The 144,179-nt window shown below is 38.3% G+C and overlaps 1 pseudogene; it reads right to left on the bottom strand.

Moving 5' to 3' along the window:
• Positions 1–45,442: 45,442 nt before the first annotated feature.
• On the bottom strand, positions 45,443–132,702 carry LOC111526817 (annotated as a pseudogene).
• Positions 132,703–144,179: the final 11,477 nt, after the last annotated feature.

Here is a 144,179-nt window from a genome sequence, read left to right as displayed (position 1 = left end):
TCCCCAGCTATGTGGAACTGCAAGTCAATTAGTCCTCTTTTCTTTATAAATTACAGTCTCAGGTATTTATTCATAGCAGTGTAATAACGGACTAATACAATTTTCATGAGAACATTGTTGAAACAAGTAATGTAAGAGCATTAAAACAGACATTCTCAAATGTAGCTATGAATACACTTACTGGTTTTCCATTTCTGTGTCTATATATTTATATTTATTCATACCTATATCTCTATTTCTTAATATAGTGGAAGTTAAAGGACAGCAATAACTAGTACCTACTGGCACATTTTACAGATTTTCTCATTTAATTGTCATGAAACAAACCAATAAGGATTGGGTTGTTGAAATAAAAATAAATAAGCATAACTAGGTAACAGTGTAATCATCATAATGGATTTGGGTACCATACTAAGGAGCTTAGATTTTGAAGGAAAAAAATAATAAATCAAATTATTTTGGTGTGCCTGGGACATGACTTTGACCTCCTTAGAAAGGTAGTATTTAATTTTAGAAAAATTATGCAGTTTTGTGTTATATTGATCCTTTGCTATTAGTAAGTATATGTGTGAATTTGACTAATTTATTTAACCCATCATTCCTTAGTTTTTTGTTGTTGTTTGTTTGTTTTTGAGGTGGAGTTTTGCTCTTGTTGCTCAGGCTGGAGTATAATGGTGTGATCTCGGCTCATGGCAACCTCCACCTCCCAGGTTCAAGGGATTCTTCTGCCTCAGCCTCCCGAGTAGCTGGGATTATAGGCATGTGCCACCACACCCAGCCAGCTAATTTTGTATTTTTAGTAGAGATGGGATTTCTCCATGTTGGTCAGGCTGGTCTTGAACTCCCGACCTCAGGTGACATGCCCACCTTGGCCTCACAAAGTGCTGGGATTATAGGTGTGAGCCACCATGCCCAGCTGTTCCTTAGTTTTTGTCTCTGTAAGTTAAAATTGAAAATGACTATCTCTCTGATATGTGGGTTTTAAAAATGATTTATAACATAACATATATAAGTTTTAGAACATACGGCTTCTTTATTAATTTTGATTAATGCAATACTCTACCCCGCTGTGATGATTAATTTTATATGTCAACTTGACTGGGCTATGTGATACCAGACATTTGGCAAACACTATTTCGGGTGTGTCTGTGAGAGTGTTTTTGAATTAGATTCACTGAATAAGTAGTCTGAGAAAAGCAGACCGCTTTCCCCAATGTAGGGTGGTCTCATCCCCTTAGTTAAAAACCTAACTTGAACAGAAAGGCTACACAAGAGGGAATTCTGCCTGTTTTTGAGCTAGGACATTGCTTATCTCCTTCCTTTGAACTCAGACTTGGGCTGTAATTTGCACAATCAGCTCTCCTGTTTCTCATGACTTCGGACATGGACTGGAACATCAGCTAGTCTGAGTCTCCCGCTTGCCAGCTGCAGATCTTAAGACTTTTTAGTCTCCATAATTCCATGAGTTAATTCTTTATAATAAATCAATTGACAGGTGGATTCTATTGATTCCGTTTCTTTGGAGAAGTATGGATAATACATCTACCAAGCACACAAGAAACAGTCCTGTGCAGCTTGGGTTCTCCCTGAACAGACCATAAGCAGCCTATGTACGCAGACAATTTATTTTAGAATGTAACCCTGTGGGAAAAAAGTGGGTGGCCTGCGAAACACTGAAGGTTTCAGGAAAATAAATAGCAAGGGAGTATAACTGAGCTGCTTGCTGCACAGGGCAGTGAGTGCTAACTTTCACTAGCACCCTGTGAGAAACCCCAGAAAGTGTTCTTCAGTGTAATCTACCTGAGGCCCTGGGAAGGGGGCACTTGTCCACTGAAGCCCATGCCCTGTTTGCTAATGTCACTCCTGTGGTATTAATCCCCTCATTTCTTCTGATGTTGCATGCTGTTGCCACAAAGAGAACAAAGAGACCACGTATTGGAGCAAGTTAGGCATGGTGTAGCTGACACCGAGAGCCATGAGACTATACTTACATACAGGTGGTTGATACCACAATGACTAGATCAAAAAGGGAGGACCATGACACTGTGAGACAGAATAGCAAATATTTCCACCACACCCCTTTAGGGCCATTGAAGTTTGTCCCAAAGCAGTGTGATTTAATGGAAGAAGCAACTCATGTTAAACCATGAGACCTAAGCTTAGATCACAATTTAGGGCAACAGCAGAGATGTCTTGAAAAACGGGGGGAATGTTTTTCTTAAATGAGGACAGAGGGTAGTCTGATTTGAAGTTACTTCCTGGCCATGAGCTCCATTATAATTTCTACTTTCTGCTGGATGGGTTTGTAATTTTCCTTCTTATCTTTAGTCAAGAAGCTTCCATCTTCTATCATGATATATGACTTAAAATTTTGTAAGTGTCCATCTTCTATCATGATATATGACTTAAACTTTTGTAAGTGTGAGAGGCTGCCAAGTCATTGAGACAAAGTGTTCTGCCTTGAGAAGTATCAGGAATCAGGAGACCCAAGATTTAGGCTCACTGTGTCACTTGTTAGGTCATTGACGTTGTTCTAACCCCTGGTGTTCTCAGCCTAATTTTTCTATTTTGTGTAAGGGAAGACTTTTATAGACTCTTCCCCACCAGAGTTAAAAAAAAAAAAAAGTCTTGTAGTCTGGTTTTGGAAGTGAAGAGAAATTGCACACACCATACATGCTTCTCTTTCTTTTCTAAGACACACAATTCAATAACGGTATTTAGGTCCTAATCCACTGCACAAATGAGTCTGGCAAAATGACTCCAAGCTTCTTAATGCAGTCCATTTCTACAGGAAAAGCATTTTCACACATGAAGACAGGAAACAAAAATGAGTCGTTCTCTGTTGATCAGACTGTTTATTCAGTAGACATTTTCCCCTAGAAGTGCTTCTTAGAGTCCCTGCTGTGAGTCATCGTTCGACATCTTATGACATGAAGTCTGAACAGCTATGATTCTGGACTAATGGTGTTGTAAGTGATCTGTTTTGAGGATAGATTCATTAGATGCTAATTACACAAAGAGTGTCCAAGTTAATCTCATCTCTTCTGTTTCTGTAATCTTTGGCCCTACACAGTAGTAGCTAAATCCATCCATCTCCATAGAAACAGAGGAAGCTATAAAGAACCAATAGAGCTAGATGATGCTAGAGTCTGTAAGTAGAAAGTAATTGCATTTTAAACATGTGGAATGTCAGCTTTCAGAATAGAAGGCTTCTTGCTCAGATCAGGAGAAGGCAGAGAAGGACACTGGGTATGAACCGCTGGGTTTATAAGCCACCTGAAGGAACCATAGGTAGAGGATTTGGAAAATAATAGCCCAGGCAGGAAAGGCATGTGGTAAAAAGAAAGTTGTATCAGAACTAGTTGCCAAAATGCAGAAGTTTCAGGAAAGAGAATAGAAGTGGTTTAGAGGCATTCAGTCAGGATGCCTGATATATTGCCTGTAATTTACCATGTGTAAAAATCTGTACCCTGGGGATAAAATAGCAAGTAAGGCAGATATACAGACATAATTTCAGTCCCTATTAGGCTTGCATTCCTTTCAAGGATAAAGGTGATAAACAAACTGGAAAGAAAATACATAAAATGGCCGGGCGCGGTGGCTCATGCCTGTAATCCCAGCACTTTGGGAGGCCGAGACGGGTGGATCACGAGGTCAGGAGATCGAGACCATCCTGGTCTACACGGTGAAACCCCGTCTCTACTAAAAATACAAAAAACTGGCCGGGCGAGATGGCGGGCGCCTATAGTCCCAGCTACTCAGGAGGCTGAGGCAGGAGAATGGCGTGAACCCGGGAGGCGGAGCTTACAGTGAGCTGAGATCCGGCCACTGCACTCCAGCCTGGGCAACAGAGCGAGACTCCGTCTCAAAAACAAACAAAAAGAAAATACATAAAATAATTATAAGGCTCATGAAGTATTATCAAGCATATGAAAGAGGTAGAATATTAAAATCAGAAAAAAAAAAAGAAAGTTGTTATAATTTGGGTAGTCAGAAAAGACCTCTTTGAAGGATGACTGACAAGATCGAGATTGGGATGTTAAAAGCCAGTTTGCAATAAATGGTTTCAGAATATTGTCCGAGGCAAGAACACAACATGCAGGCTTGTGAAGGTGAGATCAGCAGAGTATTTCTCCTAGGATCTGCTGGGTTTAAGTCCTGCCATCCCTTCAAAAAGTTTTCTTTGTCAGATGATACATGTTACTGAGAATGAGGATAATTCAAATCATTTCTTTTTTTTTTTTTTCTTTGAGACAAAGTCTTGCTCTGTTGCCAGGCTGGAGTGCTGTGGTGTGATCTCGGCTCAATGCAACTTCTGACTCCCTGGTTCAAGGGATTCTCCTGCCTCAGCCTCCTGAGTAGCTGGGATTACAGGCATGTGCCACCACGCCCGGCTAATTTTTGTATTTTAGTAGAGACGGAGTTTCACTATGTTGGCCAGGCTGGTCTCAGTCTCCTGACCTTGTAATCTGCTTTCCTCAGCCTCCCAAAGTGCTGGGATTATAGGCGTGAGCCACTGCGCCCAGCCAAATCAAATAATTTCTAAGTCAAAAATTATTTTTGTTTGCTGGACTCTGACAGATGAGCCCAAGAAACTGGTTTGAACAGCATTTAGTGGCAAAAAGAGGATAATGCTTGGCCACTCAGTCTCTTGAAATGATCAGTCATAAGAACATTCTACTCACTCAAGTTTCCCTGTTTACATTGAAAAAGCTAGAAATGTGGTGAATTTCCCCCATGAAACTCTTTGGACATGGACAGCATCTATAGTCATCATGGGGTCAGTGGTGCCTGAAAGAGCACAGTCCTTCCTTGCCTCTGACAGTTGACATTTTAGGTCAACCTAAAAAGGTAGGTGCAACCTTGGGTTGTCATCACAAAGCTGCTTTGTATGGCCTAGATACAGTGAGGGGCGTGGCCATCTGTCACCACTGCTCCCAGGGCAACAGACCCAACATCTCAGGTGGTGATAGCCTAAGAACCTTAGCTCTCCCACTTTTACCTCACAATGTGAGTAGAGAGTGCTGGCAGGAAAAAGGATCTCAGACAAATATGAAGATGAGATCTATAAAGCTAGATGATAGGCTAGGAAGAGAGGTACAGAGAACAGTTTGTCAAATGGGCTAGTAAAAAGGAACTTGTGGGAAAATCCAGAGATATAGGCTGGTACCATGGTTGCTTTCATGAACTTTCTAGAGAGCGCTGGGACTGAGGGTCAGGTTTATGTAAAGGACCGGGAGGAATACTCATCAAATTTCCAATTTTGGCCAACAGAAATCTTGACTCCAGTTATTTATTTCATCATTCTTAATCCTCTTTTGCCCAAAGTCTTTGCTGTAACATACTGAGAAAACAATTATGTAAATTAATCTGTAGAAGTTCTGGGGTAAAAATAATCACTTCAGATTTCCCTCATGGAATACCAAATGAAAACCTTTAAAAAACAAAGAAACGCAACTTCAACAGTGAAAAAAAAAAAAAAGGAAAGAACAGATTTGTAAGGGCTAAGTTATGATTTTGTACCCCTTAAATTTATACAAATAAAAAGATAGAACCCAGTACAATAGATTTCAATATCCCAGTTTCAGCACTGAACTGATCACCCAGATAGAAAGTCAACAAAGAAACACTGGACTTAATCTGTACTTAAAATAAATGAACCTAATAGATATTTACAGAACAATTCATCCAACAGCTGCAAAGTATACATTTTTCTTCTCAGTACATGGATCATTGTCAAGGATAGACCACATGTTAGGCCACAAAACAAGTCTTAAAACATTCAAAAATATTAACATCATACCAAGTATTTCTCTGACCACAATGAAATAAAACTAGAAATCAATAACAAGATAAACTTTGGAAACTCTGCAAACCCATGAAAATTAAGGAATATGCTCCTGAATGACTGATGGAACAATAAAGAAACAAGAAAAAAAAATGGAAACAAATGATAATGGAAACACAACATACCAAAACCCATGAGATACCACAAAAGCAGAACTGAGAGAAAAATTTATGGCTATAAGTGCCTACTCAAAAGAGAGGAAAACATTCAAATAAACAATGTAGTGATGCATCTTAAAGAATTAGAAAAGCAAGAACAAACCAAACCAAAAATTAGTAGAATAATAAAGATCAGAGCAGAAATAATAAAAATAATAAAGATCAGAGCAGAAATAAACAATTACAAAGCATAAATAAACAATTGCAAAGTATTTGCAAACAATCCATCTGATAAATAATTAATAACCAGAATATATAAAGGGCTCAAACAACCCTAGAGGAAAAAATGTAATAATCTGATTCAAAAATGGGCAAAAGATCTAAATGGACATTTCTCAAAAAAGACATACAGCTGGTAAACAGGTATATGAAAAGTTATGCACGATTACTAATTATCAGAAAAATGCAAGTCAAGGCTATGATGAAATATCATCTCACCCTAGTTAAAATGGCTTTTATTCAAAAGACAGGCAATAACAAATGCTGGTGGGAATATGGAGAAAAGGAAAAACCCATACACTGTTACTGGGAATGTAAAATAGTACAGACACTATGTAGAACAGTATGTAGGTTCCTTAAAAATCTCAAAATACAGCTATCATATAATCCAGTAATCCCACTTCTATGCATATACCCAAAAGAAAGTAAATCAGTATATAGAAGACATAGCAGCACCCCCATGTTTGTTGCAGCACTATTCATAATAGCTGAGTTTTGGAAGCAGCCTAAATGTCCATATACACATGAATGAATAAACTGTGGTACCTATACACAATGGAATACTATTCAGCCGTAAAAAATGAGATCCTGCTATTTAAACCTTCAACATGAATGGGACTAGAGGGATTTAAGTGAAACAAGCCAGGCACAGAAAGAGAAAATTCACATGTTCTCTTTTGTAGGAGCTAACAATTAAAACAAACTCATGGATATAGAGTGTAGAATAATGATTACCTTAATCCTGAGTCCTAATTTGATTGCACAGTGGTCTGAGAAACTGTTATGATTTCTGATCTTTTGCTTTTGCTTGGAAACTGAACAACCTGCTCCTGAATGACTACTGGGTAAATAATGAAATTAAGGCAGAAATAAATAAGTTCTTTGAAAGCAATGAGAACAAAGACAACATATCAGAATCTCTGGGACACAGCTAAAGCAGTGTTTAGAGGAAAATTTATAGCAGTAAATACCCACAAGAGAAAGCAGGAAAGATCTAAAATCAATACCCTAACATCACAATTAAAAGAACTAGAGAAGCAAGATCAAACAAATTCAAAAGGTAGCAGAAAACAAGAAATAACTAAGATCAGAGCAGAACTGAAGAAGATAAAGACATAAAAAAAAGCCTTCAAAAAATTAATGAATCCAGGAGCTGGTATTTAGAAAAAATTAACAAAATAGATAGACTGCTAGCCAGACTAATAAAAAAAGAAAAGAGAGAAGATTCAAATAGACAATAAAAAATGATCCCCCCACTGATCCCACAGAAATACAAACTAACATCGGAGAATACTATAAAAGCCTCTATACAAATAAACTAGATAATCTAGAAGAAATGGATACATTCCTGACTACATACACCCTCCCAGGAAGAAGTCAAATCCATTAATAGACCAACAAGTTTGAAATTGAGGCAGTAATTAATAACCTACCAACCAAAAAAAAAAAAAAAGGCCCAGGACCAGACGATTTCACAGCCAAATTCTACCAGAGGTACAAACAGTTGCTGGCACCATTCCCTCGGAAATTATTCCAAACAACTGAAAAAGAGGGACTCCTCCCTAACTCATTCTATGAGGCCAGCATCATCCTGATACCAAAACCTGGCAGAGAAACAATAAGAAAATTTTAGGCCAATATCCCTGATGAACATCAATGCGAAAATCTTCAATAAAATACTGGCAAACCGAATCCAGCAGCACATCAAAAAACTTACACACCACAATCAAGTTGGCTTCATCTCTGGGATGCAATGGTGGTTCAACATATGCAAATCAATAAACGTTATCCATCACATAAATAGAACCAATGCCAAAATCACATGATTATCTCAATAGATACAGAAAAGGCCTTCAGTAAAATTCAACACTTCTTCCTGCTAAAAACTATCAATAAACTAGATATTGATGGAACGTATCTCAAAATAATAAGAGCTGTTTACGACAAACCCACAGCCAATATCATACTGAATGGGTAAAAGCTGGAAACTAGATATTGATGGAACGTATCTCAAAATAATAAGAGCTGTTTACGACAAACCCACAGCCAATATCATACTGAATGGGTAAAAGCTGGAAGCATTCCCCTTGAAAACTGGCACAAGACAAGAATGCCCTCTCTCATCACTTCTATTCAACATAGTATTGGAGGTTCTGGCCAGGGCAATCAGGCAAGAGGAAGAAATAAAGGGTATTCAAAAAGGAAGACAGGAAGTCAAATCATCTCTGTTTGCAGATGACTTGATTGTATATTTAGAAAGCCCCATTGTCTCAGCCCAAAATCTCCTTAAGCTGATAAGCAACTTCAGCAGTCTCAAGATACAAAATCAATGTGCAAAAATCACAAGCATTCCCATACACCAATAACAGACAAACAGAGAGCCAAATCATGAATGAACTTCCATTCACAATTACGACAAAGAGAATAAAATACCTAGGAATACAACTTACAAGGGATGTGAATGATCTCTTCAAGGAGAATTACAAACCACTGCTCAGGGAATAAGAAGGGACACAAACAAATGGAAAAACATTCCATGCTCATGGATAGGAAGAATCAATATCGTGAAAATGGTCATACTGCCCAAAGTAATTTATAGATTCAATGCTATCCCCATCAAGCTACCATTGTAACTTTCTTCAGAGAATTAGAAAAAAAAAAAAAACTACTTTAAATTTCATATGGAACTAAAATAGTGCCTGTATAGCCAAGACGATCCTAAGCAAAAAGAACAAAGCTGGAGGCATCACATTACCTGACTTCACACTATACTACAAGTCTACAGTAACCAAAACAGCATGGTACCGATACCAAAACAGATATATAGACCAATGGAATAGAACAGGAAGCCTCAGAAATAATGTCACACATCTGCAACCGTCTAATCTTTGACAAACCTGACAAAAACAAGCAATGGGGAACGGCTTCCCTATTTAAAATATGATGTTGGGAAAACTGGCTAGCCATATGCATAAAACTGAAACCGAACCCCTTTCTTACACCTCATACAAAATTTAACTCAAGATGAATTAAAAACTTAAATGTAAGACCTAAAACCATAAAAACCCTAGAAGAAAACTTAGGCAATACCATTCAGGACATAGGCATGAGCAAGCACTTCATGACTAAAACACCAAAAGAAATGGCAACAAAAGAAACGGCAACAAAAGCCAAAATTGACAAAAGGGATCTAATTAAACTAAAGAGCTTCTGCACAGCAAAATAAACTATCATCAGAGTGAACAAGCAACCTACAAAATGGAAGAAAATTTTTGTAGTCTATCCATTTGACAAAGGGCTAATGTCCAGGATCTACAAGGAACTTAAACAAATGTACAAGAAAAAAACAACCCCATCAAAAAGTGGGCAAAGTATCTGAACAGACACTTCTCAAAAGAAGACATTTATGCGGTCAACAAACAGATGAAAAAAAGCTCATCATCACTGGTAATTAGAGAAATGCAAATCAAAACCACAAAGAGATATCACCTCATGCCAGTTAGAATGGCGATCATCAAAAAGAAAACAACAGATGTTGGAGAGGATGTGAAGAAATAGGAACGCGTTTACACTGTTGATGGAAGTGTAAATTAGTTCGATCATTTTGTGGAAACAGCGTGGCAATTCCTCAAGGATCTAGAACCAGAAATACCATTTGACCCAGCAATCCTATTACTGGGTATATACCCAAAGGATTATAAACCATTCTATTGTAAAGACACATGCACACGTATGTTTATTGCAGCACTATTAACAATAGCAAAGACTTGGAACCAACCCATATGCCCATCAATGATAGACTGGATAAAGAAAATGTGGCACATATCTACCATGGAATACTATGCAGCCATGAAAAAGGATAAGTTCATGTCCTTTGCTGGGACATGGATGGAGCTGGAAACCATCCTTCTCAGCAAACTAACAAGGGAAAATAAAACCAAGCACCACATGTTCTCACTCATAAGTGGAAGTTGAACAATGAGAACACATGGACACAGGGAGGGGAATATCACACACCAGGGCCTGTTGGGGTTGGGAGCTTAGGGGAGGGATAGCATTATGAGAAATACCTAATATAGATGACAGATTTATGGGTACAGCAAACCACCATGGCACGTGTGTACCTATGTAACAAACCTGCACATTCTGCACATGTATCCCAGAACTTAAAGTGTAATAATAAGAAAAAAGAATGATTACCAAAGTCTGGGAATGGTAGTTGGAGTGGGGATGGTTAATAGGTAAAAAAAAAAAAAAAAAAATACATAGAATGAATAAGGTCTGGTACAACGGGGTGCTTACAGTCAATAAAAACTTATTGTACATTTAAAAATAACTAAAAGGGGATAATTAGAATGTTTGTAACACAAATAAATGATAAATGTTTGAGGTGATAGATACCTTGTTTTTCATTATGTGATTATTATGCACTGTATTCCTGTATCAAAATATGTCACGTTCCCCATAAATACATATATCCACCGTGTACACCAACAAGTAAACATTTTAAAAGTATACAAATGAAAAAATTTAAAACATCAGGTCTCTGGGTCAGGATCAGATAAACACATCACAGAGAAAAGCATATTGAAAGCTTCTGAGCACCCAAACTAAAGGGACTTACCTAGGGTACAGAATCAACTTTCCAAATAAGATAATTCTTTGCTTGGAGAACTGAAGATCAGAAACCAGGATGAAATTGGCCCAAGTTTAAACTTACATCCTCTCTTAGAAAACTGACTTTCAGACCTTCCAGATGATATTAGAGAGATGAGGCTATTGGGATCCCCACACCTGGACAATAAGATATACCTGCTGCCTGTTGACCAATTCCCCTTCTTACCTTACCTCTCTGTAGTTTCTATTTTTCTGCCTGTGGTTACAATGAGATACTAGAACCCTTATCTGACCACCTGCCGCTTGTTAGCCAACTCCACTTCCCCACCTCTCTTTTTTCCTTCTCCATTGTGTAAACCCCTAACTTTTGTCGGAGAGGAGAAATGGATTTGAGATTTGGCTCCCATCTCTCTGGCAGATGTCACCCGTAAAAGAAAGTTGCCCCCCCCCCCCCCCCCGGTGATGCTCATTGTCTTGGTGACTGGTTTTCAGTGTGGTAAACAATGAGATTTGGACCAAACCCCTGGTGTTTGGTAACAATGACATGACATGGGTCAACAGCAATCCAGCTGCTCTCCGCACAAAAGCCAAAATTTGACAGATGAGGGTTGGTGGGAGGAAAAGTAGGTTTTATTTGCAGAGGCGACAAACTGAGAATAGGGTGGACTAGCCATCTCAAGTTGGTACAAATTTCAGGCTCTTTTTGTGTTAAGGACAGGAGGAAAAGAAGGGGTTGGGATCAGGAGGTGACTGACGACCTCAGACATCTAGGCACCAGAGAGGATCCAAGGAGGTTAGGAACACCTTTGTCTTCAGTCAGTTCACGATGCTCCTATTAACAAAACATATTTACTTGTTTACATACTTCTTCTTTAATCCCAGAGTTAGTTTCAAAAACTATATGGTTGCTGTTTTTGCATTTTATCTCTGCATTCTAAAATTATCCTGGCCTGTCTTGAGGAATGAGTAAAGGTCCTTAAACAAAAATGGAGTTAGTTACGTTAGTTTATTTGTTGTTGCACTGTTAGATTTTTCCCCATCTTTTTGTTTTAAAGACAATGGCATTTGGAAAAACCTATGGGCTGGGAAATCTTTGGATACTAACTTTTCTTGTTATTAAAAAAATCAAACAAATAAGCAAGGAAACTGAAAGCTTGTAAATACAATTTCTGACAGTTTGATTTTTAAGTTTCCTTTTCACTATTTGATGGGCCTTTGATATTGGAAAGAGAAAAAGAAAAAGAAATAGGGAGAGAGAGAGAGAGAGAAACAGCAAGAGAGACAAAGAGCGCAAACATAAAAGTTGAAAGAAAACTCCATACCTCGGCAGATAGGCACATATGAATGATTCCACATGCCAGCATGCTACATATGAGAACTAGAAACTACGATTAGAAAAAGTTGCTTATTGGTGGAAATTGCTCAACAATAATAGTGAAAAAATTGTCTTGAATATATAGGAATATAGGATCCTTACTTGTTCTTCATGTACCAAAGGCCATTGATTGGTTGGACTGATGTTACAAATTTATTAGTCAGTAAGGAAGGTTAGAATTTAAAAGGAAAATACTAGGTGAATCCCAAGTCATTAGAGAAGCAATTCAAAGATAATCAATTGACATTATTTTAGAATACATAATATTTAATTCAAAGATTTGTTCTTTAGGAAATTTGTCTAAATACATTAAGTGTGTGTTTGTGTTTGTGTGGGTACATGTGATGTTCAGTATGTACAATAGTGTTGTCTTACCTGGGAAGCAAGTGAATACACCAACCAACATCCTGAAAGAAACCTACTGTAACTGACCTGCAAATATTTACTACTGTAGGCCACTAAGATTTGTGGGATTTGTGTAAGGCAGTATTATAGCTGAAATCTGATTTATCAATTCAGCAGATGATAAATTAATTTGATAAGTCTGACTTCAAAAAACAAGGCTCTGTCTCTGGCAAAGATACACAGGGTTATAATTTGAATTAAGGGAAGATTGTCAACTTACCTATAGAATATTGGCTCACAAAATAATGTTCCAACTCTTCAAGTTTTACCATTTCTATTTTAAATGTTCTATTCCCTTGACTTCTTTGGTTTTGGTAAAAATAAAAATGGATATTCATTTTTTTCCCAAATTATTTTGAATTATAGCCACTTTTTCAGGCAGTTCTACAGATAACTACAAGTCATTTCTTTAGCCAAAGGATAATTGGGCTTTCAATCATTTAATAATAAAGCAAGAGCCTGCAAGTTCCAGAAGAATATTGTGAATGTAGGAGAAATCCTAAGATTCTTGAACAATAGCCAGCACAATGGAATATTCTCCCTATTACCTCCAAGAAACCTGACTTCCTAGTCCAGATTTTGCACTAATAAGGTTTGAAGTATTGGCAAATTCATGTCTATTTTCTGGTTTTAATATTTTCAGTCAAATAATTGGATGAGTAGAATAGTGCTGCAGAGTTTACACTCTTCATTGGTGACTTGGGCATATCAAATTGAATAGGAGATGGGGAATGGGGTCAGATTGAGGTACAAATATCTGGAAACCTTTGCTCTTGATTCAACTGTGTAAAAATCCATCCTTAATCTATTTTTCCTGTTGAGACTATGGATAATTTGCTAATGAGAGGTCCATAGCTAAACACACTAAAAATCCATTAACTGAAACAATTTCAAGCATTCTTTCTACGTAAAATTCTCACAGACCCTGGTAAAGGAAGATGCAATAAAGGTTTTAAGTTTGAAGGTGAAAATGACCTTTTTTGCTGCTTTAATTTCAGTTTAATTTTCACTTTGAGGAAATGGTAAATCTTTATTCCTACAGCAGTCTTTCTCGGTCATTCCATCTTTTGTTTTAGTTTTATGATAACCCCTCCCCGGTTTATTAAGTCAACAGTATGCTCCAGATATGATGTAGACATATTATTGTTTTAGGAAAGTCTGTAAGCAATTACAATCAACAATTTATGCCGTACCTTAAATGATAATAACTGTGATTCATTTTAGAAATGGTTGTTATAATCGAACCATTAAAATTCCGTAACAAACTGCTATTCACAAACATTAAAATGAAACAGTGCCTGTTTTGAAGATTTTCTTAAATAGTGAAAACTGTTCTGTTAGCTATTTTCTTTGTCAAAGAACATTAAATCTCACCATGGCAGATTCCAACAGAGTGAAGTTTCTCTAAAGTCGTAGCTTAATCAAACATTTGCTAATGAAAATTAATGAAAGTGATATAACTTTCTTAATTCAAAAAGTCTTACTGAAGACACAAAGGAGCTACAAAAATATATCTTAAGATGGAAAATAAATTGACCGAAGATTATTAGGCCAGGAAGTTTCAATTAAGTAATGCAAAGAAGCGTCCTGATTTGCACCAGAAATAGAACTTACATGTCCATGGAGTAAATGGATGACTCAACCAGGAGACCAAATTAGATTCTTTTATGTTAACAATTTTTTAAAACTTAACCTGAAAAGCACTTTATGTTTCTGGATCCTGGATCTTTCATCTACCAGCTGAAGGTCTTTGGACGATGTATTGTTTGAGACACTGTTACATTTAGAGTTATGATCATGTAATGAGAAAGTTATGATACTAATTAACATATGATATTTGCTTTATCCCCTACACTGAACTCAAATTGTATTGTTCCCATGTTTTGTCAAAAATGCATTTAATACGTCTCTTTAACTTTTAGCGTAAAGACTAAACTCCTCACTTGGCATGTATAGATAGTATCTTAGTCTATTTGTGCTACAATAACAAAATACCTGAGACTGGGTAATCTGTAAGTAATAAACATTTATTTCTCAGTACTGAGGATGGAACGTCCAAGATCAAGATGCAGGGAGGTTTGGTGTCTGGTGATGCCTGCCCTTTTTTGAAGTTGGTGACTTTTTACTATATCCTCCCATGGCAAAAACAGATGGAGGTTAAAAAGGATGACCTCACCCCTTCAAACACTTATAAGGTCTCTAAGCCCATGCCCTAGCATCAGAGCTCTCATGGCCTAATCACCTAATAAAGGCTCTGCCCCTTAGTACTGTTGCACTGGGGATAAAGCTGCAACATAAATTTAGGGAGGGACACAAATTTTCAAACCATAGCATCTTGCCCCAGATCTCCCAAAATGTATGTCCCTCTCATATACAAAATGCACTCAATTCATTCCATAACCTCCAAAGTTTTATCTCACTCTAGCATCAACTTTAAAGTCTAAGTCCAAAATTTCATTTAAATATTATCTAATTCCAAGATGGGTGAGACTTAAAGTATGATTCATCCTGAGGCAAATTTATCTCAGCTGTAAGCCTGAGAAACAAGTTATGTGCTTCTAAAATACAATAGTGAGTCAGACATAGGATAGACACTCCCATTCCAAAAAGGAGAAACAGGAAAGAAGAAAGGGGTAATAGGTTCCATCCAAATCCAGAACCTAGCAAGGCAAACACTAAATCTTAACGTTTTAGAAAAATATTATTTCCCTCCATGAGTCACCTTCTGAACACACTGGGGTAGGGATTGGCTCTCAAAGCTCCTGGCAGCCCCACTCCCACTCCTTTGCTGGGTGCAGTTCACATGGCAGCTCTCCAGGGTTGGAGTCACGTGACTGTGGCTTTCCCAGGCTGGACTTGCAAACTGGCAGCTCGACAGCTCTGGCATCTTGAGAGTAGCCCTGCCCCAGGATCCCACTAGAGCCGCATGATCCCCTCAGAGCCCTTGTGAGGATGCTTTATGTGGGCCATGCCCCTACCCCAGTCCTCTGCTGGGCCCTGAGGCTCTCTGAGACATCCTTTGACATCTACTTGGAGGTAAGTATGTCTCCATAGGTAATTCACTCTGTGTACTAGAGAGTTGGCCAGGGATAGACACCACCGAGGTCTATGGCTTGTTTCTTTTGGAGAGGTGTCCCAAGCTGCACCTGGAACCATTCGAGCCACATAGAGGGAAACAAATGAGCACTGCACCCTAATGCTGGGAGCAGTCTTGAAGCAGGAGAGGGCAGTGAGTGGTTCCAAGGGCACCTGCAGCCCCTTTTATGACATTGTTCTATTGTCCGGGCCTTAGCACTCTGGGCCTGTAATGGGAGGGGTGATGCTGATAATCTCTGAAGAGTCTTCAGGGTCGTTCTCCCATTGTCCTGATGAGTAGCACTTGGTTTCTTCCCATTCATTGATGTTTTCTCCTGAATATAATTTCTCATTTTTTACAAGCTGAGAACTTTCCAGGTCCTTAGGTTCTGCTTCCCTTTTGATTATAAATGTTCCCTTTACTTAGCTTCTCTCTTCCCACATTTTACTATAACCAGTCAGAGGAACTCATGCCACACCCTCAACACTTTCCTTAGATATTTCTTCTCCCAGATATCCTAGTTTATTGCTATTAAATTCTGCCTTCCACAAAGCCCCAGGGAATGGATACAATTCAACCAAGTTTGTTGCCATTTCGTAACAAGGATGGCCTTTTCTCCAGTTCACAGTAAGATATTCTTTACTTCTGTCAAAGATGTCATCAGAATAGCCATTGCTGCCTATACTTCTACTAGCATTCTCATCACAACCACTTAGATAATCTCTAAGAAGATTTAGTCTTCTCTACAGCTCTCTTCTTTTGAACCTTCACCAGAATTGCCTTTAATGCTCCATTCATGGCAATATAAGCTTTTTCTTTTTTAAAAAATTCTTATTTTAGTTTCAGGGTTACATGTGCAGGTTTGTTCTAGAGATAAATTGAATGTCACAGGGGTTTGCTGTATATGTTATTTCATCACCCAGGAAATAAGCATAGTATCCTATCCAATGAGTACTTTTTCAATCCTAGGGTTTTCTACAGGCATCTCAAAACTCATTCATTCTTGACTCATTACCCAGTTTCAAAGCCAATCCCGCATTTTCAGCTATTTGTTAGAGTAACACCCCACTTCTCAGTCCCAGTTACTGTCTTTGTTTGTGCTGCTATCGTAAAACACCTGGGACTAGATAATTTATAAACAATAGAAACGTATTTCTCACTGATCGGGAGGGTGGGAAGTCCATAATCAAGGCGCAGGCAGGTTCAGTGTTTGGTGAGGGCTGAGTCTCCGCCTTGGAAATGGTGCCTCGTTGCTACAGTGCTTCGATGTTCTCACTCAGCAAAAGGGCAGAAGGGGAAAAACAGGAGCCTAGCTAACTACTTCCCAAAGGCCCTTTAAGGCATTAATCCCATCCGTGAGCGCTCTAATGACCTCCTAAAGGTTTTACTGCTGCACTGGGGACTAAATTTCAACATGAATTTTGGAGGGGGCAGCACAGATTTTACTGTAGCATGTACATACAGTATGGAAAATTAGGGGGCCACTCTGTTTGTATACAGATCTTTTCAAGAGCCATGAGTGCAATAAACAGGTCCCTTGTTTTCTGTAAACTTTAATTCCATCATCTAAATACTAAAGAGAATTATGCCCTATTTGAAGATATTTTTGTGAGAAATAAAGTGGATAACATAAAATAACTTGAATGATAGAGGTGCTGAATAAGTAGCAGCTGATTATGGTATAGTTATTAGGTAAATAGTATAGAAAATTTTAGCACGATATCCATGTATTCTTAATGTTGCAGCCATTCAAGGTATTTATTTAGCAAAAATATTTGACAGGACACATTGAGATTGTTAAAAAACACAACTCAAAATTTCTTAGGTACAATAAAAATGTATTAGCTCATGAAAATGTGGAGGTGAAATAATATAGATACAAACAATTTGATTAAGTGACTCCCTATTACTGTAATAATTTCTCCATCTTTCGTCTTTGCATCATATCATTCACTGGCTTTAACTTCTGTTTTCTCCACTTGGTGGGAATTTGGCCACCTTCAACTCCTAGCATTTAAATTTCATAGCTAGAAAGAAATGAATCTTCTTATACCTAGAGTATTAGTCTGTTCTTGCATTTATATAAAGAAATACCCGAGGCTGGGTAATTTATTTTAAAAAGAGGTTTTTTAGCTCACAGTTCTGCAGGTTGTATAGGAAGCTTGACACCCATGTCTGCTTCTGGTGAAGCCTCAGGAAACTTTCAATCATGGCAGAAGGTGAAGGGGGAGCAGGAGCAACAAATGGGTACAGCAGGAACAAGAGAGGGAGAAGGAGGGGGTCCCAGACTCTTTCAATAACCAGAGCTCATGGGAACTAAGCCAGTGAGAATGCACTTATCACCAAGGGTGCTAAATCATTCATGAAGAATTTGTCCACATGGTCTAATCACCACCCACCAGGCCCCACCTCCAACACTGGGAATCATATTTCAACACAACATATGAGGGGACAAGCATCTAAACCATATAACCTAGGTATAATTATGATTCTGGAGAATAACTGAGAGTAAACAAGCTTGGTTACATGTCTAACCCTCAAGACAATCACTGAGACTAAGAAGTGGAAGCACTGATTAATCCAGCCAAAGCCCAATGCCCACTTCTCAAGCTACTACAATAGTCAAGGAAGCAGGGAACACCTCATGTCATAAGAATTGAAGAGGCTGGGTTGTTGCATAGAGGAGGCCATTGGGTATATGTTGATAAGCCCAGCAATACTATTGGGTTGTTCACTAAGTCTGTTCAACAGTAAGCAGCTGATATCTAGACAGTTCCAAATCCAGTTTTCACTGGTGTTCTGCGCTGCATCATCCCCATACCTAAGAACCACTGTGTCTCATTTTCAGCAAAACTAGAATGGTGTTTCCTTTAGGACTGAAGAATGGCACCTACAGGCCCAGCACAAAAGCTGATGGTTCTGTTGGGGAACATAGCACTCCGGCCTCTACCTCAGGCTTGCACCTCTCTTGCCATAGGACCTTGGAGTCATTGAGTCATCATTCTGACTCTCAATTTCCACATGCATAGAAATAAGAAGTCTCCAATATAGGGTCTTTCCAACTCTATTTTTTCTAAACTTTACCTTCATGCTTGTTCTCTGATTCAAAGGTGTTTACTAGAGCTTTTCATTAACATGAATTTTTCCTGACATTACACTTTTTCTAATTTAAATGCCTATTTTTTAAAGAAAAATATGTTTTGCATTTTAAGAGTATTTACTCCTTAAACTTGAGTTAAAAATGTGAGTTCAATGAAAAAGCTATTTTTAAGCTATTATCAATTACTATTATTCCCTGGGAAACGCCTTCTATTTCCTCTGTCATTTCCTGGATGATGTAAAGGATAAATCCACATTGTTCCTCTTTAGATTTTGTTAATTTAGCGTTTATAGTCTTGCTTCTTTTGCCCTCTTTGTGCTATCATCTCTTAGAATGACCTTCAAAATGTTCAATTTCCTGGTAACTTCCTGTTCATTATTTTCATAGAATTCAGAATTCACAGACAAACAGTGGATTGCCAGATATTTTGTGTTCTACCATAAATGACTGTCAAAAATATAAACTAGTTGGGTATATTTTATTTTTATGCTTTTATAGGATGCTTTTTGATGAGGGAGAGTTCTTAATAGTATTATGGATTCTGAGACCTGCTCTGGCAAAAGTGGCCCCATCTTCTTATTTACAGGTGTTCTGACTGTACTTAGGGCATATGTGTCCTCAAAGAATAAAAAACACTTGTAAAATAATTAAGAGAAGTAGAGGTTTTAGTGTTTACTTTTTCTTATACCTTCCACCAAATTTTAAACCTCCTGAAAGAGACTGTATCTAACTTGCTCACAATTGTTTCTTCAGAGCCTAGCAGACCCAGGCACATACCAGAAGCTCAACAGGTAAATATTAGAAGAGAGAATGTCTAAAGCTGCTGCTCTGTAGTTATTGAGATGTAAATATGATGCCTTCCCAGAGTCAAATATTTTATTACCATATACTAGGCATTTTCTATATAGCTTCCCACTGTGGGGGAAAAAAAAGATGTGATGCCTTTAATTTCTACGTACGTGAAAATCTACTAGGGAGATTAGATAGAGGTTTTAATCATAGTTTGTTGTAATTGATTTTACCAATGGGACAAGAGTCTCTCTTCTCTGTCCCATGTGGGCTTCACAGTACGATTGTGAGGGCTTCTCCTACCGCTCTCCTCCATGAATGGCTGTGGGCTTAAAACTGTCCTGGGATCACGTAGGGTAGCTTTCCCTGTAGGGTGTCCAAACCACTTGCCACATAAGAACCAGAAGCACCTCTATGCTGTTGCTTTCACTCAAATGCTCCTCCTCCTCACCATCTTAATCATTATAACAGCAATGATAACAAGGGCTACAATTCTTTTCAAATTTTTGTGTCAGGCAATAATCCAAAAGCTTCACGTTTAAACTCGTTTAATTCCTCACAGCCCTGTGAGGTAGTTTCTATCATTTCCCAGATGAAAAACCTGGGATACTAACGAGGAGACTAAGTAATTCACTGACAGTGACACCACTAGAAAGAGAAGACCTAGACTGAGAATATAGGCAACCAGACCTCAAAGTGGCCTGCCTTGCTGCTCCAGAATCACTGGAGTGGCATCTAATATTTAGTGGATATTCACGACATGCCTGTCCCTCTCTGTTGTCTCATTTAATCCTAGTGAGAAGCTTGTGAGGATGGTATTTTATTACCATTTACAGATGAGTAAACAGAGAAACATGAAAGGAGGGTGAACAAGGATCCCACAGTCACACAGCAGTGGATTCAGTGGGCTGACAGCTTTGGAAACGGGGTCTCTTAGACTTTCTTCTGGCTGAGCGCGGTGGCTCACACCTATAATCCTAGCAGTTTGGGAGGCTGAGGCAGGTGGATCACGAGATCAGGAGATCGAGACCATCCTGGCCAGCATGGTAAAACCCCATCTCCACTAAAATACAAAAAAAAAAAAAAATTAGTCAGACATGGTGGCAGCACCTGTAGTCTCAGCTACTCAGGAGGCTGAGGCAGGGGCATCGCTTGAACCTGGGAGGTGGAGGTTACAGTGAGGAGATCGTGCCACTGCACTCCAGCCTGGTGACAGAGCAAGACTCTGTCTCAAAAAAAAAAAAAAAAGACTTTCTTCTATGCACTTTCCTAATCAAAACCAGTAACACTGACATATCAACATATGGAGACCATCCACTCCAATAGTCACTTTATATGAGGTGTTCCTTTCAACACTCATAAGAACTCCATTTTACACATGAGAAACGTGAAGACACAGGGAGGTTAAGACTCACAAGATTCCGGCATTAGTAAATGGCAGAACTTGAGTTTGAATCCAAGCCATCTAACTCCAGACACCAAGCTACTAACTGCTCTGCTAAACCGTCTCTTAGGTCTGTGGGCAGAAAGGGCAGACACCAATACTGAGGAAGGGAGGATGGGTCCACTAATGTGACAGACACCCTTTACGATGTGGTCACAAGCTGACTTATAGTGCTCTGCCAGTGACCCCATTAGGCTTTTGTACTCAAACCATTCCCCTGCAGAACTGCTTCTTGGAGTATCTTGCCCTGGACTACTCCAGAGTAGCTCATAGTCTAATAACTAGATTGTTGGATCCAGCAGTGCCCATTTCCTCCCGATGAATTCCTCCTTAGAGCTTTGCCTTTCTTTGAAGAAAGACTTCAACTGCAGCTGCTGCTCTAAATGTTTTATCCATCACAGTGGTCCACAAAGAGAGGCATGCCAGCAAAGGAGCCTCTGGGTTTGCAATGGTTTCTTCTTCCTTTGCCCTTCTTCCCTCCCTTCCTTCCTTCCTTCCTTCCTTCCTTCCTTCCTTCCTTCCTTCCTTCCTTCCTTCCCTCCCTCTCCTTCCTTCCTTCCCTCTCCTTCCCTCCTTCCCTCTCCTTCCCTCCTTTTCCCTTCCTTTCTGCTTTTCCCTTTCCCCTTTCCTTTCCTTTCCTTTCCTTTCCTTTGCTTTCATGTAATATCAAACAGAAACATAGCTTCATTCCTTTCATTGGACCTGAGATTCAGGATACCTAGCTGTAATTCTCTGAGTGATGTAGACAGCAAATGCCTCATTTGAAATCAGTAACTGGGATTTTCTATTCCAGGTTCAGTGTCCTTTTTGCTAACCTAAGCCAGCTCCTTGACAATTCCAGAACAACATAGGAACAGGAGAAATGCACCTTCCCCATGTCACCGGTTTCAATACAGTGCTTACTCTATAATTTAGATGATATCATGAAAATTTTAGATCAAATTGTCAAAAGTTGCTTTATTTCCCTTTGTTGAAACTGCTAACTTGTGTAAAACTTACTAGATTCAAATTGAAGCAACATCTTTTTCTTTTATTTCATCAAAATGATTTAAAACAATAGGCACTGATATATTTAAATCAAACTATTTTCACTCTTTTTATAAAGTTGGAAAATAGTTTAATAAGCCATGAAGGGTAAACTGAACCATGACAGATGAAAGAATTAATTTGCTGGTAATCATGTTAATTTTATCAACATGCATATTCGAATGAGGATAGAAATTGTCTTGCAGAGAGAGAGATGTGTAGTATATAAATCTCTAGTTGAATTATAATTAATACTATAAAATGTGACAGGCTGAAAAAATTGGAATAATAAAATATAATAGACAGAATGACTTCCTTGATATCAAAGACAGAGTGGGAAGGAGCCAATGAGAGCCAAAGAAAACCTGATTTTATGGCCACTTCTGAAACTGCATCTGTATGAACTGAATTTTATATCAGATGAGTCATATCCCATTTTTAGAGCACCAGCTGAGTTGCTGTTTTGAATGTCTCCTAAAATGGAAATTTTCAAGGCATAGTAAAAACGGGTCACTGACATAAAAAATCCAGAATAAAATATAGTGCTTAAAAAAATCCCAAGTCTTACCTGCTTATGTGAATCACTAATTCTTTTGTGTTTGTTCTAAAGCAATCAGCATTTGCAGGGGTTGAAGCTGGGTGGCAGTGGGGAGTAACTTTTGACAGAGCTGCTATTTTTAATCCTTACAAACATCTACATTCATCGTAAAGTACTTATTCATAAATAATTCATGGTATGTAATGGGGGAAATACTGCTATGAGAATGTTCTTCCAATGTGTGTGTTTTGTTTTGTTTTGTTTTTCCCAAAAGCATATAAACTGAACTAAATGTTTTCAAGACTATTTGAATTCATGCCACCCGAACTTCCTGCTTGGGGATGATGATGACGTTTTCTCAGATTCAAACACTTTAGTGAGATGTACTGATAGGGCTGGGATTAGGACCAGAAATAGTCCTAACAACCAGTTTTAGTTTTAAACAGTAATTATATTAGTTGGCCACCGTAGATGTTTGCCAACATTTAATAACATCTTATTTAATTTATTCCTCATTATACATTTAGTTATTTTCACATTATTTCACACATGTACTTTCTCTCTTTTTTTTTTTTTTTTTTGGATATTTTGTTTATCTACACATCATGTATATGGTGATATTGATACTGGATGAGTATTCTTCCTCGATACTCTTTTCCATAAAGTGCTTAATTTATTGAGCATCTACTATGTTTTCATTTTGTTATTTTTTGTTTTTTAAATTGAGATACATTTCACATATTATAAAGTTAACCAATCTGAAGTTTATGATTTAGCAGTTTTTGGTATATTTATAGGTATAACCATCACCACTAATTCCAGAATATTTTCATCACCATACACACAAAAACACAGGTTTGAGGCTCTATTCCCTTTCTGACCACAAACCCTGACATGTAATCTGTGTTCCTCTATGGACTTGTTTATTCTGGGTATTTCATATAAATTGAATCATATTGTCTTGTTTTTCTAAGACCACCAGAGCGAGCACAAAAGAACCAGCAAGTAGGCACAGGTCAGGAGCAAAACTGCTAGTTTATTTTAGTAACCTAAGGTGTGGAGAAGAAGTCTGTCGGCCTCTGGCAAAGAAGGCCGGCCAAGTTCCCCTCCCCCAAGCTCTCGTACGGAGTTCCGACATCCCGACAGGACTGGGAAGCTGGGAAGTCCGCGTGGCTCAATGGCGGAGAGTGGCTTTTCTAGGAGTGGGAGGGCAATAGGTGGGGCATGGGCGTGTCAGGGGCGTTCCGCAGGTGCGACCAGGTAAATCTTGGTCTCTTCAGATTGACGTCACCTGGCGCATGCCCAGTTGGTCTGCACCCTCCCTGGGCGCCGGCTGCATTTTCGCGCGTGCGGGAAAAGTTGGGAGGGGGGATGAAGAACCCAGATGTGCACCATCTTGCCTCCGTTCGTCCAAACAGTCCAACCTTTTATTGATAATAGTGATAAAGGGGCACCGTGGTCTGTCTGGCTACTTCCTGCTGTTAAGGGGTGTCGTTAAGGTCAAGGCCCATGGTTGGTATTTGAACGCACGGATGAAAAATAAAATAAGGCACAGTATTAGTATAGGAATGAGGAATGGAAGCATTTGTTGGAATATGGGCAAAACCCAGAAGGATAGTCCTGGCAAGGTTGGGGAGTATGAGATAGTTAAGAAAATTTAGTAAGTTTGAGGTGAGTGGGGGAAAGCCAAACTGATTTCCACTGATTATTCTCGGTGGGGGCCCCTTTTAGCTGGGAAATATGAATCCAATGCATGTGTCCTAGGAGTTTTGCTGCTGTATGTGTAGACAGGAGGACAATGTATGGACCTTTCCACCTGGGCTGTAAGTCTTTGGCTTGGATATCTTTTATGTATACTTGGTCTCTGGGACTGAGGGAGAGATGTGGGTTGTAGGCGTCTGTTGGAGGAGGGTGTGCTAACTCAGCGTGCTGTCTTAGGAGTTGTCTGAGAAGAGTGAGATATGGGAGGTAGTTCGCCAAAGGGGCTGGCAGGGAAGGTATTTGCTGGAGGGTTAGGGGCCATCCGTAGACTAATTCGAACGGACTGAGGCCTGTTGGGCTTCGAGGTGCTGCCCGCAGCCGGGTCAGGGCTAAGGGAAGGAGAGTTACCCACGACTGCCGGGTTTCGATTGAGAGTTTGGTGAGCTGTTGTTTGATGAGTCCGTTAGCCTTTTCTACCTTACCAGAAGACTGAGGCCTATAAGGGATGTGGAGTTTCCAGGTGATGTGTAAGAGGGCTGCCACCTGTTGGACTACCTTAGAGATGAATGCTGGACCATTGTCGGATTGAAGAGTGACCAGGAGGCCAAACCTAGGAATAATATGTTCAGTGAGTATAGAGGCAACAATGTTAGCGGTTTCTCCTGTGGTAGGATAGGCCTCTATCCACCCTGAAAAAGTTTCCACAAGGGTTAAGAGGTATTTGAATTTTTTATGTTTTGGTATATGTGTGAAATCAATTTGCCAATCTTCACCTGGTTGGTGTCCTCTGAGTTGGTGGCTGGGATGGGGATTACGCAATGCGCCTTGAGGATTTGCCTTTAGGCAGGTAGAGCACTGCTGGTTGATTGTAAGTAAGTGTTTTTGTAGTGTTGGACAGTGGAGGAGGGGATTTAGAAAATTGTATAAGGCTTTGGGTCCTATATGTAAAGAATTATGTATGTCTGTTAGAATGGTATGGAGTTGTGTTTCAGGAATAACTAGTTTGTTATCAATATATATCCAGTCACCTGTAGTCAGTTTGGCTGTTGGATTTTGTAATAGCTTAGCCTTTTCTTCCTGAGTGTAGTTAGGGGCATACTGGGGGGAGAGAAAACAGACAGAAGGAGGCTTAGGGGTGGGAAATCTGGCGGCTGACTTGGCAGTGATGTCAGCGAAATTGCTGCCAGCTGCTACCGGGTCAGATGAAGTTTGGTGCCCTTTACAATGTATAATGGCTACCTTGGAAGGTGCCGACAGTGCATCTAGTAGTTTGAGTATTTGGTTTTTGTTAACAATAGGGGTACCGCCGGTGGTTAAAAACCCTCTCTCTCTCCAGATGACTGAATGGGTGTGTGTGATTAGAAAAGCATATTTAGAATCTGTGTATATGTTTACTGTTTTTCCTTTTGATAGTAGGAGTGCCTTGGTTAGTGCAGTGAGTTCTGCCTGCTGTGATGTGGTCCCTTGTGGTAGGGGTTTTGCCTCTAAAACCACATCAGTTGAGTGGAGCTATGTGTGTCTGGGTCCTCCCATGTGAAAGCAAAAAGGAACTGGCAGTCTGTGTGTAGGGGTATGGTAAAGAAGGCATCCTTAAGGTCTAGCACAGTAAAATAAGTAGAATTGGTAGGGATATGGGACAGAAGGGTGTAAGGGTTGGGAACTACAGGGTGCGTGGGACGGGTGGCTTCATTGACTAGCCGAAGATCCTGTACTAACCTATACGTTCCATCTGCCTTTTTAACTGGAAGTATTGGAGTGTTACAAGGGGAATGTGTGCGGACAAGGATATGTTGGCTAAGTAGTCGCGTGATAATTGGCTTTAAACCTTGTAGATGTGTCGGAGAGAGAGAGAATTGGGGGCGGTTTGGGAAACGAGTAGGATCTTTGAGCTTGACAAGAACTGGTGGGTGGTGGGCAGCTATGACCAGGGTGGAAGTGTCCCACACTTGAGGGTGTACAGAAATAGGGAAGATGGGGGGTGGGGGCGACATAGGAGGAGCGTGTGCGCCTGCACAAAGCATGAGCAACAGGTCATGAGAGGGTTGAAGGGGAGTGGATGGGTTGGTGGGGATGTGTATGGAGGCCTTTAAGGTGCTCAGGATGTCTCGGCCTAGTAAGGGGGTAGGGCATGAGGGTATTATGAGGAATGAGTGCGCAAAATAGTTGTTGGCCAGGCAGCAATTAAGGAGTGGAGTTTTTCATGGAGTGGATGGCTTTCCGTCTACACCTACTACAGAGATATTGGATGGAAGGCTAGGTCCAGAGAAGGACGGCAAAACACAATAGGTAGCCTCGCTGTTGATTAAAAAATTAATTGTCTTACCCACTACCAGGAGAGTTACCCGTGGCTCGGCGAGGGTGATGGGGGTCCCCGAGTCTCGGCACCTTCAGTTGTCGTCGTCCAGATGTAGGAGCTGGAAGGAGCTCCCAGGATCCTGGGAAAGGGGGTCACGTAGAGGTGCGGCACCTGTTCTCAGGGTGGGGCAATCAGATTTCCAGTTTCCTCCCTGCTGGAAAGCAGGGCAGGGGGGTTGCTGGTGGACGAGGGTTAGGACATTCACTGGCCTAATGTCCTGATGCCTTGCACTTATAGCAAGGCTGCGTTGGGACTCGGGGACCCTGCGGACACCTGTTGGCATAGTGTCCTGCCTTGCCGCACTTATGGCAGGCAGGCTCCTTTTGTAGCCTTGGAGTCTGCGGGGTGTGTGCTCTCTGGTCTGGGGTTACGACTGGGCTGTAAAGCCGCTGCTAGGAGCTGAACCTTCTGTTCAAGGCAAGCTTGCCGTCTCCTCTCTGGAGTTATAGACCTTAAAGGCTAATTTAACCAGGTCTTGTATTGGTGCCTGAGGACCATCCTCTACCTTTTGAAGTTTTTTACGAATGTCAGGAGCTGATTGAGAAATGAAATAAGACACCAAAATGGTGGCCCCTGTGGGGGAGGCCGGATCTAACCGGGTATACTGGGTTAGAACCTCAGTCAGCCTATTTAAGAATGCGGCTGGATTTTCTTCTGGATTTTGAATAATTTTTTAATTTGTTAAAATTTACAGTTTTGTTTGAGGCTGCTTGCATACCAGCCAACAAACACTGAACCATTAGGTCTCGCCTACGGCGCCCAGGCTGGTTTGCTTGGTAGTTCCAGTCTGGGTCTGCCGAGGGGACGGCTTGCTCCCCTAGTGGGATGGCGGCGTCAGTTAAATGTAGTTGGCTGGCGTGCTGCCTGGTGGCCGCTAGGATGCGCTCTTGCTCCTGCGGGTTTAGGGTGGAGGTTAGGATAACCTGGAGGTCTTGCCAAGTTAAGTCATAGGCCTGACAAAGGTATCTAAATTCCTTTATGTATATGGTAGGATTAGCTAAGAAATCACCTAAACGCTTCTCAATTTTGGAAAGATCGGCCAATGAAAAAGGGACATGTACTCTGACTACCCCCTCCGCCCCAGCCACCTCTCGCAAAGGTGCTAACACTGTAGGAGGATGTGGGCAGAGATAGGGGACTCAAGACAGCCAGTTGGGGGCCCCGAAGGAGGCATGGGACCGAGTGGATTACTAGTAGATAAGGAGGAGGAAGAAGGAGTCTGAATGGGGGGAGGAGGAGGAGTCTGGGCAGGAAGGGAGGGGGTGGGGAGAGCAGGGAGAGAAGGAGTATAGGGACAGAGCCTAAGGCCCAAAAGCCTTGTATGTAAATTTCGGACCACTTGCCTAGCCGCTGGCAGAAATTGCTGAGGTCGATCACGCCACAGTGGAAAGGAAAATTAACCGCTTCGTCCTAAGGTCTTGTTTGAGCTGTAAGGTTTTTAAATTGGCTAGGAGGCACCCTAAGGGGGTGCTCTTTGGAAATTTGGACTGGGGGTTTCCCATTTGTTTCCTCTTTACCGACACACAATGGACACAATGGAAATGGAAGTGGATCTCTGCCTGGCTTCAAAGCGTCCTTTGGAACCAGCAGAGACAGACTGGAGGCTCTTGAAGCCAAAGTGGAGAGTACCTTCAGGTGGACGTCTCCATCCTGCAAGGGTCTCCCAAGCCACTTGGTGGCTCAAAATGGACCTTGGACCTGCGCAGGATTTTGGCCGAGGGTGGTAAAGAGGAGACAAGGGCACTTACCCCAGAGAGGCCGTGAGAGTGAGCGAAGCGGGTCTCAGGTCCTGGTCCGTCCGCGGCATGGAACGAGGAGGAGGAGGCTCCCCGGACCCTGGGGGCCCTGAGGAGGGGTCTCCTCCCGGGTTCGGCACCATCTGTCTTGTTTTTCTAAGACCACCAGAGCGAGCACAAAAGAACCAGCAAGTAGGCACAGGTCAGGAGCAAAACTGCTAGTTTATTTTAGTAACCTAAGGTGTGGAGAAGAAGTCTGTCGGCCTCTGGCAAAGAAGGCCGGCAGAGTTCCCCTCCCCCAAGCTTTTGGACAGAGTTCTGACATCCCGACAGGACTGGGAAGCTGGGAAGTCCGCGTGGCTCAATGGCGGAGAGCGGCTTTTCTAGGAGTGGGAGGGCAATAGGTGGGGCATGGGCGTGTCAGGAGCGTTCCGCAGGTGCGACCAGGTAAATCTTGGTCTCTTCAGATTGACGTCACCTGGCGCATGCCCAGTTGGTCTGCACCCTCCCTGGGCGCCGGCTGCATTTTCGCGCGTGCGGGAAAAGTTGGGAGGGGGGATGAAGAACCTGGATGTGCACCATCTTGCCTCCGTTCGTCCAAACACATATAATATATGGTCTTTGTGCCTGACTTCCTTCATTTACCACAATGTGTTGAAGGTTCATCCATGTCATACTATGCGTCACCACTGCATCCCTTTTTATGGTTGAATAATATTTCATTGTATTTTATGTCACCTTTTGTTTACCTATTTATCTGTTGATTGATATTTGGTTTGTGTCTATTTTGGGGCTATTAGAAATAACAACACTGTGAATATTCCTATATAAGTGTTTGTGTGAACATACGCTTACAGTTTGCTTGGGTGTACACCAAGAAGTGGCATTGCTGGATCATATGGCAACTTGTGTTTAACTTACTCAGGAACCAAACTGTTTTCCACAGTGGATGCACTATTTTACACTAACATCTTTGTCTTGTTCCTGATCTTTAAGGGAAAGTTTTGCTTCTTTTGACACTAAGTATGATGTTAGCTGTGGACTTTTCATAGATGCTTTTATTAGCATGAGAATATTTTTATTCCTAGTTTGCTGAATGTTTTTACTAAGAGGGTGCTGGACTTTGGAAAGCAGATTTACTGTATTTATTGAGATGAACATGTGCTCATCTTGTTTTGCTTTCTTAGTCTATTTATATGGTGAATTACATTGGTTGATTTTGACATATTGAACCAGTTTTGCATTTCTGAAGTAAATCTCACTTGGTCATGGTATATGATCCTTTTTTCTATATTTAGTTTGCTAGAATTTTGTTGAGGATTTTTTGTGTAATATCATAATGAATATTGGTCTATACTTTTTTGTGAAGTCTTGTCTGCTTTTGGGATTAATGTGATACTGGCCTGAAATAATGAATTAAGATGTGTTCCTTATTTTCTGTTTTGAGAAGAATTTTGAAGTTAGCTCTATGTTAAGGTGATTCTTTAAACATTTGGTGGAATTCACTACTTTACTGAAGGCATCTGTGCTTGAGCTTTCATTTATTGGAAGTTCATTATAGTTCTACCTAGATTCATGATTTGTTTTTCTTGAGTTTTTCAATTATATCTGAGCTATAGAGTTTCTTAACATAACATTTTTCACATTTCTTCTTTATAATATTTTGTATTTAGATAATGGGGTTAGTAATGTCTCCTTTTTTACTCCAGATTATAGTAATTGAAGTATTTTTTCATTTTTAATTTACTATATCATCAACTTTTCTGTGTGTGATCATTTCAATATCTAAAAATAATGTATTGTTAGGCTACATAAATTTTTTAAAGTAGAAAATGAATCTTTCAAATGAAGAAATAAATAGATCATGAATATAACCAAAAGAAGGTAAGAAATGAAGAGTAAAAAAAGATAAACCAAGAAAATATAACAGAGGGAAGGTGATATAAAAATGCTTATATCATTAAAAGAAAACAACATGTAAAACAAAAAAAGAAAATAAAATTTCAATCAATCCTGATTAGAAGTTTCCACTAAGCAGACATGAAATATTTGAAACTTTTTGACCTAATGATTTGGTCCGAGGAATATAGGAAAAAAATGGTAGAGTCAAAGGAAAAGCATAAAAATTCACAGTTATATTGAAAATCATCAAATATTTGACAGAGTAAGAAAACCAGAACATTAACCAAGGATATGAACGATCTAATTGTATAAAAAGTTGTAGAGTGATAGAAATAGGAAAACATGCACTCATGAAAAAGAAACCTAGATTGATTTTAGCATATATGTAACACAAAATTCACTATATAGTAGAACACAGAAAATTTTAATTGCAATGAATTAAAATTAAATTTACCACATCCTCTAGGAGATTATAGATAATAATGAAAGAACTAGTATAAATAAGCAAGGAAAAGCATTGTATAGTGTTGTGTATCATTAGGCAGTAAATAAACTGAAAAATCTAAGAGATCGTGATGGCATACTGGTGCTTATACCAAGAAATGAGTGTGCTCATTTTTTATTAAATTGTGGGGAATTGACTCTAGGAGGTAGTACTTAAGGCAATACTTGAACGTTGGATAAAGTCATCTATGGAACCAAAGAGTTTTCTTGGCAGAGGGAATATGAGTGCAAAGATTAGAACAAAAATAATGCCTGGTAGGCTAAACCACAGAGAATAGGCAGTTGGAATATATTAAGTAATGGAATAAAGAACTCAAAGCTTAAAGAAATAGGCCAGGTAAGGTAAAACACTGATGTTAGGAGTAAGAGTATGCTCTACATGCCATGGAAAGTCAGTGGCATGCTTTAAGGAGGTGGGAGGGGTTGTATTTCCATAGGGGTGTGTGTGTGTGTGTGTGTGTGTGTGTGTGTGTGTGTATGTGTGTGTGTGTGTGTGTGTCTGTACGTGTCTAATGTGATTCTCATTTTAAAAAATTACATATATATATTGTATTGAGAATGGATTACAGGAGATTAGAAGTGTAAACAGAGCGATCACATTTGCAATTGCCTTGTAAATACAGCTTCAATCTGTCCTATATCTGGTTTTGAATCTTCTTCTTCTACTTTGTACCTGTGTAAGCTTTTAACTTAAATTTTTAGAAGTTTTTTCTCTTTATATGTAAAATATGATTGACTATTGATCTATTTCTCTAGAAAGTTTAAATAAAGCAAATTGCGTAAAGTTCTAGACACGTTAAACATGGACAACAATGTTAGTGAGTGTGCCTAGAAATATTTCTGGCATGTCATAGATACACATCATTTTTTTTGTCACGATCTCCTTTCAGACTCTGTTTTTCATTTGTTTTGGGTATATATCATAACATGAAGCACAGAGAAAAAGTTCAACATGAGTTTCACCACCTCATCCCTTATCACAGCCACCAATTAATAAAAGACATACACACATATGCACATACACTTAATGCTTCAGCATATGTGCACTGGATGGCTACTCTCTCACTTCTGCAGTTAGGTGTTAGGCCAAGTTGCAAACTCTGTGTGCAATGCTCCCCTCCCATGCTGTTCATACCCCTTTATCTAACTCAGTCACGCTCATAAACCAAGACTGAGTGTGGATGATTGCTTTTATTAGGTGTATCTCTCTTTGACTACACCCATAGAACCTTCCACATTATGATTTTTTTTTCATTGTGGGTAGAATCTCTCTCTTATTTACCATTTTATCTTCAATTCTAATTCAATATGGACCATAAAATGGCCAGTGAAAATATATTTGGGGAATAATGGACAAATTCATAAATGAACGTATGACTGGAATTGAATTTTCATTCTCCTTAATGGCCAGAGACCCAGAATTCAAATCAAGCAACACACACACACACTCACACACACACACATGCATGAAAACACACACTTTTACCACTTATGCCAATCTCACAGTGTTTTAAAAGAAGTATGATCAAATGGATGTTTATCTTCAAGGTGAAATTTTAAGATCACGGTCTTATTGTGTTTAAAATCACTCTGTTGTTGCTGTTTCTTCTTATTTATTTTTTTTCAATTTTTATTTTAGATTTGGGGTTGATGTGCAGGTTTGTTACGTGTGTATATTGTGTGACACTGATGTTGGGGGTGCAAATGATTCCATATCCCAAGTAGTGAGCAGAGTACCCAATATATAGTTTTTCAGCCTCTATCCTCTTCCTACTCTCCCCAGTCTCATAGTTCCCTTTGTATGTTGTTTTTAACTATGTCCATGTGTATCCAGTGCCTAGCTCCTGCTGATAAGTAAGAGCATGTGATATTTTGATTTTCTATTCCTGTGTTAATTTGCTTAGTATAATGACCTTCTGCTCCATCCCTGTTGCTGCAAAGGACATAATTTTATTCTCTTTTATGGCTGTGTAGTATTCCATGGTGCATATGTATCACATTTTCTTTATCCCATTTACCACTGATGGGCATCTAGGTTGATTCCATGTCTTTGCTATTGTGAATAGTGCTGTGATGAACCTACAAGTTTACAAGTCTTTTATGTAAAATGATTTTTTCTTCTTTAGGTAAGTTCTCAACACTCAGTAATGGGATTGCTGGGTTGGGTGGTAGTTCTGTTTTAAGGTCTTTGATAAATCTCCAAACTGCTTTCCACAGTGGCTGAAGTAATTTTACATTCCCACCAACAATATTAATTACATTTTCTCCACAACCTCACCAGCATCTGTTATTTTTTGACTTTTTAGTAATAGCCATTCCAACTGGTGTAAGATGATAACTCATTGTAGTTTCAATTTGCATTTCTTTGATTATTAGTGATGTTGAGCATTTTTTTCTTATGTTAGTTGGCCACTTTTATGTCTTTTTTGGAGAAGTGTCTGTTCATGTCTTTTGCCCACGTGTTAATGGGATAATTTGTTTTTTGCTTATTGAGTTGTTAATGTTCTTTATGGGTTGTAGATATGAGACATTTGTCAGATGTATACTTTGTGAATATTTTCTCCCATTCTGTAGGTTGTTTGTTTACTCCATTAATATGTTTTTGTTTTGTTTCATTTGTTTGTTTTGCTGCACAAAAACTCTTTAATTTAATTAGGCTCCACTTGTCAATTTTAACTCTTTTGGCAATTGCTTTTGAGGATTTAGTTTCAAATTCTTTCCCCAGGTTAATGTTCAGAATGATATTTTTTAGGTATACAGCAAACCTAAAATAACTAGAAAAACAATAACAAAGTAACCCGAAAGCTAGTAAAAGAGAATAAATAACTAAAATTAGAGAAGAATTGAATGAATTTGAGACATCTAAATCCATATAGACAATCAAATAAACTAAAACTTGATTTTTTGAAAGGATAAACAAAATCAATAGACTTCTAATTAGATTAACAGAGAAAAGGAGATGATCCAAATAAGCAAATCAAAAACAACAAGGAAAAATTGAAACCTTGAACAGACTAATATTGAGTTCCAAATCTGAATCTGTAATAAAAGAAAAACATAAAACCCAAAAAACTCTAGACCAGATGGATTCATAGCTGAATTCTTCCAGATGTACAAGGAAAACGTGGTACCAATTCTAGCAAAACTATTCCAAAATATCGAGGAGGAGAGATCCCTCCCTAACTCATTCTAAAAGGACAACATGACTGATACTGAACCCTGGCAAAGATACGCAAAAAAAAAAAAAAAAAAAAAAGAAAGAAAAGAAAAAAGAAAACTACAGGCCAATATCCCTAGTGAACTTAGATGTAAACATCTTCAACAAAATACTAGCAAAGAGAATCTAACAGCACATCATAAAGTTAATTCACCATGATCATGTAGATTCTGTTCCTAGGATGTAAGGTTGATTCAATATACACAAATCAATAATTGGGATTCACCACATAAATAGAACTTTAAGCAAAAAACATATGATTATCTCAATAGACATGGAAAAAACTTTGAATAAAATTCAACATTCCTCTATGACATCCCCAAATAATAAGAGCCATTTCTTGTGTCCATTTCTATGGTTGCAAAGATAGAAACATCCTTAACAACAAGAATTCAAACAGGGAATGCTGCTTTTTCACCCTAATAAATACTTTACCTAAACACACACACACACACACACACGCACACTGGCTCACTTATTGAAGTCTTCAGTGTTTGATATTATTTAGTGATTTGACATATGTATCCAAGATCTTTAATGAAAATACTTTCTGTCTCTGAATCAACCAGAAAATAAAGAAATCTGGCACCTCATCATGACAGGTGCTTTGAAACTAGGGCCGTGGGTGGAGCTCTTAGCTCATGTGGATGAACACAATACAGGCGTGGCTGACTGAGCGTCCCACTTCTGTGGTCATGCTCGGTTGAATTCCATACTATCCTTTTAATACTTCTTTTTGATAGCTATGATCACAGTGACTCTGTCTTCTTTCAACGTGATAGCTGTTTGTGGATTGGATGGAATGTTTTCTTCCTGAGACACAAACATTGCGATGCCACTAAAAATAGGGATTTAATTAAAAAAAGATTAAATTTAATGCCCAGTGTGATGACCTCTTTGTACATATTGTACACCAGTTCATTTTCTTAGGCATGTAAGACAGTACCTCCTTGACTATAATTGCATACTTTGCATAGAATATGTAAGGGGTATAAGCAGAGAGACAGGTAAAATCAGAAAAGGATACTATATTAATTTTTTTCTCCTACATATCCAATATTTATATATACAGGCTTTCCTCATTGTCTCTCCTGCATTCAGTAATTCCTCCTCGTTCTCTATTGATTTTGAAACAATTTTTAATTAATAGCTGATGATAAAACATTTACAATTTAAATTAAAAGATTTCTATTGGACATGGTATTTATCATCTATTATCCATTTCAAAGTGCTTGAAGTGGCTTTTTAAATGCATAGATAGTGTTTATGGCTTTTGGCTTTGCAATTTCAAAAGGACATAATACAAAATTGTTAAAAAACACAGAGGCTTTATTTTTTTCCCGAGTGTGCCATCTTTTAGCCTTATTGTCAATGTCTGCAGCTTTATCAGCTTAGCATATTTATAACTGAAAGGGCATATTGTCTTTTGCACTTCCTCGAATGTGCCATTTCCTAAATTGGTTCTTCGCCTCCCTCTTTCACTTTTTCTTCCCTTTACTGTATTACTTTTTCTCTTCCTTCCTCTTTCTTTCTCCTCCTTCTCTCTCACTAATAGTATAGTAAGCATAAGTGATGGTTTATTTTACCCATCAAATTGGGTTACAGAAGGCCCAGATAGTGAATTGGACGTTAATTTCTAGGGTTGTCTGTGAGGGGGGTTTCAGAAGGGAGTAGTGTTTGAATTAGTAGGCTAAATTTAGAAAGAGAGAGAGAGAGATTTCTCCTCACCACCGTGAAGGGGCATTATCTAATCAATAGAAGGCTCAAATTACATAAAAAAGTGGAAAAAGGAAAAATTCCTCCCCTTCTCCACCTCAGTTCTAAGCCTTTAACCTTGGACTGAGTCTTCTGGTTATTGGACCTTCAGGCTCGAGCAGAATTAAACCAGAGGATTTTCTGGTTTTCCAGCTTGCTAATGGCATATCATGTGACTTCTCAGTCTCCATAATTGTGTGAACCATTACCATAGTAAACTTCCTCTTATATGTGTATGTATTTTATATACAATAGGATATATATAAATATATATACACATACCTACACATATACATATATACACACACATTTACATATATATCCTATTGTTTCTGTTTATCTGGGGAATCTTGAATAATGCATTTAGTGAAGACGAATTTTTACACAGACTTTACTTTTACATATCCACGAATGAGAGCCTCACTACTGATTTTAGTAGCTAATTTAACCTTTGGACAGCAGTGAATATAAATTTATAACATATTCTATTTTTTGACCCTATCTCATCTGATGCTATTTAAAGGTGACATAGGCTCAAAATTGCTCCACAGTTTTAAGAAATATAAAATGTTAGAAAGTAATAACACATAACAAGTTGATGACTCTTTAATCTTTCCAACTAAAAATCAAGAAGTTTAACATTTCTTATTTTACATGTCAGCATTTTTCCTTCCTTAATAGTTAAATAAATACCAGAATCCATTATTCCAATCAATTACTGAATGTGTTATTTCTTTTGTCCTGCTTAAAAAGTAAAGGCAAGCAATACTGTTTCACATTTGGCTTCTTTTGTATGCTTTCTTAACAGCTATAAAAATCTGTCTGTTGAAGTGTAGTGCTAGCTGGGTAGGAATGTATAATTTAGGTCGCATAATTCGATAATAAAAATAAAAGGTCCATTTGTCGATGTGCAGTCATTGTTACTGGGGTCCATTCTCCAGTGGCTGAAAATGCTGATGTTGAATGACCTGCATCTACTTTTCTTTTATGTAAATTCAGGAAAGAAAAAGTGTCTTCTAACATCTCTCACGTATTTAGCATAATCTTTCTGGGTTCTCCATTCTCAATGCTGAAGATCTTTCCTCTGAAATCTTAGAATACATTGTTCAACTCTATTTAGTTCGTAATGTAACATGTAGGCTTTCCTCTTTGCATCAAGCAGAAGGTGAATATATCTTTCTGCAATGTTAGTTGCTGCCCTTGCCAGTCCATTCATCTCTCCTCATTTATTCGCCTGATTCAGCCTCCCCAGCTCTGAGTGAATATTGATGAAGACTGATGCTGTATCTACATGTTCAGAGACATCAGCACAGTAGCTTCGAGATTTCTTATGAGTGGAGCTAAAGGCAACACTTTTGTGTAAGTGACCAAGTCTGTGTTAAGAGAGACTTGTACTGAAGCTGTGCATAAGTGAAGATGGTGTCTATTTATATTGCTGGTTAGATGTAGATAAAAAAATCCTAATTTTTTCAGTAATAATTTTGTTCAGTTTTTATGTAAAGTTGAAAAAATATCAACTCTGAATAAAGACACTGTATTAATCAGGGTTCTCTAGAGGAAAAGAACTAATTGAATATATGTGTGTATATATATATATATTCCATTGATATGTATTTCATTGGTACATATATACACATACTAATATATAAAATTGAAAAAAACTTCAACTTTGAACAAGGGCACTGTATTAGTCAGGGTTCTCTAGTGGAACAGAACTAATGGAATATATATATATATATATACACACACACACACACACATATATGTATATGTATAATGAAGTTTATTAAGTATTAACTCTCATGATCACAAGGTCCCACAATAGGCCCTCTGCAGGCTGAGGAGCAAGGAGAGCCAGTCCTAGTTCCAAAACTGAAGACGTGGAGTCTGATGTTTGAGGGCAGGAAGCATCCAGCACAGGAGAAAGATGGAGGCTGGGAGGCTGGGCCGCTTTCTCTTTTCATATTTTCCTGCCTGATTATATTACAGCTTTGTTGGCAGCTGATTAGATTGATTAGATTGTGCCCACCCAGATGAAGGGTGGGTCTGCCTTTCTCAGCCCACTGACTCAAATGTTCATCTCTTTTGGCAACACCCTCACAGCCACACCCAGCATCAATACTTTGTATCTTTCAATTCAATCAAGTTGACAGCCAGTATTAACCATCACAGACACTAAGCTTTGCTTGTTAGTGGTTACAGAGGGGATCAAAAGAATCGGAGACCACCATCTGCTATTGTTCCTTCCAGAAACTGGTATCTTGAATGTATTATGCTCTTCTCTCAGTGCCCAGGTTATACATTAATCATAATATTTCATCCTATCCCTTTGTGGCTGACTCTGTCATGAAATAATGCCATTTAGATCTCTTTCAAGAAATAACTTCCCATCTTGTCTTCCATCCAAGATAGCATAACAGGAAACAGATTTACCCTCCCATCCAAAAGAAAAACAAACAACTTTAAAAGTGCACAAATACATATAATTGTGACTTTAAAAATATTGGGCATCAGTTAATAAGGAGAGTAATCCCTTTATGATGGGAAACAAATAAGGCAAACCCTATCATTCATTGCCTTAGCTAACTGCGTGAAGTGTTTCCAGACCACAGACCAGGTAAGGGGGACCCAGAAGGACCCTGGTGGTCCATTGTTTGAATGAATGGCACAGAGTATCACAGATGAGAGGAGACAGCAAAACAGAGAGAGAGAGAAAAAGAGAGAGAGAGAATTCTAGATACCTGTAGACAGTCTTCTTTGAGTCTTCAGCTGAGGACTGACAGACCTATGTATGTAAGTAACATATCAGACAGCAGTGAAATGAACACTGAAACAATTAAGGGAACAAGTCTAAGGCTGAAATGGGCCTAGGGAGGGTTTCTGTTCCATAGTAGAGTTTTACCTCCCTTATGGCACAATACAAGTCCCAGACTCACTGATGCTCTTGTCTTACTTAACAAAGCTTGAAAAAAATTAAAAGGATACAAATAATTACAAGTAAATTAGCTGAGATCTAGAACAAAGTTCACAGACATGTATTGGTATACAAAAATAGCCAGCCTGCAAAAGGATAAAATTCATACCTGATATTTAGTAAAAACTATTATTCATAAAAAGAAGCTAGAAAATATAAGGCAGAATGAATAGACATATCAATGAATTGAAATCACTCCAGAAATGGCACAAATGATAGAATTAGTGGACAAAGACGTTGAAAGAGTTATTACAAATGGATCTGACTGAGCATGTGAAATGAAAACATGAAAAATATGTTGGGAGTTATAACTGATGTAAATGACGAGTTGATGGGTGCAGCACACCAACATGGCACATGTATACATATGTAACAAACCTGCACGTTATGCACTTGTACCCTAGAGTCCACTCAGACCCTAGTCTTTGAGTCTTCATACTAAACATTCCCAGTTCTTTCAACTCCCCCTCATAGGACCTGGGCCCTTTCATAAAGATGATGACCTTAATGGACAGTTCATTTATAAACAATATTGATGGAAAAGGGGGATAGGAAGGTGGGCTGTTTTCTGACACCAATGACCAATTCTCCAAATGCCTACTGGGTGTCCAACAATTTCATTCAATTCTGCTACCTGGAGTATGCATCAGGCTGCACAGCTTTCAGGGCTGAGTCCCACAAGACTGCCCCCACTTTCGATGCCAAACGCAAATCTTGAAGCTACCCGTATTTCTCACAGACCAGCTATAAATTGGAAATTCCCACAACCCCCTCCTCAGGTTGGATGATTTGTTAGCACAGCTCACATAATTCAGGATGGCACTTTGCTCACAGTTACCAGGTTACTATAAAGGAAACAAATGCACAGCCAGTTGAGGAGGTACATTGGGCAAGGCTTGGTGAGAGCCTGAGCTCAGGAGCTTTGCTCCTGTGGATTTGGGGGCACCACCCTCCCAGAACATGGATGTATCTGCTAATTCTGAGGCTCTCCAAATATAATTTTTTAAAGAGTGTTTTAGATTTCAGTCTGTAGCCCCCCATTCATCTTCCAAGAGGTTGGTGGGTGGGACTGAATGTTCCAACCCAGAATCACTGGGTCTCTCTGTTGACCAGCCTCACCCTAAGACCGTAAAGCCCCATTCTAAGTCACCTCATTATCATAAACTCATGTATAATAAAAGGGACCCAGTGCAAAAACATGAGACATACTTATCACCCAGAGATCCTCAAAGTTTTAGGACCTCTGTGCCTGCAGTCCAGGAGGTGACAAAAACCAAATATACTTTTGCATGACACCACACCAGGGGAAAACCACGTGAGTCAACTTTCTAGTCCTCTGCTGATCTGACTTGTTTTGACAGGAAGTTTCACACTTTGGACTATTTGGAATAAGATATGTGTGTGGGAGCCTGCAGCAATACTCATGCATAACCATTATGTTTCATTTGAGCTGTGGAAACTGAGATGCCATGAGATAAAAGTTGTACCCCTTAGTAAAAATATCATAAGTGGCTATTTGGTGTGATTAACATAGGGCTCATCTGTCTCCACAACGCTTGAGTAAGGCGAATTGTTTACAAGCATTGGCGGAATTAGAGAGCTCTATTCAAGATTTTCTTAGGAAACAAAAAAAAAGCAGAAGGTTCTCACACTCATAGCAACTTGAGCCAAGAGCATATCTGAAGGCAGAGTCCAGGTCCACCTTTGAAATTAATTTTGGCTACTCCAAAGCGTTGATAAATCAATAGATGCAATTTTTTTAGGCATCAATTTTCTGCCACTGGCTTTAGAAAATCATTTCTAATATTCTCAGGTATTATTTAGTCTTTTTTTTCCTTACAAATGGAAAATCTATGAGCCAAATACTTGTCATGAATTGCCTTAGGATGCACAATGGTAGATCCTAGGACCATAGTTCAGATCAGCAGGCTCCCAACTCTTAGTATTTCCCCTGTGCACATCCCCCAAGCTCTCACTGCCATGATTGCAGGGCTTGGTGGAAAATGCATGTTCTTGGATTCACAGCCAAGTGTGTTCTGGGTTTCAGCTTCTATGTATCACCAGAATTTGAATCTAATGAGCCCTAGCTTGCTATCACACAAAGGAAACCCATGACTTCCCACTGGCCATGGGAATTGTCAACATATGGTTGAGTTGTCACCATTTTAGACAAGCAGTTTCCTTTCCTAAAACTGGGGGAAACGTACCATATATATAGTTACCAAAATGATGGACCTTATGTTGCAATCCAGAGAAGTTAAATATCTTCTTTCAACTATTTTCCACAGACCTTTACTCTGCTTTCTTCATTGATAAGAAAAGGAGTAGAATAGTCATGACTACGTTGTCTGTGGAAGCCCCTCACAGCTGTGTGAGCGCCTCCTCGAATCTGTCACAGGGTTAAATAGCTGAATTGTCACAAGTCTTCTGTTTTGTGCAGTCTTTTCTGATAGAGCACAAATTCCTTTGAAATATTGAAGGTGGGAAATAAATAAAAGGTGCATTTTTTCAGGATGTAATGTTTTCAATATAAAGCATTTTTAAATCTAGAGACCTCACAATCATATCAAGAAAAATATTAGTTTTTCTAATATTAATTAGAAAATTATTATTAATTAATAATCTTGGGGCCAGGGGCAGTGACTCACACCTGTAATCCCAGCACTTTGGGTGGCTGAGGTGGGCAGATCACCTGAGGTCGGGAGCTCGAGAGCAGCCTGACCAACATGGAGAAACCCCATCTCTACTAAAAATACAAAATTAGCCGGGAGTGGTGGTGCATGCCTGTAATCCTAGCTACTCGGGAGGCTGAGACAGGAGAATCACTTGAACCTGGGAGGCAAAGGTTGCGGTGAGCCGAGATTGCGCCATTGCACTCCAGCCTGGGCAACAAGAGCAAGACTCTGTCTCAAAAAAAAAAAAGAAAAAGAAAGAAAAAAGAAAAGAAAAACATCCAATTTATAATCCCATATAGCGGCCTAGATTTTAATGGTCAATTTTATTCAAGTGATGATCCAAGCTAACCTACGTAAAACAGTAAGAAGAGAGCATGAAAGAAATTTATGGCTGGCTGTTTTGTATGAGACCAATAATGAGTAAAATTATCAACTACTGTTAAGAGAAAATCTCAGCAATTAGAAGGAGCTTTGGAATCAATCACACCCACCCACTTACATTAGATATAAGGTAGCAGGCTCAGAAGGGTCAGGTGACTTGCTGATGATCATACTTACTACATTCAGTATTAGAGGCCGGGTGTGGTGGCTCACATCTGTAATCCCAGCAATTTGGGAGGCCAAGGCAGGTGAATTGCTTGAGTCTAGGCATTTGAGACCAGCCTGGGCAACACGGTGAAACCCCGTCTCTACGAAAAAGTACAAAAAGTAGCCGGCCGTGATGGTGTGTGCCTGTAGTCCCAACTATTCAGGAGGATGAGGCTTGAGGATGGATTGAGCCTAGTAGGTTGAAGCTTCAGACTTCAGTGAGCTATAATCGTGCCACTGCACTCTAGCCTGGGTGGCAGAGCAAGAACCTGTCCTAAAATAATAATAAAAAAGGAAGAAGTAGAGCTAGGCCTGAATTCATTGATTCTAGCTCCCAGTCTTATAGTTTAACCATAGCTAATTTGGAAGCAGAACTCCCTCACACATATGTTGTTGTTTCTTTTAAAATGAAGGAGTTGAGTCTGTTCATTATAAAGTATACTTAGAAATTAATTAAAAATAAACCATATATCTAAATACAATATCCAAAATTACTAATACGAATCTCCTGGAAGAAAAATTGTTGAAAATATTTGTAACCTTGTATTAGTAAAAGATTTCTTAGATATGACTCTAATGGCATGGTTCACAAAAGAAAAAAAAGTAAATTACTTTTTCTCTATTTTTTATGGTTAATTTAAAACACAAAAACAAGCAAACAGAAATAAGAGCATTTTCATGTATCAAAGCAGCACGGATCAATTTGGTAAATAGTATTGGCAAGAGGACAAGCAAAGAGACTCTGATACAGTATTGCTGGAACCATACATTAGTGCAGTAATTCTGAAAGGCAATAGTGATCAAAATGTTAAATGCACATATCCTTTGAACCAGTAATCACTTTTAGAAATATTTCCTACAAAAAATACACACAGATACTCAGTCTCTTGTATAAAACTATCCACCGTAACACTATTTGTAACAGCAAAACCCTCAAACATCCTAAACATCTGCCCATAAACTATTAGTTTAAATAACTTACGCTATTTCCACACAATGGAGTACCACACAGTGGAGCCGTTAAAAAATGAGCTGCTGTATTCTGTTGTAAAATGACCTGTAAAAGTGGCAAAACACTGCACATATAACCCATTTGTGCAAGGAAAAGGGAGGGGAGGACGCATGTAATAGTGCATACCTAGAAACTGTCTAGAAGGAGAAACAGGTTTCAGGAAATGGCACTGAGACAAAATTTCATTTTATGTTATTATTTTTAACAAGTACCTTTGAAAATGGAAGCATGAATGGGGGAAATACCCATCATTTCTTTTCAAATACTTAGATAGGTGGTTTTCAACGCCAGCCGTTCATTAGAATCACCTGGGAGCTTTAAAAACTCTTAGCACCCAGGTCCCACCAGAGAGGACTAAGAAATCTCAGAATGGGCCTCTGCGTATCAGCGTTTTCAAGTTCCCGGGTGATTCTAATGAACAGCTGGTGTCTCACAGATCACTCATTTAGACCAGGAGCCCCTTTTTCTGTAAAGAGCCACATCCTAAATACTTTAGGCTTTGTGGGCCATTGATGAGGTCTCTGCCACGTATTATGTCTCCTTTTTAAAGACCTTTACAAATGTAGAAACCATTCTTAGCTCCTAGGTAATATAAAAATAGGCCATGAGCTTGATTTGATCCATAGGTCATTTCGCCAACCCCCGATTTAGACTATGCCCAGGCTGGAAGATAGCCTGGAAAAGGCACGATGAGACAAGCTGTGGCCAAAAGCCTGTAGCTGCTTCCAAGAAGCTTCTGCAGGGGACTCACAGGTCTGGACCCCAGCCCTCTACCTGCCACCCAGGTTGTTCTGGTTTAGGTAGGGAGTGGAAGGGGTTTAGACTCAACAATAAATCTCCTGAGATCCATTATAAACCAGCCAGTTTATTATTTTGTAGTAAGATGTAGAACTTTTATCATGCAGACTGAAATACCTATGTCGGCATGAACAGTACATTTTCTCTCCTAGAGACAGTCACGTGGAAAACCAGGTTATCATCAGGTTAGTTAGTGGGTACGGAAACCATACAGGAGGAGACTAATGTTAAGACCTGTAACTCATCCATAAAGGCTTGGGGCACACTTTTCCACCACTGGAACCCCTCAGCCTCCAGAAAACTTGTTGACTCCTCCCTCCTCGTCTTGGTCTGGCTAAGTACTGCTGCTTGTCAGTCACCTCCTACAGCCATATGGTGGGTCCAGCTTGGCCTAAGAGCTGTATCTCTGCTCACTGGTTGGTGGTGTTACTGCCACTGTTACTAACAGTTCAGGTTCTGAAGGGGGCACGTCAATTGTGCCCATGTACCAAGTACAAGACACAATAATCCTGTTAGTTTATTCTCCCAAACCCACTCCACTCAGGTTTATCATGTAATATGCTCTGTAAGGTTCTTTCTAAACCCATTAGAACATATATGGATTACCTATAAATTCACCTAATGTAACCTACTTCCTACTGAGAATTGAGGTTTTAAAGGTTTTTTTTTTTTCCTACTTTCTTGATCCCAGCCATGTAGGAATTAATGAAACCAATTCTGTGTCACCTCTGGAGACAAGACAGAAATACCAAGTGATATTTATTTTTCAAATTAATGTGACTTTGTTCTCTATAATGTAAAAATGAAAGAATGCAGTCAACTCAGTACTCAATATTAGCAATAGTCAAGTCGTCAAAAAATGTCTTTCAGCAGTAGAAAAGTTTGCTTTCAAATTAAAAAGCAAAGCATGTATTGCAAACATCATGTAATAATGATTAAATTACAGAAAAAATATATTCAGACTGACCCAAGGCATTCACACCACACCAGAATTTTGCCTATAACAAAACAATGAATTTCATTCCAAAAAGTAGGTTAGGTCCACGTTGGCCTCAGACTTCAGCCCCAGACCCAGTGAATGAGGATGAAGTACATAGTGCATGTTTAATAGGCATTGCATATAGATTAACCATTCTTTAGTATCCCTCACTAGGGTTTTGAGGGAGAGAGGGATGCAATGCGGACATGTGCACTCACAAAGGCAGAATTTTTCTTCTAACTGTAACAAGACATACATATGACCCTTTACTATATTTTGGCCCATAGCTAAGATTTTTATCCATGGGACTCTACCTTTGAAAATCACAACAAAAATCAATAGGGAGTGATTTAATATAAAATACACAAACTTCTCAGTATGAGGACTTTCACAGAAAAGGAAGAAGGGGACAACAGTAGAAATCAATTTTCTTAAAAAATAGCATTCCCCTTATTTTGTCCCTGCTACTTAATACTCAAAAACAAATCTTCACAAAACTGGGAATATAGAAAAGGACAAGAGGGGATGTTCCACTGTAAAGTCTTAGGACCTACTCTGAGCTTTCATCCTCATCAAGGCCCCAACCTATAGAGCTGAGGGCTCTCCGGTCCACTGGAGAAAGTGAGTGGTGTGTGATCATCACTCCTGCTTCACCAAAGATGGACTCTGCCAGACTGAACGAAAGTGACCTGGACAGAGGTTGAGCCTCCCTGCTTTCTTCTTAGTTTTCTCATGCCAGAAGGATTTGCCTTGGTGGACTTCAAAACCGGACTGGCTCGCTCTTTCAGTCTCCAGCTGCACCTCCTTTGGCATCAGGTTGTCTGCCACTACTGAATCCGTTTCCGTTTCCTCCTCCCTGACCCTTCAGAATGGGGATGATGCCTTTTTTTCTCCTTTCTTCTTTTTTGGAACTCTGTTAGGGGTCTGAGCTTTATGTTGTTGGCTTGAGGAGTCTCTGCCTCCTTGACTGCCTCATTTTGCTTCTACTTTTTTACTGAACCTGGTGTGGAAACTGCCACTGCTACCTTTTTCTTGTCTTCTTGCTCTCTTCCTCCTCCTTACTGTTCTTAGTGCTTTTCCATTCTGGACAGTCAGTGCATAGGTGCCATTGGCCTTGGGTGTGGACTTGGAGCCCTTGCCCTTGGGCTTCTCTTCCTCATCCTCACTGGAATCATCAGAGGAAGAACTGCTGCTGCCCTCGGCCTTTACCTTCTTTCCAAGGCTGGCTTGGAAGGGGTTATGCCTGCTGCTGCCTTCTGTGGCTTCTTCTCAATCGAGGATTCAGATGTCTTCTCTTCCTCCTCACTCCTGGAGTTGTCTGAATCAGAGCTGCAGACCCAACCATCCTGAAGTACCTGCTTGGCAGGAGCTGCTTTGGCAGTCACCTTGGGCTTAGGGGTGGCCACAGTGATCTTTGTCTTCTTCTCCTCACTGGAATTGCCATCAGCTTTTCTTGTCAGAAACTTTGGGCCACTGACTGCAGTTTGCCTGGGAGTTGCAGCTGACTTTGCTGCAGGTGACTTGGTAGTGGCAGCTGGCTTATTTGAGGAATTTTTTTTTTTTTTTTTTTTTTTTTTTGAGACGGAGTCTTGCTCTGTCGCCCGGGCTGGAGTGCAGTGGCCGGATCTCAGCTCACTGCAAGCTCCGCCTCCCGGGTTCACGCCATTCTCCTGCCTCAGCCTCCCGAGTAGCTGGGACTACAGGCGCCCGCCACCTCGCCCGGCTAGGTTTTTGTATTTTTAGTAGAGACGGGGTTTCACCGTGTTAGCCAGGATGGTCTCGATCTCCTGACCTCGTGATTCGCCCGTCTCGGCCTCCCAAAGTGCTGGGATTACAGGCTTGAGCCACCGCGCCCGGCCTTATTTGAGGAATTCTTGATGGCACTGGCTGGCTTGGGAGGAGCTCCGTTATCCTCAGAGCTGTCGGGGTCTGAGCTGTCTGCAGAGATCTCTGTTGCTTTCTTTTTGCTGTAGGTGATTTGGTTGTTGCTTTAGAGATGACTGCCATAGACAGGAGTCTCTCCTCTTCCTCAGAACTGGAGTTAGATTCATCCGGGCGGTCTTCACTGCTTTCCGCAGGCTGTTTCTTCTCCGCAGTTTTCTTGGAAGTGTGGGTTCCCACAGACTTCTTTGGTTGAGGAGCAGAAGGTCGGGGGACTGAACTGTAGGGATCTGGTTTTTGCTTTTTTTTTTTTTTTTTTTTGGAAGGTTCTGGTCTGTTTTTTCCTCATTGGTGAAGTCCTCACTGCTGGAACTCTTGGGTAGGGGTGGCAGCTGCTTTCACTGGGACTTTGGCCATGACTTGCTTTTTGGGTACAGTCTTCTCGAGGATGGCTGCTGTCCGCCTCTTCTCTGAGTCACCACTGCTGCTGCAGCTGCTGCTGGCTGCTTTGCTATTGGCTACTTTAGGTGCTGCTGGAGCTAGAGTACTCTGGAGGGCTTTAGCCCGAGTTTAGCTGCCACAGGTGTAGTCTTTGCCTTCTGGTTCTTTGGTGCCTCATCCTCAGAGCTTGAGTCAGAATCAGAATCAGACTTCTTGGCCTTCTTAGGAGGAGCTTTGGCTGCCTTGGCTTGGGGTTTGACTCCATCTGGACAGGCTTTTACTTTTTGTCTCCTCCTCACTGTCACTAGGTTCTTCACCGCTCCTGCTCTGATGCTTTGGCCACAGCCTTTCAGGATGCTGAGGCAGACTGGTTCCCTTGGCAGGTACAGCAGCCTTCTTAGCTGGGGGCCCTTGATTGTCCCCCTCGTCCTCGCTGCTGTCCTCACTGCCGTCACAGGATGAGGACTTCTTCTTAGCTTTCTTAGTCACTGGTCCATTTGCCTGTAACTTTCGCTTTGGGGCCTTGGCAGACTTGAGCCAGAAGCTGTAGATGTCCAAGAGGGAAGACGCATTAGCATCCCGCTGTGTAGTTCCTGTCACTTTGGTGAACTTCTTGGCCATCTCCAAGAGTTGGTTGTCATGCAGGAAACCAAACACGAGGGGACACAGGTGGCTGGGAACCACATGGTGCAAGCCAGCATCCACCGTCCTCCAAGCAATATGTGTCACTACTACCTTTTCAAAGTTAATAATTTCTGCTCCTAAAACTTTCATTAAAATGAAAAGAAAAGCCACAGACAGGGAGAAAATATTTGCAAAGGGTATGTCTGATCATAGATGGGATCCAGGACTTATAAAGAACACTGAAGTTCAATAATAAGAAAATAATCTAATAAAAACATACGCAAAAATGTGCACAGACCCTTGGTGAAAAATCCATTGATGATAAATAAGCACATTAAAATACGCTTAGCTTTGTTAGTCATTAGGAAATTGTAAATTAAATCTATAGTCAAATACCATTGCACACTGGTTAGAATGTTTGAAATGAAAACAACTGAACATACCAAGTATTGACAAGTATGTTGCACCTTAGGAACTTTCATTCGGAGCAGGTGGAAATTTAAAATATTGCAACCCCCTAGAACTTAAAGTATAATAATAATAAAATAAAATAAAAGAATAAAAAAATATTGCAACCATTCTGGAAAAACTATGTTAGGCAACAGATAAGTGGATAAACAAATCATGATATGCCCAAACAGTAAGATATTACTCATCAATCTAAGTACAAATCTCAAATTAATTGTTCTGAATAAAAGTAACCAGACAACAAAGGGTAGCTACTGGCATGATTCCATTTAAAAAATGTCTCTACAGTGCAAAAAACCTATAGTGATGGAAAGATCACTGGTTGTCTAGAGTTGGGGTTGGCAATGAAGGACAGAGAGAGGAACGCAAGGAAGTTTCTGGTGTTATGGATATGTTCACTATCTTGTGGTGACTGGTTTCTGACTGTATACATATGTCAGAACTTCTATTGTATACTTTAAATATTTGCAATTTATTGTCAAAATACCTATAAAAGCTGTTAAACTAATTTGTATGTTTCACAAATAACTTAATTGTGAATTCACAATCATTTATGAATTTTAAACAATTAAGTGGGAAGAAATTGCTGCATATTAGAACATGTGAAATGCAGCTTACTTGAAGAGTTGAGGTAAATTTATGGCTCTAAATGCTTATAATGAAAATGAGAAAATACTTAAATATTAAGTAAGAAAGGAATAATTGAAAATGAAGCACACAATAGGAAAAATAATGAAGTAAATAACCTAAATTAATGACATGTAAACCAAAGATGTAAAAGAGAAAACAACAAAGTCAAAATAAACATTTTCAAAATGATTGAAAGACGAGAAAAATCTCTGTTATGGTGCATCAAGGAAAAGTGAATAGACCACAATAAACATAATGAGAAATATGAAATCTAGTATTGATGCAGATAAACAGAAATTTTAAAAGATACAGAAATACAACAAACAACTTTCCGCCAACAAATTTGAAAATTTAAATGAACTAGACAGTTAGACATATAGTTAATCAAGTAGTGTACCAAAATTCTAAAACAAAAAAAATAAAAACAGAAAAAAAGTATAAATCATGCTTTGGTAATTAAAGTAATTGGTGCCATTAAGTAAATTATTCAATTATTCACTTAAATAAAACATGCAACCAAAATCTTGGCACAGCAGACAATTTCACAAGTGAGTTCTATCTAACATTCGATGACAAAAACATTCTTTCAGAAAACAAATAAAAGAGGCATTGTCCAATTTGTATTATGAGGCTCGTATTACCTCACATCAAAAATAGATAGGGAGAGTTATTTTCTTTAAATCTTATTTTTATATCTTTCAATGAATTCTCAACCTTTGCATGATCTACTGCCTGGAACAAGAAAGAATATATCAAATTATTTTTTAAAGTTCAGTCCTTTTAAATATGTAAATATTTCTAATTATCTGCCTAAATTTTATTTTCTCTCAGCTAAACAACCCACTGTAAAAATTGTTCATGTAAAACCAGACCTATTAATTATCAATAAACAGAAGTAAGGAAGTAGTGTTTTTATTTAACGAAGAGTCTTGTGTTTTTACATAAAGAAGTCCTCAAAAAGCCAATATTTGCAAAGATTTAATGGTGCACTAGGATGTAATATATAAGGGAAAATATTTCCCTCTCTTTCTTCTTCCCCTCTCTGCCTCTAAGCCCATTAGGTTTAGCTCTTAAAATTTTCTCTTTCAATTTATTACTGATATAATTGTGTCTGGTTATAATGCCTTTCATTAATACAACAATCTAGAGATTTCATGTCCTCAAAGATAAAAGATACTATCTAGCAATTATCTCACCTCATGGGATTTTTGACTCATCCATCATTTAAACCCATTATTTTGGTACACAGTGTCAGCTGATCTTTTTACCAGCATGCTGTGTATGATCACTGGTGTCAATCTGTCTTTATTTTTGGTTCAGTTTCTACTTTTCAAGGAATGATTATTTTCTTACATTTTCTTGAGTCTATTCCTTTCTACTTGGCCAGGTAGAAAGAAATATATATTTATGCTAATAGAAAGACATCTACTAAATGTTTCAAACAATAGCAGTATAAATCTTTTTTTATTATTATTATACTTTAAGTTCTAGGGTACATGTGCATAACGTGCAGGTTTGTTACATATGTATACTTGTGCCATGTTGGTGTGCTGCACCCATCAACTCGTCAGCACCCATCAATTCATCATTTATATCAGGTATACCTCCCCAATGCAATCCTTCCCCCCTTCCCCCTCCCCATGATGGGCCCCAGTGTGTGATGTTCCCCTTCCCGAGTCCAAGTGGACTCATTGTTCAGTTCCCACCTATGAGTGAGAACATGCGGTGTTTGGTTTTCTCTTCTTGTGATAGTTTGCTAAGAATGATGGTTTCCAGCTGCATCCATGTCCCTACAAAGGACGCAAACTCATCCTTTTTTATGGCTGCATAGTATTCCATGGTGTATATGTGCCACATTTTCTTAATCCAGTCTGTCACTGATGGACATTTGGGTTGATTCCAAGTCTTTGCTATTGTGAATAGTGCCGCAGTAAACATACGTGTGCATGTGTCTTTGTAGTAGGGTTAGGGTTAGACAACAAATGGGGAACCTATTTAACAAATGGTGCTGGGAAAATTGGGTAGCCATAAGTAGAAAGCTGAAACTGGATCCTTTCCTTACTCCTTATACGAAGATTAATTCAAGATGGATTAGAGACTTAAATGTTAGACCTAATACCATAAAAACCCTAGAAGAAAATCTAGGTAGTACCATTCAGGACATAGGCATGGGCAAGGACTTCATGTCTAAAACAACAAAAGCAATGGCAGCAAAAGCCAAAATTGACAAATGGGATATGATTAAACTAAAGAGCTTCTGCACAGCAAAAGAAACTATCATCAGAGTGAACAGGCAACCTACAGAATGGGAGAAAATTTTTGCAATCTACTCATCTGACAAAGGGCTAATATCCAGAATCTACAAAGAACTCAAACAAATATACAAGAAAAAAACAAACAACCCCATCAAAAAGTGGGCAAAGGATATGAACAGACATTTCTCAAAAGAAGACATTCATACAGCCAACAGACACATGAAAAAATGCTCATCATCACTCGCCATCAGAGAAATGCAAATCAAAACCACAATGAGATACCATCTCACACCAGTTAGAATGGCAATCATTAAAAACTCAGGAAACACCAGGTGTTGGAGAGGATGTGGAGAAATAGGAACACTTTTACACTGTTGGTGGGATTGTAAACTAGTGCAACCATTATGGAAAACAGTATGGCAATTCCTCAAGGATCTAGAACTAGATGTACCATATGACCCAGCCGTCCCACTACTGGGTATATACCCAAAGGATTATAAATTATTCTAGCAGTATAAATCTTAAAGAAAATCCAAATCTTCCCTTCTTGAGAGAGAGAAAAAGAATGTCCATATGTCAACAACAATAAGTCTTATTTTTATTTTGTTTCTATGTACTATTAGAGGTTTCCAAAGTTATAATTTTTTCAAGATTATTATTATACATCCATCTGTCTTTATTTTAGCTATTTCTGCATGCTTGCAAATCCTAGAATTCCATAAGTAGCTGGATTAGATATGTATAAGAATTTTAGCAAAGGTTGTGGAAGGTGCACGTTTATAGTAATGAACATCAATAAATAACTTTATTTTGCCATCACTAGGTCCTATGTGCACGGGAGATTTATACTGTATTCCAATCCCCCATTAAGAGTCTCTTCTACAAACACTTATTCATTGCAGAGTATTTTTCATAGTTGAAATCCCTCTAGGCAAGTCTCTACTGATCAATAGCTTTGATATCCAACAGATGCAAGAGGAAGTTAATGTCTCCCTAGCGTGTGGCATCATGTAGATTTTCATTTATTGCAGTGTTGATCCAGAAATTTCTTATCCCCATTAGTCTTGGTCCCAAGAGTTTGGAACATCTGCCTCTTGCCATTTTCTGACTTTTAATGTATTTTTTAAAAATGTATTACTATGAGTAGACTTTGTGAGAAGTAAGTGTATGTATAGACACATAATTGTCATCGATGATAACAACTGCATTCATCGATCCTAATGGAGATATTATGCACCACCCATCCAAGAAACTCAGCATCAAAAAGTGCATTTGTTTTGAGTAAAAAAGACCCATCTCATTTTGCTTCTTATTCTTTTATTTAAGTGTTCATATTTCATAAATGATATAATTGCTCTGGGACAGGTCCTGTTCTGGATCTATAATCTGCTGATACTCAGATCTTTCCTTATGCAATTCAATATACTGAAATCTGGTGCAAGTAACATTTTGTCCTTATAAATGGCATTCTGAGCCCAAGAACATAAAAACTGCATTTCTTAGAAAGCTTACAAATAGTGTTTACCTCATCTTAAACGCTACCTATTTCATGTTATCTGGACTGATATTATAGGAGCTTGGCACTTCTCCCCATTTTACGGACAATTTTCATCTCTCCATTTCTCTCTTTCTCTATCACAATCTGGCTGTCTGTCTTAGACCAGATCATGATACAACAACTTGGAAGCAGGTAGTTTATTTGAGAGATGATTCCAGATAGGGAGTGTGAAAGTGAAATAGGAGAAGAGAAAATACAATAGAGTACATTGGTGAGTGGCTTACCATTTTGAGTACCAACTGGAACTCAAAAACGACAAGGGACTCTCTGAGAAACATTCAAGCTTTTCTAGACAAGCCTGGAGAGTCTGCGGTCATTTATCCATTGACTCCCATCCCCCAGGTGGTAAACACTGACCCTGGCAGCTTTAGCTCTCTTACACTTTTGAGTTGGACTTGCAGGTCGGACCAAGCCTGCATGGCCAAAGCAAACATGGAAGCAAAGAAGTAGAGAGACAGAGACACTGTCACCTTGCTGGTAACTGTCCACTAGAACTGCAGGTGAGCTAATTCAAAGATAGGACAAGGAAACATGGATTGGGACAGACACTGCCCTCTGCACTGTCAATGTATGTTTATAATGAATGGCAATCTTTGGCTATCTATGTAAATATAGAATATGTAATTCAAGGATAGAGAAGTGGAAGCCTTATAATTTTTCTGAAACAATAAAATTCTCATGTTAAAACTAGCAGTTTCTTATTTTTCTGGATGCTGCAGAATTTGCATTGGAGTGAAAAAGTGGAGAGAGTGGACAGGTCCCAGGATTTTAATTCCAGGATCACAGGTTTATTCCTTTTGTAGTGCTGCTGGTGAGGTACACCACTAAAATTCCATCTGCCATGAAGTAAGCTGAAACTTCTCTAGATCCTCCAAATAATCAGTCTTTTAAATCAGGTGTTTGTGGTTATTATTAGCTCATTAATGTTTCTGTGCCCTGGTTAACATTTTAATAAAATTTTTAGAAAGCTTTATTATATTCTGTGTGTGTGTATATATATATGCCTAGGTATATATGATATATCTATGACTCTCTCTCTCTCCACACACACACACACACACACACACACACACACACACAGGCATAGATAATAAACCAGAATTCCAACTCCATGGCCTTTGACTTTTGCACTGAATTTCCATTGCCTCTTTATTAGATTTTAATTTCCGAGATTTTAAATTTCCATTGAATTTTAATTTCTAAGAAGATAAAGATATTGTGGTGGTGTTGTTGTTTACATGTATATCACCTGAATGTTTATCAAAGTATTCTCAAGTACTATATATGGTGATCTAATAGATTTTTCTTAGTCTGTATGAGATATTTAGATACAAAACATGAGGGTAAGGCCATCTTGGGGCTTCAATAGAGTAATCTGACTGGTGCAGAAATGTTGAAGAGCTCTCTTTTGTTCTCATGTATTAAGCTACTCAATTTATATATATATATATGTTTATATTATATATAATTATATATATCTTATATATATAATGTTTGTTTATATAATTTATTTACATAATTGTTTTTGCTGAGAAACAATAAATTTTATTATGTGTTTCAGGTAGAGCTGCTGTTCCCCTTCACTTTACCTTGTTGTGGACACTGAGGCCTCTTTGCAGATCCAGGCCACCAGTGCTAGTGACAAGTCACCATGTCACTACAGTTGCCAAATTGGACAGACCCAGGAGGACACCTGATCCAAATTAGGCCATTCAGATTCTATCTCCTAAGAAGGTGGAATTTTAATTGTATCACTTGCCTTGTTGCTGTATCATGTTAGCAATAGTGTGCTACAGAAAGTCTTGCTTCTAATGGCCTTCTCAAGGTTATATAATTCCTTAAATAGTTTTTAAAATTTTCAAGAACCTGCCAATAATTTTATTTTGTTTTACTCACCCTTGCTTTTGTTTGTTTCAATGTATGTTTATCTTTTCTTTAACTTCATTTAGCCAATGCTGTTTGTTCTTACTTTTAAAAAAAATTCAACTACTGCAAAGAACTTTTTTTATTTATAAAGTATTTTCATAGCTAATATTTACTTGATCCCAAATAGACATGAAAAAATAGCGTTTTTAGTTACTGTTGAAGCTCAGCTGAAGATGCTGAGGAGAATGCCAAAGGTCAAACAGAAACACTACTTTCCTCCTGTCATCGTTTTTAGTTTTTTTGTTTGCTTGTGTTAACATCTCATTGCAGCCGATGAGACTCAAAGGTCAAATCTAAGAAGTACCTGGAGATGTTTTCTTATCATTCCCCTTTTTTCAGATGAGAAAGCTGAGTTTCAGAGAGGTAATAACTTTTCACTGGTCTCTCTGTTCTCATTATTGACTGAACTGACAAATCATAAGACCACAGATAATGTAGAAATATCTTGTCCTTCTATGCCAGGGAGAGAAAGCAGCGATCTTTGGGCCTTTTTCGCCACTTTATGATGGAATATACATTGGATAGTCTTTACTTAAAATTCTTCCATAAAGTCTTTCTATTTTTGACACTATGGATGAAACTTTAGGACATTATGCTAAATCAAATGAGCCAGTTATAGAAGAACAAATACTGCATGATTCCACATATATGAGGCATCAAAACCAGTCAAATTTCTACAAGCTAAAAATAGAATGGTGATTGCCAGAGGCTAAGGGAAGCATGAGGCAGGGGTTGCAAGGAGTTGGGAAGTTATTATTTAATAGGTATCACATTCCAGGTAAGCAAGATTAAAAAGCCCTAGAGATCTGCTATACAATATGCTTATAGGTAATGATACTATACTGTAAATGATAAAGGTGCCAAGAATACACATTGAGGAAAGACAGTTTCTTCAATAAATGGTGCCAGGAATATTGAGTATCCACATTCAAAAGTATGAGATTAGATATCCATCTCTTACCATATTAAAAAGTCAACTCAAAATGGATTAAAGACTTAAATGTATACCCCAAAACTATGAAACTACTAGAAGAACACATAGGCAAAACATTTCACAACATTGAGCTGGGCAAGGACTGTTTTTAAAAAACAAGGACCTCAAAAGTAAAAGCAACAAGACAAAAAATAGACAAATAGTATTATATCCAACTAAAGAGCTTTTTCACAGCAAAGGATGTTGATAACGGAAGAAAGTGACAACCTGTAGAATAGGGGAAGATGTTTGCAAACTATACATCTAACAAAGGAGTTAATATCCAAAATATATTTAAAAATTTACACAACTCAACAGAAACCCCCAAAAAATCTGATTTAAAAATGGGCAAAGTAGCTTAATAGACATTTCTCAAAAGAAGTCATACCAATGGCTAGCAGGTATATGAAAAACATGCTCCAAATTGCTAATTATCATGGAAATGGAAATCAAAACCACAATAAGATACTTCACTTATCCTAGAACTGCTATTATCCAAAATGCCTAATAAAGCAAGTCTTGGTGAGGATGGAGAAAAGGAAACATTTGTATACTGTTGGTGGATTTGAAAATTAGTATAGACAATACAGAGGTTTCTCAAAAAACTGAAAATAGAACAAGATCCAGCAATCCCCACTAAAAGTTTATGTCTAAAGTAAATGAAGTATGTCAAAGACGTATCTGCCTTCCCATGTTTATTTCAGCACTGTTTACAAAAGCCAAAATATAGACTCAACCTACGTGCCCACTAATGAATGGCTCAGCAAAATGTGGTATATGTGTTTGTATAGATGCACACATATACAGTGGAAGACTATTTAGCCATAAAAAGTATGACATCCTGTCATTTGTAACAACATGGATGAACCTGGAAGTCACAAAGTTACGTGAAATAAGCCAAACACATAAAGAAAAATACCATATGTGGAAGCTAGAAAATAAAGAAAATTGATATCACGGCTATAGAGGGTATAACAGTCATCATCAGGGACTGGGAAAAGGAGGGGGAAAGAGGAGGATGGGGAGAGGTGGGTCAACAGTTCCAAAGTTACAGTAAGATGAGAGAAATAAGGTCTGGGGCTGTATTTCATGGAACAGTGACTATGCTTCACAGTAAGTTGTTATATATTACAAAATGGCCAGAAGAGAGGCTTTTGAGTGCTCTCACCACAAAGAAGTGATAAATGCTTGAGGCAATGGATATACTAACTACCCTGATTTGATCATTGTACAACATATGCAAGTATCAAATTGTTAAATTATACCCCATAAATATGTATAATTACATGACAACTAAAAATTTTAAAAATTGTTAATAGGGTAGAATTCGTATTATGTGTTCTTACCACAGTAAGTAAATAAATAATACAGAAGTGGTTTGTCTTTAGACATCTGTGATGATACTGTTCCATTAAATTAACATCTCTTACAGACACAAAAATAATGCAACAGTAAGGTATTGTATTAAAATTCCACACGTGGGCCTAGGAAATGCCGCTTGAAGAAGGAAAAACAATTCATTTTGAGGAATCAGATTATTCCCAGTAAGGGAGTGTCAAGTTACAAAATTCTTAGAAGGAACTGACATTATTCTTCACAAATGAAAGGAGTAATAACATTTTTTTGTGTTTTTTTTTTCCATAATTTTCCTCTTAAACCAGTTTATTAAATATTTGTCATGAATGGTAGAAACAATTCAAATGATTCTGGTAAAAATTTAAGAAACCAAAAATTACAGAGACACACCCTTTTTTATTTTTTATTATACTTTAAGTTCTAAGGTATATGTGCACAATGTGTAGGTTTGTTTCATATGTATACATGTGCCATGTTGGTGTGCTCTACCCATTAACTCGTCATTTACATTAGTTATATCTCCTAATGCTATCCCTCCCCACTACCCACCCCCCATGACAGGCCCAGGTATGTGATGTTCCCCTTCCTGAGACACACCCTTTAAACAAAAGGCATCAGTATTCGGTGCAGTTGAACATATTATGATACCTCTTAGTGCACCATTAGTTACATTCGAAAGATAAAGTGTGTGTTTATGGATAATCTGTAAGCACTTTTTTTTTTTTAGCTTTCTTCCAAAAACACTCTTGTAATAACACAACATTAAGGACAAAAGACTGGCTAAGACTGAAATATTCATCTGAGAAGAAGATTCTACTTGAACAGTCAGGGACTAGAACAGACGTTGGACTTCATTTTCCCTGGGGTGGGATGGAAGCTCTGGGACCAGTGAAAGAAGGTTGGTCTCTCTTACCCTTTTGCTCCCAATTAACACTCACACTCTTGATGTAGAATATAGGAGAAAATATAGAAGAAAATTTAGAAACATATATATGTCTTCCAATATAAGACAGGATGCCCAAAAGTCATAAAGGAAAAAACTGATACATTTGATTACAAAGACATCATCCCACATTTATGAATGCACAGCTAAAAATAATTCAATATAAAGTCAAAACACAAATTATAGAGTGTAGAAAATATTTGCCTCACATAAAATTTTTAAAAATAATATTTTTAATAATAATTGCTTGCTACATTGATATGAAGAAGGCAAAGAAGTCAAGATAAAAATGAGAAAGGATGTGAATAGAGAAAACACTGAAATGAATGTAAATTGTGTAAAAATGTAGGAAAGAAAGCTCAACCTCAAGTAGCTAGAGAAATGCAAACTATGAAATGGATTATAATTTGCTAGTCTGTCTTTATTCAGATTGAACATACTCAGAGTCTTTACCTCTTCATTATATGACATGATTTATTATATGTCCTTCATATACCCTTATGCACTTATATGAATATGCCCTAGTTTACCAAAGTCCAGGAGTATTTGGACCTTGAAGAATAAATAATAGCCATGATATTCCTACAGGACCTGAAATATTTTCTTTTCAATCTCATCTTAGTCTAATATCTACTTTTGTCTTTCTGCTACCATCTAATAATTTTTTCTAATGATGTCTCAGGACATTATTTTTTCTTAGTATACTAAAAATGTCTCAGTATTCCATCTTCTACTTGTAATGGTTTTCCCTGTCTTTTCTTCCAGCTAATTCCACCCATGACCTCAAATTCAACCTCATGATTTAGGTAAAATATTATACTTGAGTGTTCAAATCACCTGGTATTTCTTCTCCATAGCAATGTGTATACTTTTATTTAAATAACTAATTACTTGCATATCAAACCATGAAGAGAGGCTATCTTTTAAAAGGGGTATATCAGTAGACAGTGTTGATAATTTAGTTGTATTTGAATCTTTTCAACGAAAATATATTTGTCAATTATAGAAACAGTTCTATTTTATGCAACTTATTTTCTGACATAAAAGTTTAAACTCCCACTAACATAATGCACCATGAGGTCTTGGATTATTTTCTATTGTTTACCTTTGGATTTCTAGGACTTCGCATGTGCCCTCGTGTGCGGTAAGTGCTCAATAGATATTTATTGACTCTCTAACACCAGATGCTTATTGTGCTATAAACAATGCAGTGTAGAGTGAAACGATCATCTCATTTTGAGACCCATGCTTTTTCTATTGTTTGAACACAAAATAACCTTTGTTCTATGATAGCTACATCCAACTGCTGATTTATTTGCACTTCCATTTGAGTAAATTCTTAAGCCTTTTGAGATGTCTATGCTATGTTTTCTTGAAACAGGTTCTGTGAACTCAAATAGAAAATGTTTTATTCTCTTAGTAAATGTTTATGGAATATCTCCAATGTGCCAGGACCTGTACTAGGTGCTGGGAATGTGGAATAATTGAAACAAACTGCCTTTATTTAAGAAGATTTCATTTTACTGGAGGACCTGTAGACTTAAAAAGAACTTTATACCTATCATTTGTTCTTTTTTGTTTTGTTGTGTACTGTGCCTTTCTGGTTATTAATCAAGAAAGGACTAATGTGCTCCATTTGAATTTTAAAGTACAAGTGAAAAATAAAAATGCACTGGGATACCAAACAATCACATTGCAGTTGATTTCCTGTCACTGAGTGTGATCTTGGGACAATCCATTAACCTCTGTGAATACTGGGGATGCATTTATGTCCAACATGTTGTACTCTTTTGTGGCTATGAAATTCATTATGAAGACACAAAAGAGAAACGTGCATCTATGGGAAATCTCGTGATAAAACAATCCATGTGTTAAAACTAAGCACCTATCTTTTATTTCTGTGATTTGTCCATACACTAAAGATATGAATGAGGCATCAAAAGACAGAAGAAAGGATTGAGGCTATAAAACTTGCCAAGTCCCTTGACCTTAGCCCAATGGAACACATTTCAGACTCCTGACCACAAGAATGGATAGAATTCCTTAAAGTCTGAGATAATAAACTTGCATTGCTTTAATCATTAAGTTTGTGATAATTTGCCATACAGGCCATAGGAAACTCATAGAATATATGAAGAAAAGACTCCAAGAATTCACAGAAACCCATCACTGCCTAGAATTGTCAATTTGGCTGGGTATCTTACTACTCTAAGTTTTGCTTTCCTCATTGGCAAAATATGCATCATATTAATGCTGTGTACCTCAAAATACTGTGTTGAGGATTCAAAGAGGTTTTGTCTCTGCATCATAAACCTATACATGATAGATACCTGTTACTAGTATCCTTGACATAATTCTACAGGACAACTTTTCTAAAACTCATTGGTAACTGTCTGACGTGTACCCATGGTAGAGGGAAGGTCAATTTAATCATATCCCAGTCACTGAAACATGGAAACACACTCTGCAGTTCCCAGGGTGATGGCGGAGCCCTCTCATCAGTAGGGGTGCCATCGTGAACCTCCAGGATATCTATCACCCATTGCCTGGGCAAGCAGCCAGGTAGAGTTGGAGCCAGAGTATAAATCCCACTATTGTCTAAGTCACTCTTTCAACTTTTTTTTTTATATATATATATGATTCCAGTTCCTGTGCTAGGAACTGGCATTGCTATAGTGAGTAAAGCAGATCTCTTGCCTGCTGGGAATTTAGATAATCAGGTGAAACCCACAAGTCAGTACAACTGTGCACCATGTAATGACCTTTCAGTCAATGACAGATCACATAAAGTACAGTGGTCCCATAAGATTACAATGGGGTTGAAAGATTCCTATCACCTAATGACATTGTGGTTACCTTAATGTCTAACACAAAGCATTACTCACATGTTTGTGGTGATGCTGGTGTAAATAAGCTTGCACTGCCGGTCATAAAATTCAGTGTATAAAATCATATATAGTATATAATACTTAGTAATGATGATAAACAACTATGTTACTGATCTGTCTATGTACTATACCATAATTTTATTGTTAGTTAAAGTGCACTCCTATTTATTAAAACAAGTTAACTGTAAAACAGCCTTAGGCGGGTCCTTCAGGAGAAGATATTATCATCATAGGAGATGGCAGCTCCATGTATGTCATTGCCCCTGAAAGCCTTCCAGTGGAACAAGGTATGGAGGTAGAAGACAGTGATGCGTACGATCATGACCCTGCATAGACCTAGGCTAGTGTGTGTGTCTTTGATTTTAAGATTCTAATAAACATTTTTAGTAAATATATGTATTGTAAAATAAAAAGCTTATATAGTGAGTATATTAAGAAAGAAAATATTTTTGTTCAGCTGTACAATGTGCGTTTTGAGTGAAATGTTATTATGAAAGGGTTGAAAAGATTCAAAAAAGTTTGTGAAGTAAAAACAGTTGCAGTAGCTAAGGTTAATTTATTGTTGAGGAACTAATTTACAGAATGAATGTAGTGTAGCCTAAGTGCTCAGTGTTTATACAGTCTGCAGTAATCTACAGCAGTGTCCTAGGACTTCACCACTCACTGACTCACCCAGAGCAACCTCCAGTTCTGTAAGCCCCATTCATGGTAAGTGCCCTATCCAGGTACACCATTTTTATCTTTGATAGTGTATTTTTACTGCACCTTTCCTATATTTATATATGTTTAGATACATAAATATCTACTATTGTGTTACAGTTGTACTTAGTACGGTACTGAATATCTACTATTGTGTTACAGTTGTATTTAGTACTAAATACTAAATTTAGTACTAAGTACTGGTACAGTATTTAGTACATATTACTACAATATTAAATATTTAGTATAGTATTTTGTACAGTAACATGCAGTATGGGTTGGTATCCTATAGGCAATAGGTTATATCAGATAGGTGTATGTAAGCGCACTCTGTGATGTTCACACAATTAAAAATTGTCTAACGGCACATTTTTTCCTGATCACATTCCTGACGTTAGGTGGCAAGTGATGCCTTGCTATAGCTAAATATTCTGTAAATCTCTGTAGTAATTCACTGAAACTCTGTGCCTTATTTTTCACACCGGTACGACGAAGCTAACAGACAGGGGAAGGACCTTTGAGGTGACACATGTAAAATGCTCAGAGCGGTATTCGACACATCAGAAATGCTAGGTTAGTGTTCGTTACTGTTGCTGATGTTGTGTGCAATGATTAATTCCAGTGAAATTTAAATCTGGGACTCTATGGGAGCACAAAGACAAAAAAATCCAATCCCATCTTGGAGTATCAGGAGAGGTTCCAGGGAAAGAAATGTACAAAATTGGACCAGAAGAACTAAGTACTAATTAGTATGGTAAAGAATGTTAGAAAAAGGAGGAAAGGCAGAATGGAACAACACTTGCAAAGGTTTATGGCTGTGTGTCCGTGTGCCGTGTGTGTGTGTGCGTGTGTGTGTGTAGGAGAAAGAGAGAGACACAGAATGTGAGCTTGATTGGTTTAAAGTACCGCTAAATTTGTTTGAAATACCTCAGCTTGTTCTAAAACCTCCTATCATGAAGGGTGGCCTCTTTTGCACATGGATGGACCAAAGATGTCCATCCATTTTTAAATGGATTGTAATGAGTATCAGTACCAAAGCCATTGGCCTCAAAGGACTCTCTGAATCTCTAGAAAATTCTGGAAACATGCATTTTGTGTGTGTGCTCTTAACCTGACCACACACTCTGGTGGTATGTAAAGTTCCACTTATAGTTGTCTGTATTTTTATTCCCATGTCTTCAGTTGTAGGAGTGACTGCATCATGTGACTACGTGCAGGTGCAGTGATGGGAGGAGAGTGACGCCCAGCATCAGTGTCAGAACCCACATTTCTAGGGCCTGCGAACCTTGCTATGACAGAACAGGATGAAGGGTGTTTTAGGTTGAGTTCCCCAAGAACAAAGATGGAGATTTGCAAGCAGAGTGTTTATTGGGGTGTGCTTCCTAGATTAATATCTGCATAGAAGTGAAGGGAGCAGAAACAAGCAGAGAGACAAGGTGCACTGTGATGCACTTACAGCAGGACCTCAGCCCATCCCTTGTGGCACACTAGAACTGAGACCACCCTGCAGAGATGCTCTCCATTTAGGCCAGGGAGTGGCCTCTATGCCTACATCTGTAGTCATGGCAGGAGGCTCTCTTGGGGAAAGAGTGTACATTTTGGGTGAGGCAGCTTCCTTTGGTGGATGGTAATTCTTAGGGATAAGCCTACTCTTATAATGATAGTCATATTAGGACGTGTTCAAAAGAGTGAAAAGTGTCCTGAAATGACTCAGAGGGTATTTGTGGAAGCTGTCTTAAGTACGCAAAGAGTTGTCCTTTATAAGAAAAATTGATTTTGTTCACTGTGGCCCAAGAAGTTAAGTGTAGTAAAAGTAGACAATTGAGAAAAATATATTTGAGACCACTGTCTAGAACTTTCACTTAATCTAAATGTTCCCTTAGAAAGCATGGTCTGCCAAAAGACAGTGAACCGTGGTGGATGTTTTCATCATAAACCTCATCAGCTACATTTTGTAGATGTCACACAGAGGCAACAAATATAATCAGGATGAATTTAATCATGATAAAATTTGAGGCAGTTGGAATGCATCAAATCTTAGGACCAATTTAATAACTAAGAGAGAGACACTTTTTAAAGAGCCAGGGAAAATCATGTTCATAAGTGTTCAAATTGCAGATTCACCCACTGAGCTCTGAGGGTCAGATAAGTGGTCCTTTAGCAAGTTGGACTGTCATACAATAACTGCTTTAAAAGAGAACGGACATAAACAAATTAATAGAAACCTTTGGGAAAATCGATAATTTGTTTCAATTTAGTTTATGAAAGTAATCTGCTTTATGAATAAACCATGAATAGTGTCATTAAGAGGTGTTGAAAATATTATGCCCCTTTCTAATATTTACTTTTAAAATCATTACTATGAATTGGTATAAGGTTAAAATTATGTATATAATTTCATATTTTTTTCTAATAACCATTCAAATAAAACAATTATAATATATAAGAAAACGTATTTGTATTTATTTCTCTCATTCGTGTATTTACTTTAATGGACATTTTTATTGTATTTGTTTTTATTACATAATAAAAAAAGAAACTTCTGTATTTGTGAGAAAAACAAAGAGATATTATAGTGCAAAGAAATGTTAAAGTACAGCCAGAAGTGAAATCCCAAGATTACTTCAACAATTGACCCAAGAAAATCATATTGATTTGATTCAAAGCTGTAGGGACCTTCAATGTTTTATTTAGGGGAAAGTCAGGCTTTCTTGATTCCTCACCCCAAATCAATCATTTTGGGTTAGAATAGTAATAATTGAAATCATTAACTCTCTTTATACCTTTAGGAGCTGGGTTCTTAAGTGACTTATAAAAACCGAAGATGGAATTGAGGAGGTTTACCAGTGAGGAAGACGACAACAACAACAACACCACATAGTTTGTGTAAGAAAGAAACAGGGCACTTGTTCTGGATAGATGAGATGAGATGAAACTATGGTATAAAGTTACCTCAGGAGATGGAAGCCATAGATGAGTGGGTTCCCAATCAGCTGGCTGAGCAGAGTCTTTGTTAGAGATAAGCAAAACTTCTGAGTACTATATACCCTTTTATTCTATTCTTAAATTTTTATAGACCCTGCAAAGCAGCCCATTTCTATTTTCAGACATAGGATAAATTAAAGTTCAACATGATGATAATAATACATGTCCAAAATTCCTTATCTAAAACCCCTAGGGCCAAATGAGTTTTGGAATGAAGTCTTTTCAGGATTCAGAAAGATTATATGGAACATAGAGTATACATTAGGTAACTCACTCAAGTCTAGAGCACCACCCTATAATGGAACATATGGATATCTAGGTGGCAATATATATAGATATTCCTAATGAATGGGAAAGTAGACTATAAATAACCTTCATGCCAGTTTTGCTGAAATACAGTCCCACAAAATTCAGCAGCTTAAAACAACGAAATTTAACAATTTTATTATATCTGTTGCATATGTTGCATAGATGATGGTTTGCATGCAGTTTGATATGCAGTTGTATCTAGTTGAAAAATGGTCTGGTTCAGAGGATTCAAGACATCTACTTCACATGTCTGGTGCCTTGTCAGTGTGCCTAGAAGACTGGCTTCATCTGATCAACCAGAGCACCCCCATGAGTCCCTTCTGCATAAGTGATCTAAGCTTGGTAAGACTTTTTATATGGTGTTTCAGGAATCTCAGAAAGATTGTTGGTAGAAGCAGCAAGCTCTCTTATCACCTAGCCTTGAAAGTCTCCTATCCTTATTTGCTCAACACTCTTGGTCAGGCAAGTCACTGAGGTCAGGTCAGTATAAACTGGATGGAAATCAATTCATACCTGTCAATGGGAAGACTACCAAAAACTTTGTGTTCATCTATATTTTACCAGAGTTTACCCTCTGGTCCCACATTATTTATTTTCCCCAACATGAAAAATACACTTATCCCCCCTCCAATTTACCTAAACTCTCATCTCATTATGCCATCGAAGTGTAAGAGCCTTGTCATTTAAATCAGATCCCACCCATATGTGGATGAGGTTCCTATGGCACAGATCCTCAAGTATAGTCATTGAGTATAGTTCCTTTCATTTTAAAGACTCGCCAACTGAAGACACAGGTATCTACCCCCAACCCAACTAATATAATACGGTGATTCAAGGGTAGAAGAATTGCCATAGACAGTACTATGCAAAATGTGAGAAAAAGTAAAACACATAGCTGTCACTGGTCCGTAACAATTATGAAATTCAGTTGGTGCATATTGCCAACCCCTTCATTAAAACCCAGCACTGCTCCTCAGGATTTATTCTGCGGATCTTGGCTCAATTCTCTAGGGCTTTGATTCAGCCCTCTGTGTCATCCCTCCATTCATCTCACATCTGTAGCTAAGTAGACTTACCACCTTTTATCCTGCCGATAGAAGTTCTGAGGTTCTGAATGTTCTGTGGTATTTTGTTTTGTTTAATGGTGAACCTTTTCTGTCCCCTTCAGTGCAAGCTGATCATGCTTTCACCAATACAATATTCAAAAAAAAAAAAAAAATGTAGTCTTTCTTTTAATCTCATTGAGATTAACTCTATTGGACAAAATCCATACCCAATGATTTCCTTGTGATAGACCTCTCTATGGCTTACCAGAAAAATCAGAATGCTGTGGAGCAATGGTTTCAAGAGTCTTGGAAAACTGTCAAGTAGAGAGGATCTATGTGGCACACTTTCAAATCTGTCTGAAGTTTCATAAAGGACTTTATAGCTATAGACTTTAGATTAGGCGTGGCAAACTACAGCCCATAGGCCAAATTCAGCCAGTCACATGTTTTTGGATATAAAATTCTATGAATACAGTTGGTCCTTGGTATCCATGGAGATTGGTTCTAGGACCCACCACAAACACCAACATCTAAGGACTCTTCTATAAAAAGGCATATTTACATATAACCTGCCCATATCCTCCTGTATATTTTAAATCATCTCTAGGTTACTTATAATATACAATACAATGTACATACTATGTAAATAACCATTATTTTAATAACCATATATTTTTGTTATGTTACTGTTTTTATTTGTATTTTTATTGTTGTATTGTTATTTCCGGTGCATTTTTATTCAAATATTTTCAGTCTATGGTAGGTTGAATCCAAAGATGAGGAACCCATGGATACTGAGGGCAAAATGTACACCCATGTTAATTCAATGTCACATTGTCATAGATGCTTTCACATTAAAATTTTAGAGTTGAGTATTTGCAACAAAGATAATATGACCTGAAAGCTCGAAATATTTACTCTGGCTTTTTATTAAAAAAAAAAAAAAAAAAAAAAGTTAATCAATACTTGCTTTGGTTATCTTAATCCTGAGTTTTTGGCATTCTAGAGAATCTAAGTATAATAATGAGATTTATTTTCTAAACACAGCAAATCATTTTATATTTCTTTTCTCTTTTTTGCTTTAAAAAAAGTTCCTTTTGGGCCGGGCGCGGTGGCTCAAGCCTGTAATCCCAGCACTTTGGGAGGCCGAGACGGGCGGATCACGAGGTCAGGAGATCGAGACCATCCTGGCTAACACGGTGAAACCCTGTCTCTACTAAAATACAAAAAATTAGCCGGGCGTGTTGGCGGGCGCCTGTGGTCCCAGCTACTCGGGAGGCTGAGGCAGGAGAATGGCGTGAACCCGGGAGGCAGAGCTTGCAGTGAGCTGAGATCAGGCCACTGCACTCCAGCCTGGGCGACAGAGCGAGACTCCGTCTCAAAAAATAAATAAATAAAAAAAGTTCCTTTTTAAAAAATTATTTCTCTTTATCCATATCTTGTCACATCTGGCTAAAAACATAAAAAACTCAACACAAAACACAAAAGAACGGACACAACCCATTCACACTTCAAGATAAACAGAAATCTTTTTAGCTAGATCTACCAGCTAATTAAGTGTAACCTCTATTTTCCACACAACCACAGAGAACAATGTCACTGAATTTCAACTTTCACATAATGAGGGTTGTTTCACCAGTCTCTAGTAATAAATTCCTTCTCATCCTTCCAGTCATACCGTATCTCTTTGAGACTCTTCTTGCTTTCATTGGGACTGTCCAACAAAGCAGGTTTTATTTTTAAAATGTAGGAGACGTGATCGACTCCAGATCACACAGAAACTAGCGTATAATCAAAGACCAGAAACCTGAGAAATAATAGACACTGCAGAGTTGGAGGAAGTGAGAGGGCGGGAGTAGGGTGAGGGATGTGAAATTACTTAGTGAGTACCGTGTACGTTGTTCAAGTGAGAGTTACAAGAAAATCCCAGGCGTCACCACTAGGCAACATATCCATGGAAAAAACTGCCCTTGTATCCTTTAAATTTATACAAAAAAAGACAAATACTGAGTTTTGATCTAAAGCTCTTTATAGATGATAGTGATACCTCTATTTTGGTATAATTACTACTACTGCCACTATTATCTTAGCAATTGTTAAGCTTATTTGTTCTCCTATCTGTAATATTCTTATTCCTACCTAGACTCAAATGTTAGAGCCACAGCCAGACAGTCCCATATAAACTGGATGGTAGTGGAGGAGAATTATGGAGATTAAAGCAGGGGTTTCAGAAGAGAAAATTGTGGAGAGAATTGACTCTCCACCGTGAAAATAAAAAGAAAAAGAAAACCATTAGTTAAAACCTTTCTATCCATGGGATATTCTGATGGCCAGTCCCCTCAAATGCACTCATATTAACCTCAAATTCCTGCTAGGCAGACAGACCCTGCAAAGATTCAGAATGCACCTCAGAGAAACAAACTCACTCTGTACCCGCATTAGTCCAATGATCCAGAAAGGCAAAGGTCTGTGGTTCTGACATTTGATTGATAAGAATAATATGCTGGGTATTTCCAATGGTGCTGATACGTTGATATTTGACTTTTTAAGGAAAAAAAAAACGACAGAAAATATTTTTCTTTTCTTAAAGGGAAAAACAAACAGCTGTTTTCTGATCTGTTAAAAGAAATTATAGTATTTCCCATTACCATCACATACTTTGTGGATCTGGGTTATTTACTGACCCACAAAATCTCAGTTCAGATGCAGCATCTGGCTGCTCAATGAAGTCTTACATTTTACACAATTTTCCACCTGGACTCGCTAGAAAATACAAATCTAGACTTGATATAAATGCCAACTACTCCTTTATGTCAGAGTAATTTATTTTCAAACATTTGTAAAACTGTTAGGCTACCAAGATCCTATAAATTAGGTTAACGTTTGCCCCGACCCCCACTTTCCATGCTGTCTTTATCCCAGTATAGATTCTAGCAGTAACTTGCAATTCTAGAAAAGACTGAAAGTGAGAAATATGTGATTAAGAGCAGAGGGTGTTTTACAGACAAGGCAACAATATCCTAATTCCTGAGTCTTGTTCTTACCTGTCTTCTACCTTTCACTGTTGAGCCCACTGCTGTTGGCCTGTATGTGCAATGCTGCCTAGATCCCTTTTTGCCTTTTCTTTGCAGGAGAGTTATAAGGAGTTGTAGGAGGTTTGCCCATAGGTTCAGAATCTGTGTACTGGTTATGAGCCTAACATAAAAGAAACATACACAATTCAGTTGATTAAAATGAATGCTCAGGTGTTTATACCTGACTTTCTGTTCTGTTTAATAGTCTTTATCCTTACTAGAGTGAAATCTTCATGAGGACAGAAATACATCTGTATTGCTTATTACCATAGCCGTAGTGCTTAGCACATGGCTTACTATATAAAGGTTCATTAATATGTGAAATAAACGGAACAGCAATGCTGTTTTTTTTTTTTTTCTTAAAGTAATGCCATAATGAGGCATTCACTTCCTTCCCGTTTTGTATTTTCCTCCCTATTACTGAATACCTGATTTTAAGCACTGAACTTACACACAGCTGATGGCTTTCTGGCCCCTGCATGTCATCTCAAATGGATATTTACTTAATGTTCTGTCTTCCTGCAATGTTAAGACACCACACATTCACTGTATCTGTCCGGCTCAATAACTATAAGACCAAGTGCTTTCCTGATGTGACTCAGTGCTCACCTCTTGGGACTAACTACTCCACTACTTATACCTTTTCCTGTCATCAGCTATTTACATCTATGCTAGTTACTCTCATTGGCCTCTTGGCGAACTCCAGATCTCAGGGACTTACAAAGTTTCTCCATCTCCCCTAAGTCACACTTTGCCAGCAGTCTATGTAAAATGTTAGGGTACTTGCAAAACACCCCTATCAGCTTTCACGTGGGATGTTAGAAGTCACTTGCTGGATACCACCCCAAGGTAGAAGAAAATTCGTGTGATATAATCCTCTAGTGACTAAAATCTCAGAACAAACCGAATCCATAAACCCTGTTGATGACATTTGTTAGCTGGGTGATCTTGGATTGGGTTAGTTCACTCTATTTAAACATACATTCCTCATAAGAAAGAATGAAAATAATAATAATACATTGTTTGAAGATTAAATGACTCAGTATGTATAAAAGTCCCCAGAGCACTTTTAAGTGCCTGACACACAATTAACACATAATATGTTTAATTGATACTACAAATTATAAAGCACATATTTCTATTTAATAAATTTTAGTTCCATGAACTACCAATTATATTTCAGAAAATTCATATGGCATGTAAGCAGCAGCTAATTTTACTTATATTGCTATCCCCTTTATGTTCCATAATAATACTAACATTATGCTCTTTTATTCCCATTTTGTAATTGAAGAGATTGTAGGTCACAGATTATTCACATATAATGAGCAAGTGGAAAAACTAGAATTTAAACCTCTTTCTTTTGTCATATATTCAGAGTCATGCAATCAAAAAATCCTCCATCAAAATTCTCCCACAGTAATTATCCTGTTTCCCTAGCTTGAGGCAATGTTTTAAAAAATAGAATAAAGTATATAAGTACTATTTATACTTAAACTTTAAACAATGTAGATATAATTATAAAAACTTTTTAGAATGTAGATATAATTATAAATTCATGTGCAGTTATGAAAAATAATACAGAGAGATACCATGTACAGTTTATCCAGTCTTACCCAATGGAAAATGTTGCAAAGCTATAGTGCAATGTCAAAATCAAGATATCGACATTGATACAATTAGATAGCATTTTTTTTCTTCTACACAATATTTCCTCATGTTGTTCTTTTATAGAAATACCTACATCACTCACAGCCCACAATATCTTTAACTCCTACCTAGGAAATACAAATATTCTTCCATCTCTATAATTTTATCGTTTCAATAAGGTTACATAAATTGATTCATACAGTGTGTAACATTTTGAGATTGTGTTTTTATGTTTTACAATCAAATTTGTCTGAATATTCATCCCAGTTGTTACATGTATTAATAGTTAATTCATTTTTATTCATGAATACTATTTATGAATCGTATTCAACGAGGTGTATGTATCACAACTAACTATTCGTCCATCAATGGATGTCTGGGTTATTTCAAGTGTGGGTCTGTTACAAATAAATCTATTATGAATATTCATGCACAAGTTTTTGTGTAAACATAAGTTTTCGTTTTTCTTTGGTAAACATCCAGGAGTGGAATTGCTGTGTTATATGATAATTTCATTTATTGTGAGAAACAGGCAAACTGTTTTCTAGAGTAGCTGTACCATTTCATCTCCCCATTATCCATGCATCTGTGACCTAGTTTCTCATTGTCCTTGTAATCACCAGTGTTGTTGCTATTTATCTTAAATTGTTAGCCATTCTGGTAGGTTTGTAGTGATAGCTAATGTTTTTAATGTGTATTTTTCTAATGTCTAATGATTGAACACCTTCATATGTTTATTGGCCATCTATGCTCTTTGGTGAAGTCTCATGTCACATTTTTTTTCTATTTTCAAATTCCTTTTTTTTTTAGTGTTGTCAGAGCTATTTAATATGCTAGATACTAGTAGGGTACATGGTTTGCAAATATTTTCTGCCTGTCTGTAAGTTAGACTTTTGTCCTCAACAGTAGCAGAGCATTTGCAAAGCAAACGTTTTTGCTTTTGATGAGGTCTAATTTGGCAATGTTTTATGTTATGGGTCAAAGTTTTTGTGCCAACCTTAAAAACTTTTTACCTAATATTCCATTTTGAAGATTTTAATTTTATTTTCTCTGGAACTTTTATAGTTTTATAGTTTACATTGACATCTCTGATCCATTTTGAATTAATGTTTGCATAAGTTGTGAGGGTTAATTCAAGGGTATTTTTTTCTTCCAGGTGGTCCAGCACCATTTGTTAAAAAGACTATGCTTCCTACATTGTATTAATTTTGCATATTTTCAAAATTCAGCTGGACACATGTGTAAGGGTTTGTTCCTGGATTCTGTCTTCTGTTCAGTTGGTCTATATGTCTATCCTCCTGCCAGTACCAACAGTTTGGATTACTAGCTATGTAATAAATCCTGAAACCTGGTAGATTTTTGCCCCCACTGTGTTCTTTTTCAGAATTGTTACGAGTCTTCTCATTTCTTTGCCATTCATATAAATTTTAGGATAATCTTGTCCATATTTACAGAGTCTTGCTTGCATTTCAACAGGAAGTGTGTTAAACCTATATATCAATTGAAGAAAAATTGAAATCTTTATTATGTTATGTCTTCCAAGCCGTTAAAACGGTCAGTCTTCATTTCTTTAGATCTATATTTATTTATTTACATGCCTTTTGTAGTTTTTAACATACAAGTTCTAAATATGTGTTACTAGATTTCTATCTAAGTATTTCATTTTTCTAGTGATTTTAAATGGCATTGTATTTTCAATTTTGGTGTCCAGGTATTCATTGCTAGCATATATAAATACCTTGGTTTTTGTACGTTGATCCCATATCCTGTTAAATCATTGAATTCCCTTATTAATTCTACAAGTCATTTTCGATGTTGCTTGGTATTTTTTATGTGCACAATCATGTTATCTGCAAATAGAAACAATTTTACTGCTTTCAACTGTATGCCTTTGATTTTCCTTTCTTGTCTTATATTGGCTAGAACTTTCAGTATTATGTTGAATAAGAGAGAAAAAAGAAAATGTCTTTTCCTGGTCCGTGATCTTAGGAAGAAACATTTTTTTCACTATTAAATGTGTTATCTTTCTTTTTTATGTAGATGTACCTTATCAGGCTGAGGTGGTTCACCGTTAAACCCATTTTTCTGAGAAATACTTTCAGAAAAGGATATTGAATGTTGTCAAATCTTTTTCTGTATCAGTTGATATGATCTTGTTATCTTTCTGTTTTCAAATATTGAATGAGTCTTATATCTGTGGACTTAACTCCCTTGGTCATTTTATATAATAATTTTTATATATTAATTAAATATATTTACTAATATATTTAAGTTAATACTACCTTTTATTTAACTATGCATGGCCAAAATATCATTCAAACCTCATTAATATAAAATGATTGAGATTGCTTACATTTTTATACAGGTTTATATGTTAGGGTTTAGTTCATCATTTTTGTTTTTATTTTTTCTGAGCTAGGTGGCTTTCTTTTTTTCTTTCTTTGTCATCCTTTGGTTTACTTGAACTTTTAAAAATAAATTTTATTTTGATTTGTTGATGGTGTTTTTGAGTACATCCTTTTGTATAGTATTTTTTAAAAGCAACTACATTTTATTGCTTCTCAGTTATTATTTCTCAGTCTTCTATGAGCAGACTGGGTGATTTCTCTGCTGGCCTTACTGTGTTTATTCCAGCAGTTGCCAGCAGGTGACGGGTTGGCTGCAGCCTCAGCTCAGCTAGGACTGCTGGGCGGCTGGCCTCTCTCTCCATGTGACCTTTCATCCTGGGTTTCTCCACATGGTGGTCCCTTGGCAGCATTCCAAGAGGGCAAAAATGGAAGCTCTAGAGGCCTTGGCTACTGAGTTCACACAATGCGATTTCCAGCTTATTCTATTGATTAAACATGCCACAAATAAGGACAGTTCAGATATAAGGATTGAGAACACGGATTCTACCTCTTTAGGAGAGAAACTGCAAGGAATCTGTGGCTATGTTTAATTTACCAGAATGTCAAAGTTTTTATTTTTTAGTGTGTAGTTTTTTTAATGGTTATCCTAGTTATTAAATTATATATGCACAATGTATTGGCATGCTCATGTTGACATTTTACCATTTCAAGTGAGGTATTAAAATACAGCACTATCTGTATTAATGTCCGTCTATTCTCCCCTGTTTATAATGCAATCCTCGAAAATATTTTCTCTATAATATTTATAACTACCTCAGACAGCGTTACCATTTTTGCATACACCATCAAAATAACTGAGAAAAAACCCAAGAGGAAAAGAAAAGTCTATTATATTTACCTATGCTTTTGCTTCCTGTATTTCTTCTTTCTTCCTGATGTTTGAAGATTTCTCTTTTTTCTTTCTGTTTAGAAAACTTCCTTTAGTTAATCTTTATAGTTAAGTCTGATGATGACATCTTAGTTTTCCTTTACCTAAGTATATCTTAATTTCTCCTTTATTCTTTATGGATACTTTTGCTAGATGCAGGATTGTAACTTGACATTTCTCTTTTTTCAACACTTATAAAATGTTCTGCCACTTTATTTAGGTTTCCATTGTTATCTTGTTTGCGATGAGTATCTTCTGTAATTTAATTTTTCCCTATAGGTAAAGTGTCATTTGTGTTTCACTGATTCCACAACATTCCTTGTATGTTTAGATTATGGAGGTTTGTCTATGATGTCTCTTGATGTGGATTTCTTTGAGTGTTTCAAGTTTGGGGCTTGTCCCGCTTCACAAATATGATGATGTATTTCTTTAGTAAATCAGCTGTTGTTCATTTGAACTCCTTTTAAGCTCCCCTCCCAATCTGTTTATTCTCTGAATACATGAATGTAAGATCATTTGTTATAATCTCACAAAGCTCTGAGACTATGTTTATATTTTTCTTTTTTTTTTCTCTTTGATGTTCAGATTGGATACTTTTGATTGTTTTCAATTCAAGTTCACCAATTATTTTCTTTATCCTTTTCATTATTTCAGAATATTCTTGTTACATAATTCCAAATGTTTGTCATATTGATGTGGCCATCTGTTGATTGTCTTTTTTTACTCGTTAAGATTTTTCTGGTTCTTGATATGATGAATAATTTTTTATTGAAACCTTACCATTTTACTAAGAAGATTCTGGATCTTAATTTAAATATTTTATTCTAGCTGACTTCTTCTGACATCATTCCTATAAGGAAAGTGGTGGTGTTGCCAGATGGGGGAGATGTCCAAGTTTTCCATTTGGCCTTTATTGGCTCCAAAGTCAAGGAGAAGCTCTCCTTTAATGCTGGGTGGAGGTTGAAAGTGTATGTAGCTCTGCAGTATCCCTCACTGATACTATCAGGACTTGGAGGGACAGGAGTACCTCCTTGCTATTCCTGAAATGACCTCCACTGACATACAAAGCGTACGTGTGCTGCACTAGCACTGGACGGTGTAAAAGTCCTGACTCTGCTAGGCCTCCTCTGACATCAGCCCAACAGGTAGGGAGAAGGGAACTTTGCTACTTCTGGATAATGATGGAAGTCCAGGCTCAGAACATGGTCTCCTCTGATACTGTGGTAGGGTGGTTCTTACCCAGAAGAGACGAAAGTAAGCCTGAGCTCTCTACTTGACCTTCTGTTACATCATCCAGGAGACAGAATGTGGGATTTACGAATTATATACTCACAAGGGTGGAAGCCTAGGCTTTCCACTCAGCATTTTCTGGTACAAGTGTGGTGGGGCCACAGTATTTTCAGTAGTGTTTGCATGGAGTAGAGTTGTTATTGTGGAAAAAAAATTTTGTCTTGCTGAGCTGCCCTTTTCCTCATCCTTTGGCTATTGGACCTTTTTTTGTGTGTCTGCACCCATTGATGTTTCTGGGTCACTGACTGTTTCAGCTTCAAGTGTGGAATACACGCAACAAAGCAAATACCCAGGGAACCTAGTACCATGCTGATTTTTTGGGGTCTCTTAAGTTTTTTGCTTTTCATCTTTTAGAACTTCAGTGTGTTAATTTTATTTATGTATTTATTTAGACAGGGTCTCACTCTGTCACCCAGGCTGGAGTTCAATGATGTGATCTCAGCTCACTGCAACCTCTGCCTCCCAGGTTCAAGTGATTCTCGTGCCTCAGCCTCCTGGGAAGCTGGGACTACAGACCTGAACCACCATACCTGGCTAATTTTTTATATTTTTAGTAGGGATGGGGTTTCGTTATGTTAGTCTTATATATAATTTATATAATTTCAAAATATATAGTTGCACTGAGCAGCTAAGATAAAAGGAAAGCTCATTCACCTACCATCCAAGAAGCTCAAGTATGAACACAAGCTTTAAAAGTATAAACATGACTGACTTTATATGAATAATTTATTTTAGAGCTTCTCAAAGGAAATTAACAGTCTTATGTTACCTGGGCATTAGTGACCAGGGTTTATTGAGTGTGTATATGCACGATGTCACAAGCATTAGGTGCATTAGCTCTAGTTCTTGGAAAAACTCTGAAGAGGAGGTATCACCATTTCCGTTTTAAAGATGAAGACCTTGAGGCTTAAAGAAGTGCAATAATGTGTTTAAGGGAGAAGTTGCTATCCAGCAATACCTACTTAAAAGGTTTCCTTAATTATACATTTCTCACAAGTCCAAGTTGAAAATCCATATTATGGCATACAATACCCTTTGCAGTCTAATTCAAGTTTTATCTTTCCACTCTCTTGTCCCATCAGTCATAAGTCATAGTCTTGTCAGTACAGAGCTACTTTTTTGTTTTCAAAATGTGAATATTGTTTTTGGCAAATTTGCTGTACTCTCTTTCCTTCTGTATAACATAGCCGTCCCCTCCAACCTTCTCAGTTCCCAGACCCAAAGTCAAAGACTATGATTTATTCAGAATCTAAAATCTCATGGCTGGCAGCTCAAAAAAACATAATGCTAAATGAATCAATGCATTATATAATAGGGAAGTAAATGAACAGTATAATAATAACAATATGAAAAAGTGTTATATATTCTCAGTAAAATCATGTTGTCAGAGGCATAAGGGGTAATAATGCTAATTATACAAGTCATATTAATGACAAGGGTAATTTTAAAGCCTATGGTTTTGAACTCTTTAAAGCAATTTCACATAGATTGTCTCATTTGATTCTCACATGATACCCTAAAGAAGACAAGAAGTTGTTATCATTTTCTTTTTACAGACAACCACCTTAGTTGTATAAAGTAACTTCTTATCCTGGATCACCAGCCCCTAAAATGCATAGCCAGAATTTTCATTCTTTTTTCTTTCTCTTTCTTACTTTTTTTTTTTTTTTTTTTTTTTTTTTTTTGGTTTAGACGGAGGAGGCGGAGTCTGGCTCTGTCGCCCAGGCTGGAGTGCAGTGGCGCGATCTCTGTCCACTGCAACCTCCGCCTCCTGGGTTCAAGCAATTCTCCTGTTTCAGCCTCCTGAGTAGTTGGGATTACAGGTGCAAGCCACCACACCTGGGTACTTTTTTGTATTTTTAGTAGAGACGGGGTTTCAGCATGCTGGCCAGGCTGTTCTCGAAGCAGATGACCTTTCTAAAGGAGCACTGCAGTGGGTAGCATGCAATCCTACAGGATAGTCAGCTGGGGTTTCAACCCCCGCTTTGCCAGGGGTTAGCTCTGCTTTCTCACGTATACAAAACCTAGTAATAGCAGCTATTTTGTAGAGTCATTATAGACATTAAAATTATTAATGTATAACATTTGACATATAGTAGGTTGGGGTTTATTATAGGTAAAGCAGACTTTATAAATACGATGTTTATAAATAGAAGCCGAGTTGACATATCAGTCTAACAGCAATGACTAACTTAATAGGAGTTGTCTGTAGTGATATATTTCAATAGCTAAGCCGGAGCAACAAGTAGGTTACTTTAGCATGAAATGGGAAAGCAAGAAGGGCCAGCTGAAATCTGAATTAAATTGTACAACAAAATCAGTGTTTTTAAAAAGATGAGCCTTTTAAGAGTATTTGTGGAAAATGCCTTTGAGGCAGAGAACTCTCTGTCACCTTCCAAGCCAATGGAAGTCACCAAAGTTAACATGAGTATCTCCTTGATTCATCTTTCATAAGAGCTCCTATATAGGTCAGTTTTGATAAAATCGAGATAAATTTTCAAATAGAACATCAGCGTTTAAAAATTATTTGTTTGTTGTAAATAGTCCCAGCAATAAGAAGATTAATTTTCAACAGCTCAGTGTGTATGGTTGTAATGTGTTCCCCTGAAATACAATTATATATTATACCACTGGAGGGGAACAGATTGGACTCAGTTGTTTTGTTCTCTTCTTTATTATTGAAATATTGAGGCATAACAAAGACACCTTTTCCCTCTAATTGCATTCTCTCTAGTTGCTGGAATGTTGTTGATCCTCAAAATTTCTAATATTGATGTTGAAGTGACTATATATGTTTCTGAACCACAAGCAAGTGTCAGAAATAAATAAATTGCAAGGGAAAGCACATAGCAAGATAAGGCAACTATAGTAAACAGAAATCTATTGTACATTTCAAAATAACTAGAAGAGAAGAATTCAAATGTTCCTAGCTTAGAAAAATAAATATTTAAGGTGACGAATATCTCTATTTCCCTGATTTGATTATGTGGGTGTATTATATTATCACATGTCCTTTCCAAAATGCATACATCTATTATGTATCAATAAAAACAAAACAAAAAGTTAAATCTCAACATAAGTTTCACTGAAAAAAGATAAAAACCTCTGTCACTGCATTTCCTTGCCAGAAACAAACATTGGCCAAGAGAAAAATAGAAATGCTTGGCTCTTTGAAACAAGCATGGAAGGCTTGATATGGGTTCATTTATCACTGTTGGCAATCAGGACCTTCTGGGTGGCTGCAAGAGACTAGTGATTTGCACAATGCCACCTTGCCTGTGTAGAAAGCCTGATATCAGCAGAATCTTCCCCAGTAATGTAATTCTCACTGCCTAAGTAGAAATTGCCATAGTGAAGAAGAAAAAGAAAGAACTGCCTATGTGTGTTCTCAGACCGATTTTTTCTAATGGTATACATTTCATAATGCCATACAATTCAGGGTTGTCTATAAAAGTGAATCAGGAAATGAAGAAAAGGGAAAATCAAGGGACATTGGAGAATAAAGGAACAAAACACTTCTAATTACTCTGTACTGATCTCTCCTGGGTACTCAAGTTATTGTGAAGCTTTATTCATGGACTAATGCTTCGTTTATAGTCTCTTAATCTGATGCTTGTGGTCCTTATAAATAATAGGTTATATTTATCTATTACTTTACATTCATCATCTCATTTAAAACAGCTAGCAATGATGAGATAAGTATTACTAGTGATTGAATGTAGCTATGGTAACTGAGCGCATAGAAATTAATCTAACCAGTTTAAATTTATAGAGCCAATAATTTGCAAAACTCTCCCTTGTACAACAGTCTTCTGGTTCAAAATCCAATACATTTCGGCTACTTGCATTACTTAGATAAATCAGTTTCTGAAACAAAAGAGCATGCATCCTCACAGAGTGCTGTTATATAATCAGTGTGAGATGATTTTCCAATTCTATGACTCTTTCTTCATTTACAAGCTGTCATTCTCTTGTGAAGATGAGATTCCCTTTTCCTAACCCTTATCCTATTGCTTAAGTATGTGTATGAATTTCTAGGTTTTAAAATTTAATATAGTATAATATTTTAATTATAACTGCATTATGATTATCATTATTAATTTTTAAATTGTTTTATATTAGACTGGGGTTTGAATTTCAAAGTAGTTTCGATCTACTTGACATGTTTCTATTAGTTTTCAATAGCTTCTGTACTTTCTGGCACAACATGTCCTAGGCTTATCTCATATTATTTCCTACCACAAATCTGAAATCACCCATTTCTCTAAAATGTTCTCATTCATTTTCATGGTAAATAATTAGAAATCAATATAATAATTATATTACATTCTAATTATATAATTAGAAAGCACGTGGGTGCTCAGTAGGCCTATTGCTACAGAGATGTCCTAGAGTTTCAAATCAAATCTAAACAAGTGCATTCTTCCACACATTTTCCCCTCCCTTATTTGTATATCTTTTTTTTCTCCCTTATTTGTATATCTTTTTTTCCCAGAGTTAGAAACCTGGTTCCAAGAGCATCAGTAGATTTATTCATTTTCTCTATTCTACAGATTCACTGCAAAAATACCACTATTAACCATAAACTCATCATAAAGTTCAAGAATTCTTGCAGGTTTATTTTTTATGCCCCATCTGACCACCACTTCAGCATAGACCCAAGGCGTGTAAGAACATCGTAGATAATCCAGCTCCAGAGAAGCTATCTCAAACCAGAATAGACCACTAACCCATAAAGTCCAGAAAAATGATAATATGTGTCAGTTACTACTATTATTTTATAATTTTAAGCCACTGTGTTTTGGAGAACTTTCTGGACACAACAAAATGGTCTTGTAATGTGCCCATCTGACTAGACTGACCTACATTTAGAGAATTCTCATCTTTGTATGCTTCTGTAAGAATGCAGCACAAGGAAGATGCCTGCAGGATTTGGAGGGCAGAAGAAAGGCATTAGTGGTTTTATAGCTGACACACGTTGTTCCCGATCTGCTGACTCACCTCGTTGACATGAAGCAGCCTCTGATCCTACAATTTCTTTATGTTCCCTGATCTCTACTGTAGTTTTTAGGGTTCCTGAGTCAAATGTGTGTGTGTTCAGCTCTGTGACAAAGGGCCCTAGTTTTTGTAGGAAACCCATTCACCAGGGTCAGAGACAACAAGAACAGGCAAAGGACTCAGTCTGTCCTTGTGAAATTCCAGCTCATCTTTCTTGAGTTACAGGCTGCTCCTAATATTCCCTTCTTAATTTCCTACCTCATGGGCTTCATATTCCAACATCAGGCATGGAGACGCAGTCAGAGTCTATGTAGCTTACAACTGCATGAGCCAGTTATTTGTAACAAGTCCGGTTTGTAGATCCTACTGGCTCTTCTTCTCTGGTTGAGCCCTGACTGATGCATAGAGGAATACATAGATACAAAAGGTTTTGAGAAAATACAGGGATCATGTGTAAGTTGGCTTATTATGAAAGGTTTCCAGAATAAAGAAAAAGAAGAAAGAAAGAAAAGAAAAAGAAAGGAAAGGAAAGGAAAAGAAAAGAAAGTTGGGCTAAGTTCTCAAGAATTGACAAACTTGGAGATTTAAAGGGAGTTTTTCCTGCCCATGTCCTCTAGAAGTTGGGATAAATCCTAAGGATACACACCACCTCAACCACACAGCACACAGCAATGGGAGCATTGAATTTGAGGACCTACTTCCTTTCAGATTGGGGGATATATAAAGTGGAATTTCTTATTATCCACTGTACCATGAAACTACAGAGGCCTTACTTTCTTTTTCCCTGTCCCTTGAAGAATTGAGGTAATGCAATTTGCAATGGAATCTACACATTTTACACTCTCTAGAATCAGGTTGTCAATCACTAGTAAAAAGGTCGAATTTTCAATATCAACAGTAGCTCAGTTAAATTGCTTGAGGTCCCTGGGGCAGTTAATTTCAAATGATAGTCTGCATCAGGTATTTCACAATTACATGCTGACATTCTCTTTATTATAATAATAATATTATTATTACTACTACTTAATACTGGCAAAACAGAGTTGTCTGAAGAAGGAAAAAAAAGATTCTGAAGTGAAAAAAGATATTCAGACCCAATAGGCTATTTTTAATTAGAGCATCACTCAGACTTTTACCTTTTATAGATAATTTACAGTTTATGTCTTTAACCTTTTGTATTTTTAAAACCCAACAAAATCAACTTTTCATATTAGAACACTGTTGTAGGAAAAATACAGAGACTAATTATCCTGAAAGATCACATTAGGAATATACTACTCAGTCATTAACTGATGTCTGAGATTCTGGTAATATAAAATGGGGTCAAGTGAATTGAAAAGATACACATGAATAATAAACAGATAATTTTCTCTTGGTAGTTTTTTAAGGGAGCAGCATATCAGCAAACTCACACATTTCTTATAGAGATCAACAATGTATCTTTTTCGAATTCCACTGACATCACATCCAGTGGAGGGGAAAAAAAGTTATTTGACTACCACTCATGGGGTTGAGCACATTACTTACCTAACAGCAAAGATGGCTCGTGTCAGAATTAGAAATTACTTTGCCTAAATGTCTCTTAATGGTGGGTTCCAAACATTTTCAGTTAGCCAGTTCAGGACACCCCTCCCAAAGCTCGGGTGGAAAATAAAAGTATAGATATAAGATTCACTACGGATGAGTTAAAATAAGTGGAGTTATCCTACTGGTAGCTTGTGGATGGGACCTAGACACACACATGCCCACCAAGTCATGAGATCCTTCCACGGACATTGCCAAGTGAATGCATTACTGGGGCATTTTTATCGCCAGCACCAACAGGATTCAGATATCTTAATCTACCCCCAGCTGCACTACTCCTAGGCATAGAACTGTAACATTTCTGAAACCCTCTGAGCCTGTATATCTCATCTGTAACATGGTGGGAACAAAGAACGTGCACTTCATGGGGGCTGTTATGTGACTACTGTAGGATAATACATGCAAAGTCCTTTTGTCATTGCCTGGCACATCACGGACTCACAATAAATGGCAGAAATGTTAGGAAGTTGTTACCCTCTTGTTTCCTGTCTGAACTTAATTCCTATGGCTCTCAGGCCTTCTCTTGATGCCATCCTATCAGTTATATTACATCCCTGTGGATGGAAGGGACTTGGCCTCTAGCATTCTCTTATGGTTCTTGCACTTACTGTTATGTGATGTACTCACATTGACACCCTGACTTGCTTGTGACCTGCTTTGATCTCAATCTTATTTTCTTGCCCTTCTATTATCCCTCGCCACCACTAGTTTGGGGCTTGACTATATTGAGCCCCTTTGAGCTATGGTTTGTATTTTATGTTCAACTTTCTATAATAAAAATCCATCTTGATATGGCCTGGTTTTCAATGTCTCTTATTCCTTTGTTAGCACCCTATGGGCTGTGTTGCATCTCAGTGTGCATCAGCCTTAATAATAGAACCTGGAGAGGCTTCTGATGTTTTTAGAGATTTATCTTAATGTCAACCACAGTAATGTGGCTTTGAAGTGTTCCACAGTGTCTGCTATTACCTTACTTTCTGCTGTGGGGTCTCTCGTCTGTTACTCAGATACTATCTCAGTGCAGCCTGGTTTCACATTATACCAAGTCTCTGTTACTCATCTGTCTTTAAATGTCACAAACACATATTTCCAGAAATCATTAATTTTCATTTATTCTACCAATATCTCTTGGGAGCCTACTCTGTTCAAGGCAGGCACAGTTCTTAATACCGGTATCTGTATCTAATCATCTATCCAAATCCATCAATAAGACACTTGGCTAAATGGGGAAAGTAGAGACACTTCTCCAGGCAGCGTGTTGGATATTTCCCATGTAAAGTACTTCATGGATAATTTTAATAAATTTCATAAATTATATAGAGTATAGCTGGAGTATAAGCCCTGGGAAATAGGAATGTGCAACAATTACAGTGGCAAATTAGATAGTTTTTCAGGAACTGCTGACTCCACCACTCCCCCAATCTCAATACTATGTTATACTTACCATGCTGTGGCCCTGGCCTTGCCTTGCTCAATGTAAAGAATAGAAATGACCCAGTGACAATCCTGAGCCTAATATGTACAAGCATCCTGTATTTACACTCATCTACCTAGAAGCTTCCCACCTTTGTTAGGAGAAGAATATGCTTAGGTAAACACTGTATCTACAGTCTGGGTTCCAGACTGAGCACGTGGGCTGGATCTGTGGGCTGGATCCAATAGCAGGTGTTCCACAGCCAAATCAAACCACCTGCCAACCTTCATACCTGTGAGTGGCGAATAATTGCTTATTGCTGTTTGCCATTGAGATTTTGGGTTTATTTATTACCTAGAAATAACTGACTAATTCAATAACTTATACTGAAATGGTGCTTAATATTTTATATGCTTGGCATATATTAGCTCTTTCGCTCCTCCTAACAACCCTATGAAAAATTATGTAAGTTACCTTGATTTTATAGAAGAGTAAACTAAAACACAAATATTTGAGTCTCTTGCTGAACTTACAGCAGGAGAGCCTAGTTCCCAACCTATCAAGGTGAGAAAAACTGAGACTGAAAATGTTTTTCAAGCCTGGATAATGCTGGTCTTTTAACCAGTTTGTGAAATTTGGATTTCATCTTAGGACCTTGCAAGACATTAAAGAAATTTTAAGAGGTGAGCGATGTGATCAGATTTGGCTTTATAATGACCCTCTAACCCCTGTGTAAAGCATGAATTGAAGGAAGAAAGAAGGTTCCAGATAAAAACAAAAGACAATACAACCTAGACTTAAACTGGGGAGGTAGAAATTGAGATGACACATGTAGACATTTAAAGATTATTTTGACTGTGCCAGCAGTTCAATAGAGTGATTTAAAAAAAAAAAAAAAAAGAAAGAAAGAAAAGAACAGATTCTTAGATTTCAAGAGTAAAGAACTGGATCCTGAGAAAGGGCACCCTGGGAAGGGGATGGTCTGGTAAAGACAGATGATTTGAGATACTTGTGAGACATGTCCAGTAGGTGGTCTGAAGCATTGGTGCTTTAGCATGAAATCTGAGCTGACTATCTAGGTTTGATCATAATAGAAATAACAAGTGACTGAGATTGCCTGGGGGGAATATAGGTCAACAAACATTTCAGGAGGTTAAGGTGGAAAGCAGGATAGCATATTCCCATAGAAGTTAGAATAAATCTTTCAAAGAGAAAACAATCAAAATTTTAAAATTCTACAGGAAAGTGTATCTAGGGCTAAAGAAAGTCCTAGATGCCATTAGTGACTTGGTAGCACGTCTCAAGATACTTTTCATCTCATGTCTCACAGAACTATTCTTACGCTGAGTGCTCTAACCATCCTAGATGAAGCAACTTTCCCCAATGTGCCCTACTCTCTTTTGCTTCGTGTCAGAGCTGGCGGCAATGGTGCATTAGCAATGGGTCCTACATTCAGAAGGAAGCCAACCTTTGTTTAATTCTCTACAGTCACCCGTTATGAAATTTTAAATAATTGTATCTTTGAGCTTGTGTTTTGAAAGGGAAATTTGAAGGAACAATGGAGTATTCATGTGAGCCGAGGAGGTATGTGTAACATGCATGTCTGTGAGGCCCCATAGGCATATGGGGTCATTCTGAGGCTTCATGGGCACAGTGTTCTGATGGACAGGATGCATAGGGATTCAGCAAGACTCCAAGTGTGTAGAAAAGCAGCACATCTGTGACTGAGAAGGGGTACAAGGAACCCTGAGAGGCCCCAGTTTCCTTTAGAAGTAGAACTTACTAGAAATGATGGTGTAGAGGAAAGAGAAAAATAGAATAACATATTTACTTTTCTTTGTTACTCATCAGTAAGTTGAAGGTAGAGAGTGCTGGTAGGATGTGCATTTTTCAAGAAGTGAAATAAAAACCACTGAGTTAGCTTTAAACAGTATTTACACCGGAAAAGCTAAATACACATACATGTACCAATGATGGAATACAAATTGTGTAATTTTGATGACATTTTTGTGAATTAAATGTTCTTATATTTACAGTTAAACTTGTACAACATGAAGATGAAATAATATATGCTAATAATTAAAAATGTTAATTTTTCTGACATTACATAGTAAATAAAAATACTACAACAAACCAAGTTGAGAAAGAAACTGCAGGGGTGTGGTTCCAAGATGGATGAATAGGAACAGTTGCTCCAGTCTACAGCTCCCAGAGTGAGCAACGCAGAATATGGGTGATTTCTGCATTTCCAACTGAGGTACTGGGTTCATCTCACTGGGGCTTGTCGGAGAGTGGGTGCAGGACAGTGGGTGCAGCCCACCGAGCGTGAGCTGAAGCAGGGTGAGGAATCACCTCACCCGGGAAGCACAAGGGGTCAGGGAATTCCATTTCCTAGCCAAGGGAAGCTGTGACAGATGACACCTGGAAAATTGGGTCACTCCCACCCAAATACTGCGCTTTTCCAATGGTCTTAGCAAATGGCACACCAAGAGATTATATCCCGCACCTGGCTCAGAGGGTTCCACACCCATGGAGCCTCACTCATTGCTAGCACAGCAATCTGAGATTGAACTGCAAGATGACAGTGAGGCTGGGAGAGGGACGCCCACCATTGCTGAGACTTGAGTAGGTAAACAAAACAGCTGGGAAGCTCGAACTGGGTGTAGCCCACCACAGCTCAAACAGGCCCACTTGCCTCTGTAGACTCCACCTCTGGGGGCAGGGCATAGACAAACAAAAGGCAGCAGAAATCACTGCAGACTTAAATGACCCTGTCTGACAGCTTTGAAGAAAGTAGTGGTTGTCCCAGCATGGAGTTTGAGATCTGAAAACAGACAGACTGCCCCCTCAAGTGGATCCCTGACCCCCAAGTAGCCTAATTGGGAGGTACCCCCAAGTAGGGGCAGACTGACACCCCACACGGCTGGGTACCCCTCTGAGATAAAGCTTCCAGAGGAAGGATCAGGCAGCAACATTTGCTGTTCAGCAATATTCACTGTTCTGCAGCCTCCGCTGCAGATACCCAAGCAAACAGGGTCTGGAGTGGACCTTAAGCAAACTCCAACAGACCTGCAGCTGAGGGTCCTGATTGTTAGAGGGAAAACTAACAAACAGAAAGGACATCCACACCAAAACCCCCATCTGTATGTCACCATCATCAAAGACCAAAGGTAGATAAAGCCACAAAGATGGGGAAAAGCAGAGCAGAAAAGCTGAAAATTCTAAAATTCAGAGCACCTCTCCCCCTTCAAAGGAACACAGCTCCCCACCAGCAACGGAACAAAGCTGGACAGACAATGACTTTGATGGTTGAGAGAAGAAGGCTTCAGATGATCAAACTTCTCCAAGCTAAAGGAGGAAGTTCAAACCCATCACAAAGAACCTAAAAACCCTGAAAAAAGATTAGATGAATAGCTAACTAGAATAACCAGTGTAGAGAAGTCCTTAAATGACCTGATGGAGCTGAAAACAACTGGACAAGAACTACATAACAAATGCACAAGCTTCAGTAGCCTATTCAATCAACTGGAAGAAAGGGTATCAGTGATTGAAGATCAAATGAATGAAATGAAATGAGAAGAGAAGTTTAGAGAAAAAAGGGTAAAAAGAAATGAACAAAGCCTCCAAGAAATATGGGACTACGTGAAAAGACCAAATCTACGTCTGATTGGTGTACCTGAAAGTGACGGGGAGAATGGAACCAACTTGGAAAACACTCTTCAGGATATTATCCAGGAGAATGTACCCAACCTAGCAAGGCAGGCCAACATTCAAATTCAAGAAATACAGAGAACACCACAAAGATATTCCTCAAGAAGAGCAACTGCAAGACACATAACTGTCAGATTCACCAAAGTTGAAATGAAGGAAAAAATGTTAAGGGCAGCCAGAGAGAAAAGTCATGTTACCCACAAAGGGTAGCCCCTCCAACTAACAGCGGATCTCTCAGCAGAAACTCTACAAGCCAGAAGAGAGTGGGGGCTGATATTCAACATTCTTAAATAAAAGAATTTTCAACCCAGAATCTCATATCCAACCAAACTAAGTTTCATAAGTGAAGAAGAAATAAAATCTTTTACAGACAAGCAAATGCTAAGAGATCTTGTCACCACCATGCCTGCCCTACAAGAACTCCTGAAGGAAGCACTAAACATGGAAAGGAACAACCAGTACCAGCCACTGCAAAAATATGGCAAATTGTAAAGACCATCGATGCTAGAAAGAAACTGCATCAACTAATGAGCAAAATAACCAGCTAACATCATAATGACAGGATCAAATTCACACATAACAATATTAACCTTAAATGTAAATGGACTAAATGGTCCAATTAAAAGAGACTGGCAAATTGGACAAAGAGTCAAGACCCATCAGTGTGCTACATTCAGGAGACCCATCTCATGTGCAGAGACACACATAGGTTCAAAATAAAGGGATGGATTCAATAAAGTTGAATCTACCAAGCAAATGGAAAACAAAAAAAGCAGGGGTGGAAATCCTAGTCTCTGATAAAAGAGACTTTAAACCAACAAAGATCAAAAGAGACAAAGAGGACCATTACATAATGGTAAAGGGATCAATCCAACAGGAAGAGCTAACTATGCTAAATATATATGCACCCAATACAGGAGCACCCAGATTCATAAAGCAAGTCCTTAGAGACTTAAAAAGAGACTTAGACTCTCATACAATAATAATGGGAGACTTCAACACCCAACTGTCAACATTAGACAGATAAACAAGACAGAAAGTTAAAAAGGATATCCAGGAATTGAACTCAGCTCTGCACCAAGAGCACCTAATAGACATCTACAGAACTCTGTACCCCAAATCAACAGAATATACATTCTTCTCAGCACCACATTACACTTATTCCAAAATTGACCACATAGTTGGAAGTAAAGCACTCTTCAGCAAATGTAAAAGAACAGAAATTATAACCAACTGTCTCTCAGACCACAGCACAATCAAACTAGAACTTAGGATTAAGAAACTCAAAACCGCTCGACTACATGGAAACTGAACAACCTGCTCCTAAATGACTACTGGGTACATAACAAAATGAAGGCAGAAATAAAGATGTTCTTTGAAACCAATGAGAACAAAGATACAACATACCAGAATCTCTGGGACACATTTAAAGCAGTATGTAGACGGAAATTTAGAGCACTAAATGCCCACAAGAGAAAGCAGGAAAGATCTAAAATTGACACCCTAACATCACAATTAAAAGAACTGGAGAAGCAAGAGCAAACACATTCAAAAGCTAGCAGAAGGCAAGAAATAACTAATATCAGAGAGGAACTCAAGGAGATAGAGACACAAAAAACCCTTTAAAAAATCAATGAATCTAGAAGCTGGTTTTTTAAAAAGATCAACAAAATTGATAGACTGCTAGCAAGACTAATAAAGAAGAAAAGAGAGATGAATCAAATAGACACAATAAAAAATGAAAAAGGGGATATCTCCACCGATCCCACAGAAATACAAACTATCATCAGAGAATACTATAAACACCTCTACTCAAATAGAAAATCTAGAAGAAATGGACAAATTCTTGGACACATACACGCTCCCAATACTAAACTAGGAAGAAGTTGAATCCCTGAATAGACCAATAACAGGCTCTGAAAAAAAGGCAATAATTAATAGTCTACCAACCAAAAAAATCCAGGACCAGACGGAGTCATAGCCAAATTCTACCAGAGGTAGAAAGAGGAGCTGGTACCATTCCTTCTGAAACTATTCCAATTAATAGAAAAAGAGGGAATCCTCCCTAACTCATTTTATGAGGCAGGCATCATCCTCATACCAAAGCCTGGCAGAGACACAACAAAAAAGAGAATTTTTTAGACCAATATCCTTGATGAATATTGATGCAAAAATCCTCAATAAAATACTGGCAAACCAAATCCAGCAGCACATCAGTAACCTTATCCACCATGGTCAACTGGCCTTCCTCCCTGGAATGCAAGGCTGGTTCAACATAAGCATATAAATAAACATAATCTATCATATAAATGGAACCAAAGACAAAAACCACATGATTATCTCAATAGATGCAGAAAAGGCCTTTGACAAAATTCAACAGCCCTTCATGCTAAAAACTCTCAATAAATTCGGTATTGATGGGACATATCTCAAAATAATAAGAGCTATTTATGACAAACCCACAGCCAATATCATACAGAATGGGCAAAAACTGGAAGCATTTCCTTCGAAAACTGGCAGAAGACAGGGATGCCCTCTCTCACCACTCCTATTCAACATAGTATTAGAAGTTCTGGTCAGGGCAATCAGGCAGGAGAAAGAAATAAAGGGTATTCAATTAGGAAAAAAGGAAGTCAAATTGTCCCTGTTTGCAGATGACATGATTGTATATTTAGAAAACCCCATCATCTCAGCCCCAAATCTCCTTAAGCTGATGAGCAACTTCAGCAAAGTCTCAGGATACAAAATCAATGTGCAAAAATCACAAGCATTCTTATACACCAATAACAGACAAACAGAGAGCCAAATCATGAGTGAACTCTTATTCACAATTGCTTCAAAGAGAATAAAATACCTAGGAATCCAACTTATAAGGGATGTGAAGGACCTCTTCAAGGAGAACTATAAACCACTGCTCAATGAAATAAAAGAGGACACAAACAAATGGAAGTACATTCCATGCTCATGGATAGGAAGAATGAATATTGTGAAAATGGCCATACTGCCCAAGGTAATTTATAGATTCAATGCCATCCCCATCAAGCTACCAATGACTTTCTTCATTGAACTGGAAAAACTACTTTAAAGTTCATATGGAACTGAAAAAGAGCCCACATTGCCAAGACAATCCTAAGCCAAAAGAACAAAGCTGGAGGCATTGTGCTACCTGACTTCAAACTATACTACAAGGCTACAGTAACCAAAACAGCATGGTACTGGTGCCAAAACAGAGATATAGACCAATGGAACAGAGCAGAGTCCCCAGAAATAATACTACACATCTACAACCATCTGATCTTTGACAAACCTGACAAAAACAAGAAATGGTAAAAGGATTCCCTATTTAATAAATGGTGCTGGGAAAACTGGCTAGCCATATGTAGAAAGTTGAAACTGGATCCCTTCCTTACACCTTATATAAAAATTAATTCAAGATGGATTAAAGACTTAAATGTTAGACCTAAAACCATAAACACCCTAGTAGAACACCTAGACAATACCATTCAGGACATAGGCATGGGCAAGGACTTCATGTCTAAAACACCAAAAGCAATGGCAACAAAAGCCAAAATTTACAAATGGGATCTAATTAAACTAAAGAGCTTCTGCACAGCAAAAGAAACTACCATCAGAGTGAACAGGCAACCTACAGAATGGGAGAAATTTTTTGCAATCTGCTTATCTGACAAAGGGCTAATGTCCAGAATATACAAAGAACTCAAACAAACTTACATGAAAAAAACAACCCCATCAAAATGTGGGCGAAGGATATGAATAGACACTTCTCAAAAGAAGACATTTAGGCAGCCATCAGATACATGAGAAAATGCTCATCATCACTGGCCATCAGAGAAATGCAAATCAAAACCACAGTGAGATACCATCTCACACCAGTTAGAATGGCGATCATTAAAAAGTCAGGAAACAACAGGTGCTGAGAGGATGTGGAGAAATAGGAACACTTTTACACTATGATGGGACTGTAAACTAGTTCAACCATTGTGGAAGACAGTGTAGCGATTCCTCATGAATCTAGAACTAGAAATACCATTTGATCCAGCCATCTCATTACTGGGTATATACCCAAAGGATTATAAATCATGCTGCTATAAAGACACATGCACACGTATGTTTACTGTGGCACTATTCCCAATAGCAAAGACTTGGAACCAACCCAGAAGTCCATCAATGATAAAGTGGATTAAGAAAATGTGGCACATATTCACCATGGAATACTATGCATCCATAAAGAAGGATGAGTTCATGTCTTTTGTAGGGACATGGATGAAGCTGGAACCCATCATTTTCAGCAAACTATCACAAGGACAAAAAAACCAAACACCGCATGTTCTCACTCATAGGTGGGAATTGAACAATGAGAACACTGGGACACAGGAAGGGGAACGTCACACACTGGGGTCTGTCCTGGGGTGGGAGGACGAGGAGTGATAGCATTAGGAGATATATCTAATGTAAATGCCGAGTTAATGGGTGCAGCACACTAATGTGGCACATGTATACATATGTAACAAACCTGTACATTGTGCACATGTACCCTAGAACTTAAAGTATAATAAAAAAAAAAAAGAAAAAAAAAGATACTTTGAGAGACAAAAAAAAAAAAAAAAAAGAGTGTGGAAGACAGAAAAGAACTTTGTATAGTTAGAAATTTTTTCTTCTTTTTGAGCAAGGGGACCTGCATTTTTATTTGGCTGGATCCCACAAATTGTGTAGCTAGCTCTACTTCTGTATCTATGTACAAAAGGATTCTCCATTTTTCTGGTTTTGTGACTTCCTCAAGGAAGCATTTCTTAGACATTACAGTCCATTATGTTGCTCTTTCTTTATGGCCCCTTTTCTGCCATGTGTGTGCATGTGTGTGTGTACATGTGTGTATGTGTGTGTGCATGTATATGTATGCACATGTGTGTATGGGTGTGTATGTGTATGTGTGTTCCTGCATATGTGTGTGTGCATATGTGTGTGTGTGTGAATGTATGAGTGTGTACATGCACATTTGTGTGTTTCCTTATAGTTGTTTCTATTTTACATGTCTCTATTCTCTCATAAACTATAAACACCTCAAAGGCAAGGAGTGATATCATCTTCACGGTTATATACCCAGTTAGAAAGGAGTGTAAAGCTCATTTCTTGAAAAAATACATAGTGAATTCAACACAATATGTTTCCCACAAAGATCTATATTTTTTTAAAAAAGGCAACTTTGGAGAAATATGAATTGTCTTTGCAAATTAGTTGGGATTATGTGGGATTATGGAATGATGTACAGGGAGATAACACTGCCAAATTAGTTGAGAAAAATTTGAATGTGTCTTGCATGCTATGCTGTTCAGTGTGGGCTTAGCCTATTGCAAGGGGATTTTTAAGCCAGGGGATTTATTCACTTTTCAACAAATGTTTATTAAGGATCTATTATGTGCTGGGTGCTGTTCGTGGTACACAGGATACATTAGTGCAAGTTCCCTGCCCTTGTAGTGCTTACATTTTACTGAATGACATTTTCAGATCTATGTTTTAGAAAGCCCACTAGATAGATATTATCCAGAGGTTTCACCACAATGTGGATGCATTGTCAGTTTCAGATGTCCTTTAGTGATCTCATCATTATTTTTTTTAAATCTCAGAATCTTATGGCAATGAACCTTGTCCCAACTCTGGAAGTCTCATTATCTGATCTAGGAATAAGGAATTCAAATATTATGTCAATAAATTAATTACTTATGATTTCATTTGTCTTTCTTTAAGTTAACCTTATATGAATTCTTGAAGCATCGTGCTGCCCTGTGATCTGCTCTGGGAACACAAATTAACAAGTATAGATTTTCAAGTGTTCTAGGATTAAAGAAATGTGGAATTTTAAAATAGACTTGTCCATTTCTACAAGGAAATAAAAGGGTAGAAGAATTCAGAAGAAGGACAGTTTGCTGTTTCCACTGAGTAAAGACCTCTGCCCTGGTACATAAACGCTTGGTACCATCTTTATTGTTTTAAATTCCAAACCATCAGCCTAGAGGTGATCAATGACATCCCAAGACCATATGTAGCTATTCAGCCAACAGTAGACATTACAAAGAAAAGAAATATCAAGGGTCAGAATCATGAAGAATTCCTCCAACTAAAAGAGAAGCTGGAGGAAGTAGTGTCAGCACAAGCGATGGGAAGAATAATCTCAGTGATAGGGGAGGAAGGGCAAGTGCCTTTAGGGCTTATGGAGGAGAGAGGGACCTAACCATGATTTTGTTGCATTTTTTTCAAATGTATTTTTCTCATTATATGAAGATATATTTTAAACTAATAGCTTCCCAAACTCTTCTTCTAATTAGATTACCTAAGGAGCTCCAAAAAGGGCATAGGAACAAGACAAAGAATACATATTTTTCTTTTGCATCTCCCTAGAATGGTAATGCACAGTCGTCAATTAGGTGACCAAATCTTACTTTATTTTATTTTCATAAAAGTATAATTCAGAGTGGTAATAAAGTAGCACTGTCCATTCCTTGGACAACTCATAATGTGCAAAAACACACAGAATTACCTCAAAACCTATCAAAAAGGAGAACAGATTTGCTCATTAAGACGCTACAGACGGAAAAAAAAAAAAAAAAAAAAAAATGACCTGAAGCTTACAGAGCAAAAAATACATAGTCAATGAAGAGAAATGTTTTTATAACTGCACAAACAGTAATTTCAATGCAGTTGTCAGAGCATAATGCATAGGGAATTGGGACATCAGATTGAATTATGTAAGATAAGAGTAATGAATAATTTTGTTTATAAGGTTATTAGCTAAGTGCTTCTCCATTCACAGTGAATTTCTCAAGAGAACAAGTGGCAGATTTTATTTCTATAGAGGGTTTATTACTTTTGCTAATTTGACAGCTCGATGATTATAGTTATAGGTCATGGGTTTGCTCTGCATGAGATGGGGTTAGGCCAGGCAGAAACCGACTTCAGAATCAGGCACAAGTTTTCATTTGTAGAACAAAAGCCAAGGTCATAAAGGAAAATCAGGTCAACCTTTGGCGATCATTAGGATATGCTCACTATCTGTAACCTTTGATACTCTGGAACCATCTTCTTCATCGAGTTTCTTCTCCTGAACTTTGGATGTGTCATTTTTCATGATATCCAAAACATCTCCAGTTGGCTTTACCTGCGATACAGAACACTCAATGCCAACACAGCCATCACTGAATTAATGCTTTTTTAAGGTCTACATTTCTTGTCTTCCCTATATCATAGAGTAATGGTACCACTTGGTCTCAAGAGTCAGAAATCATGTCATGTCATCTACTGCTTATTTATTAACTTCCAATCACCTTGTTCATTCTTTCTCATAAATAGCTCTTAATCTTTTCTTTCATTGTTGTTATTACAGTAACTGGCTTTTTTCCCCCCCTGGACCTTATTCATTGCTGTTTGCTTAAATTTTAAGACTTTGCTATCCAGAGTTCTTGTCTCTAGTTCCTTTCCATTCAAAATACACCCTGCCTTGAGGAGAAAATGTAGAAATAAAAATATGATCACACTTTTCTGCAGTTTGCAATTACTTGGACGTTTGCTACCAAGGTTGACACTCAAGGCCGACACTCAAGGCCTATTGATTTCAGAGCTTCTATAAGCCACGCTTGTCTTTCTCTCTAAACTCATGGGCACACAATGTTGAGAACAAAGATTAAGAGTTCAAGTTATAGAGTCAAGAGGTAAGAGTTCCTATCCTGGATTTTCTCTTTAAGCTTTTCTCATACTTAATGTCACTCAGTTTTCTCATCTGTAATATGAGGATGATGAAAATTACTAATAGAACATACGCATATATTTCTGGCTAGTATTAGTTAACACATATAAGAACTTAGACTATTGCTTGGCTATAATAAAAGTGCTCACAGATTGTAAGTGTTATTATTACTTTTAACTTTTCCCCTAAGTGCAACTTTATGGTCTTGAATGTCCCTCCTTTTCTTATATTTTTATAGATTTGCATATACATTTCCTTTTGCCAAGAAGCCAATCTTATCCTCCATGACAATTTCAGCTTAACTTATTCAATGCTAGGAAGCCTTCTCTGGTACATTAACTCTATCCCTACTACCAACGATCATTTTTTTCTGAAATCATTACTTTTGCTAATTTGACAGCTCAATGCTTATAGTTATAGGTCATGGGTTTACTCTGCATGAGATGGGGTTAGGCCAGGTAGAAACCAGTTTCAGAATCAGGCACAAGTTTTCGTTTGTAGAACAAAAGCCAAGGTCATAAAGGAAAATCAGGTCAACCTTTGGTGATCATTAGGATATGTTCACTATCTGTAACCTTTGATTACTCTGGAACTATCTTCTTCTTCTGATTTCTGTTTTCTTTTTTCTTTTTTCTTAGACACAATCTTTTTCATGTTGCCCAGGCTGGAGGCACAATCTCAGCTCACTGCAACCTCTGCCTCTGCTTCCTAGGTTCAAGCGATTCTCCTGCCTCAGCCTCCCGAGTAGCTGAAATTATAGGTGCGCACCACCATGCCCAGCTAATTTTCATATTTTTAATAGAGATGGAGTTTTGCCATGTTGGCCACGCTAGTCTACAACTCCTGACCTCAGGTGATCCACTCACCTCAGCCTCCTAAAGTGCTGGGATTACAGGCATGAGCCACCGCACCCAGACTCTGATTTCTGTTTTAATAGCACTGTATTTAGCTTGGTAACTGGTTTTGTATCATTCATTTACTTATCTACCTCCCATCTAATGTGTATTCTTGAGGACATCTCATTTTAGTATTCTCAGTGTGTATGCATGGTATATACTCAATGTGTGTCTGTTAAATAAATCAATGAATAAAAATGAATTATGAAATAGCCATGGTAAAAAAACAAACAAAAATAAACATAAAAGATGATTAAAAACAGGAGAAGCTTTACCACACCTAAGAGAATACTGTAAAATGTGGAGGAAAGCCAAATGTCCAGTCTTTCTCCTCTAACTGAGTGGTCAAAGGTCTGATACAGTTGATGAAGTCTCTGTGGGTTTTAATTTGGTGAGGAGAGAGTATCTTTTTAAATCTAAGATTGCACCATAAATAAGAGACCATGAAATGCTGAGATGAAGGAGAAAAACAAGGAAGAGAAAGTGAAAATGCAAGATCAAGATGTAATGAAGAACTTAAGTAGATTCTTATCATCTGAGAATGACGCCAGAGATTCAAAATCCCCAGAAGACATGAGGCTTTGCATAGCAGGTCTATCTGGCAAGATCAAGAATATTTTCTATATGATTAAGTACCCAAAGCAGGTCAATTACACTGGCTAATCCTTGCATATAGGCCAGAGCAGAAACTGAAGATCAACTGCCTGCATTTTTAGTCTAAAGTAAGAGAGGACAAATAAAACGTTCTGGTTAAATCTAGTTTTTGTGTTTGTATGCTTGAAGTTCCAATTTTCTTATTCTTGATACATGCAGTAGTGTGGGACCATCCACATTCTAACAGAGGGTGTAACTCTTATAATTGTAACTATCCTTCACACCACTTTTTTTCATATTTGAAATGGAATATGAGTTTTCAGTGACTTTGTGATACATCCACTTCACACCGAGGCTGACTACATTTTTCAGAATCCTATTTCTTGCTCACATAATGTGATCTACAAGTAAAATTCTCAGATTTGTAGGACAGAAAGGATACAACACCCTTCTGTTCAGCCATGTGTTTTGTTGTTGATCTACTGATTTACCTCATTGGTATGAAGCAGCAACTTCTCTACCTTCTTTTGTCTTCTCCTTGTGCTTTTCCAACTCTTGGGTCAAGAGTATGTGTGTTTAGGTGTTGTAACAAAGGGGTCCAAATCCTGCAGGGTACATGTGTAACCCAGGGTAGAGGCAGAAGTAAGTTATATGGGTTTCACTCCTTCCCCATGGGTTTTCAGCTCATGCCTGCAGATTGCACCCTGCTTTAGCTCTCTACCACTTTACACTACCTTCCCTTCCTGACGATCTGTCCAGTTGTCTACAAGCTCTAGCATCATCTCCAGAAAGTCAGCTTACAGAGACTGCCCAAGCAACTCAACAATTGTGTAAGTCAAACTTCTTTTGACAAATTTATCTTTATATCTATCACAGGATCTGGATGCATTTGATATTCAATCTCAGGAAGTTAAAATGAGAGTCCTCAGCACTGACACAATTCTCAATGATAAGTTATGTAGTCATTGAACTATAGTTTCACTTTCCCTGTGAACTGGAGAGTAAGTCATCAGCTGAGACTGGTAGAGAACAGAGAGATGAGTGGAGTGAAGAATGGTGGGAAAAAAAAATATATATATACATATATATACACATATATATATGTATAAATATATATATGTGAATATATATGTATATATGTATATATAAATATATATGTATAAATATATATGTATAAATATATATGTGTGTGTATATATATATATGTATATATGTATGTATAGTGGAGAATAGGAGAAAACCTAGCTAAGGAATCTCTTCCAGGTTATCTGGACTTTGGTAAAGTGGAATATCTGTTATATTTTTATGAAGGTTCAGAACAGCACAGGGGCAGACCGTGGGATGTCTCTCTTTCTTTCCCTCTCTCTCTCATGCACACACACAAACACACATATACAAATGTATAAAGTAGTTCTGCTTCTGTGGATGAATCCTGATGGATACAATTTTTATCTTCTATATGTTATTAAGGTTATATAGAATAAAGAGTCATAAAAGTCTCTTAATTACTATTTAGTCACATTTTTATAATAACAAGTTCCCTCAGTTTTCATTATCTCCTCCCAATTCTCGTATCCATTCCATTCAATATTAATAAATGAAATAACAAAAACAGCAACAAGCACAAAAATTAGACACCTTTCTCTACTGAGTTTACAGGTATTAAAGGGTGAATGTTCATGATCTAGTCTAAGAATAAGCATTTTTGGAGCAACCCAAAAACTTGCTTTAAGAAAGGTCACTAATTTTGCATTTCTATTTAACTAGAAACTCCCTTTCTTATGCTGATTATAAATGTCATGTTCTGAAACTTGCATCTCATGGTTTTGGTGCCTTTTCTGGAACACCAAATAATAATTATATGCCTTTTAAATTGTTAAAACTTCACAAATCCCAGAGTATTTATTATTTTCTTCCTGGGTCATGTATTCTTTGTGTTTAATTTCACCAGAACTTTAAAATTTTCTGGACTCTTAACTGAGTGCTTTAGAACAATCCCAAGACTTTTTTCTAGACAAGATAAACTGTGTTCCCTCTTCTAAGATACGTAGCTTGAAACAATCTGAAGCTTTTATGGACTCACCACTTAGAGAACAGAATCTTGGTACCCTGTAGTTTCATAATGCATTACTGTAATGCCTGAGGGCTTATATTCAATGAGAAGTGCTAAGCACCTCTTACATTACTGGGTAGTTTATCTGTAGTGTACTTTGAAATTAAGTTAGGAATGTGATATGATCATGTAAATTCCCAGGCTGGTCATAAAGAATTGTGACAGCTAGTTGGAGAGGCACCAGCTTGATTTGTGGCAACCTTGTTGAGTTGCCTCGCTGGGATTATAAATAATAAACTCCCCAAACATAATGAAGTAGTAAATGACAATAGAAAATCAATAATGCATAAAAACATGCCTGTGATTTACTGATATTTAAACCATCCCCACACTGCAAGGTTCAAAGATTGCTTAAAAACCACTTTCAAGGACCAAGAAATGATTTCGTATAAGATACTATGTGGAGGATGAGGACATTAACTAAATTCACATTCATGGTTTAATAATTATCCAGATGATGTGATTCTCATAGGATGGGGAGTTAATAGAGATGGATCAGCTCATTTCTAGTATAGGCTTTTAATTGCACCAACATTATTCTTTAAATAGTGCCTTTGTCTGTGGAAAATTACAAGTAAAGCAAACACCTTGGCCTTTGCTCTTGTATGATAACAAAAATCTCATGTCATCTTTCTTGAGTAAGCAGTTTATAAGCAATAGAAGAATGGCTAGTATCCACTTGTCAAGGTGGCAGGTGACACAGAGTCTTCGAGAAAGAACACAATTTTAGCCTGGTCAGGGATCACAAGAGGATTTTATAAAATAGAGGATTTTATAATATAGACACAATAGAGTGGAAGGAGATAGGGAATCTCATGAGAGACTAAACAAATATTGAGAGACCAGCAATGAGAGAAAGAGACACAACTAGAATGAGATTTTTTTTTTCAGAGTACCAATACAAAAGCTTTTTTAAAAGTCCTCAGTTCTTTACTCATTCCTAATCCTTTTTTTTTTTTTCTATTTATAAAATGACTTGACTTCACTTGCTTTTAGCTTAGCATTTGTGGTCCATAAATTTAACTTCCTTTGGCCATTCTCTAAACTCCTTATTTCAATGTTGTTTTGTTTTGCTTTCTTTTTTACAAACTGGGACAACATCAACTTGTATTATGCTGTCTCTCTCCAGGATCCCTGGATACTTTCAGAATACTGAGTTATACTGAAAAAAATTCACACCAATCTGCCCTCCATGCTACTCAAAACCTTGGCCAACATGGAATAAAATCCTGATCTTGTCCAGATAACCCAGAAGAAAGTCCTTAACCAGCGTTTTATCCTATTCTCTACAATGTGTGTTAAAAAAATTCTCACCAATATTCAGACCTCTCATCTCTCTGCTCCAACCCAGTCTCACCTGATGACATCAGCTGCAATTCACAGAGAAAATAAAACTACAGTTCAATGACTCTGTAACATCTTACTGAGAGTTGTGTCTGTGCTTGGGACTCTGCTTCAACTAACTGAAACCAAATATCCAAATGTGTCAGGACTCACGTCCTGTTGCATTTCCTTATCCACTTTTGGAATGGTGGAGTGATTAAGGGCTTCTCCTCCCTGTCATTTTATTCTTTCTTGGATTAGATCACGTTCTACCTTCTCCATGACTTCACATTGCCTCCTCCCCGGTCCCCACATCTAGAGGGGTTTCAATTTTAGTGGTGAGTGGTGTATTTTCGTTACTACCGTATAACCAATCTCTCTCTCTCTCTGTCTCTCTCTCTCCCTCTGACACACACACACACCAAATGCCTACTTCTACCCCAAGTTTCTCTCCTAATAACACCAAGTACTTTACTGCTCCCTCATAGCCATGCTTCTTCACAGAATTGTCTAAAATCTTCACAATTTCAACTTTTCTACTTTCCACACATTGTTGACGTTAATGACTAGAAATCTGTTAAATACATATTTTAATGGGGGAATTTTTTTGCACCCTATATGTACTTTGTTGACACTGTGTATACCAGACAAAAATTATGTATATAATTTAAATCTACAAGATGATTTGGGGAATTACATTATTATACATCAAGGCTGTCTTTGCATCTTTGCAGCCATATAAATGCTTACTACAATATGTAATGCTATCAGAAATGATTTTGAATAAAGCAACATGCAACTTGTACATGTAATAGGAAACCTGAAACAATATACCAGCATGCAATACTGACAGGCATCAGACTCTTGGAAAAGAAACTCTGTTCTGGGCTTTCTTCAAACCTTACCTCTGCCCACATAAGTGGGGCCAAAGAGATGTACCTATTTGGAGACCCCCTTACCCTACCTTCCTTATAATGTCTTAGTTGCCCAGGACTCCAAAATTTCCTGCTTCAGGGGTTCTAGCCTCTTGCCCAAATTTGTCTTTTCAAGTGTGAATCACACCACTAGAAAGTGACCTAGATGCAGCTATTTTGGAAGCTATGATCAAGACTTGAACTTGCTGACTGGATTAAGTGGAATGGTCAAAGGCTTCTGTGAGGCCCCCTGTGGAATAGGTCAGTGCAGAGACCAGACGAGGACAAGGCCCCCTCCATGCTGCTATGCTAAGGTGAGAAACTTCTAGGACCTGGCATTTCAATATTTGAATTTGAACTTGCAGCCATTGTTTAGATATATTTTTCAAGGTAGAAAGAAAAACATACATACATTTACTGTCAGTAAGTTTGTTTGACTTATGCTTAGATATTTAGATATATGTTATATGGGCTTCCATGTGCACCTAAGGTACCAGCCTCACAAATGTTATAAGCATATCCACTAGTATGTTACTAGTAATTTCATCTCTGTGAGAGTAAGCTTAATTGTTTGTTTTTCTTCCTTATTTTCTTCCTCTTGTAACCTAAAAATAAAATTCTAAGCTCTTCAACTGACCGAATAGACCAGTCTTGGCCAAGAGGATAGCAGCATAACCTTGAAAACTGAGTCCTCAGCCAGGACAGGATGGGGGATCAGACACATCTCTGTATACCTCCTCCCTGGTTAACCATGATGGGCCTTCTTTCCCTGAGGGCTTAATGGAAACCAGCCCTTCCAAAAGACTCTACCACTGATATAATTATCAACCAAGGGCCTGATGCTTCTTCTCCTTTTTGACCTGATAAAATGCCAATTGGTTCTGGCCAGTCTATGAAGAATGTGCATTAAGGGATTTTGTGTCATCTCCTTCACCTGTTGACGTCAGAGGACCGAAAACTCCATCCTTGGATTAGGCTGATGCTAACACTGCCTTTTTAAAACATGGGTCTCATGAAGGTGCATGAAACTCAATTGCACATGTGCATGTTTCTCCTGTTATAAATTTTCATGACTCTTCCTATAGCTTACTAAAGATGTATATTTGGCCACTCCGCTCAGCATGAATCCCTGTTCTTTTTGCCCCTCCTTCAAAGTGTCTGTTTCTGGCTTCTAGTCAGAGGTCATGCTTCCCAGCCTGTCAGAATGGCCACTCTGAAGGCTGCAACCCTTTATGACAAGTAAAAGCCTCCTTTCCAAATTAATGAACCCCATCGTTCTTCAGTTAGCACTTTTTTTACTTTTTTCTTTCCTCCCTTCCTCCCTTCTTCTTTCCATCTCCTCTTTCCTTCTTCTTCCATCATTACATTTCTAAATCACTGTTTTCTGAATCTCTAGTTTTTAAAATTACATTTACAGTTAGAAAACAGCAAAATAAGTTTTAAAATATTATCCAGTAGTCAACAGATAAGATACAAAATACATTTTAAGATATGCATGCCAGTGAGACACTCTGTAAATATTTGGCGCCAGGAAATGTAGATAAGCCAGACTGAAAAATGTTTTTTTTTTTAAAATAGTAGACCGCAGCTGGTAAGTGTTGGTATTGGGGAAAGTAGCTCTGCACTGCATGGTGATTTTCCACTTTAAACCAAAAATACAAATCTCATAGCAACAAAGGACATGGGAAAAATGAATTAACATATAGAAAAACATTGCTGTGAAGGCTGATTAGAAAGCTTTTTCAAGGTTCCTTCCCAAATAAATTTGACTGACGGAGAAGCATAGACAATAGTAATGAGCATAAAAAAAGTAACAAGACCCCCAATTTTCGAGGTCAGGGATCTATTAATGCTAAGATGATACTAAGGGAATAGGAAACATAATAGCTTCAATTTATTTATCCTAACCCTGCATTTCATAGCATCTTATATTTTCTCTTTCAGCCAAATGGAATTCTCCACTAAAAGCATTCTAAGAAATTCACACAGGCATGAAGTTAGACGTGAAAGCATTTTCTATTTTCTTAAAATTGCTGCCTTGCTCCTGATTAAGACCAGGGAGATGGAGTTGGAAGACAATGAAGCGACTTTTAGAGGATGGCCACGAGGTAGCACAGGGAAAGGTCAAAGAAGGAATGGACTCAGTCGCTGTGGATTGACCAAGACCTCGGCAAGGCCTCCTGGAAGAATGCCAGCTGACAATGCTGCATTTGTGCATTCTGGTTTTCCTGTCTTAGAACACAGAAATGGCTCACTGGGTTTCCTATTTTTGAAGTTTTGTATATTTGAGTGCTGGTAAACTTTTACTAAATTTCCTTCCTTAGTCTGAGTTTTTTTTTTTTTTTCTTTTCCAATATCTCTGTCTAAAGCTCCAATACAATTCTATTCTTTCCCTGGTTAATATTTTCATTCAGTTTCCCAGTTCCTATAATTCTAAACTTCTTCACCTCATTGGGCAGATTGCTTCATTAGAAATAGGCGTCACTTCTCTTTATATTTTTCAGGCTTAAACCCAGTAAAAGCTTGTAGAGCTCCATTAACTAAGGTAGTTTTTGGAAGCCTGGGTATGTTTATGTACACAGGTCTCTGCCCAGAACACACCCTGTATCCTTTTTTCCTGGTTTAATGGCATCTTTCCCTTTAAAGACAGGCTCCCTTCTGACATCACATCCTCTGTGCACCTTCTCATGTACCTCCTTCACCCACGTGCCCTTAGCCCCTTTGATGGTGCACTGTTGAATGGATTCCCTGTCTCCTGTTTAGAAAAGTTCCAGTTTTGTGTTACTAAGTGTACTGTACCATAGAAGCAGGATTGGTGGATATATTCCTCTTGTTGCCTTCCTTTGGTCTGATGAGACTCCTAGCAAAGGCCTAAAGACCCATATCAATATTCAGCATGCTGTAAATCAAAGTCAAGTGTCAGAACTGGCAAACACCGTTAATTTTACAAAACAGAGATATTTCATGACACCTGTGCACATCTTCTTCATAGATATATTCTATGGCATCTTGCACTGTGTAGGGAGCTCTCTAAAGAGTGTGATAAATATCTGTGTAATGGGTGTGTGGGTATATGAATATGATCTGGGAGCAGGATGAAGAGGAACAATTCCCTCCAGCACTTAGCTTACTTTTTAAAAGGAAGAATGCATTTATTTGATTAAGGATCCAAAACAATGTAAGGAAGGTACAGGCAGAATCAATAGTCTCTGTTCCTGCTTTCCTCCCTAGCAATGCAGTGTCTTTCCTCTCCCGTGAAAGTCCCCATGTTTATTTGTTTCTCTGTGTGTGTTCTTGCATTGTCCTTTCATAAAAACAAAAGCAAATATGAGTACATGTTCTTACCACCCTTCATTTTTATCCCAAAAGTACTAATTTATATACGCTATACTAAACCTTGCTGTTTTCGCTTAATGTATCTTGTAATACTTCCTTTTTTTTTTTTTTTTTTTTTTTTTGAGATAAAGTTTCACCCTTGTTGCCCAGGCTAGAGTGCAATGGTGCAATCTTGACTCACCGCAGCCTCCACCTCCCAGGTTCAAGTGAGTCTCCTGCCTCAGCCTCTGAAGTGGCTGGGATTACATGTGCCCACCACCACGCCCGGCTAATTTTTTGTATTTTTAGTAGAGATGGAGTTTCGCCGTGTTGGCCAGGCTGGTCTCAAACTCCTGGTCTTGGGTGAACTGCCCACCTTGGCCTCCCAAAGTGCTGGGATTACATGCTTGAGTCACTGCGCCCGGCCAGTATCTCATAATGCTTTCTATAACAGTACATAGAGGAATATCTTGCTTTTGGTTTTATATTGCATTTAAGGTTGGTTTTTAACAGAGGCACAGTAAGAATTGACTGGGTGTAGAGGGGCATTTGGGTGGATGGTAATATTTTGTGATTATGAGCAATGCTACAATGAATACACCTGTACACACACATGCACAGGTGACTATGTAGGATAAGGCAACAGAAATGGGATTGTGGGGATGAATGAAAAATAAATTTTGACAGGTATTGTAAACCTGCCCTCCATGGGCTTACACCGCTTTGCATTCTAACCAGCTAGGTAGCAAAGTTCTGGTTTCTTCAGCGATGCCACCAAAAATCTGAAAATGGAGAAAGGGTATCTCAGTATATTTTTAAGTTGCTTTTCTCTCCTCTAGAGAAAGGTGAATATAGATTCATGTATGTACTGGCAATTTGTAATTTGTGGGTGAGTAAGTGTGTATATACATGTTTGTCTTTATCCTGCTTTGGATTTTTAAAATTGCTTTCTAGTTCTTAGAAATCAAGGTGATAATCTCAGTTGTTGAACTTCAGGTCATCCTGAAGTTGAAAATATTTTGTATCAGATTTTTCTTTTTTTTTTTTCTGACATTATTTACGGTGATTTTTTTTTCATTTCTATTTACTGTTTTTATATCAAAAGAATTAAATGTATCAATTTAAGAACTTCTATAGTTTGAATTAGTTTAAGAAAGATCTTCTTTACTTCACGTTTATAAGGCAATTAATATTGTTTTATTCTAATACTTATATGACTTCATATTTTACAGTGAAATTTTTATCTCTTTGAAATTTTACTGGCGTGTCCTGCTAAGTTTCATCAATATAACTCTTCAGTTGTTCAAACCCAATTGTTAAAAAAAAACTGTCATTCCCACTTCAATTTTAAAAGTTAAATTTATCATATATTTAAACTCCATACTGATTTCAAAATATTTCTAGATTTTATATATTTTTTTCATCTTATTATTTCTAGTTTTAATTGATTGGAAGCATTATAATATAATATGCCTTATGACCTGTTCAGGATGGTTTTCTGCTGTAGTTCTTAAACAGACTTTCCTTGATTATTATATTCTGTATTTGTATAAATCCAACAACCCTTGTACATGAATATAAATGCATACAAATTTCACATTTTTATTCATATTACTGGTTTTTATTTCATATATGTATGCGTTTCAAAGGAAACATGTCTGATATTTTTATTGTGATGATGGTACATTTATAAATTAAATTATTGAGTGTGTTTAGTCCTCTAGAAAGCAGAATCCAACATAAAGTAAGAATGTGTGACAATGTTTGGAGGCTTCTGACTGTGAAAGACTGGGCAAGCATGGGCAGAGAGAGCTTCAGCCCATAGTAGAAATGGAAAGAGAGTTGAGTAGAAGAGCCACAGACTGGTGCAACTGAGAGAGTCTCAGCCTGCTTGATGGGAGCTCATGGCGCAAAGGTGACCTACAGAGGGAAAAGCCAGCTGCCATGTTGTGAAAACACTCAAGCAGTCCCGAGGGAGCTCTAGGTTGCCAGGATCTGGAGCTTCTTCCAACAGCAAAATGAGTGAGGCATTTTGGCAGCAGAACCTCCAGACCCATCAACCACCCGATGATAGCAGCCAGAGCAGCATTTTGACAGCAGCCTTAGGAGACTGAATCAGACTACTGAGGTAAGCCACATTCAAATTTCATACACACAGGAATAATAATTAATTCTTCTTTGGACCTGCTGCATTTGGGGATAATTTATTACTTGGTAATAGATAATGCAGTCACTGCCACCTTCCTCAGTCATTATCTGTGGACTGCCTGGGAAGAGTGTGGGATAGCTCTAACGCTGCAGTGGATCCTGACCTTGCTGAGCTAGAGGATGTTAGCTTACTGCTTTCCAAAGGGAACTGGCACAATCTTTCTGCAAGGAAAGTGTGAGTGTATACGCTCATGATTGTCACAAAGAACACAGGACTCTTTCAGGCATTTATTCTTAGGTAAGTCTACCCATACCTTCAGGATTTCCTTTGTATTCATCCGTATTATTTTCTAGTTTCCCCAGTAATCTCTTTAAAAATGTATTATTTCTGTTGGGTTTTATAAATCTTTTTTTTTTTTTTTACTATTGTAAGTGTTTTCTCTAATCTCTATTATTTCTACTACAGCTTATATATGTGAAGGCTATAGGTTTCTGAGATTTGTACTCTACTATCTTCCTGAATCTTTGTATTGTTTTAAATGGCTTTCTAGTTTGTTCTCTTGAGTTTTTAAAGTGATATTATTATATCATCCTCAAAATGTGATAGTTTTATTAATTATTTTTACATATCCTTCATCTATTTTTGTTTTCAAATTGCATTAATTTTTCTAGTCCAATAATAAATAGTGATGGTATCTATCTTCTTGTCTCAGTCTTCTGTTTAAAGAAAGCATTTTCAGTGTTTTTATACTCATGGTTTTTTTCTGTGTTTGTCCCAGAAGAACAACTATTGGAAAAAGTTCCCAATATTTGTACCCTATATACTCCAAGGAATTTCACCTTTCTGTCCTCCTCAAGAATTAGGAAGGTTTATTTAAAAGCACGTGGAACTATCACAATCCTGTTGTCCAGATGCCATAAGGAACACAGAAAACAAAACATTATTATGCTTCTCTAGTAGACTCAGATATGCATTTTTTGATGTTGTTAACTTGATTAAATCTGTCTATGATTTTACTTTCCTGACCAAAAAAATCTAAAATTTATTAACATGCATCTGACTGTGGCTATTATGTTTATTTTATGTTTTATTTGTGGCCAACATGCCCAAGGACAATTTGGGTTTCACTGTTTGATAAGTGATAAAACTGACAGAAAATTAAGAATTTGAAAATTCTAACAAAATACCACTGAGCTGTTCTTTATGGGCCCTTAGGTGGACTCCCAGACTTTCTCCCCAAAACCTCAAAGACTAGTGGGGCACAGACCTGATATGACTGTGCTTAGCATAAAATGACTCTCAGATTCCTGAAAAATTTCTTTTCTAAAATGTGTTTTAACTTGGTAGCTATAAAGAAGACTTGGGTTTAATATCTTCTCTGTCATCTCTTAGATGAGTTGTTTAAGGCAAAATATTATCACTTCCACTTAAACTGAACCTATTCCTCAATGAAAAGAGGGAACACACACCCTTTTCATCTCACATTCTTGCTATGAAGATAAAAAGTGATCCATGATCAGTGAAGCTGTGTTTTGAAAACTCACAGTTCTGTACAAATGCAAGTCTTCAAGTATACATTGAGACCCAAAGAGGCACAAATTCCATATTCCTTATTTATATTTCTCTATGCCTATCACAAGCCACTTCCTTTTATTGTTTTCCAATCCACCCTCCATGTAATCATCAGATTTCCCTTCAAGAAATGCAAATATCATCTCATATTCCTCCAGTTAAAGTTTGATAGTAGGCTCTCAGTGCTGCATAGTAAAATCTAAGCTTACCAACAAAGCCAACATAAATGTGGTTGGTGTTCCGAATCTGGGCTCCCTGTACCCCTTCTTCAATCCCTTTCATCAAGCAATGCTCTCCTCTCTGTATTTTAGAAGTCCTATTCCCTCTCCTTGAATCCCCCTTATCCACTCCGGAGGCACTGTCTCTACTTATCAGTAAGTCTTACCCCTTCTTTCCCTTGGCCTAATATCAAACTACAATTCCTAGGCTTTTATTTCTAGACATGCCACAGGAGGAAGTTTGGGGCATTTTATGTGGACAGACGTGAGTGCTGCCACTTCCAGAGCCAGAATCTAAAACCAGTTATCAATAGGCAAGATCCAGAAGAACAGGCTGAGAACTCCAGGGGCAAGTCAGTGGCAGGAAGGTGCCCCACATCTGGTTACTGCATAAAGCCAAACCACAGTCCCACCCTCTCCAGCTCACCCGTGGGTGAAGTGCAGTGTATAAGGTGAACTGAGCAAGATATAAACCTTTATTGTGCTAATTCCATGAAATTAAAGTACTTGTAGAGGAGGTGGAATTTCTTACCCAAATAAGGACTTTTCCAACTCCCTTTCATCAGTTATCTTTAAGGTATAGTTTATGTACCACCTTCTGTAAGAAGCTTTCCCTGACCCTTCAGAGACAGTCCCTTTTATATTGACCTAAAATTTATTTTAAGTTGTCGGCTGCAAGGAAGAATACTTTATATTTACCCTAGCAGTATTTCCCTTTCTTATACCAGTCTTTTAAAAATTTGTATTTATAAGTGTTCTACAACTCCACTGAGGGCCCAAATTGTATCTTCGTACCTTTATGTTCTTAGCAACATTGCATACAGGTGAAAAGACTTTCAATTATCATTGAATAAATAAATGAATGAGTGAAATAAATCACAGACATTTATTAAAGTTTATACATATAAAGGTGGTGTTGAATATTACATCTGCAAACGTTGGGAATGAGGGTATATCTTAAATCTGTTTCTAAAGTGATAGGGTATGTTGTTAATCATTTCTTTAGAAACCAGCCTTGTAGCCTCCATATGGATAATTCCAATTTTAAATCCTATTTCAACTTGGCATTACTTTGACAGTATTTTGGTCTGAGACAAAATTCCCTTGCCAGGTAATAGCTTTATAACTCAATGGTATCTAACAAATTTAGAAAAAAACAACAGAATTAGATTACTTTTAGTCACTTTTATAAAAGATAGACTACTCTAAGAATACCTATTTGGAAACCTCAATGTCCTCTTCCATTAGGTTTTTGTTTATGTGAGTAAATTATAATTTCAAATTGTTGCCGCTTGATGATAGAGACTGGGTTTATTAAATGTTCTCAGCCCATAGAAACACACAAAGGAAAAGGCTGTTTTGATGGATGCCTCACTGTTACAGAAATGCACACAGACCCAGATGGATTCAGAGCATTGCATAGCATTTACAGTGGTGTAATTACACTCAACCACTAAAAAGTGGATCCATTACTTTCTTAAGGCTTTTTTTTTTATGTCTAAGTTAAAAAATACAGAATTATATTTAAAAAGAAAGAGGCTAACTGAGGAAGGTTTGCTATAACTAGGTGTCAAAGTTTAAGGAAATATAATACATGGTTTAAAATACCTGTACACAGAAAGGTCATATTTAACAAATCTATAGCTAACATCATACTCAACAGAAAAAAGTTGAAAGCTTTTCCTCTAAAAACCGAAACAAGAAAAGGGTGCTCACTTTTGCCCTTTAATTCAACATAGTACTGGAAGTTCTAGCCAGAGCAATTAGGCAAGAGAAAGAAAGTCATTACATTCAGAAAGGAAAAAGTTACATTGTACAATTTCAGATGACATGATCTTATACATAGGAAACCCTAAAATGTCACCAAAAAAAAAAAAAAAAAAAAAAAAAATCCCGTTAGAACTAAAAATAATTTCAGTGAAGTTGTAGGGTACAAAATCAGCATATGAAAATCAGTATCGTTTCTGAAATCAGTGATATTAGCGATATAATCACTAAGAGTGTATTAGTTTGTTCTCACATTACTCTAAGGAAATACCCAAGACTGGGTAATTTATAAAGGAAAGAGGTTTAACTGACTCACAGTTCAGCATGACTGGGGAGGCCTCAGGAAACTTACAATCATGGCCGAAGGTGAAGGGGAAGCAAGAATCTTCTTCACAAGGCAGTATATAGGAGAAGTGCCGCCGGGAAAAGGGGGAAGAGCCCCTTATAAAACCATCAGATCTAGTGAGAAGTTACTCACTATCATGAGAACAGTATTGTGAAACCTCCCCCATGAGTCAATTACCTCCACCTGGTCTCTCCCTTGACATGTGGGAATTATGGGAATTACAATCCAAGATGAGATTAGGGTGGGGACACAAAGCCTAACCATATCAAAGAGCAAACTATCTAAAAAAGAAATAAATCAGTCCCATTTACAGTTACAACAATAAATAAAATACTTTGGAATACATTTAACCAAGGAGATGAAATATCTCTACACTGAAATCTATAAAACATTGATAAAGAAATTGAATAAGATTCAAATAGATGGAGAAATCTCCCGTGTATGGATATTAATAACCATATTAATATTATCCATATTAATTAATATTATTATCCATATTAATATATTTTTAATAAAATTAATATTGTTATTCATCCTACCAAAAAAATCTGCAGATCAACGTAATCCTTAGCAAAAGACCAATGATATTCTTCACAGGCGTAGGAAAAACAATCCTAAAATTCATACAGAACTACCAAAAAAGTTTCTGAACAGCTAAAGCAATGTAGAGCAAAAAGGACAAAGCTGGAGGCATCACATTTCCTGACTTCAAAATCTCTTACAAATCTATGGTAACCAAAACATCATGGTACCAGCATTAAAACAGGCACATAGACCGATGGAACAGAGACGGAAATGCAGAAGTAAATTCACACACTTATAGTCAACTGATTTTCAACAAAGATGCCAAGGACACACAATAGGAAAAGGACAGTTTACACACAACGGGGAAAGGACAGTCTATTCAATAAATGGTGTTGGGAAAACTAGATATTACCATGCAGAAGAATAAAATTAGACCCTTGTCTCACACCATATGCAAAAATCAACTGAAAATTGATTAAATACTTAACAGTAATGGATTAATACTTTCATAGACCCAAAACTATGTACCTACTAGAAGAAAATGTAAGAAAAAAAGCTTCATGACGTTGATCTGGGCAATAATTTTTGGGCTATCACCCCAAAATCACAGACAACAAAAGAAAAATAGACAAATGAGATTTTATCAAACTAAAAGCTTTTGCACAGTAAACAATAAACAAAGTGAAGAGACAACCTACAGACTGAGAGAAAATATTTGCAAATTATACATCTGATCAGAGATTAATATCCAAAATATGTAAGTAACTCAAGCAACTGAAAAGCAAGCAAACAAACAGATTGAAAAATTGGCAAAGGACTCGTATAAACATTTCCTTAAAAATGACATACACTGGGAGGCCGAGACGGGCGGATCACAAGGTCAGGAGATGGAGACCATCCTGGCTAACGTGGCGAAACCCCGTCTCTAATAAAAATGCAAAAAAGTTAGCCGGGCGAGGTGTCGGGCGCCTGTAGTCCCAGCTACTCGGGAGGCTGAGGCAGGAGAATGTCATAAACCCAGGAGGTGGAGCTTGCAGTGAGCCAAGATCGCGCCACTGCACTCCAGCCTGGGCGATGAGTGAGACTCCATCTCAAAAAAAAAAAAAAAAAAAAAAAAAAAAAAAAAAAAAACATACAAATGGCCAACAGTTACATGAAAAAGTGCTCGACATCACTAATCATCAGAAAATGCAAATTAAAACCAAAGTGAGCTTTCACCTCACACATGTTAAAATGGCCATTAGCAAATAGACAAAATATAGCAAGTGTTGTTGAGGATGTGTAAAAAAGAGAAGGAACACTTGCCCATTGTTGTTGGTGGGAATATAAATTAGTACAGACAATATGAGAAACAGCATGAAAGCTCCTAAAATATAAAACAGAACTATCATATGATCCAGCAATTCCACTACTAGATATTATTCAAAAGAAATAAAATCAGTATAACAAAGCAATATCTGCATTCGCTTGTGTATTTCAGCATTATTCACAATAGTCAAGAGATAGAAACAACCTAAGTGTCTCTCAACAGATAAATGGACAAAGAAAAGAAAATGTGGGCCGGGCACGGTGGCTCAGGCCTGTAATCCCAGCACTTTGGGAGGCCGAGGCGGGTGGATCATGAGGTCAGGAGATCGAGACCATCCTGGCTAACACGGTGAAACCCCGTCTCTACTAAAAATGCAAAAAAGTAGCCGGGCATGGCGGCGGGCACCTGAAGTCCCAGCTACTTGGGAGGCTGAGGCAGAAGAATGGCGGGAACCCGGGAGGCAGAGCTTGCAGTGAGCCGAGATCGTGCCACTGCACTCCAGACTGGGCGACTGAGCAAGACTCTGTCTCAAAAAAAAAAAAAAAAGAAAAAAAAAGAAAAGAAAATGTGGAACATACACGCAATGCAATACTATTCAGTCACAGGAAGAAAGAAAATTTTTTAATACACCACAACCTGGATGAATCTGGAGGACATTAAGTGAAATAAGCTAGGCTCAGAAAGACAAAACACTGCATGATGTCATTCATAGATGTAATCTAAAAAAGTAAAAATGTTAATCTCCTTGAACAGAAAGCAGAATAGTGGTTACTAGGAGCTGGGGTACTTGAAGGAGATGTTGGTCAAAGCATACAAAATATCAGTTAGATAGGAGGAATAAGTTCAAGAGGTCTGTTATACACCATGGTGACTATAGTTAATAACCATATATTGCAATCCTGAAAAATGCTAAGAAGTGAATGGTAACAATTCTCATCAGAAAACAATAACTATGTGAAGTAATAGACATGTTAATTTACTAGATTTATTAATTCCACAATGTGTATATACTTCAAAACTTCATGTCGTACATGATAAATAAATTTCACCTATCAATTTAAAAAATAAAAGAATACTTTTAAAGGTGGTTTGTTATAGAATCTTTTTAAATGATTCAAAACTTATTTCCCTATGAATTTCTTATGAATACCAAATAGCCACATTCTTACTGAGGCCTGGGGAAAGAAATGAGGGAGGGAAAGTGAACAATATACCAACATTTGTATTCCAATAATGTTCATATTATCCATAATCCCTTCTATAAGTTTATAACAGTATTTCTCAAGGGAAAATTAGATATTCATTTTAACTTATATCAAAATGAAAACGTGGGCCAAATTTGTTTTGCTCCTCAGCAAAAGCACAATGAAAGTTTCCTCTTTTATTTCATAGACTCCCATGAGTGTCATAAGTTATGTGTTGCTTTGCAATATGTCAAACATATTTTGTAGGTAATAATGGAGTTGTTTTACCATGGTCAAAGCTGCCTTTAAAGGTTATTGACGCTTATTGTCAAACGGAAAATAATATCATTGTATTAACATTAAAGAGACTTGGGAATTTGGTCTTTTAAATTCACTTACATTTTGTTTGGAGGAACGGAGGCAGGATGGTGCACTTCCGGGTTCTTCTTCACCACCAACTCTTCCCGTGTGTGCGAGAATGCAGCTGACGCCCGGGAAGGTGCAGATTAATCAGGCATGCACCAGGTGATGTCAATTCGAGGAGACCAAGATTTACCTGGTGGCACCTGCGGAGCGGCCCCTCCTCCCCCGACATGCCCGTGCTGCGCCTATTGCCCTTCCACTCCTAGAAAAGTCGCTCCCAGCAGATGCGCCGGGGGCGGGCTTTCTCAGCCCCCACTCTTATCGGGACTGTATTAAGAAACTCCACCCCCTCCCACCCCCCCAGCTCTGGTCCCTGAAGCTAGATGACCAAAGAATAAATTTGCAGTTTTGCTTTTAGCCTTGCCTGCTCGCTGGTTCTTTTGTGCCCACTCTGGTGGTCTTAGAAAAACAAATCACATTTAACAATCATTTACAACGTGTTGGCATTTTCACATAATTTATACACATATATATGAATATTATGTTTCATTGTTGTAACTGACATAAGTAAAAATTGTCTATATTCTACTAAAAGGAAACTGGTATATTTAGAGGAATTATCCGATGTCATAGATTAATACTCATCAGAGTTGGATTTCCAAACCATTTTTTAAAATATATTTTATTTTTTTAGCAACCACATAGTATTTTTTTTAGCAAGCATCTTAACAAGAAACAGTTGTATTACAAACTTTTGTTCTTTTAAACTCTCCAGAATATTGGAATTACATTGCTTGCTTTCCTTGACAGTCTACTTATACAACTTCATTTTTTCTTGATTATTAAGTATCTCATTCAAGACCTGTTAAGTCCTGCAAAATGTAATTCTAGTTTTATAGGCATTTTTATAATTAAGTTTGTGGGTATCACAGAAAATGTCTAGGAATGTTGTCTTTGGGAAAAAATGGATAATAACCTTTTACTAGTCTGTGATTTAGCTATTTCTCCCACATATTTTCAGTTTGTGAAACGTCTTGCAAATGTGTGCCCTAGCTGGCCAATATATTGTCCTGATTTAGTTTCTTCCCTAAGGAGAATTTAAACCAATGTCTTAGTTCCAGGATTCTGTAGGCAATGACTCTTCTAGATTAGCTGAGTCCTATCAGAGGTGTGTGCATTGAGTCTAAGGCAGGGGAAGAGGTTAGTTGATTGAATAAGAAATGTGAGAAAAAAAATAGGCAAAGGGAGAAAAGTGAAGATGGGCAAATTCTCAAATCCCAAGTGACTGAAACTTGCTGAGGGACAGGCTAGGCAAAACATGCTGTTTATCACATAAAACGTTGCATTAAGTATAGTCTGTTTTGCTTGGGCTGGACCATATAGAAGGCAGAAGCCCTCCTTCTACCTACAATGGAAGAAACTTTAAGTTGCCCCAACCTGGCTCCATCCTTACTCCATCTTTGCTCCACCTTGGTATACAGAATGTTCTGAGAACTGACGGCTAGCTTAAGAATATCTTATTGCATTAGTCTTACAGAGTTTCAAAAGACAGTGATTCCAAACTAAAAAGAAATAAAACATCTTAATAAATCAAAAAGATTATCCTTTCCAAACTAGATGGAACAAGAACCTTTAAGCTTTATTTTTCAACCTGAAAGCTGTGTGGTCAGGCTTGTCTCTGCCTTGTAACCATTAAAATTCTCTCCTCCTTTGGAGATGACATGAAAGGCCTGGTTGATGTCCCCCAATTCTCCATAAAGGCCACAATATGTTACAGGCATATATTGGTGTCTTTATATGTAGAAGCAAGTCTGAAGAGACACTGAATCCTTACATGTAATTTATATACACAAATTACTCCATGTTATGTGTCTACATGAATGTATATGTATGAATGTTCATTAGAGAATAACATGAGAATCTCTTTTTTATATTCTTGGATATTGAGGTGCTTGAGAAACATCTATAATGTTGAGAATGTGGTATCCAAAACATATCTCAAAAAAGAATATACATGACCAAAATTTACATAGACCAGAAAAACCCTTTTCTCCCAATGTAATATTTTTATAGCCTTCAGATTGTTTCCCCTTCCAGATAAAATATGGTGACCATCTGGGTTGAAAAATAATAGGCTGAGGGAATGTTATTTAAAAATACTAGAGATTCTAGATCCAAATGGCATCACCCACAGTCTTGGGGAATTTCCTTCAACAAACCCCTCTTGTGGTTTGAGATTATAAACCTCTTTGCTGAAATGCAATGAAAAATCCAGACATCAACAGTATCAATATCAAAAATTGATTTAATTTTATTTATTGAAATGCAAAAAGTGTTTTACAGTAATTAGAATGAGTAGGTCAGAACTCACTTAATACAGGAGGAAATTTCCATTGCTAAGACATTCTTTTAAGTTCATCTCTAAACCACATTGACTCAATGGCCATTAAACTCATGCCTTTCTTCCGCTAGTTGGTGGCTTCCTGGTCATTCTCCATTGTCTTGTGAATGTGACCTTAAACAATGCAAATCTGCTTTATTGTAGTCCCCTACAATGCCTCTCAGTCACCTTTAAGAAGAAAATACAGCTTCTTAACACAAAAGCCCTTGGATCGAATTCAGAGCACTTCATTTTAAAAAGGACTTTGAAAAACAAGAGTGCATCAAGAGGACAGTGATAAGGTTTATTGAAGATCTGGGAATCTTGACAGAATAAATGTCTTAAAGAACTGAGGTCCTGGAAATGGGATGAGAGAAAGTTATGGTAAGAAAGTTATCAGTGCAGGATGAAGGTGTGTGTTACAACCAGCGTAGTACAGAGTACAGAATGTTGCCCATTTGGAATAGCTTCATTTCTTCAGTGTGAAGAGAGTACAAGTATAGACTAGCTGTGGATATTCAGGAAAGTTTTGTAATCAGTTTTCACCACAGTTTATATTTCTCTAAAATTGTATAATAGCAGTCTCAATCTCATAGGGTTGTGGTGAGAATCAAATCTATATGAAACTGTTAGTAGAATTTCTTTCCCATAAGTAAGTGATGACTAATGCTGATTATAATGACTGCTATTCCCATTATTTTTCCGTAAGAGCATTTCAAACAGGAAACTAACCACCTTGGAAGGTATCGAATTGCCTCTTCGAAAATAAACTCCTTTGGATTCTTCAGTACTCCTATAAAAAGCCCTAACCTCCTGAGATATGGAAATGACTATGGTTAAAGATAGAAAATGTTGCTTTCACTTCCTCTAGAATGCATTTCACTCCTCATATCCCATGAGAATAAGCTCTGTAGTCATTTTCCTAGTTAACTGATGTGATCCCAGAGGGCTAAAAAATTACAGTCCCAACTAGGCCCCTAAATTAAGACCTGCAGAGCCAGAAAGACAAGACTGCCATCTCTCCAGCTGCTTGCATCTCAAAACATTGTGAAGGGCCGACCGAAGAAGACATCTTTAGGACTTAAAAGATTGACCCCTGAGTTTACCTGGTCCTTGTTGGAGACAGATTTACCTTATAAAACTTCAGGGTGATAACCTGGGATCCCTTCTATTGTAGCAGGACGAATGGCAGACAAAACTCCTCAGACACCGAGTTACAGACACTGAGTTACAGAAGGAAGGGGTTTATTCGGCCAGGGGCATCGGCAAGACTTCAGTCTCCAGAGCCAAGCTCCCGGAGTAACCAATTCCTGTCCCTTTTAAGGGCTCACAACTCTAACGGCGTACATGTGAGAGGGTCGTGATTGATTGAGAAAGCAGCGGGTACGTGACTGGGGGCTGTTTGCACCGGTAATTAGATTGGAACAAAACGCAATAGGGATTTTCACAGTGCATTTCTATACAATGTCTGTAATCTATAGATAACAGAACCAATTAGGTCAGGGGTGGATCTTTAACTACCAGGCCCAGGGTGCGGTGCCGGGCTGTCTGCCTGTGGATTTCATTTCTGCCTTTTAGTTTTTACTTCTTCTTTCTTTGGAGGCAGAAATTGGGCTTAGGACAATATGAGGGGTGGCCTCCTCCCTTACTGTTATGTCTCAGTTGAGCCAAAGTTTGTTCCTCTCCTTGCTGAAAGGCAGGAGGAGGTCAGCTGTCATTCTCCTGCATATAAAGACAGAGAACACCCATTCTTCATTTCTGCCATTGGAATGTCCAGACAGGCTTGTAGAAGGTGTCACCATTTTCTTCTCATCTCCTTGCTCCAGGTGGCAAGTGGAGAAGGTGTGCTTATTATTTTTTGCAAGGTACTTAATAAGAAACCCACAGAGAATATCTTCTCTGTGCGTGCAGAATAAAATTAATAAAGATGGATATTTTTTCAAAAATGTTAATAATAAAGAGATAGGTCAATACTCATCATGAGAATGTAGAAAAGACTATTAATTTTATAGAAGTGTGGATCTAGCTGAGGTCCAGCAGACCTGTGTGGAGAAGTGTGACATGGTCATTTTCTACATATATTATCCTCTTGAGGAAAGCGGAAATTTGTTCCTTGTGCATGGGGTTCTTAGTTAATGCCATAAGATGATGATATAAATGGGACTTGCAGAGAATAAAAAATAACATTGGAGCTCTAGTGCTTGGTCTGGAAGTTATACTATTATTAATGCAGGCCATTGTTGTTTAAACATTTGGAAACCACATCACACCCCTTGGACTTTCTGATGATGTGAGTGTCTCTGTGGAGTAAGTCCAGCAGGAATCTGGCCCAGTGAAGTAACCTGGAAATAAAATGCAAGAGAAACTGATTTCCTGTCCTGCCTTCAGTTTATGATTCTCCAAACTCACTTTCATCTCACAGCCTTTCAGTTTGCTGGTTTCAGGAATGATTTTTCCTCTCTTATTTGAGTGGTCTTCTCATTACCCAAATGTTATTGTCACATTGCTTACTTTGGAAGGCTTTTCTTCAATCCTAGCAAAAAAACTGCTAACACTTTTTTTTATTTTATAAACTTCAGAAAGGATTTATTAGAACATAGAGAGAGAGAGTAGGTGTTTAATAGATATTTGAAGATGGACTCACAAGTATTTCTTCTTGGTTACATGATTGAGCTCCCAGTTCATATAATTTTTGAAACTGCTGTGTGTTATACACTTTTAAGGAGTGGCCTCCTAGCTTTTCTGCTAAGAGGAGCTTTTCTGCTATTACACATCTTTTTAAAAGTCCACCATGTAGTACACATCTTTATAAAAGATATGTAATAGGTTTAGAAAAAAATCTGCCTCTGTTTTCTGAGTATATCATGATTAAGAAATGACCTTTCCTTCTAAGATGGCTTTAAAAGCCATTCCTTGTAATTCCTACTGTCAGATAATATTATTTAAAGTAGTTTTTACTCCCGCTTCTACCTATATGAAACCACATCTACCTCTCCTGCTCTCACCTTAAAACTGAAAATGTAATCTTGTTTCTACCTATGGATAACCCTCTGTTTATTCTGTGGTTTTTATCTCCTCTCATCTGATCAATGGTTTGGCTTCTGAAGTTATCTCTTTGCCCTTGATTCATTCTTTTTCTTCTTCTTGTCCTTCTCTATTAGTTCAGCATGCAAACGTACAAGCCTGTAATATATTCTAACTACTGGCCCCATGTTAGCTATTTTTATTTCTTTTCTCCCACTCCATCTATGCAAAGACTCCCAAAGAGAGTATTCTCCACTCCCATTTCCACTCACCACAGCACACTTCCCCCTGAACATTCCCAGTCAGATTTTATCCTAGCTCTCTGTTAAATATTCCTTTTAAGGCATACCCATGACATCTGTTTTTGCAAAATCTAGTAGAAATTTGAAGTTCTCATTTTAGTTAAATTCTAGGTAGGATTCAACACAAATAATCACCATTTTTGCCGTGAAACACTATTTTCATTGGTCTGTGATACTTTCAATATTTTCCCCTGCCTCTTTCGTCCTTTCTTCTCAGTCATAGTAGCTAATTATTTTCCATAGACAAACTTCTAAATATACACTCAATTTAGAATTTTAAAGCCAAACATATGATCAAGGATGCAGTTTTTAAAATATGGTATAAACAAACAAAAAGGAATGTGGTAGTGGGATGGAGATACAGACACTGAAATGCAACAGTATAAAAGCAAAACAAATTAAGTCCCAGGATGATATGGGAAAAAAATTCCTAGATTATAACTGGAAAGCAGATCCCAAGACCAATTATCTAGATAGTTTACGTGGTTTCACAAATATTTCTTTGGAGGAAAAAATGTAATCCCAATTATTTGATAGTTTAGACTGTGTAGAAAATGTACTGGAGAGATACTTTACAGATTTTTAAAGGATATAGAAAGACACAGATATCAAATAAATATACAACCAAAAAAGTAAGTTATGATTATTCTCAAGGATAGTGTAAAATTGAACAAGGGTAATTTATTAACTATACACTACCTGACTCAGGAGTGGGCATTTTTATAGTCAGAATATTGAAAGTAGCACACAGTAGATAAGGCCATTGATAGATTTTTTTTTTTTTTTTTTTTTTTTTTTTTCCAGATGGAGTCTCACTCTGTGGCCAGGCTGGAGTGCAGTGGTGCAATCTCGGCTCACTGCAACCTCCACCTCCTGGGTTCAAGCAATTCTCCTGCCTCAGCTTCTTGAGTAGCTGGGATTACAGACACCTGCCACCACGCCCAGCTAGATTTTGTATTTTTAGTAGAGACGGGGTTTCACCATGTTGACCATGCTAGTCTCAAACTCCTGACCTCAGGTGATCTACTCGTCTTGCCTCCCAAATTGCTGGGATTACAGATGTGAGCCACCGTGCCATGCCTCCATTGATAGATAATTTATATTGTATTTGGAAAGTGCAAGTGGCAGTATAAATGAACTAAGATCCTAAAAGTGGGAGGTAGGAGATAAACTGAAGCAGAAATAAAAATAAAAATACAGTATAAGCAAAATAAAACTAAAAGTAGAGAAGTTTGCCTCTGGGAGCAAGATGGAAGTAGAAATAGATAAAAAGCACTGTTTCTTGAATCTGTTGTGTTATAAGCCTTTAGCTCTAAATGGCATGTTCATTACAGCATGTAATAGTTTGATAATAAATAAAATTAAATGTTAAAGTAAATAATTCACAGTATATATCATGCCAAATTAATCCAATAATGTGTCTTTTCCTATGAACCCCACATTGTTTTCTTCTTTGTCTTGAGTTAATGGGGTACCTCCCAAGCAGAAAGTAGGGTTAGCCATGAAGCTTCCCAATGGGGCAGGAACAGAAGAAGTACCTATTCACGTGTGCGACCCAGTCACATTTAGCCATAGAGTTGTCTCCCCATATGCTGGAAAACCTATGAGGTAGGCACTTTTTGAGGCACCTCTACTTTGTTCTTGATACCTATGCATTTGACTCAGAGAAGGTTTGGAGCTTTGAGTATGGCACCCACATAATCAACTTTAAGGAAAGTTTGGATTGTATTTTCTTTGGAAGTGGAAACTTCCTTAAACATAGTCTTTTAGACGCCACAGATCCCATTCCATCCACTTTCTTGAGAAACATATGTTGATTTTGGGAAGCAGTAAATGCTTGCATTTTTAAACTCTGAATTCTATCGCACTAATATTTATTAGATGGTTCCATAAACAAATTAGTAAATAAAGTAACAAATTAATGACTGATTTTTTTCCCTGCCACAGGAACAAAACAAGACTTTGGTACTTAGTTCATGTGGACTCCAAAACTGATGAGGCTGCAGACTCTTCCCCAATCACTTATTCATGGCAAAGGGATCTGACAAGGCAGAAAAGCAAACAGTCCATCCAGAGTTCAAATTATTCCTGAACAGGATGAAGGTTTTTGGTTAATTTAGTTTCTAAGTGAAGCTGCCATCCAAAATTTCATCAGTGTGAAGAAAATCTAATAGGTCAAACATTTCAATCTCACATTCACAGATGCAACAAGATAATCCACACCGCCCATCACCCCGTGCATTTTTATGGTATCTCTCTCTGAAGTCCTTGATGAGAAATTATAGATCCCTGCCTCAGAGAGAGGGAGCTTGAACCATTCTATTGTCAAGTTAAGTGTCCCATTTGAAGGAAAATTTGAAAATAGAAACATTTTGTTCTATTTAAACTGAGTTAAAAAATACTAGGACTTCCTGCATTGGAGAGGCAACCAAGGGATAATGAAGACAGTGCTGGAGTGCTGGGCTTGGAGTCCTAAGATGGGAGGTCCAATCTGGTGTCTTTGTTACTATACCTTGTTCAGTTTCTGATTTCAAATCTATAAAGCATAACAGTAATCATGACTCAAAGATTGGTTATGAATATTATTGAAGTGTGCAATCAGCAGACTATCCATTCACCAAGTGTATTTTTTGGAATCTACAAAGTAGCAGGCACTGGACTGCATACTGCAGTTTTTGTGTTGCTTAGGAGAGGGGCTGTGAAGGGACAGTATCTGTGACAGTGCCTGGAGTACAGAATAGGGTAGTTCTCCAGCATTCTTTTACTCACGAGTATTACTGGTGGAAGAGAAATGAATTTCTCCAGGCACAGAGATTGCTTTATGCAGGAGTATTACAATAGAAGAAAATTATCATTGTATTTCTTATATTTTGTATTCAGAATCCTCATAGATCACACAGAAAGGGTTTGAATGAACAGAGAGCACAATGAAAGCAGGAAGGTAAGACAGGGTGAGAGAAAAGGTTTGAGTGGAAGTGGGATGATGAGAGCAGGGTTCTAAATTTAACCTACTTCCACTTACAAACCCATCTGGAAAGGAAGAAATAAACCTACATAAAGGAGGAAGGAAACACACACAGTGCGTCAATAGTCATTTTTAGTCCTGGATTAGCCATGACTACATATGGCAAGTAGGCTACTGTCCATGTACAGACTGAAAACACCCAGGAATGTGGATCTGTGCTCGCTCAACACCTTGAATCTCACATCCCTGTGCAGAAATATGCCAGAGCATTTATTTTCTTTTACTTTTCTTTCTTTCTTTCTTTCTTTCTTTCTTTCTTTCTTTCTTTCTTTCTTTCTTTCTTTCTTTCTTTCTTTCTTTCTTTCTTTCTTTATTTCTCTCTCTCTCTCTCTTTCTTTCTTTCTTCTTTCCTTTTTTTATTTTTATTTTTTTGATACAGAGTTTCGCTCTTGTTGCCCAGGCTGGAGTGCAATGGCCTGATCTCGGCTCTCTACAATCTCCACCTCCCAGATTCAAGCGATTCTCCTGTATTAGCCTCCTGAGTAGTAGGGATTACAGTTACATGCCATGACGCCTGGTTAATTTTTGTATTTTTAGGAGAGACGGGGTTTCATCATACTGGTCAGGCCAGTCTTGAACTCCTGACATCAGGTGATCCACCTGCCTCGGCCTCCCAAAGTGCTGGGATTACAGGCATGAGCCGCCTCACCCGGACTCCATTTTCATTTTCTAAAATTGTTCTTCCCTAGGTCCCTGCCTTTGCATTCTGCTTGCTGACTTGACACTTAGGACTGGCCATCAGGTAGTTTCATTAATAAAATATTTTCATTTCAGATTGGCAGTTATAGTCTTAGCCAAAGAAATAACTATTGAAAGAAATCTTGGTCAATGATGGCGGAAAGCTGGGAGTGACATGGTTGGCCTTGCTGATTGTTCCTCAAATGTGAATTACATAAATTGGTCAGAAGCCTAGAGAGTCTCTGATTGACTGATTGTTCGATTGATGAGATAAAGCCACTTAACCTGAAATCTATCCTGCTAACAATATTTTATGTTCACAGTAGCATATTGTCAACTATAGGCACGATGACGCACAGCAGATCTCTAGAATTTATTCATCTTGTCTACCTCTAACTTTACACCCATTGAACAACCGCCCATTTCTCACTTTTCTCATCCCCTCACAACCACCATTCCATTTTAATAAGTTTGACATTTTTGACAAGATTAGCAAAAGTTACATAGGGTCTGCAGATTACAGGGGTCAGTTAAATGTGTAATGTGTCAATGTTAATTCCCTGATTTTGATGGTTGGATTATGAGTATGTAGGAGAAAGTCTTTGTAAGAAATTACACTAAACAATTTGAAGTGATGAAGCATCAAGATAAGCCAAAGAACATTATTTGTACTGTACTTGCAGCTTTTTAGTAAGTTCCAGATTGCTTCAAAACTTCAACATATATTAAAAGTATAAATTTTTATTTAATTTGATATAATTTATATTTTGTATTATAATGTTAATAGATAATCTTTTGTAAGTATATTGCGATAGCATATTATTGAATGTTAAGTTTTGATTTATTCTATTTAATTTAAATTTTAATGTGGTTATGTTCAAATGTGTACTCTTTTAATATAATTACATTTTATTTTTGATTCATAGATAATAATAAGAAAAGTTTGAATACTGATAAAAATAGATACAAAAGTATTTTAAGAAGAGAAAAACTAATAGTTAAAATTAAATAGGAATTCTTAAGATCATTTTGATTAAATTTTTAGGAAATTTGAAACAATAAAAATTAGCAGATTTCCATTAAGTGGATATTACATTTAATTTATACACCTACAGGATATTACACATTCTTTACTTAATAAAGATCTCATTACTGACCAAAACTATGAGACTATAACAGAGAATTACTCATAAGGCTGGCCTTCCCATTGTAAGATAAAGAAAATTACACTTAAATTGAACAAGAAAGACAAAAACACTTTGAACTTTGCTATTGTGACGAATGATGGTTCTGGAAAATGTTCATCACAGCTGTGTGAGATTATAAGAAGGTTTCTAGGAAAAGAAATCTAATTTTGACATTAGTTAGTATGTAATAAAAAATTATATTAGAAGATTATGAGAGAAAGTAGTATTTTTTAGGATTCTACTGACACTTTCATATATTTATTATACCTTAATTTTAATTTTTATTAAAAATAAAATTTTATTATTTTATACATAATAATTGTATATATTTGTGGAGTATGTGTGATATATTGATGTATGCATATGATGTGGGATAATGAAATCAGGGTATTTAGGATCTCCAGAACCTGGAATAGTTATCATTTCTTTGTAATAGGAACATTTCAAATCTTCATGTCTAGCTATTTTGAAATATAAAACATATTGTTGTTAATTTTACAAGAAAAGTTTTTCAGATTAGAAAGTAAGTGGATTTTATATACTAAATTTAAAGACAAAGTATTTTGTTATTACTCTTACATGTTTCACAATAAATCTTTAATATCAACTTTCATGAATGAAGATTTTATGATTGGCAACACTTAAATATTTATACCCAATAAAGTACCCATGGGATTCCAAGAACAGAAAAAAATGGATCACAAACAGGTAATATTACTCAACCAAGAGAAGCACTTACCCAGAACTTTGAATAATTCAAAGAAAAATAATATTTAGTGGTACATAACAAGGGTAACATGGCACTGATGGTCCAATATTTATTGAGAACAATTTCAAATTCTCAAGTTCAGTAGAATTCTAAAAACTAATGTCAGAATGGCTAAATCTATAAGATGGGGAGTAGTGGGAGAGGGAAAAAAAAATGAAACAATGATCCCTCTCTAACATGAAGTATTTAAAATGAAAGTAATAATTGAACAGATGTTAATGTGAACAATAAATCGCTTATACAATTGAAAAAGTATTTTCAGTTCAAACATTCTTGGTAAAGAAAAAGGAGTGCAACTCAGAATTCCCGCCAAAATTCCAGAGCATTCTTTGAGCTTTTTACTGATACATACTTTAAATTTTTTATTAGAAAACATAGCCTCAACTGTGCTAATAATGATAATATTATTTAGAGCAATCAAAAGATAAGATATACTGTTTTCTGGATCTTTCTAAACTGTTTTCATAAAGCATCTAATGTTTTTCCTAGATGCACAATGAAATGCTAAGGAATTAGAATGAACTAACATGATAAATGAGAAGAACAAGAGACATTAGGCTGGTTGAGAGAATATCTGCTAGTAGAGTTGTAGTTCTTTGAGGAGGCAGATGTGTGTCTGGAGAAGACGAGTGAGGGAGGCCAGGAGACTGCAGGATGCTGGGGGCTGCGGACAAGTGAGACTGTATCTTTGCCTGCTAAGAAGAGCTCCCACATACCCCACATTTACTGTATTAAACACTGGGGATTCCTGTGATTGAGAAAGTGAAGACCTGCTTGTGGAGGGTTTTTCAGCAGAGAAGTGACATCATCTAACCTAGTTCAAAGGATTCCTGTGTAGACCAGCGCTACACACTGAGCATACTGAGTGTATTAGACAGAAGGCTCCATCCTTCAATATCCAGGATGACATGGTTTTGTTGCACCAACTCCATATTCTCTATCTCAGAATTCCTTGTAAGAGAAAACAAATGAAACCAAACAAAAGCATCCAGATAAAGCCAATTAATGAAGCCATTGTCTTTTCTTCTTAGTCTTCTCCCCGTCTTCTTCATTTTACTATTTACTGTCCTCTTCTTTTCTTAACACCTGAACACCATGCTAACTCCAGAGAGATTAGAAAAAAGGCTTTTAAATGGCAGAGACATCTGGTGTGAGGCTCAAAAAAGGAAACGAATGTCAATAGCAAGTGAAACTAGGAGAAAAAATAATAATTTTGGGAAAGAAGGTGTCGGCTCAGAAACGGGAGCTCTCAGAGCACTCAGAGTAACTGGAGTGAAGAGATTGGAGTGAGGCAATGCAAAAGTGAAAGAGACACATTTATGAAAGCTGGATTATAAAGGGGTTCCACTGCACACTGAGGAGTTCCTTTCCGCCAGCACTGCCCCAACCCACTAATTCCAAGGCATCTGATGTTTTTGAGAAGACAATTGATAGGATTTGAACTATTTTCTCAAAGAACTAACTGGCACTGGTGTAAAGATAGGGTGGACAGTGGGAAGATGAGACTGAGTTTAGGCTACGGAAGGGCAAGTCTGTGTGCTAGAAGCCACACACCCCCATAGTCCATTTCATATGCATTTACTCAGCAAGGGCTCTGTGTGCCCAGGGTCTGCAGCTTCAAGCTGAAGGCGCGCCAGCCTGTTTACCTGGTTTTCTCAAAGAAAAACTTACTATAGAGGACCCTGAAAACAACATTGATGAGGAAGCTGAGTTTGGAAAGCATCCAGGCTTGGATGGCTCTGCATCGATCTGTGACCTACAGGCTCGGTGACTTTGGACAAGTCACTTAAACTCTCCATGTCTCATGTGGGAACAACAAAACCCGCCTTCAACAATTATCTGCAAAAACTAAACAACGCGGCTGAGTGCGGTGGCTCACGCCTGATGTACCCCCAGGAGGGTGGATCACCTGACGTCAGGAGTTCAAGGTCAGCCTGGCCAACACGGAGAAACCCCGTCTCTACTAAAAACACAAAAATTAGCTGGGCATGGTGGCGTCTGCCTGTAATTCCAACTACTCGGGAGTTTGAGGCAGGAGAATCGCTTGAACCCGGTAGGCTGAGGTTGCAGTGAGCCGAGATTGCATCACTGCACTCCAGCCTGGCGACAGAGCGAGACTCCGTCTCCAAAACAAACAAACAAACAACAAAACTAAACAGTGCATGGCTGTCCTGTGCCCTGTGTCACGCACAGTCCGTGTGGGATACAGAGGAGCTCCTTTTAGCCTGCAAAGAAGTAGATTCTTACCTGCCTTGTAAAATGTATTTTAAATGTTTCCTCTGCTGGAAATTTTCCCTGCACTCTCCATCCTCAGGCAGGGGAGTCACTTTCATTTGGATGCTTCTAAGAATGACATTCGTAATCCCTGTGCCTTGCTCTGCCTTCCCTATCAAGTTTATTTTTTCAGGTGTCATAGAACTGTAATCCACAGGGTGGCGCTATTTGTTGAATGACTTGTTCAGTTAAGAAATTCTTTCAAACCCATGTTACATACTTCCTATTTCTTCCTACTGTTTTAACTTTGGATGCTTTTCTTTCTCCCTCTCTGCCCTGCAGTCCCCTCATCCTTCCTCGTAACCACTTTCCCTCCCCTTCGCTTTCTCTATCTCTCTGTTCTGTTTCCACTCCTCTCAAAGGTATGATACAATAAAATGAGACAGTGTGTCAGAAAGATCTTAAACAATGGGTAGTAATTGGTATGAAATTGCTTTACTCCATAGAATAACTCCCTATTATGTGTGATTAATCAACAACATATGGCTGCTGGAAGAATGCAGTTCCTGCCAAAAGATTCTTTGATTTAGCTGAAACATAAACAAAGTACACAGTGTTTATTTGCATAATAAAGAGCTAGTTAGGGTGAGATAAAATATGCATCTATTAAAAAATGCTGCCCTGAGACTCCCAGTTAACCAGACACTGGCCTAATGATAATGGAGGAGAGAAACAGGGTTAAATGCTGTGTGGGGCCCTTCCACAGCCCCTCTCCTGCTGATTAGAGCTGGATTTCTCTCTGTTGACTGCAGAAGCCCAGTGGCCTGGAAAGCTGTAATGGTTAATACTGAGTGTCAACTTGACTGGATTGAAGGATGCAAAGTATTGTTCCTGGGTGTGTCTGTGAGGGTGTTGCTAATGGAGATTAACATTTGAGTCAGTGGACTGGGGGAGGCAGACCCACCCTCAGTTTGGGTGGGCACCATCTGATCAGCTGTCAGTGCAGCTAGGATAAAAGCAGGCAGAGGAACGCAGAAGGATACATGGAAGGGCATGGATGCTTCCTGGCCTCGAACATGGAACTAACTCCAGTTCTTCAGCTTTTAGACTCTTGGAACTTCACCAGCGGTTTGCCAGGGGCTTTGGCCACAGACTGAAGGCTGCATTGTCGGCTTCCCTACTTTTGAGGTTTTGGGACTTGGACTGACTTTCTTATTCTTCAGCTTACAGATGGCCTATTGTGGCACTTCACCTTGCAATCAGGTGAGTCAATATTCCTTAATAAACTCCTTTTCATATATACATCTACCCTAGTAGTCCTGTCCCTCTAGTGAACCCTGACTAATACAGAAGCCCTCAGGAAAGGAGGACATTCTGTTCCACCAGGGCAGGGAACAGGGAATTGTGCTTTTTAAACTATGGCACCCAAAGAGGAACCTCCCACAAATAAAATTCTTCAGCTGTTCTAAGGAGTTGGATATTTAATAAAGTTCAGCTATGCAAAAGGTCAGCATGGGGCTAGTCTCATGCAAGGGGAAGAAAAAAGATAAGCATCTCCTTTTTTTTTTAATTTTTTTCTTTCTTTCTTTCTTTTTTTTTTTTTTTTTGAGACAGAGTCTCACTCTTGCCCAGGCTGGAGGGCAGTGTCGCAACTGCAAGCTCCGCCTCCCGGGTTCACACCATTCTCCTGCCTCAGCCTCCCGAGTAGCTGGGACTACAGGCGCCCGCCACCAAGCCCGGCTAATTTTTTGTATTTTTAGTAGAGACGGGGTTTCACCGTGTTAGCCAGGATGGTCTCAATCTTCTGACCTCGTGATCCGCCCGCCTCGGCCTCCCAAAGTGCTGGGATTACAGGCGTGAGCCACAGCGCCTGGCCCGATAAGCATCTTCTTAAAGTAGTCTTTTATTACAAAAGCTCTCACTCCACGCCATCCCAGAGCCATTTGAAAGAACTGTGTTGTAGATTGAATATGTTCTTCCAAAATATAAGTTGAAGTACTAATCTCTGGTTCCTGTGATCTCATTTGGAAAAGGAGTCTTTGCTGATGTAATCAAGTTAAAATGAGGTCATACTGGATTAGGGTGGACCCTAATACATTGACTAATCCTTATAAAAGGATAGTTGGGGCCGGGCGCGGTGGCTCAAGCCTGTAATCCCAGCACTTTGGGAGGCCGAGACGGGCGAATCACGAGGTCAGGAGATCGAGACCATCCTGGCTAACACGGTGAAACCCCGTCTCTACTAAAAAATACACAAAAACTAGCCGGGCGAGGTGGCGGGCGCCTGTAGTCCCAGCTACTCGGGAGGCTGAGGCAGGAGAATGGCGTGAACCCGGGAGGCAGAGCTTGCAGTGAGCTGAGATCATGCCACCGCACTCCAGCCCGGGCGACAGAGCGAGAGAGCGAGACTCCGTCTCAAAAAAAAAAAAAAAAAAAAAAAAAAGATAGTTGGATACAGAGGAGACACAGACACAGAGGGAAGATAAAAGCAGAGACTGGAGTCTGTAAAATGCATTTATAAGCCAAGGAATGACAAAAATACCAGCAACCACCAGAGGATACAAGTGAAGAATGGAATAGATTTTCCTTCAGAGTCTCCAGGAGAAACCAATCCTGCCAACATCTTTATTTCAGCCTCCTAGACTCCAAAACTATGAGAGAAAATGTTCTTTCTTCTCTAAGCCGCCTAGTTTGTGGTGCTTTGTTAGGGCCATCCTGGGAAACTCAGGTAAAGATAACTCAGGACATTCATCTTAATTTAGAAAATGTTTTTTGCTGGCTGTACAATTTTAATGGAATTATGAATATTTTCAAATGGATACTTGGAGAAGCCTTCATGTTTATGTAATACCAACACTTATTTGATAGTGAATTTGGATGAGAGGTTACATCCACTCAGCAACCCACATTTTGTAGGTTTTGCATGTTTCAGACACTGTGCTATCAACTGAAGAGAAAGCAGTGAAAAGTCTATTTTTATAAAGTTATAGTTTTACCAGGTTTTATGTAATTGCAGCAAAACGTGATGAATGCCATTCTCAGGGATGAAAAAAAGTGGGGGAGAGAGCTCTGGGGACACACATCACTTTGATTCAAGGAAGGCCTCTCTGATAAATAGACTCGTAAAACTCAAGATGAGCTCCTGCGTTCAGGCCAGAGCCTTGGTGACATCCAGCTGGATCCGAGTTCCAGTGCTCCAGGGCAGACCTCTGAGCACGGTGTTCCTGCATAGCTGAATTCCACCTCAACATGCCACATTCCAAAGGAGAGCAAGCTGCTTTGATTCTAGCCTCTGTCCTGTTTCCAGTTTCTCAGTGAGGGACTGGAGCCCTGGCCCAAATCCCAGATTGTTGATTAGGGCCTCATTGAACTTGTACCACTTTTGTGGTTTTCTGTGTGCCTTTTGCACAAGAATGGATGCCAGTTCCTAGATACCTCATGCTGTGTTCACCCAGCTGATCTAAATAAACCCACAGCCTGCTCCCAGCCATGCTGATATACACCATAAATAATTTCTACTGTGTATGTGTGTGTGTATGTGTATGTGTTTAAAAGAGAGAAAATACAGAAAGATTTGCAGGGAGATGCTGAGACTACTGTAGTTTTGAGACACTGTATCTAATGTACCCTGCTACACATCTATTCATCCTGCCTCTGTCTTAGCATCTGCCTGTTTTCTATACAGAAGAAAATCTAGTATCATGTTCTTGATGGCTCACTCTCTTCAACTACTTGCTGTTAACAAAGGAGCCACCCTTTTGCAAACCACAGCAGGACAATTATAAGTCTAAGTCTGCACTCTGCCTTAGCCCCTTGCTTGTTTCTACCCTAGAACTCTTCAACTCAAGAAATGAACATTGTTGTGTTTTCTAATTGGTCAAGTGAGAATTATTCAAATTGTCTTTAATTTCTCTCCTTTTATCACCCATATTTGATCCTTTAAAATATTTTGTTAATTTTGTTTCAGAATATACTTAAAATCTGCCCTTTTCTGTTTATGTTTTCTACCAAAATCCTTATGTAAACCATCCTGTTCTCTTTGACTATTGTAATATGCTCTTAAAAAATTATGAGTTGTGCCCGGGTGCGGTGGCTCATGCCTGCAATCCCAGAACTTTGGGAGGCCGAAGTGGGTGGATCACCAGGTCAGGAGATCGAGACCATCCTGTCGAGACCATCCTGGCTAACACGGTGAAACCCTGTCTCTACTGAAAATACAAAAAAAAAGTTAGCTGGGCATGGTGGTGGTCAACTGTAGTCCCAGCTACTCGGGAGGCTGAGGCAGGAGAATGGTGTGAACCTGGGAGGCGGAGCTTGCAGTGAGCGGAGATCGCACCACTGCCCTCCAGCCTGGGTGACAGAGAGAGACTCTGTCTCAAAAAAAAAAAAAAAAAAAAAAAAAATTAGGGGTTGTATGTTTGCCCTCCTCTAATACTTTTGCAAATGGCAGTTAAAATTATCCTCTTAAAAGTAAATCAAATTAGGCTATTCTCATATAAAACATTTTGCTAACTTTACATGACTATCCATGTAATTTAGGGCAAGTTATTTCTTGCCTCTGTGCCTCAGTTTACATGTCTGTAAAAGAGTATGGTAGTAGTCATCCTATATGATAGTTGTGACAAATAAGTTAAAAAATGTAAAGTGGTTCAGGCACAGAGTAAAATTCAGTAAATGTTAATTTTAATTATCTTTACAATTATCATTATTATCAATATTATGATATTTATAATCAAATCAAACCTTGAATCGTGGCCCTCCTCAACCTATCTCCTATCTGTTTGTGCCTTGTCATCACATACACTGCCTCATGAAGTTCCAAACACCAATACTTCCTTAACCTCCTTTCTACCTCAGGACATTTGCACATACTGGTCTCGCTACTTGGAAGCTTCTCCCGTTATTCTCGTTGCTGACTCTGCAGAGATTATGAGTCAAATATTATCGCCTTAGAGACACCTCCTGACTACCCCATTGAACTCTTAGTCTTAGTTATTTCTTTCATAGAAAAAATTCAATTTGTAATTACAGTTGTTTTAAATTGTTTTTTGTTGGTCATCTTACTACTCACCCTCCCCTAGACTGCAAGCTCCATGAGGATAGGGATCATATTTATCTTGTGCCTCTTGTGCCTCTAACACCTAACTTAGCTCCTAATATTAAGCCAGGCTTAATATTTATGAAATGTCCTCAGTCTGTCTTCCTAAAAAATTCTCACATTACTTCCCACTTGGCAACACTGTACTCTTTATTATTTATTTAGTTATTTTGAGATGGAATCTCACTCTGTCACCCAGGCTGGGGTGCAGTGGCGCAATCTTGGCTCATTTCAACCTCTGCCTTCCAGGTCCAAGCGATTCTCCTGGCTTAGCCTCCCAAGTAGCTGGGATTACGGGTGTGTGCCACTACACCCCAGCTAATTTTTATATTTTTTAGTAGAGAAGGGGATTTCACCATGTTGGCCAGGCTGGTCTCAAACACTGTATGCTTTGGCCTTGTGATTTTCTCACCAATTCCTGAATATACTATTCCAAATCACTCCATGCTGTTTCTCCTACAAGTAACTCCTGTCTTCCATTTCTCTATCTGCTTTCACCCACACCTCATTATGTGGCAGGATGCTTTCTATGTAAATGCCTCATTACTCTGTGACCGTATCTCTTAGTTGTTAGTCTAGTTGTAGGATCTGAAATTATAGTGGTTTTACAAATTGAGTATTAATTGGTTATAGAAGGAAAAATGGAAAAAGAAGAAAATATAGAGAGGGAACAGAGAGGTTGATAGGCAAGATCAAAGAACTTGGAGGTAGCCAACCTGAGGGTGGCTGTGTGGAAGAGAGCACCTGTTCAAGCAGAGCACTGGGGCTCTGACAAGATGCAAGGAAGAAGTTCGACTTTCACTTTCACATCATTCAGGCACGGTTTTGACACTCAGACATTTATCACCTGTTTGGCTTGTCTGCTCGACCCATGTTTTAAAGGCTGGAAGCCTGTTGTACACGTCATGTCTGCCTCTGGCATTGTCTTATGCTGCCACATTTACCAGCTGTAAATGGAGTCCAGCACCATGTGCCTGAGATGACACATTTTTATCTCGTTCTCCTGAGTATTTATGAACTAATGTAAGGAAATCCTTAGAAATGCAGATTTCTGAGTCTTGAAGAAAAACAAAACTACAGAGTCAAAACGCATTTCATTGGCAAGAACTAAGGTTCTTACACAGTCCCTGCTAAGGCTACGGTATCCAGCACTCTTAACTCCTCTACCATGTTCTTTCTAAAACATCCAGGTACAAAAGTTCCTTTGACTGATCAAGCATATTTAGAAATACACAAAACCTTCATTCAAATATTGAAAATAAATAAAAGAATTTTAATAGTACATAAGCATTATGTCTACATGTAAAAGCAGCATTTACTTAGTAAAATATATCCTTCAGTTATTGAGGAAGACTACATTGCATTCCTTTTTCTTCTATTTATGTACCTTTGACAGATAGCAGTCAGGGACCCCAGTTTACAGCATTATGTTTTTGTCTTACAATTCCTCCTCTTCACAAACTCACATGTGATTTAGAAAAAGCTTAGAACTAGGCATGCCATGTACAAGATCAACCAATCCCCAAGACTGTCACAGACTCACGTCACCAGCTAGGCTTCTCCAGCCAGGGAACGTAGAACCTGAGTCACAGGAGGGGTCCCCATAAGAAGTGCTGAGCCTCCTCTCACAGCACCTGTAACAGATGACAAGGGAATAGATCTTAAAATATTATAACAAATAGATGTATGAATTAGAATGCAAAAGAAAAATACATTTTTAAGATGAAATCTATTTCAAACCAAGAAAAAGGGTCATAGTTGGCATGTGCTGCTTCAGGACGCATGGGGACTTCACAGCCCCACAGCCTAAGCCAATGACTCCCCTTTCCCACGTGTTGGGGAGAAACACTAGGAAGCTCCTTCATAGGTTATAGATCCATGAGAATGGTATTTCAACCTCATCTCCCAATCTCTCTTCAGTATTGCCATCCTTCCTTTGTTCCTTCCTTCCTTCTGATTCATTTATTCACCAAATGTATACTGGGCAACTACTTTGTACCAGATGCTGTGCTGTGAATAGGACAAATGACTCCCATTATCTCACAAAACTAGTGGGAAGGAATAAGGTCAATAACTAAACCAGCTACACACACAACACACCACATAATGCGCACACACACTCACACATATTTAGAATCCTGAGTTTGTTTGGCACAGTAATATATGCTAAGATTAAAAATGGTGCTGGGTGCAGTGGCTTACTCCTGTAATCCCAGCACTCTGGGAGGATCACTTGAGCTCAGGAATTTGAGACCAGCCTGGGCAACATAATGAGAGCCTGACTCTACTAAAATAAAAATAAAAATTCACCGCATGTAGTGACATGTACCTATGGTCCCGGCTACTTGGGAGGCTGGGGTAGGAAGATCGCTTGAGCCTAGGATTTCCAGGCTGCAGTGAGCCGCGACTGCACCACTGCACTCCAGCCTGGGTGACAGAATGAGAACCTGTTTCAGGAAAAAAAAAAAAATGATGACAGTGACTGAGGGACTTATGGTATTGAGGTGGGTGGACCGACCAACTGCGGAGTGGGACTCTGAGAAGATGGTACTTGACATGGATTTAAAAGTAAGGACCCCCTAAACAAGATCTGGAGAAAGACCAAGCCTGCCAGGTGGCTTGGAGAATAACAAGCCAAGAACGAAGAAGCAGCAGATAGAAGAAGGCCAGTGCAGCTAGAGAGAGTGAGGTAGGGAAAGGGGAAGAAGAGGGGTCGGAGAGGTAGCAGGGCAGCATCACTAGGTGCCTGGAAGATGACTCTGGACACAAACCACATTAGTAAAATAATAAGAATGATGTACTTAAGACATATTTTATTGTAATATGATACATTACGATTTAGCTCAGAGATGTTCAGCAAATTTCTCAACATCACACAGCACCTACATCCACTGAACTCCAAACTACATCTATGCTCCTAGGAGGATGCTGCCTTCAGGAAGTTGATGACTTCGTCAAAGCCAAAGAGCCATTGATGGAAAACAGGTCATTGCATTTGGGCAGTTTGGCTATGTCCCTTCTGTATGCAACATTTAAAGTCCTGAAAAAAGGCAGTTATTGTCCCAAATGGATATTTTGTTTTAGTTTTGTCTTAAAATACTTTATTTTTGTAGAAGCACTACAGGTAATATATGCTAAGATTTAAAATGTTGCTGGTTGCAGTGGCTTACTCCCTTTCCATGGGTCTGAGCAGGATCTGGGGCTGTTTGGAGCAAAAAGAAAAAGTAATGAATAAAGAGAAGCCACAGAGGGACCGGTGTTCCTCCTCCTCAGTGCCTTCACGGGTCACTGGAATAGATGGAGTCCTACTCCTCTCCACAGGCTCCCAGGATTCCGATGGCACTGGTGGGGAGACTTTGCACTGATGAAGAGTTAGAAAATTCTAGAGCACTAGCGCTTGTAAGTCACACCATCTAATTCCAATCTTTTTTATTTTATATGGTGGATGAGATAGATATCCAAAGAGAGGCAGGGCCTTTCCTAAAGCAACACAAATGGTTAACGGAGGATTTGGGACCAAGACAGAAATGGCCAGAACCAAAGACCAGAACCCTCTAAAGCCAGTTCACTACAATAAAGGATGTAACAACCCAAAATTTCATTAAGAAAGAGTATTTTTTCTAAGTTATGATATTAAATAGAAACAGCTGATTTCAAAGTATAGAACATGACACAAAGTCTTTAAAATGTAATAACATAAAAAAAGCCCTCCCATGCGTAATATGCATAGATACATGAGAGAAGAATTGAGCCTGGCCATTATCAGTAGTTACTTCTGTTCTCTAGGTGTTAAATAAATTCTGTGCTTTTCTGATTTTCCTTCTTTGTGCTTCTCTGATTTTCCCTAAATTTCTAAAAATTACACGTAATATTCTTTGTGGGCAGAAAAACAAAACCAAACAAAGCTAATAAAAGTTTTTTTGTGCAAAACCAACAGAGTGATGATATTGCCTTTTCATACTAGCCTACTATATTTTTTTTCTCATACAGCAAGGTAAAAACGTAGGAACTTTCATATCACCACTCATTCTTTTCAAAATGGAATTCAACAAAATACAAACTAGTTCCCCAGGAGCATCTTCTCTTATGCGCTACCATTTTCAATGAAAGCACTTAGAAATCATCGTTCTTTGCCCCTAAACCACTGTTCTGTATTTTCTATTTTTTTAATGTTCTGGGAGATAAATGGCTTTGTAACTTTTTTTGAATTTACATCATATTTTCTATGTGTACAATTGATAGCCAGCAGTATTCTGATTAATTTTCAACAACCACTGAGTCACTAAATGATGATGGAAATCTAACAGTGGTATTGAGACAAAGTAGGTACTCAATAAATATTCCTGAAAGGAAGGAAAGAAGGGAAGAAAAAAGGAAGGCAGGAAGGCAGAGAGAAAGGAAGGGGAGAGAGAAGAAAGGGAGGAAAGGACAGAGGGAGGGAAGATGATGAATGATGAGATAAATAGTTGAATAATGTGAGATGTCAACGTGGCTGTTTAAAAACCAACCACAAATTCACCCAATAAACCAAGATAATTTTGCTCCATGAAAGGACTGCCCTCCCAACTCCTTATGCCCTCCGTGGCCAGGATCTTTAAGTAAAAGTCTTTGAACTTGTTTCCTATTGTGGACTAAATGTACACCTTCCACCTGAAGAACTAGGGGCTGCCCCAGGCTGGGTTTTCCCCAGGATGCCAGGGACAACACAAGGTTGAGCAACCAGCACCAGAGCCGTGGTGAAGCAGGCAAACACTGGACAGGGATGAGACAAGAGCCCCAGGAGCATCTGCCAGTATCAGTAGGTTTCTCACCTGAAGAACACCTGCGTATAGGTTGGACAACTAGTCATTTGGCTGCCCACCAGGTAAAAGAAGTACCCCATGAGAGGTACTGTGTAACTATCACGTCCAGCTCTCCTTCATTTCCTGTTAGGGCAGGGCTGCTAGCTGCTCTGCTGCTGGAACCTCAGTTTACCCAGGGGCTCTGAAAACACCTGGCTAGAACTTGGGCTTGAACACAGTCTGGCTGCAGAGTTAGAGTTAGTATAGAATGCTAGTAACTTGTTTTCTGGAATCTGAAGCATTTAGATCCAGTTTATGAGATAAGAAGTCTACTTTCCTCCTTTCTTCCACTCACATCATCAGATAAACAGAGGCAGAACTGAGCTCAATTAAATCACTTACAGTCTATTCTGGGAGAGAGTATGCATGAGAAATAACAGGCATGGCTGTGAGACTTTAGAACATCATTGATAGGAAACTATGTGGGTATTAGATAGAGGCTCAATCCTCAATCCCAAAACAGATCTGACAGTATTCCAGCTAAACTCTGGTCCCGCCCGAGTGAGGTCAGATCAAATAAAAACAATATGATAGAGATATACTGCATGTTTTTCTAAAATGATTATTTTAACAGTAGGACCTAAATGATGTTGTGAATGTCCACTGATGGGTCATGACACTAGATTCTCTTATGCACTGATAAAAAATTCAAAATTGCACACATTATTTGTCTTTTACAGGAAGCCAACAGATAATTCCAGAAACTAATATCCTAACATGCTTATGGTTAATTTTCTAGCAACCTTACAAAATTAGTTTTTAAAAGTGACTAATGTTAGATATTTTAAAACTGAAATTACTGTATAACTAGAATTTCCTCAAGATTATACTTTAGCATTCTAACAAAAAAAAAAATGGTTGCCATGCAACACTTTGTCTGCAATATTGCAAACTTCCTACTGTGCATATATAATCAAAGATAATTGGGATTCTCATAATTTTGTTCTGAAGTGTGTCATCTGCACTGTCTTGGGTTTCTTGAGAATTTTTATTGTTGCTATTTTGGTAGTCATTAACACATATAGTGGATTATGGTTAGTTTTAATTTTGTCAATCTTCTTCTTCTTGTACCATTACTGTTTTTTTTTTTTTTTCCAAAGGCTCTCTGTCCCATTCATTTTTTTTTCTGTGTCCGTGTCATCATTGAGTTATTTTTTTATTTTTTTTGAGACAGAGTCTTGCTCTGTCTCCCAAGCTGGAGAGCAGTGGTGTGATCTCGGCTCACTGCAACCTCTGCCTCCTGGGTTCAAGCAATTCTCCTGCCTCAACCTCCTGAGTAGCTGGGATTACAGGCATGCACCACCACCACACTGGGCTAATTTTTGTATTTTTAATGGAGATGGGGTTTCACCATGTTGGCCAGGCTGGTCTTGAACTCCTGACCTTGTGATCCACATGCTTTGGCCTCCCAGAGTGCTGGGATTACAGGCATGAGCCACCACGCCCAGCCTGAGTTACTATTGTTTTTTTTTTTTTTCTCTCCTACATCAAAATTGGAAAAGGGTAGAGGTGGTAACCATGGGATCTTATAGTAGCCTAAGTGGTCTATAGACCAGACAAAAAGAATAGAGATATACTGTACAGTTGACATAAAAGAAAGTATATTTAAATAAAGCAATTCAAACCAGTGGCATTGTTGTTGTCAATTTGTCAAAAATACATAATGCATTTGCAAGACAGAAGCGGAAATGCAAGAGAAAAAAGAGGATTAAAATCGTGATGATTTTAGTTCCATGTGGGTTACTGATTTTGTGTTTCATTTTTTTCTTGATCTGATATTGTGTCTGTTTAAGACACAACTGTCCAGTGTTAAGAAGCCTGGCATCAATTCCTGCCTCGACAGCACAGTGTCTTTGTAACCGGATAAATGACTTCCCTGCTCCTCAGCTGTCTGACATTTCAAATGCGGACAACAATGAAACTTGCTACAGAGGGTTATTATGAGGATTGTCTTAGTCCATTTGTGCTCCTATAACAAAATATTACAAACTGGGTAATTTATACAGGGCAGAAACATGCTTCTCACAGTTCTGGATGCTGGGAAGTCCAAGATCAAGGTGCTGGCGGGTTTGGCGGCTGATGAGGGCTGCTCTCTTCTTCCAGGACAGCGCCTTACCGCTGCATCCTCCACGGGGAGTGATGATGGCTGTGGCCTCACCTGGCAGAAGGCTGGAGGGTGAACTCTCTGATTGCTGTGGGAGCTGCTTTTATAAGGGCCTTAATCCCCCTCGCAAGCCAGGAGCCCTCATGGCTAAATTACCTCTTAATAGTCCCACCTGTTAATATCACATTGGCAACACCTGAATTTCAAAGGAGCCACATTCAAACCATAGCAAGAATGAAATGATTCAATGCCCATAAAGCATTTAGGTTTGGCACATAGTAGATTCTCATGCCATGCTAAGCACAGTATCTTCCTCTTATTACCGTCAGTTTCCACATCTAGGAAAGCACCTTCTCCATTCCTAACCTGCGTCCATTCACTCATGTGATATGGTTTGGCTGTGCCCACACCCAAATCTCAACTTGAATTGTATCTCTCAAAATGCCCATGTGTTGTGGGAGGGACCTAGGGGAGGTAATTAAATCATGGGGGCCAGTCTTTCCCATGCTATTCTCATGAGAGTTAATAAATCTCATGAGGTCTGATGGGTTTATCGGTGGCGGGGGGGGTTCCGCTTTTCCTTCTTCCTCATTTTTCTCTTGCCAATGCCATGTAAGAAGTGCCTTTTGCCTCCCGCCATGATTCTGAGGCCTCCCCAGCCATGTGGAACTGTAAGTCCAATTAAACCTCTTTTTCTTCCCAGTCTCGGGTATGTCTTTATCAGCAGTGTGAAAATGCACTATTACAATAAATAGGTACCAGCAGAGTGGGACATTGCTGAAAAGATACCCGAAAATGTGGAAGCAACTTTGGAACTGGGTAGCAGGCAGAGCTGGGAACAGTTTGGAGGGCTCAGAGAAAAATAGGAAAATGTGGGAAAGTTTGGAACCTCCTACAGACTTGTTGAATGGCTTTGACAAAAATGCTGATAGTGATATGAGCAATAAGGTCCAGGCTGAGGTCGTCTCAGATGGAGATGAGGAACTTGTTGAGAATTGGAGCAAAGGGGACTCTTGTTGTGTTTTAGCAAAGACACTGGTGGCATTTTGCTCCTGCCCTAGAGATCTGTGGAACTTTGAACTTGACAGAGATGATTTAGGGTATCTGGCAGAAGAAATTTCTAAGCAGCAAAGCTCTCAAAATGTGACTTGGGTGCTGTTAAGAGCATTCCATTTTTTTTTTTTTTTTGAGAGGGAGTCTCACTCTGTTGCCCAGGCTGGAGTGCAGTGGCGCGATCTCGGCTCACTACAAGCGCCACCTCTCGAGCTCATGCCATTCTCCTGCCTCAGCCTCCCGAGTAGCTGGGACCACAGTTGCCTGCCACCACGCCCGGCTGATTTTGTGTATTTTTAGTAGAGACGGGGTTTCACCATGTTAACCAGGATGGTCTCGATCTCCCGACCTCATGATCCACCCGCCTCGGCCTCCCAAAGTGAAGAGCATTCCATTTTAAAAGGGAAACAGAACATAAAAGTTCAGAAAATGTGCAGCCTCACAATGCAGTAGAAAAGAAAAAAACATTTTTTTGAGAAGAAATTCAAGCCAGCTGCAGAAATTTGCATAAGTAGCAAGGAGCCTAAAGTTTATCCCCAAGACCATGGGGAAGATGTCTCCAGGCCATGTCAGAGACTTTCACAGCAGCCCCTCGCATCACAGGCCCAGAGACCCAGGAGGAAAAAGTGGTTTCGTGAGCTGTTCCCAGGGTCCCCATGATGTGTGCAGCCTAAGGACTTGGTGTTCTCTGTCCCAGCCACTCCAGCCATGGCCGAAAAGGGCCAAGGTACAGCTCAGGCTGTGGCTTCAGAGAGTGCAAGCTCCAAGCCTTCACAGCTTCCATGTGGTGTTGAGCCTGCTGGTGCACAGAAGTCAAGAATTGAGATTTGGGAACCTCAGCCTAGATTTCAGAAGATGTATGGAAACTCCTGGATGCTCAGGCAAACGTTTGCTGCAGGGGCGGGGCCCTCATGTAGAACCTCTGCTAGAGTAGTGCAGAAGGGAAATGTGGGATCAGAGCCCCCACACAGAGTCCCTACTGGGGCACTGCCTAGTGGAGCTGTGAGAAGAGGGCCACCATCCTCCAGACCCCTGAATGGTAGATCCCCCGACAGCCCACACCATGTGCCTGGAAAAGCCATAGATATTCAGTGTCACCCCATGAAAGCAGCCCTGTTGGAGGCTGTACCTTGCAAAGCCACAGGGGTGGAGCTGCCCAAGACCATGGGAACCCACCTCTTGCATCAGTGTGACCTGGATGTGAGACCTGGAGTCAAAGGAGATAAATTGGGAGCTTTAAAATTTGAATAGCTCCACTGGATTTTGGACTTGCACGGGCCCTTTGGTAAATTTCTCCCCTTTGTTTTGTCCAATTTCTCCCATTTGGAACGGCTGTATTTACCCAATACCTGTACCCACATTGTGTCTAGGAAGTGACTAGCTTGCTTTTGCTTTTGATTTTACAGGCTTGTAGGCTTAAGGGACTGGCTTTGTCTCAGATGAGACTTTGGACTGTGAACTTTTGGGTTAATGCTGAAATGAGTTAACACTTTGGCGGACTGTTGGGAAGGCATGATTGTTTTTCAAATGTGAGGGCATGAGATTTGGAGGGGTCAGGGGTGTAATGATATGGTTTAACTGTGCCCTCACCCAAATATCAACTTGAATTGTATCTCCCAGAATTCCCACATGTTGTGGGAGGGACCCAAGGGGAGGTAATTGAATTATGGGGGCCAGTCTATCTTGTGCTAATCTTGTGATAGTGGATAAGTCTCAAGAGATCTGATGGGTTTATCAGGGCTTTCTGCTTTTGCATCTTCCTCATTTTTCTCTTGCTGCTGCCATGTAAGACATACCTTTTGTCTCCTGTCATGATTCTGAGGCCTCCCCAGCCGTGTGGAACTGTACATCCAATTAAACCCCTTTTTCTTCTCGGTCTCAGGTATGTCTTTATCAGCAGCATGAAAACAGACTAATACACTCATGCATCAGGGATTTAACCGACATGTTTTGTGTACATAGCAACGCATGAACTGAATTATTAGGGGCACGGATGTGTTCAATTGGTGAAAAGGGGAAAGAAGTGGCATGCCTGTATTTTCCATTCTCACACAGCTATAAAGAACTGTCTGAGACTGGGTAATTTATGAAGAAAAGAGATTTAGTTGAGTTGACTCACAGTTTTGCATGCTGTACAGGAAGCCTGACTGGAAGGCCTCCGGAAACTTAAAATCATAGCAGAAGGCAAAGGGAAAACAAGCACCTCCTTCACATGCCACCAGCAGAGAGAAAGAGTGAAGGGGGAAGTGCCATATACTTTTAAACCATCAGATCTCATGAGAAGTCACTCACTGTCACTAGAACAACAAGGGAAAATCTGTTCTCATGATCCTATCACCTCCCACCAGGTCCCTCCTCCAATTTGACATGAGATGTGGGCAGGGACACAAATCTAAACCATATCAATGTCTGACAAAGCTCACTTTATATATCTCAGAAGAACTCAAAACTTGTGGAAAAAAACAAATAGTCCTGTGTTGTGGCAATTATTTCAAGCAATTTCGCTCTAAATTTCAGAGAAAGTCCAGGTTGGAAGAATCTTTCATGCCTTGCCAACTAGTGTTTTGTTTATCCGAAATGTATTGGACACTGTTGGAGAGTTGGAAACAGCAGATGGATTCAAATTCTACACAAGAACCCCTAGTTACTGTGTGCAAAACACATTTGTGGCCATTTAATTAATATTTGAAAAAAAGATTTACAGTGTTCAGAAGAGGCTAGTGAAGGTGAGTCAACAGGATGGCATTCAGGATGTAGGGTAGTCTGGGTGATTTGAAAACTTGGTGAATGCTGATTATCCAAGACAAAGAATCTAGAAGGTGGAGAGTGGGGGATAAGAGGAATAAACGTTGTGTTTGAAATTCAGTATGTTTAGTGCCTGTCAAAGTTCAAGGTGGGGCCTGCAAATATTACAGTTACACTATTTAAAAGATATGACAAACATTTACAGTCATCAGCATAAAGATGCACTTAAATTCATAAAATGGATGTGATCTTTGAGAAAATAGAGGGATGTGCCTAGAACACAGAAAATTTCCTGAAAACGCCAACATTTAAAAGCCAGAAAGGGGAACAGGAAGCAGGCAATGCAGGCTCTAGAGGTAGAAATCAAGATGGAAAAAGCTACCCCACTCTTCATAAGGCCATATGAAGTCAAGTAATCCATATATCAGGGTTTTTTTTTTTGAGATGGAGTCTCCTTCTGTCGCCCAGGCTGGAGTACAGTAGTGCGATCTCTGCTCACTGCAAGCTCTGCCCGCCACCATGCTGGCTAATTTTTTTGTGTGTTTTTAGTAGAGATGGTGTTTCACCGTGTTAGCCAGGGTGGTCTCAATCTCCTGACCTCGTGATCCGCCCCCCTTGGCCTCTTAAAGTGCTGGGATTACATGCTTGAGCCACTGTGCCCAGCCCCATATATCAGTTTTAAAGACAATTAGATAAAGAAGAAAGAAAAATAATTTCATTGTCATGCCACACTGAGTTGTATATTTTCTTGATTCATTTAATATCATGTCTTGCAATTTTGTAAGTAGTTTCCAATCACATGATTATATTTTAATGACCAACATTATAATATAGGAAAATTATTTTGTTCAATAACTCCTTTTAAGAAAACTTAATTTTTATGTTTTTTATTATAAATAATAATCTGAGATGCACACATGTGTGACTGCCTGCGTGCGTGCACACACACACACACACACACACACACACACACACACATGTTTTGGGTTATGTAGACACACACACACACATTTTGGATTATTTAATTACCAGATGTCTGGTTACTCTATAAAACTGAAGGAGTTCCTTCAGAAGTATGAAAGTAAATCAATTCTGATAAACGTATAAAAGAATTGATCAGGGTCACACATAAGGTTTTACTAAAACCTTGGGATGTTTATTCTGATGTTTAATCACTATCAAGGGTCTCTGATATGGGATATATGGATGTTTTAAAGCTATAGCTATGAATTGTCAAATTGTATACAAAATGTACTTTTATTTTTTAATGATATTCTCATTTTACATGGTGAAGGACCCAGACCTCTGGACTTTTCTCTCTCTCCTCATTATCTGTTGTGTTTTGCAAAAATCACCCAATCGTAAAATAGGACATTGATGTAAGACAGAAAACATTGTACCTCCATGTTATTTTTCTTTGTTGTTTCACTCAAAGTTGATACATGGTTTAGTATAAGGTGTCACATTTCTACCTTCATGTTTATAGAATTATCTGTTCTAGTGTACTAAGAAAAGCAAGGGTAAGTTTGTTTGAAATTCATCTCTGTTTTGTACATTTTGTTTGAGAGAATTTATTCACTATGATGATAAATGCCATTGGGTAGAAAACAGTGCATTATATACAGAAAGTCAGGGGAAGAA

The sequence above is a fragment of the Piliocolobus tephrosceles genome, chromosome 7, assembly GCF_002776525.5.
Source record: "Piliocolobus tephrosceles isolate RC106 chromosome 7, ASM277652v3, whole genome shotgun sequence".
Classification (NCBI taxonomy): domain Eukaryota; kingdom Metazoa; phylum Chordata; class Mammalia; order Primates; family Cercopithecidae; genus Piliocolobus; species Piliocolobus tephrosceles.
This window is presented reverse-complemented; position numbering and strand designations above follow the sequence as displayed.